The sequence below is a fragment of the Xiphias gladius genome, chromosome 23 (genome assembly GCF_016859285.1).
Source record: "Xiphias gladius isolate SHS-SW01 ecotype Sanya breed wild chromosome 23, ASM1685928v1, whole genome shotgun sequence".
In the NCBI taxonomy this organism is placed as follows: Eukaryota; Metazoa; Chordata; class Actinopteri; order Istiophoriformes; family Xiphiidae; genus Xiphias; species Xiphias gladius.
In genome coordinates this window covers 12,343,439-12,461,398 of record NC_053422.1, presented here as the reverse complement: position 1 = coordinate 12,461,398, position 117,960 = coordinate 12,343,439, and the positions used below count along the sequence as shown (strand labels likewise).

The window sequence follows — 117,960 nt, the reverse complement described above, 5'->3', positions numbered from 1 at the left end:
AGTTGCATTCTGGGTAATGTAGGCGTCATGTTTTGACAGGGAAGAAGGATGTGTGGAATAAAAAGAGGATATCTACAGTTCATTATTTCACCTGGCTCTGGCTGAAATGATGTCTTGATTCGTAGACTTACATAAAATTAACTGGCAATAAGCTTGATAATTGAATAATCATTTAAGCCTCTTTTTTTTTAAGAAAAAATGTGAAAACCCTCTCCAGCCTCTCATAAGTAATTTTCTATGATAGTAAATTTAAGAAATTTGTAATTTTGACAGCAAGAAGAAAACAAGACATTTGAATATTTTAACTTGGGGTTCAGGGAATAATGACTAAAGAAAATAATTGTAAGACCTATTGATCATGAAAATAATTGTTTGGAGCCTTACAGTACTTCCATGATAGAATAATGCTCCCTCGCCCTAGATTTTCTGTGTGCTAATTACTTGACACGCAGTATAAATGGAAGCACTTTTGTATAAACCAAATCAATGTATGTCTTAAAACTAGAATTTCACACTGGATCGCTCCTCAAGACCAGGGTCACAAGATGGAGGAGGGTGAACCCCACGTAGTTGATATTGTATTTTAGTGGTTAAAATTTATAAAAAAATTTTCCATTAATCAAATTATGTAGATCCCAATGATATGGAATACACCTGGGGATTTTGGGGTCCCCTGGCCCACAGTATATATATGGGTTTTAATGTTGTGGCTGATAGGTGTAAAAGCATATGCATTAATCTCTAAATAAGCATAAATTATTGTTTAAAACTAATTTTATTCAATATATATATGCATTTTTATCAAGTATGCTTTTCCATTTCTTGTCTCAAGAATATACAAAGAATAAGAAATATAACTACATTGTATTTATCAGAAAACAATAGCAACAAAAGAAAAATATATATAAAAAACTCAGTTATTACAAAAAGAAACAATGAACCATATAAATGTTTTAATGCCACCTTTCTGATGAATAATTTGCTTGTTTTCACCAAATAACCATATGGCATTTATACTTTATGAGAAGTCTCCAATCTTCCCAAACAAAACAAAAAATCATAAAAACATACCAGTAGTACATACAGTAGAGGGTAAAAGACACAAGGATCAGGTTACGCCATATCTTTCCTGCAGTGGTAACACCGTAAAAAAAAAAAAAAGGTTTTGAAACAAATCAAAGCAGTAATGACAAAAAAAAAACACAATGACATAAAGTGCAAGGAGCGAAATTCAGTGCAGATTTACATTGCACTCTGCAGTGATAAAATCAGACAAAAAGCTTAATATTTTCAGCAGCAACAGAAGAATGATCAAAACCCTGTGAATGATAAACCCAGTTAACCAGCTAGACTAAAAAACCAAACTCCCATCTGTCGGTATAGTGCCCATATTTGTTTCACATCATAGAATTTCTGTAAAAGCAACTTTCATGGCTTCAGAATACAGTGTATGGAAATTCACATTAACTTGCTTCCTTCCTGATTCAGGTCCAAATGGTTCCAGCAGTGCAGACAAGAATGTACATCAGTTTCGGGGCTGAAACATCTGGTGCTGAAGTCAGTCAGATTACCCAGTGGGTAAGAAGGGAGACAGTTCTTTCTCGTTCCAGGATGAAGTATTGTTTTTTTGCTTCTCTGTGCCTGTTTGGAGTCGCAAAGGTTCAGAGAACAAATGAAGGGACCCACTCTGGTAAAAAAGCTGGTACCACTTTCTACCATGTATAAAAAGGTTTATAAACCGTAATTACGTTTTTTGTTAATAGTTAATAAATAATTTTCGAATGATCTATAGATCTTATAAATTATTAATAAGAAAAACATTTGGGCTTATCAGGTTGTGAAAAACCTCTTTAGCTGGTACTTATCCTTTCTACTTTGTAATGATGTTTTAATGTTGCTAATCCATTCATACATTTCCATGTGTTTCTCACCTTGTAGAAAACCAAGCCAATAAATTATTAATAAATCATTTTAATCCATCAAGTCTGTAGTCAGTTTTAAATGTTTACAAGTTGTTAATAAATTAATCTAAGTAAGTGGTAAATTTGTTTTTCACAACCTGGCGACCCAAAATGTGTTTTGATTGATGGCCTCACTCAATTTAGTAAAAAATGTTTCTAACTTATAATCAAGCCATTAGTTACAGTGGCTTATAAACCTCTTATAAAGGCTGACCTATCGGAAAGTGGTACCAAAACGTTACTTGATGTTTATTTGCTTACATTATACCATTTTCTATAAAGGTTATTTTGTAAATAAAGGGTACAGGCTTGTCATTTTGTCATTGTAGTTACGTTAAATAGCAATAAAGTAAACCCGAAACGATAGCTAGGATTAATATCACAATTTTTTTTTTATTTATTGACAACCTATATACAGATTCATGGATAGCAATTGTATTTGAAGATAGACAGGAACCCACTTTAATCAAGATATAAGCGGTTATCTGGAAAAACTGTGTGTAACACCCAGATGTTAATCATGCAAATACAGGTAGCTAATCCTTTTTAGTGTCATTATTGTCAATATGTCAACCAGAGAGCTGAAGTAATTAGTCTGTTAATAGGTTAGTCGATCAACAGAAAATTAATCTGCAACTATTTTCATAATCAATTTATCGTTTAAGTCATTTTTCAAGGAAAAAAGGCCAAACATTCCCTGGTACCAGCTTTGCTTTTTTTCCCCTTTAATTCTATTTGATAGTGAACTGAAAATGTTTGGGTTTTGGACTGGAAATTTGAAGATGTGACCTAGGGCTTTTGGAAATATTGATAAACCCTTTATAGACTTAATGATTAATCAAATAATTTTGAAAATAATCTGCAGATTAATCAGTATTGTAAACAGTCGTTAGTCGCAGGCCTAATTTTAACATATTAAAATCTAAATTTACCTCTTCTGTGTGTTTTCCTGGGAGAAAGAGTTAGGTTTGATAAGTCAGTCTATTCACTTTCATGGATATTTTTATACAACAGACACAAATGTGTACAGCAAACATCTGCTCAGCTTACCTCTGAAAGATATAGAGCCCAGTCATTATCAGAAAAGATAACACGTCCACTAAAATCCATATTATTGTGTATTTAAGTTCTGCCTGAAACACACAGAAACATGCCCCATAGGCACGGCACGGTCAAGGCGTGTCACGTATTTTGGAAAACACCTGTTCAAACTTGTAAGCTCCAAAAAAATTACTTGAATGGTTGGTATTTAATGCTGTTGTGAGATTGAGATGAACAGAAATAGAAGTAGAACATGAGTTACTGTAGGTGCAGCTGTATGCATTGCTCACCATCACCCAGTCAGGGTGGTCCATGTCCTTTAGGAGGTGGCAGGAGTTGGTGGTAACAGAGCTGGCCCCTGCACACCACAGCAGAGAAAACAGCCAGCGCTCATTAACCACCCACAGGTTAACTGTAACATTCTTCCTCTGAAGTTTTCTGACAGACACAGACACAGAAGTAGAGCTTTGTATAAATTACACTGTAGGAAAATGAAGAGAGAAGAAGCATATAAAAACTGGAATCTGGGGAAAGCAGGACAGTCAATGTGTTTGTGTGCAGGCATGTGTCTGCATGTGTATGTATGTATGTAGCTATTGGCTGGGTGCATGTAGATATTTATGCATACGTGCATGTAAATATGTTTCGTCTTTTTAATCCATGTTAGATCATTTTTGCATTTGTTTAAATACTAAGAATTATAACATATGAATCATACAAAAAATGGAGTTTGTCTGTGTGCACACATGAATAGACAGCGATAACGAAAAAAAACCAAAAAAAAAAGACAAGCATCATGATCACAGACCGGACACACATTTACACTGCACACCATTTCATTGTGAACAAATGCATGCACATATCTTTAGGTATAAACAAAGTTCATTTGTGCCGCCTAGGGATAAGTTTTATGTAACAAACATGTACAAAGCTTGTATCATAAAGCAAAGACAGCACTCCATGTACAGTAGTTCATTCAGCACTGAATGCAGCACTTCAGCACTTCCTCAGAACATGTTGCCACAGTGCTTTTCATTCTTTAGTATGTTTTTTTTATGGTTGGTTTTCTCATCCTTTTAGTAATACTCCCAGGTTAGGAATCCCATTACCTGGAGACCGATCCTGTGCAGCACTGTGCCTCTACCTGCTACACACACACTTTTAATTACCACACTACCATGCATGCCCCCCGGCACCACCAAATAGATAAAATGGGTGTATTTTCCTTCTTATTCATGTTTTTACCTGATTTCTTCTGTACTCAGCTTGTTGTATTTCACATTCAAGTGGTTTCCTCCTTTGTCAAACATTTCTGTTTCGGTGTTATAGACTTGGATGAAACCTGGAGCGGCCAAGTTGACACTTTCTCTTTCCGCCGGAGGAAGCCAGAGGATCTATAATAGGGAAAAATACAACACCTTAACAAAATGTGCCTTATCATGAAATATCACAGTCAAAGTCCATCGGAGTGATTAGACTTACCAGGCTTGGGTCGATGCCGGAACGTAAGATGGTGCTGACTGTGTCGTCTGTGTCACTTTCCTGGTTGGGACTATATAGGTCAAATATCACTGAGATGTTGTGCTGCTTGGCGAGGTTGAGGAGCTGAAGTAAGGAGGGTATGGTCTGATTCCTCGCCGCTACCTTCTCCTCCTCTGAGAGCTGGGACGCTGAACGGAAAGGATCTGTCTGGAAAGTCCAGTAATACTTTCTGTAACTCTATTATGCTGGATGACATTACATATACCTTTATGAGCAAGTGTGTGGACAGACACGCACCAAAGCACAGCGCTCACCTTTAGGAACCATTCACCTGCATTCAGGCTCTGTAACTCCTCCCAGGTTAGGTTGGCGCTGTAGCTGAAGTGTTTGTTGGGAAACTTCTCCTTAACGTTTGTCGTTCTCAGCAAAAACTCAGACCCATTGTCATGCATCAAGAAGGGAATTCTGTCTTTACTAGATTAGAGAAACAATAAATATTAGCGTCTGTGACAAAGACAAAACAATCCAAATTTAAAGATGCATTAAGCACTTAATTGACCTCTGTGGTTCCTTTCATTTCTGCCAACAAAATCTGCTGTTGCTATCTAGAATTAGATAAGCCTGCTTTTGTTTACCTCTGCAATCGAGGACCCATTGTTTCAAAAATTAATTTCAAGTGGTAGTCTGCCACTGTTACCTTTTTATATGTGCTGTGCGGAAAAGAAAAGCAACAGGTGACAGGTGTAGCAACAGTAGGTAAAGCTGGTGATGCTTAGCGAATGGCCAGTTAATGCTATGGGGCTGTGCAAATCATATGTACCAACACTTTTGAAAAACTTTACAAAAATTGCTTTGCTGTTATACTTAAGCCACTAAAAATCCTTTTAAATACGATCCCATTTTCACCGTGCCTGAGCTGGACGTCGGTCTCAAAGGCTTTCACGCCGCACGCGATGCTCCTGTTGAACGACATCATGGTATTCTCCGGAGCCAGCTGAACAAAGTGAGGACAGATGGGTGAGACACACTCCTGTGCTTAAACTCTCAAACTACCCTAAAGCTGTGTCAACACACACAACCCCATACGGAGTGTTTAATTGAGCTTATTGGTGACCCAGGAGCAAAGCAAACTGACAAGGACAGAGCAGCACGGCATATGGGACCCACACATGACTAGACATTTGTTCACACCTGAGCCAGGAGCAGAGCATTTGCTGTGATGCGAAGACATGAAAATGCAAAGTCATTTAACATATTACATCAGTGAACAGAATATAATGCTCTGTATTGTATAACTTGTTCTGAATGAGAGGAGATAATGATATTTGCATGGACTTTAGCAGTCGATTTTTCTGTTTGGGTGGCTTACGAATTATAGAAATTGTTCGACATTTTTGGAAATACACTTACTCGTTGTCTTGCCAAGATCTATCAGTCATCTATCGATATTAAGCTACAGCCAGGAGACGCTTAGACTAGCTTAGCATAAAGACCGAAAGCTGGGGGAAACAGGTCATATAGTTCTACAGCGAAGTGTAAAAACGACAAATTGTGGTTCTAAGGGGGGGCCATGTATCCCACAATTCCTTGACAATTTCCTCATAACTTTTAGCCAGAAAGTCAATAGCGTAATTCTCAAAATGGCTAATTATCCCTTGAAATGATCATTAAACGACCCTTCTTTGACTAAATATGATGCACGCCGTAATAATACGTGCCATGACAGCTCATTCCAGTGACAACAGTAAGAGAGGATGAGAACAGGATGCTCACCATCGGTGCGCCTCTGTGGCCAATGAGCTTTGGCTTTTTGGGTAACTCGCTTAGCTCTATCAGACATGGAGACTGGATGAGCAGGGGACACAGGAAGATGGCTGCTGACACCGCTACAAAGACCACTGCAATAAGGACCTTAGACCCTGGTGAGAACAAAACTCAAAAAATAAGACAGTCCTCTGCGGCTATTTACACCGCTGTGAGTTTGAACAGAGGACCTGTATAGTAGTCCCTTTAGAAGTGTGAGAAGGAATGAGTATCGTTTATACTGTGGTAGTCACATAAATATCCTGCCTTTTAAATACTTCTATACCCTTTTTTTTATGCCACATGCAAATTCCAGTGCCTAGTAATGAAATAGTCATTCTTTAAACACACTTTTTGATTTTCTTGCTGAGTGTCATTAAAATAAAAGTTACGTGTGATTAAGATTATTAGATAGGGTCATTGCTCATTCCTGCATTGACTGAACATCTCCACAGAGAACACAAACTCTTGTGGCCATGTTCCAAAGATCTTCTGATACTACGACTCTGCTGGTTTTCTGTCCAAGTTCTTAGCTGCATTTATTCCACATCCCAGCTGTAAATCAGTTCCTTATTAAATGGTAAGGAAAAAGTCTTTAGGCCATGATACATGACAGTGATTACTGAAAAACCAGCAGTAGTCCATCTTAATACTGTTATGTTACTAATGAAAAACATATTATTTTATATATATATATATATATATATCCATCTTATTCCTTTATTCCTTGTTTATTGTATCTTTATTCACTCTCTCCTTCCACCTATTGCGCCATCTTGATTTCTAGTCTGGGATCAAGATAGTTCATCTTTATCCTATCTTTTAGCCGCTGTTTCCTGGTCAAAGCCAAATGAACCTCTTTTAGTTTCTGCCAAAAAGGAAAGCAGAGATAATTTTTATGTCTGGAAAAAAAGTTGTGTCTGTACACAGTGTTGTAATTGCTTGTGAGTCATGCCCTTGTGCATTCCCAAATTGATGCCTGACACATACCATTTTTGGCCCTGTGGAAGCCCTGGAAGACAAACAAGCTCAGCGGCGTCAAGGCTCCAACAGCACCAAACTGCAAGAAAGGAGCTGTGGCCTGCCAAGAGGCCGACACGAGGCACATCAAGAACACTTCATGCACACAGACAACTTTGACCCATGTAAAACCCAATTACACTCTAATAACCATTCCCACACACAGTCCTCAGTCCTTAACAAGAGATCCTTACTGTACCTGGAGTGAAAGAGGAACAGTTGGCCATTCTTGTTGCCACTCAAGGCTGATTCCTGTGACCCCGAAAGCAATGAAAATCACACCAAAAAACAGGAAGATCTGTGCAGAGAAAAGGCAAATATGACATTCAGCAATTTGAACAACCCAATTAAATGCTGTATATTTGGAAAAAAGTTGGACAGATACATTTTTACAATACCTTGTGCAGCCAGTGTAAGTCGAGTTGTTCTCCTAAGGCAACTTGGAATAGTGCAAAGAGCTGTAATGAATGGTGTCAGGTATAGAACATGAAACTGCAAAAATGACCTCTTACTCTATGGATCAAGAATGATGTTTCCATGGTATAAAGCTAAGCTAATTTTTTGTTTTTTTTAAACCTAGCTACAATTCTGCACATCTATTCCAATGCCAGTAATTATCCACTCCCATAAACATCCCCCAGTCACTCTATCATTACCGCTCAAATACAGCACCACAGTATCAACGTTGTATTCTCACCAGTAGCAGAATGCAGTAACTGGTTAAAACTGCAGAAATGATGATCAGCACCATGAACCAGTTCACCCACTGTTTCAGTTTTGTGAAGCCCTGCCTGATAATAGAACAATAGAGGGCAGTTCTAGGTTAGCATAATAGAGGTCACCAATAGAGAAAGAAAAGAAAGGGAAAGAAAAGAGAGCATTCTGGGTTTTTGTGCTCAACGTGGGCCGTGTTTGTGTGTGTGTGAATGTTTGCGGTCACTCACCAGTTAACATCCTCTCGGTCATTATAAGTAACCACACAAATGTACATCCAGCAGAGAGAGAGCAGGGAGACCAGAGACACAACTGAGAACCAGCAGCATGCATGCTGAAATAAAAAGAACAGGTGGAATATTATTCATTTGGACCTTTTCACAGTTAAGGTTATGAGTAAAATGATAATGATCTTTTGTATGTTGTGTATGTGTAAGTAAAAGTGTGTGTCTGTGTGTGTGTGACAATGGAACGATTCCAACATTTTTTCATAAGTGGTTTTGCACCTTGACAACTCAGCACAAACAGCCCCTTAATGCTCTTCCACCATCCACAGCGCCCCCCCAGTTTCCACCCCACTCTCATTTTTATGTAAAATTACAGACGGCCCCAATCTTCCTCCCCCTCCCTTTGTAATCCTGTTCCAGATTAGTCCATAACAAGCGTGTTAGGACCCGTGAGTTTACTTATTTTTGTTGGCACACAAATGCATATTCAGCATTTCAATCATCCCTTCATTTGCTGCATTTCTACTTCCTACTAAAAGTATGTGAACAGCCTCCTCTGAACAAAGTTATCCACTTTTAAAATGCATTTAAAGATTCATATGGCCGAACCCTTTTTTGGCAATATTTTAGATTTCTGAATTCAGTCCGGTGGAATGTTAATCCCTGCTTACAGGGATTTGTAAAGGTTCAGTGCTCAGTGGAAGTAAAGGGAACCTGAAAACTGAAATTCATGAGGTAATGTGGAACAGATTATTTAATAAACATCACACAGTACAGTACAATATGGAGCAATGCTGAGGAAAATTACAACATCTAAATCTTATCTGAACTCCCTGATGGGTAATTTAAAATATGTTTAGATATTTGTAAAAAAAAAAAATATACAAACAAATATGGCTAAAATACTCACTTTTCTCTTTTTTTTACTCGGGTCCCTCCAGTGGCAGCTATAGAAGCCCCTGCTGCAAACTCTGCAACAGCTATTTTCTTGAGACATCACTTCTCCTCCTCGCGCACAGTGTAGAAAGCGCAGATCCTGTTCTGTGCAATCTGGACACCTGATACACGCAGCCTGAAGAAGGACGGAGGGAGCCCGGAAAACGCTTTCTCTGGATACTGAGGAGATTTCATTCACCTCACTAAACTTATGGAGTGCAGAGAAGGAGAAAAGACGACTGTGACAGAAAGCAAATGAGGCAGGGGGATAAAAAGAGTTTCTATGGGTATTAAGGCAATCCCTGCTGAATAGCCTCCTCAGTAGAGTCTGTGTGCAAAGGGGGTATAGCCACTGGAGGCACTTACAATGGCCAACACCATGGGGTATTGGGAGTAGAGCACAGACTGGCCTGAGAGTGAAGTCACACTGTTCAAGTGTTTTCAGCACAAACAGCCACAGTGACTGGCACATCCACGCACGGAGAGGCATCGGAGGAAATACACTGAGTATTAGTAAAGAACTAACAGTTTAAACATTGACAGAGCAGGCAACACTCCTTGGACGTGGATAATAATCTGAGTTTTTTCCCATGCCAATATAAAGAATACACAGTAGTCTGGGAAAGGGTCACAGCAGGATTTTAGTCAACATGCTGGCGCGAGTCATTAAACGGTTGTGCCAGGTTTCGGAAAGGATATGGGTGATTACTACTCCTTTGTCACCCACCGATCAGACACATTGGACAATAAGGGTGTCTGTTGTGAAAAGGTTCTACACCACTAAATGTTTCTTGTTTGACTTGATTTGACTTGGGGTTTTTCCAGCTTTTCCCTTGCCCGCATTGTTTGCTTTCTTTCTGTAGCGGAACCTTCAGGGTAATAAGAAAGTTGACGGTTAGGGCATAAGTTTCGAACATTTTACGCAAGATTGAGTTAGGATTGAACTCCCACTCGGAATTACAGAATTAAATGACATCCTACCTTTAATTGACGTGTTTCTTAAAAAGAAATAAGGATATTATCATCTAATAAGAGCATGTTGGGACAGATAGACAGGTCTAAGTGTCACAGACATGAAACATAAGACATCTCGTTTCATAGGGAAGCTTTAAGCCTGAGCTGAATGTTGTGCAATAACAGTAATATGTGTGAGCAATCATGCTGTCAAAGTGTGACAAGATGACAAAAGGAAGTAAAGCAAAAATGTCCCCATCACAATCAAAGAACATCTCAATACCTCTTTATGGCTGAGCGTCTAACAAAAATGTCTTTTTTTATGTCTAACGCACAAGCTGAGAGACGTCACTGTGTTTTTAGTGATACTTTAATTTCCGCTCTCAATTCCCACCTCATAGATCAGCACACTTAATGCATGCTTCAAAGTATAAGGACATAAGGAAATAACATCACGCACTGGGTTACTCTACACAATGCTGCATTGTTAAGCATATTAAAAGCTCCACGGAGACACACCTTGCTAATTTATATATCATGTTATAGTGGTTCGCAATGTAAACCGTGATTATGCACAAAAATGCACTGGGTGTGCTACTGTAATCAAAACTGATGAGAGACAAAGTATCCAATCAAAGCTTCTTACATGACAGATTGTTTATGCAGTGATAAATAAAAAAAAAGGAAGAAAAGAGTTAAAACAAAACCGTAATTTCTCATCCTCACATTGTCCCTGGTGCATAACTTCAAGTTGAACTTCCTCTTGGAACAAAATAATGGTGCTATTCTTTCATCTTCCTTAATAACAGAACGACACTGAGTTTTATTTTCAATTCCCAAAAATAAGTCCTTTCGTTAATAATCTATTACACACCTTACAAGGTCAATTTCACAAGCTCTCAACCCCTTAACAGCTTTTAATCACAGCAATGCGATCAGACATCCTTTTTCCTACACTTTAACAGAAATCTGGCATCAGGACCTCTATAAAAACTTAGTATCTAAAACCATCTCCTCCATCTAGATCTCTTCATACCAAAAATGTCTTGTCTTGTGCATTATATGCTTTGTTTCTGTGTTGGTAATTCCTGATAATATATATATAATCTACCTTGTGATTTTATCTTGATTTCTGGCACAACAGGAAAAGTTTGAGTTTTTTTTTTTTTACTGGCTCATAGTGTTTTAATATTATATGTTATAATAATATAATATGTTTTCTCCTGTTCCTGTTCCACTCACAGGATTCTTTAATGGCATGGGATGGGTACTCAAGCTGCATTTTCTGCATTCTTCTTTTCCTTTTTTTCTTCTCTCCCCTTCTTGCTTTCTCGCCTCGTAGTTTATAACGTTCACTGGCAAAGAGTGTGCGTCAATACCACGCATAATCTTTGAGCACTGAAAATAAAACTTTAAAAAAAAAAAAGCTCACCTGTTGTCAAACAGCGCACAAGCAATTATGAGATGTGTGGCTGAAAGCTCTAGTGGGATTCCCATGTGACTAGACGGACACGAGGCCCTTTGGCTTCAACCTTTAAGCCCAAAATGGGATGTCCGCGTCCGCGGTGATTTCTTCATTAATCGTTTTAATCCCTTGCACCTAGGGGGAATTAAAAAAAAAAAAACCAACCCATGGTGTGCCTAATCACTTGCCAGTGTGTCCCCGGGGCTGAGCTGCACGACCGCGGTGCTTCTCCTTCCTCAAACCATTCCTGAAAAGCAGCAGAAAAGGAAATCCGTCCTTGACTGACAGGGTTCGGGCGGAACTTCTACCCGTCTGGCAAACCCAAGGGGGGCACTCACCGGCGTCGGTCAGTTCTCCGCAGCCCGCGCGTGCTCACGCCGACGGCACGCTTCCAGCGGAGTCCGCTCCGTTCTTGCCCCCGCTCTCCGCCTCGCGCATCCTTCCCCCTTTCCGTGAGCTGAATGTGAATCGTCCCCTCGAACTGGGCGCGGGATGAAAGGGTGTAGCCCAAGCGGAGGGAGGATCCGGCCCCGATCGGCTCAGGTAGATGCCGAAGGGGGAATCTGCGGCGCGCCGCGGGAGGAGAACTGCACATGTGGCTACACTGGAAGCTCCTCTGCAGCAGAGCGCTTCGAGCTTGTAAAGAGGGAAAGCGGCTCCACGAGTAGGACTTTTGTGAGGGAAATCCTGTTTTCCTAATCTATTAGTTTGATTTGGTGTATTAAATTGTATGGAGTTTGGACTGTTTATGTACGAGTTATGTCACTACATGCATCTACCACCTACTTGTGTACGTGACAGCTGCCTGAACTTTCTGCATGTGTGTCAGTTTCTTGACAGACTGCACCCTATTCGGCCGAATAGTTAGACTCTGACTCTGTTTGCTGACTGTTGTTGGTTGTTCATTTTAATTGGACTCAATACTCTGTAATCAATTCTTTAAATCTGAGTTTGAGCTCAGTGTCATTAATGCATCTGTAATTTCTTGTTCCTCACCATAGAGCAAGAGGGTGTTTTCCTCAACAACTTTCACTTGTAAAAGAGTTCTTCCTCCTCATTGTGACATTGCTACTTTCACTTAAGTAAAAGAAGTGAGGACTTCTTCCTCCACTAATGGTCAAAGTGTAAGCTTCACATAACACATGCATAATGTATTTAATGATACTTTGGATAAAGCTCTATCTGTCTTTCCCAGTCTGCCTCCCCCCCCCATGCTCTCACTTCCTCAGACCCCTGCGTGTACAGTATATGTCCCCTTTCAGGCCTGTTGCTCTCGACCAGTCGCCCTCAGACCTTCCCACCTGTTTCAGCACCTTCTCCCTGCTCTGTTCTTTTTTCCTGTATCCGCCTTGCTGTTTGATTTCCTGTAAGTCATAGTCATCATCTCTTCTGTGAAGTGTCTTCATAACACATGCCTGCCTGTGTGCCTGGCCCTTTTTGGCTCCTCCCTGCCTGTGCTCCGACGGTGACAACTTTGATACTATCACAGTGACCATTATGTCTGATTTACTTTTGTCAGAGTGATGATTGAGTGGCGAGGCCGTGCAGTCCTGACACAGACGGCCTGAACTTATAACTGAATTACATGCAACGACAATGTAACTTTGAGAATAATAAATGCAGACATACTGTATGAAGCATTAATGGGACTGAGCTCATATCAAGTCTCTGCCAAAGGATTTTCATAGCGTAACTCAAATGACCTATAACCAAATGGGCATATTTGTCTGCACACATTATTTTCAGCGGAGAGCTGGAGCCGTCTTTAGTTGTCAGCCGAAGTTGCAGATATGAGAGTCAGATATTTGGAAGTGCGTGATCTTAATTTTGGTAATGGATCAACTTTCTGCCATATAGAACTGTGATAATATGACTATTTTTACAGCAAGGAGATGTGTCACAGTACAGGAGAAAGTTTCAATTTTTCTTTTGTTACATTAGGTAGATATATAACTTATTATATAATTACAGCCAGTGGGTCAGCTGTACAAACTCATCTGACAAAGTCTGACGTTCAAATGTGCTTTGAGACTATTCATTTCTGCCATTTCTGTCATGAGCACTTACTGCAACTTTCAACAACTTTCTACTTGCACTAATGTGAGTTACTAACAGGTTTGAGCTTCCTGTATGTTTGAAAACATTATGATGCTGACAAATCATTTCAAGGATTGTTCCATGTCATTTCTAATCGGAAACAAATTTTTAGTAGAAAAAGGAACTCAGGATATGAGAAACTTACTAAGTCCTGCTTTCAAAAATGATGGGAGGGGGAGGGTGAGGAGATGGACCAACAGGCAGCCGAATTGCTTAATGTAGCGGTAAGGTTAGAGGGCGGATAGAAAGTTGATCCACTAAAGATAATAAAAATGACTAAAGGGTGATTAGGGAAGTAAATGAAAGAAAATGATTAGTGTTGGAAAAGTGGAGGCACCCAAAGTAGTAAGAATGGGGGAGGACAGGCTCGGCAGGCAGGAGCGGGGGGATTTCTTGAGAACCTTTTAGTGTTAATATGAGGGAGTTAGTTGAGAACTTGAGAGTGCGTAATAGTTCAGTTACAAGTGCTAAAAGAATGACAGGGGGAGTTGAGAAAAAAGAGACTAGGGTTTGAGAAATCTTGCAATAATTGCAGCAAATTGCAGCAGGATCAGAGACAGGTACGGATAGAGAAGAAGAATTCGGCGACCTTTGTAGCAGGAGTGATTAATTAATTGAAATGGGAAGAAGTAATGGATGAGTTCAGCGCGAAATCAAGTCAAGACTCAGCATGTGTGGATTGATACTACTAATTATTTAAATTCCTCAGTGGAACGCGAGAAGCCTGATTGCTAATGGACAAGACTTCAGCCAGTTAATAATTAGTGGAAGACAAAAACCTGTGTGACATTGTGTGTCTTCAAGAGTCCTGGTTAAGGCCCTAACCCGGATTTGGTCTTATATGGATACATTTCAGTTAGGCAAGACAGGAGAAATGGTGGTAGAGGAGGGTGTGTCACTTCTGTAAAGCAGAGGAGTGTTATGTGTAGGGAGGTAGCATCACCACAACCCATTCGGAGGCTGGGATTTCCCAAACAAGCGTAAGTAGATACATTCTTGATAGAGTAGAAATAATGTTGAATGGTGCGGGGATTTTAACGCTTTATGGGGGAACAAGAGGACAGATAAAAATGGTCAGATAAGAAAAGATCTTTTAGATGAAAAGAATTCAGTTTGCTTAAATGATGGATGTACCAAGAAGACGACATAGGTAGTGACAATTATCCGGTCCTGTGCAAAGTACTTCTACATTACCAACCACAGAAGACAGGGGTGGAAAATTGGTATTTGAGAATGCTAACTGGGAGAAATTTTAGAAAGAAAGTGATAGATAGGCCTGAGTTAGACTTATTATAATATGGACATAAACATTTGATAATAAAATAAGAACAGGTACAATATCATCTTCATCAGAGTTCAGTCCAGTTCAGTCCATAGAGAAGTAAAGGAGGCCCTGGCTAAAACAGAGAAGACTGCACCAGGGAAAGATGAAGTATGTTACACCATGTTGAAACATTTAAGTATGGAGGACCTGAAGAAGTTGCTGGTATTATGTATGAAAGTATGGGAAGAGGTAAGAATCCCAGTGAGCTGGAAGAAAGCAATAAGAAAACAGGGGAAAGATTCCCTTTAAGCTGGCAAATTATAGACGTATTGCCTATATATCATAGGTCTGTAAATTCATGAAAGGGATGGTTAATGACAGACTGATGTTCTTCTTGGATAAAAGAGTTACGGTGGCATCAAAACAAAGCAAATTTAGGAGAGGAAGGGGCACATATACAGAGCTGTGCCTGCCGGGTGAAATAGTAAAAGTTCAAGTAAAGTAAGAGACAGTGTTGTTTGATGTTAAAATAGCACATGGCATATTATGGAGAGAGGGGCTGCTAATCAAGTTGCTTTTAATGGGAGACGGAGGGAAAGTTCTCATTTGGTTTATGGACTTTCCAAGTGGAAGAACCAGTAAAATTAAAATAGGGTCAGAGTTATCAAATAAACATGTAGGAAATGGGATACCCTTAGGGGAGTGCTTTTCTGTTTGGTTTCTGTTATGATGACAAAAGTTATATTTGCAAACGTGCCAATGGATATGGGAAGATCAGTGTTTGCAAATGATGGTGTTTTGTGGAAAATATGAAGAAATGTACAGCAAAAAGTTAAGAAAATACAAGATGAAATATATCCAGTTGAAATTTGCGAGATGAATTGAGAATTAAAATTTTTAGTTGAAAAAATAAAAGTTATGTTCCTCACAAGAAAGAAACTCAGGGAAGGTAATAATCTGAATTAGATGTAAATAACTTAGAGAGAGATGAAAGTAGTATAGAGAGTATATTATAGTATATAAAGTTTAACATGGAAAGAGTTTATTACATAGGTTATGGATAAGAGTAAAAAAAAAAATGTTACTGTCAACTGTTGGAGAAATCTGAGGGGGGCATGGAGACAGACATCTAACAAAAAGGGATTTGGAGACATACTGGGAGACGGAAAGGTTACAAAAAACAAGCTCTGGTTGGACAGGGGATGACATAGCAAGAGATGTGGGGGTTCATTATAAGAAAAAAAACTGAGCAACTGTGGTACGGCCTATTAGACCTGTCTGGGTATTAGAACAGTGTTGTGTAGAGCTGCACAGTGACAAAAACAATCATTTAATTAGCGATTTCCATAGTTATGGGGACCCTAAATATATGGACTCTTGAAAGTTCACCGTCCGTCTCGAGGATGGCTGTGAAGACACTGATAGGGTCCAGCTGGCTCACTCCCCGGTGGCAGTTGCCACAGCAACCGAGGTTGTCGCACAGACCCTGCTCTCGTAGAAGATAAACCGACCCTCTGGATGAGAGGGTCAACGGTCAAAATGCAGGTGCCCTTCAGGGTCATGAGGCACACAGTCTTCCCCAGGATAGGGGGAGACGTAATTATTGCATAGAATATTCAACGTGACTTAGGACGATGTGGGTTGATGTTTTGGAATTGAGCCCCAATAGAATTTTTAAACATGTATGGACAGATGCCTCGGAACAATGAGGAACACCAGGGTATGCGGTGAGTTTCGTATGAGTTTGTGTGGGTTTAAATACGCCCTGCAGGGAAACTGACCTTCGGAACTGGGTGGCATTACACAGTGTCAACTTGCAATGCTCATCTCTATTCTCCTTGATCGAGCTTCAACGACCAGCTCACAGATTTCCATCAAACTCAAAAAGGTAAAGATATCACATTCATGTGGCAGCACATTCAGAAACAAAAAAAGCACGCAAACTGGCAGTGATTAAAGAATAATTAATACTACACTTTCAAAATCAGAGCGGGGAAAAGCATAGTTCGGAGGAAAATAAATCAAGAGTGGCAACAGTATTGGGAAACTGCAACAAGAATACAACATCTCCACTCAATCCAGAATAAAGAAGGCATGGTAAGAAGTAGGACAACAAAGAGGGCAGAACAGGTCACAATAAGATGAGTGAAAATTTGATATAGCAACCTAAACAATACACCTTTCATTGTGGGTAACATCCTACAGATCACTGTGATAAGTGTCGTGAAAAAGAGAGAGTTGGGCATGTTCTTGCAGAAAATATACAGAAGAAAGACAAGAAATGATATCACAACTACCGAAAACAGGGCAAATAGAAACCAGTTTAAAAAGCATAGAGGGAAGAAGTGGATTTGTTTTTTTTTTCTTTAGAGCAACTTGGCTAATTACATGACTTTAAAAGCAATGGACATTGAGGAAACCTTAATCCACAGGGAAACAATAATGCAACGTCAAAACCTGCCAAAACCTCAAAGGAGAAGAAGGAGTTGTGCCCGCACTATGGATGTATTATTAAGAGAGTTGCAATAATAACTACAATACATCCATGGTCCTCTCCAGTAGACGGCAGAAGTGATTCCCACTCCGCGACAGTAGGAGGCGGTAATGCGCAAGATGCTAGTCATTGTTGGATGCAGAAGAAGTGCTTGTTGCTGTCTGTTTCAGACAAGCCTGTGGTGAGATTATTTGTTGTTTTATGGTAGTCACTCTGAATTTTTCATTTACAAGCTAGGTAGTATCTTCATCGTTAGAGTTCAGGCGACAGTAATAGTGACTGCTACTTAAAATGAGCTGTAAAGAGAGCAAAGTAAGCTCGTTTCGACGTTAGCTAGTAAGCTCTGTAGCGTTAGCTAGCATCTCGTTTGTTTATTATTGCAGGGTGAAATGATCCACTTTCGGCTAAAGTACGATTCGCTTCATTTTAATTTGTATCATATTATCAAAGTCCACATCATTATATTCACTGTCATGTCAGGTAACAACTATCTTAAAAAACTATCTTGTATTATGTCACCATGTATACTCTTTAGAAACGTTTTTTTTTCCCGTACAACTTCGTAACTAGAGAATATGCTGTCTGAACGCTGCCGAGATACAATGACATATAGCTAGTTTTATGTTTTGGTCTCTGCTGGTTTTTTTGCTGTAACTAACACTATAAACATATTGCGTTAGTTTGCAATAAAGTAAACTCGTTAAGATAGCTGTTACCTGTTTTTAAAAACATTTTATAATAAACAGTACACTAAACCTTAGGGAACGAGTTTCCATAACAATTTACTTCTCTCTCTACATGTGTTTTCAGAAACAATGGACCAAAAAATTCCTTATGATGACTACCAGCTCCCGGTGGTATTCTTGCCTTCTTACGAGAACCCTCCAGCATGGATACCTCCACAGGAGGTATGCCACTTATATAGAATCACAAGCTGTGCTTAAACCTAAATCTCTGACTTAGTCAGGGGATGTTGTTTTCTCAGTTGGAGATGGCACAGATGTCATCACAGGTCTTAAGTATGAAACTTTGGTCACATGATAACAGGTTGTCTTAAAGGTGACTTCTGGTGTTTGATGATAACGACTTTTTGATCTTTCTCTGGCTGTCCAGTGACGACTGGTTGATGACTTTTACCCCTTTCCAAGTCGGCGTTTTGGTGTTCACGGAGAGTTGATGTAGTATGTTCCCCATGTGTCCTTGCTCCTGGACAAGGGACTTCATCGAAACTGGAAACACACGGTATTGGCTGTCAGATCAAAACTGGTCACAACATCGACTGGAAAGGGGTCAGATCTCGTTCATCAGGAGTCAGTGGATGGCTGAAGTCAGATCAAGGAGGCGCTCACATTTGACACGAGAGGTGAAGACTATGTAGTGCAGTGGAAAGCTCAGCCAATAACTGGACATTGAAATTTAAATAATTGTTTTTTTCAAATTTAAAGAAATTGGCTTTCACACTCATTTATAACTTTTCTGCTGATCCACCTAGTTGCACAGATGCAAAAATGCGACACCGACTATCTTCCCATTCCTCTGCAATGTAATGTCCTATAATACCATTTTCTGCAGGTCGTTAACTCTGATCAGATTGCTCTCAGTAAGTCAAGGTATTTCTACATTTGTAGCGCGTTCATCACCCTGACTACAACAATGAGCTCACCCAGTTCCTACCGCGCACCATCGTATTGAAGAAACCTCCGGGAGCACAGCTGGGCTTTAACATCCGTGGGGGCAAGGCATCACAGTTAGGAATCTTTATCTCCAAGGTGTGTGTACTGCCCTGGTGTTTGGTGCAGCTGGCATTCATACTTGTTGTGCTGCTGACTAAATGTTTGAAATTAGTCCACAATAATCTCTGTACTTGTGTGTGATGTGTTGGCAGGTGGTCCCAGACTCAGATGCCCACAGAGCCGGGCTGCAAGAGGGAGACCAGGTTCTTTCTGTGAATGAGGTTGATTTCCAAGACATAGAGCACTCAAGAGTAAGTCAAAGCCAAGAACGGTCATGGTCAAAACATTACAGTTTCTAAACATATAAATTAAAATATATAAAATACAGCAAGCATCCACTCTGACTCTTTCTCAGTGCTCCTAACCATATCTTATCTCCCTATGAAGGAGTAAATATCACATACTCAAATGCCTCATTAAGGTGAGCCCAGTGTGGCATTGTTGTCAACATTTTGCCCCAAAAGTTGTTTAATGGCAAAAGCCTTTTTATTGTATTGCATTAAGTTAATTTCTTCTTCCTCTTTAGGCTGTAGAGATTCTGAAGACTGCACGAGAAATACTGATGAGGGTTCGCTTCTTTCCTTACAGTAAGTCTTTCTCTACAAAATCATATTGTGAGCACGACGACAATCTAAAACAAGTATATCAGAGTCTGTAAACCAGATTTGAAATCTGCTATAGTTTTACATTACAGTGCAACCAGAAATGACCATTTATGGAGTCATATCTTTTAGGTTTGCCCATTGTGAAGATTGTATATGGTAGAGTGTGTAAAGAAATTAAAAATATTACTGAGCAATTTTTTTTTAGATGGAGAATTTGTATAATTGGGCATTTTATACTATATATACAGTAGATCTATACTTATTTAGAATATATATGGGTTTCTGGCTTGAAGCTTATCATTTAATTGGTTAATTGGTCATTTAATTGGTTTTGGAGAGAACTTACAGGAAAAAATGAAACCGTGGAACATATTGCATCTGTGAGGAGAGGAATTAAGATGAAAGAAATTGTTTATTATGGTAAAAATATATTCATAATTTGGTTTAAAATATAGATATGTCTGATATTAAGTGCATTTGTACTAACTGTTCTAATGGAGTCACTGTTTTCCTCTTTTTTTGTGTTTAAATGCCCAATCAGTAGTTTTTAACAACAGATAAATCCATGTACAGTAATTGAGGTATTTGACACATTTGTAAAATTAGCCATTTGTGTGTTTCTTCACTGATCATAATTTAGAATATAGAATTTCTTTCTTGCTTTGTTTATAGACATTATTGTTGCAAACAAACACTTAACGGCATCAGAAAACAAATAGTTTAAATGTTTTCAAAAGTTACTATTGACATAAGATAAAGCAGAACTTTATTCATCCCAAATAAATTTGTTGTGCTTAGTTTAGGCGTGATAACAGATTCCAATCTGTTTTGGATTTGTAACTCAGATTGTGCCTTTTATCATAGTACGCTATTACTACAGTATATGTTACATGCTTTATCGAAATGACAGTTAAAAATTAATGTGTGAGGAAAGCTTCCATAACAAACATATCTTTAACCGAAGGAGCAAACCTAAAGAAATTGAAGCTTGTCAGCCCTCAGATGCCGACATGTTTCAGTACCCACTATCTTTAGCTATGGTAACTATCTGGCTGATCTCACTGCCTGTCCTCAGCAGCATAAAACTGCCTACGGAGTCGCTGAATTACATCATACTTGTAGGAGATTATATAAAGACCTCCATTTCAGTATTGTAATGTTCTACTCTTTGTTCTTACAAGACTACCAAAGGCAGAAGGAGAGGACTGTACACTAGGTGGAAGCAAAGAGAGAGAGAGCCAAAGAGAGCCAGAGGGGGAGAGAGAGCGACCGTGAGAGAGAGAGAGAGAGAGGTGGACAGACACATCACTGCACGTCATTACCCTCCTCCCACAGACTCTGGCCTCCATTCTGTCTCAGCTTCGGGATGACTGATGTATGACTAACACACTCATACACTGTCCTTCATGTAAGGACAACATGAACTTGAAACCGCTATAATCTGCTGTGATCTGGTTTCTGCTCCGTCAGGATGTATTTACGGGAAGTCATTCTCATAGTTCCCTGGAATTCAGAAATGTATTAACAGAAGCTTTGCAGACATTTTACATCATAAATTATAGAACTGATAATATTTAGAGACCCTGTGTAATTTAATGAATCGACACTGACTTTATTCACTTTTCATCAAGCCCTAATTAGATGTTTCTACTTTAGTCCTGGAAATATAATACTTCAATCAAGTTCAGAGTAGCACTTGTGTGTCCTGTACACATTTGAATTGATAACACTGACATAAAGTAAGGATATATACATATATATTCCTGCCTGTAACTGTACGTAAACTGGCAACTGAGTATATATAAATGTAAAAAAATGTACATATGCCTTGGATTTCAGTACAAACCAACACATTTGGTACAAAGTCAGCATGGCCTCAATTTAATATAAGAGCAAATGATGTTGAGTGCACAACATCTAGTAAATTTTTAAATATCACTGAATACACTGTACATCAATTTTTTTTTAATTAAATTGAACAAATAGTTGTGTGGGAAACTATAAGTTGTTTAAAAATGTTTTATTGACTGCTGATGTGGACCCAGCATTACTTTAATGCTGTCAAGTATTAATTTTGTTCATGCTTCATACATGATAAGTTTTACATACACTGCTCCTGGGCCGAGTGATTTGGTAGTTATTTAATGTATAAACTGTTCACTTGAGGTGCCAAACTGTTGACAAGTATAACTTGTGACATGCTGTTAATTGCACAATAACAGCACATTGTGCCCAGTATCTTAGTACAATGGTAAAGCCTATAATGGGGTGTTTATCTGTGTGGGATGGAGATCCAGAGGATTGCAGGTTTTCATTCCGACTGAAGTCTCTGCCAGGCACTTTCATTATTTCTGCCTCTTTGGTTCAACACATGCTAAATCAGTAAAATTAGCAGATACAACCTTTGGCTGTGAAGTAAATCTGCACGCATTCGAACATTTACAGAAAACAGATGAATACCTCTGGATCTTAGTGCAGTATGATAGAATACAGTAAGTTCATGTATTTAAAAATTTGCTTAGACCAATGCAAATACCAGCCTGTTGCATCTCCACAATGTCTTATTCTTTTGTACACTAATAATTTTCTTCCGGTATAACTTTTGGTTTTCCATTAGATGAACTTTTATCTTAAAGAGCTAGAGCTTATTATAAAGTTTTTAAAAAAAAATAATTTTCAGAAAAGAACATAACATTGACAAGTAAAAGAAATAAAATGTTTTGAACTCTAGTAATCTGTGTCTCTGTGTACTTGAAAAGCCTGACACAGAGCTGGAAATGGACTGGTTTGCTCTGGTACAAGTAGGCAGACTTGTTCTGCTTTGTAAGTTAGTTTCTCTTGAAACTTACCTTAAGAAGAATGCAGTTAATGACAGTGATTATCAAAGCATGTTAAACTAGAGAGGTTTACTTTAAAAAAAAAAAAAAAAAAAAAGTCAAGACCGTGTAACATTGTTCATATCAAACATCTTTAGCAGAAAAACCAAACAAGATCAGCCTGTAGGGCTTCATTCCAGTGTCGTTTTCTCCATCATGACTTCAACTGAGGTTACAGTAACTTCAAATAAATAAATAAAATAAAAAGTATCCTTTATGGTCATTCCAATCCTTCAGGTAAAGCGATATTCAACTGAAAAAATGCAAACTTTCTATGTACATTTTACAGGCCAATACAATCTAACTAGATTTTCATCCTCAGAACAAAAGCTGGTCCTCTCCCTGAGTGCCAATGCAAGTCTATGGTCTGTATAACATGTAAGAATTACAATGTATACACTCTGATTGCACAACATCTGATTAAATACAACAAACCTTCAAACAGTCTAACTGTATTACATATAGAAGACAGAAATACAGCATAGTTGTTACCAATTATGACCAAATAAAATGAACTAATGTTTACCAATAAAATTCACATTTAAAAACAAAATGGGTAGCAAATGTGACAGAGAAGTGTTTTTTTTTTTGTTTTTTTATCTTGGATTAAAAATGTTGATACACAGAGCTGCTGCACAAACTCAAACTTTTGCAGTAATACAAGGAGTATGTTATCCCTCCAACATTAAACCCATTTTAAACAGTGTTACTAACCATATTTACATGACTTAACAAAATAAAAGTGAGTGAGTGAGTGAGTGAGTTTGAAGTTTGTTCAGGTCAGGATCCAATCATTTTGATCTGACATTCAACCAAAAAAAAAAAAAAAATTTAGCTAAAATTGTTTCTATAAAGGTTTTTAACGAGCAACTGTGGCGTCAGAAATTTCACACCACTCTACTTTCACCACTTACACTAACTGATCTTATTTCCATTCGGTCCTTTACAAAGAGCCACTAGTGGACAATGACGCTTAATTTCCTCTCATTTAAGAATTTGTTCATGTGTATTTTTACGTAGCTGCAACTAAACAGGGCCTGACGGAGGAGCCTTTGTAAATGTAGTGCTGTAACTATGCCACATTCAAACCCCAACCCCTTTAACCCTGTACATTGTAAAGAAATTACACCGTGGCGAACACTGGAGAGATATTTAGCTTAGTTCAACGTAGACTGAGGTGAATGGCAACTTGATCTGTGCTTGCGTCCATCTGGTACGACAGCTGTAAACACTTCATACTCTTGCTCATCCCAAAAGGCACACTGATTTGGAAAATTGGAGGGTGAGGGCGAAATCACAGAGTTGGAGGTCTCAAGTCTTATTCTATTTGTGAGTATATACAGTCCACCCCCCCCCCCCAATGTCCCTCTCTTGGCCACCCCCCCATCACTTTGATGTGATCTAATTACTGTCCTCGCTGTCTTGAGCATCTACCTTGAAACTCTCATCCACATTTTCCAGCGAGTCTGCTCTCTGTATCGACAGCTCAGCGGGGTCCATCGTGGGCAGGGTGCTCTGCTCTGGGTACAACCAGGGCTTCTGGTCGGGAGAGTTCTGCTGTTTCCACTCTGGGTAGTTCTGTCCCGCCTTGTGCACACACTTCATCACCTGGAGGGAGTGGGTCGAGAGACGATATGATAATTAGAGGGCTGCCGTCCAACAATGAGGATAAAACCACACCTTCATTCTCAGTCAACAAAGTTGAAGATAAAGCTTGCCACAAAATACTTGTAAAAGATTATATCGCAAGCAGTTAGATTAGTCTTTTTGATTGTGAAAAACTTTTTGCCGCTCTGACAAAGTACTCAAAAGCTAAATGTAACACATTTGCAAAACAATATTTAAACTTAATAGTATGAGTCATATTTAGGCTTTAGGCATTTTAACAAAGGCCTTTATATTCTATGAAGTATAAGATGGTGATCTTGCCTTTGCCATCACAGAGCACATACATTCTGGACTTGAACCAAATCAACAAAACTGCCAAAAGTTTTGCTCCGAGAATCTTATTTAAATCAGAGCTGTCAGCTTTGACTGTGAATTAAGTAGTACAAAGTTTTAAATCAAAAAGTCAGAAAGAAAAAGTGTTTCTCTCTCTCTCTCTCACACACACACACACCCACACAGACATTGATCTGAATAGTTTCAATCTGCGAAGGGGATATGAAACCTGGGGAACAAGTTCTGCTGGGAGAGAGAGCAACAGCTCGAGCTGAGATAGTCCTTTGTCAGCAACCTTACCAGGACAGGCCCTTAAATCGGGTTTCTATGGTTACCATTGTCCTTCAAGACACCCAAAACCTTCACCCCCTTACGCACACGTGGACACCTCGTGTGGGACATACTGATACACGTTTCATGTATTTTGACCTTCGTACTTTCAACGTTTAGTAGAAACGCAAATACAACTTTGGCTGCAAAGACTCTGGGACAGCAGTGTGTGTGATGTTACGTACCCGGGGAGCGAGAACTTGAGAGGCTTTGTTTACCACCCACTTTGGAAGAGAACCTATGGCAAAGAGATAAGATAATAAACGTTCAAACAAGGCTCTAGAAATACTCAGCAAGAATTCTCAGATTGAACAGATCAATGTAATTGTTGGTTATGGTCTTACCTTTGGGGTCAGCTTGCGAAAGGTATATGAAAGTACAGCTATTTGGTCCCGTGGGCTTGATAAAATAGCCAGTGAGGATGGAAATGGCCCTCACAAGGTCGCTGCGAGGAGGGTGTTTCTGTAATTGAATCAAAACAGTTTGCAGAATAATGAGGGAGGGAAAAAAAAACCCTGAAAACGTAGCACACAAAACATTGAGATAGTGGGTGTCAGAGAGTCGTAGAGATAGCACACATAAAGACAGTGGTTGCTATGTGCCTTGGTGTGTGTGTGTGTGTGGAGGAGGTGGCTTACCGGGTGTTTGACTGAGAAATTAACGATAATGTACTCGTCATCCATCACCTGCCACGAACGCAGTGTCACCACATCTCTGTTCTTTATTGGTTTTGGACAAAGCCCTGCAGAGGGAAAAAAAAACCCAACAACAACCAAGATAAACCACAAAGGAAAAACAAAAACGAAGGACATAAAAATCTCGTCATATTGTGACTTCTTTCGTTAGTTCCGTTTTTCACCGTCACAACCTTAGACTCAACAAGTGAACCCTTGTTATGGCAATACAGACACCGGTGGAACAAGAGGCCGCTCACTTTTCTTCCCCGAGGGTTTCCAGTTGGTTAAAAAAGGGGCGACAGTGCAACACGTTCTGAGTAATTAGAAGTGGGAGTCAAAAGCAGAGACACAAAGATGCTCTATGTATGGGGTTACGAAGAAGAAGAAGGGGAAAAAAAAACGGTTTGCACATGTAAATATAGCTGGAAGTGCTTGCTGATGGGAAAATAGTGGTGGCATTGTTTATGTATCACCATGACTCAAAATAAAGGTCCTATTTACTGTATTTATTGTTACAAACAATTTGCATTACTTTTATAAAGAACACAATGCTTAAAGAGGTCATCGAGGTGCAACGCACTCCCTTTGTAGGTATTGTCTCAAGAATGTGATTAAGATCAACGAATAGCACTATTTCGCAATTGTGAGTCAAACCCTAAAAATGCCTTTCGCCTTTTTCTTTGTTTGTATTTTCTTGAGCGTAACAGGTGAAACCGAGCCAGGCCTGCGCTGCAGACTAACATCCTTCCGGAGGGTGACTTTTTTTTTTTGGGACACTCAGGCAAGAGAGGAATGGGATTAAGATGCAAACGACAGGGGTCCTCACATGAGTAGTAGCCCACATCGGCATGGGCGGAGAGCCGGGCAATGTCAAAACTCTCCAACATGGTGGGGTCCCACTTCTTCCGGTACTGGCCATCGTGAAGGACGTCGTACATGGTCGCAGCTGATACATCTTTGATTGTCATTTTACACTGAAACGCACACACGCATACGCAGTAAAAATAGGGCAAGTTCACAGGCCACCACCCAGAGTCAAGTATGAAATCCCAATAGAGCTGATTGTAAAGAGGGTGTACACTGAACTTACCTTGATCTTATGGATTTTAGGGACGTGATTTCCTTTATTCGCGGGAGGATGTTCGACCCACACTTGCATTTCATTTTTGTCATACTTGTTCAACCAGTTGTCCGTTGATAAACACTGCTTTCTGAAGTCTGCAAAGACCGCCTCGTCGGGGACAATACTCGAAAGAGACATGTTTGGGTTTAGTTTTATGTTTGTTTCTCTGTGGAAAAAAAAAAAAATCCTTTCTTCTTAAAAACTCCTCAAAAAAGTAAAAAAACAAAAGTGACACACAAAGCAACCTGTCCAGTCGACTGGCGAGATTTTGAGGCTTCTGCGCTTCTGCGCCTCTGGCGACGCGAATATATGCGAGCTGGTCACCGGTCAGGTCGAGCAGGATTTTTTTGTGCCGAATTCCTGAGCCATGCCTTCGAACGCCGCTCCTGCCGCCGTCACTGCACTTCCGGGGTGCAGGTGTGCTGGGCGGGTGGGCGTGCCCCGCCCACACAGAAGCCACCGGCGAAAAAAAACCAAACAACAAAAAACCATTGTCTACGGTACACCGCAACTTTTGCGGTATCATACGGGTGGCGTAGGTCGAAACGAGGAGTGAAGGATGAGAGAGAGAGAGAGAGAGAGAGAGAGAGAGCGCACTCTCCGAGTTTTACTGTCAGAAAGTGTGAAAGGTACAAGCGGGGCTACACCTACTGCAGCGGGCTGAAACACTGTGGGAGTGGGTAGGTGGGAGTTGCCCAGTGTTGATGACTATATCACTAAGACTAAATCATGAATGAAATATTAATAAAATATAGACCCGAATGCACCCTCTTAGACCGGGCCTATGGTCAGAATTTAATAACTTGTTTTAGAACCTTGCTTATATGAGGTTAAAATTCAAATTGGTATTAATAGATATATAGCTCCTTTTGAATGACCAATAGTGCTAAAATCCTATCTTAGATTATCAAGAGGACAAAAATTTTAAAAAAGACAAAATAAATTTAAATCATAATTAATTAAAATAGATACTCTGCTTGAAATTGTCAAACAAAGTCCCAACTATATATTAGAAATATATACATTTTTAATTTTCTTTCCATGTGTAGAAAACTCTCATACACATACGAGGACGTGTCTTGTGAGGACCCTCTTTGACATTGTGCATCCTCTAGCCCTTAACCACATGCCTACCCCAGCCCTTAACCTTCAAACCAAGACTTAAACCTCAAACAGGCCTTTGAAGTAGTGAGGACCAGCCAAAATGTCCTCGTCAAGATGGTTTAAAACTGAAATTGGTCCTCTCTCTCTCTCTCTCTCACACACACACACACACACACACACACACAGAGAGAGACAGAGATCATATTCAAGTACAATACGTGATGTAAATTTTGAAAATAATCAGTACAGCATAGGCCTGTTTTGTATAAATAGGTTTATATGTTGAATGTTAAAAATAAGACTTAGGAGACCCCAGTTAATACATTCAGTTTTTCATCACATGCTTTCAATAGTGTTGGCCAAAATACTAGTTCAAGTTTGTGTAATGCAACGCCAAGGTCACACTTAGCCACACCTGTCTGTTGTAACACTTCATGCCTCTGATGTGTAGTATTGCCTAATGAGTGCTTTGCCTGCTTTGGCAAGCGTGACGCGCACACACCTACATGTTTGTTGATCCGTAGCATTTGAAATGAGAGATTTATAAATGTGCCATAAGACTAATACCAAATACTGTGCGATGGTACCTTTTCCTACACCAGCGCTTCATAAAGAAAGGGATCACAGATGTTAATATTTTGGTGAAATATCTTTATTTTATTTCACGTGATAGGCCTACACTTGTGTTTCATTAACTCTCCTTTTTATACATCAGATAGTAATAGTACATTATTCACACAAACGTTGCTAAACACGAGTAGACAGCATATTTCAAATGGACAGACAATTCAGAATAGCACAAAGCTGAGTATTTAATCAGTGACAAGTAATAGAAGAGCTGCTCATGTTAAGATGGTTGTTTGATGTAATTAAATACTTAAATTTTTAAATCCATTTTAAAACACTGACAATTCAAAACAAGCTACAGCAAATGACCAGTGTCTTTTGTTGTGCTATGGCTAGTTAGTTGGTTTGTGTTACACTGTGTGTGTGTCTGGAGACGGTGCAGCCTTTACCTGCGACTGTAAACCAAACTACTGACTACACACACTGCAAAAAGTCATTTCTTGCAGTGTGACAGGAAAAAACATTACCAGGCCTCAATGTCGCCTTTAGGTGGAGTCCCAGCAGACACGCAAACAATAAATAAAATAAACTTTCAACATGTGTGTCAGCATCTGTACTTTTGGTCAAACGTACAATGTTATCTGTATGTCCAAGTTACAAAATAAATAAAACACATAAAACCAACAGTCCTACACAGGCAATAGCAATACAGCAAAAGGATACTGCAACTAACTTCTCTGCAATTTTTACAGCAAGGGTGTTAGTAAGCGTCAGCTGTATCTGAGGACAAACTCTTATCTACCAGCTCTACAAAACGACGAGTGAAGCCATGAACCAGTCAGCAGGCTTCTTTTATATTTTACAATATTGTGGCTTGATTCAGTGCACAACGTTGGTGAACAAACAAGCAAGGCATCTGTGTTCTTATCCATATAAATCCTGCATGGTGAGCATGCTGCATGTTCTTGCAATAATGTAATCAACACAACACAAATTATCAATGAGATGGTGGGTACGTCGTAGCGACCAAAGTGAGAAATTTCCATCAGCATGGAAAAACTAAACACTGGCTCTTTTTGTTTCATACATCAGGGGCATCTAATAACTGAAAACTTCTCCTCAGACGTGTTAGTATGCGTGCAGCTAATTTAACATTGGAAAGACAATTGCTATAGTTTTAATGCAGACATAGTTTCAAGTTAGTAGCCATTCTAATGAAGTTGGGATGGCTTCCCTTTGAAATGAAAACAGATATTACTCGGTTACACATCCCTTTTGTGGCAATATTTTAAATAAGGTCTCAAATTATATAAATTTGGTCTACTAACATGCTGTTGTATTAGGCAGTATAAGGCTACAGATGTTAAATATAAATTATACCTAATGAATGGACCTCTTCAATAAAAAGGGTTCATTTGAGCCTAATGTGGCAATATGACGGTTCGCAATGATGTAATATCACTGGTAAAGACCTGTCTCTTTTTCCTCAAAATAAGACAAAGTCCAAAAATAATGAGTTATCTGAGACATGCGATAGTATCTCAGATAACAATGAAATAAAAAAGCAAAATACAATGGGCTGATAACTCGACCTTGCAGAGTCATTTAAATAATCCCAAGCAGTTTTTACTTTACAACAATGACAAGAGTAACAGCACTAAGATTCTGAACTGTGCAATAACTGAGCGGTTAGCTATGTCAGTCGGCAATCCTATATAATGCCATGCAAACTGATGAAAATCTGAACGTATCATTTAACTTATTCCTTGTTTTAAATGTTAACTTTTGAACCATTTTTTTCCCCAGATAAACTGTTTCAATACAGTAATGCACATCCACACGGATACTCTGAAAAGTCACTGAGTTGAAAAGGGAAAATGAAAAGACGGGTCCTCCATCACAATGGCAGTGCGCCAAGGGTGGAGAGAGTGGCCACTGAGAGACAAGCTGTTGGTGGGGAGGAGACAGGCTAGGTAGGGGTGAGGTGTACTAGCATGAGCAGCTGCTCTCGGTGACAGTCATCTCTGGCTGTTTCTCCAGTTTGATGTCAATCACTGAGAGAACTTAGTTAAGCAACATCACGATGAATTCACAAATTTCACTTCAGTATTTTCTGCAGTGCTATCTGGCTGCAATTGCAACAGTGAACATTCATTCTTTTCTGCGCAGTAAACTAAGAGGCACTTGTTACTAGGTTGCCAAATTCCCCAAGATAAAAGTAATAAAGCCTTGGCAATAATAACAATACTTGACAAAAGTATGACCATACACGTTGAAAGCAACTTTAAAAAGGATACTGTCCTCTTTGCTTTTCTCTGGTGTGCTATCCATCCCAGGCAATGCAGCAGCAACACGACGGAACAGCTATAAAACAAAGTGCGAATTAAACAAATTTGATAAAGGACTTACCAGAATATGTAATAAACTGCTCTCAAATAGGGGTGGATGATATGGATAAAATCTTCTATTACGGTAAATGTAATTTCATTATTTTGATACTGAAATATCTTGATATAGTAATTTTTCTGGAAATTCACCATAGAAACAGATTAGACATAAAATAACCTGCCAGGAATGTCTGTTTTTGTCTACTTCATTGCCTGAAAAATGAAGGTACTACATATAGTAGTACCTTCATACTACCTTTCTGTCTACATACAGTGTAGACAGAAAGTGGTCACTCCTAAATAATATATTTTTTTGAATAACAGGCAAACACAAGAAGCAGTTAGAGCAGTGATACAAAATGTGACTGTAATTGTTGGAGGAGGTAAGAGCAGGAAAGTGAAGGTTTTCGTGCTAACCTTCCCCAATCCATTATATTCACAGAAACATTTTGAAAAGCTGAGCAGAAGTTTTACGTAGTCAGACAAAAAGTACTTGATCAACAATGAACAAAGTAGCAGTAAACTTGTGCAGAACAAGTGAACCGATAAGCCTGCGGAGAGAAGACACAACTGATACAATATGTACCGAGAAGACTGCTAAGACACGTCATGATGAGCCACGGGAGGGGAAAAGGAGGTGGAAGGAGTTAAGTGTGCACTTTGAGGGCAGAATGAGCTCAACTACCCTGAGAGAGCAGAATCTCTACCTGTTTGACATTGTAGCCAGTCTTTGCGCTGGTTTCAATGAACATGACATTCAGTTCCTTAGCTCTCTGCTCGCCCTCCTCCGTGGTGATCTGTCTGCTCAGGTAAAAGCAGAAGGGGGGAAGATGGACGAAAAGACAGATATGGAATCGCAAAGAGGACAGGCCAAAAGGAGAGGGAAGAGATGGAGAGAGAAACAAAGAAAGCTCAGCACAGAATCTTGTTTTGGGTGAAAGAGAGAGAGGTTAGTTTAGTTATAACACAGACAGACAAGAGGGAGACAAAGGGAGAGAGGCTGTTGTGCTGAGTAAAGATGAGGCAGCAGGAAAACGACTCCAGAGGTCACTCATTCATTCAGCAGCCAAACTCTGATCCAAATAATGAATACACGGAGGAGCTGTCACAGGTGGGCTTCCCTAACCTACAGGGCATTATGACCTGTGCTAGAAACGCCAGGATCCTTTGTCAGTATTACACCTGCTGTTGCTAGACACCAACCTGTTTGACGTTATAGCCAGCCTTGGCACTGGTCTCTATGTACATCACATTGAGCTCACGAGCTTTCCTCTCTGCCGCCTCAACAGAAACTTGCCTGCCATGGTCCCAGGAAGGGAGGGGGAGGGAGTGGTGTTCAGTGTGGTGTTGAGGGAAACACAAAAAAATAAATTAAAAATGACATGGAGAGAACAAACCAGGAAAGGGAACAAAAAAGTAAAGCAAAGGGGGGAGGGGGGGTAGAACAGAAATATGATCAAATCATAAGAAATAAAAATATATAAATAAAAGTACTTATATCACTAATAAAAAGGCTGGAGTATGCAAAATACCAAGGGATGATAAAAGTCAAAATTGGATGAGATGCACTGAAGGGAAGAAAAGTGGGATTCCAGGCTTTGGCAGAGTTTATATACTGTAATACTTGATGCTACCCATTTTCTAATCATATAAGAATTTTAAAATTACAATTTATTTATCAATCTTTGTAAACAGAATAAGAAAATCATAATCATTCACACATCTCACACAACCGTGTACCTTTTATCCGCCAAGTCTGTTTTGTTCCCAACAAGCATGATAATGACATCACTTCCTCTCTCTGTTCTAACATCATCAATCCACTTTGAGGTTTGCTGGAATGAATTAAGATCTGTGAATACAAAACCACAAAATTACTGTACACATCAGCCATGTGTCGGCCCAAAAGACATAAAACATCTGGTATATTAGCTATCGTTAAAAGTGTGCACAAGCAGCTATTACTCTTCATTAAAAAGAAAGAGCAACTTATGTGAGAAAATCTCGTAGAGTTGTCATAAGCACAAGTGTTCAGAAGAGAAGCTTGAAAAAGGAGAAAATACTTAAAGAGATGTTGACGGGTATTAGCAGAAATACATAAAGTAGCAACTAAGCAAAGATAGTTTCCTTCCAAATTGCTAAAGACCCCTACTGAAAGGTTAGAGTACAGCCCTGACTCACTGGTGATGTCATAAACAACCACAGCAATGGTAGAGTCACGAATGTAGCTGGGAATTAGGCTACGAAAACGCTCCTGTCCAGCAGTGTCCCAAAGCTGGAGCCGGACCTGAGGATTGGAACGGAGGAGAAGAAAAGGACAAAGAGGTGGAGATAAAGAGAGGAAAGGCAGAACAAGAAAACAGAGAACAGGACAGACATAAAAGAATTGCAAGCCAAGCAGCAGAGATGAAAATGGCCTTTTATGGAGGAATGGGGAGAATTATTCAAATGCAGCAGGGTCAGAGATGACCAGTGTTATGCGAACAAGAGATGTAAAAGGAGGCCGTGCTGAATCATTAATGAGTCTGTTTCTGAGAATCTCTAAGATGAGATTTTAAGACATTTTCCGTTATTCCTTCCATCATCCTCATATGTAACAGCGTTTAGGACGCACAGATCCCCCTGGACACTGCTGGAGAACTGCTTTAAGCATCACCACGGCTGATGCAAACAGTCTAGAATATACCCTCATCATGCTGTCCAGTGGGGTTTCGCCAGGCTATTAAATGGTCTTTTACATCCTTGCACATATTAAGCGAAGGACAAGGAGGTGAGGCAAGGCCATGATACCTACTGGCTATGTCATAAACCACCACAGCGGCAGCTGAGTCGCGGATGTAACTGGGGATGAGACTGCGGAAGCGTTCCTGTCCGGCTGTATCCCAGAGCTGCAGCCGAATCTGTGGCCAAAATGATTGTGGGAATTGGGGAGGGGGGGCATTTCATGGCCCAGCCAGGGGATGGAAGGAAAACAAAAACTTGAAATAACAATGGGAACTAAAAACATGATCACAGGTCTAACAAAATGAATGGTAAAATCTAGGATAAAGTAAAAACACAATGTGAAATGGTGAAAGGGAAATAAATGGTGGCTACTGCATAAAAAGCAGATGCATGCTTTAAGCTTTTCTAGCAGTTTTAAAATTATGGCAATGGGAATGATGACAATTAAAATCAAATATACAGGGCCTACCGTTCGATCTTCTAGGTACATGGTTTTTGACAAAAAGTCAATGCCAATTGTTGCCTGAAAACAATCATTTCATTAAAACATTGTTATTTGTAAAACACTTGACAAAGTATACCATTTATATCAAAGAAAAATCATTAGACAAAGATGTTTGACCAAAGTGTACAATAAACGTTCTCTACAGACCTTTTTCACAACATTTTGACTTGTTATAGCAGGAACAGCACAGGTGCTGCTAATAACATTAACAATGGCTCTGTTCCATTTGGGTTCACCTATGCCATGCCGGTAAGTTATCATCCACGCATAGTAAAGTCATAATTAAATAACATTAATTACTAGAGCCGGATAAAAATTAAATACATTTTTAGATTAATCACAAATTTTATTTTAATAAAATATTGATTCGTAAAAACCAAAGCTAATTGTTTGTATTTGTCCCTTCTCTCAGTTAACATGTATGTCTGAGCTAAATGTTATGTGTATGTACTGGTTACTTATAAGTGGTTCAGTTCAGGCTGCTTGATGTGTAAAATATCTACTTTGCGGAAATCAAGTTATTACAATGTGCACAAAGAGATTATTTTAAGTTAAAAAGTAACACAGATGATTACTGGCTATATGTGCTGCCTTGAATCATGCTAGTTGCATAAATTGTGACGTGAGTAATTACAGTCTGTTTGAACCCACCGTAGTTTATGGGACTGTTGTAACTCAGGATGGTCAGTTGACTCTTGCTATCTCATAGCGGATCTAGAGATCCCATCTATGAGAGGGATGGACTGAAAAAAACAAATCTGCACACTTCTCTGCGCACTGTTTTTGTTTGTTGAAGAAATGATCTCTGGCTACGAGATACGAAGCCATGGAATTTGACTGAACAGTATGTGTCAGTTTGTCCTGCCAGGGAGCTAACACTAACGGGCCAACTGTCAGGCTGATGTCAGATATCAGGCTGATGTGTTGTCAACGCAAACAGTACGGATGGATAAATGAGTTTTATTTCCTGCCCTGTCTTTACTTAAAGTAATCATTAAAGTGGATGTCTGTACTTAGTTAAAGGATCTGCTACCGACAGTCCATGCATAGCTGTATGGAGTAGAATTTATTATTTAAAATGCAATAAATTTAAATAATAAGCATAATGATGATGCCCTTGTAAGTTGTGCCTTTTTTTTTTTTTTAAATTATTCTTGCTCAACTGTTGTGCACGTCTAGGCTTGCAAAAACTATTGATTTATCATGTTTTGTTTGTTTCGCATTCGCCAAGGAAAATAAGTCCTTGGTCCACAGCTTGATAACTGGGTAATGTGTTTACAATTTAGCCTTTAATGTGCATTTTACACAGTTTTATATTTAACAAAAAGCAATTGTGTTGCTAACTTGTTGAATGTAGAAGAAATTTCAGTTCCCAGGATAAATTCTAAATTCCACTTTACACAACAGTGGAATTCATCTGATGTAACTGAATCATCAGGAATCAAAACTGAATCTAAATGAATCGATTCTGGACTTTGAAATCGATTTGGAAGAGCAGTACTGATATCCAACCCCATTAATTACACCCACGTTTAACAAGTCATAATGTCTGCTATGAAAAAGGACTTTTGGAACACATCTCATATTGATTAGAACACACTCAATCAATGTCTTGGCACACTGATTCCACATGTTATTACCTGATAAGTGTTGTCGAAACTGTCATACATAAACCTGGTGATGAGTGAGGTCTTCCCAACTGTACAAACACAATAGCAGCAACTTTAAGATTTGATCCTGGTAATCACAGATCATATTCTACAAGGCCCAAACTCCAACGTTAAGATTAAAGACACACTTTTATCAATTCTAATTTTGTTTTATAGGAAGAAAAAAAAAAATCAATATGACTCATTGACATGATACGGTGAGTAAATTGTTATCATCACCGATGCAAGGTGGACGTCTGAACCCACACGCTGAGCTGGCAATATGGGTGGAGTCACAGAATTTGGAAAAAGAAAATGGGTTAACTTCCCCTCATTTGTTTCGTGATGAGAAAACTGTCACAGTCATGTTAGACAATCGCCAATAAATTCAGCCACGTATGTATAATGTCGGTGTCAGTCCCTGTAAGCCAGCGTTAAATGGTCGGGAATAAGGCCGACTGGTCTGGACACACTGGCCGACGTGGCTCTGCAAGGTGCAGCCGTAGGAAGCTAACAGCTACTGAGTTGAGCAACGCTACACCGATAAAGAGGATGAACCTAATTCCCTCGATTTATACGGGGGGTCTTCTGTTTCGAAGCGACAGACGCCTGACAACCATATTGGGGTCTCAATTAGGTAGTAAACGCCAAAAAAGTACACGTTGCTGCTGACGTATGTGTATTTCAGCCTAGCACAGCTACATGCTAGCTAAAAGAAGTTAGCCAGCTACGTTTCACTACAATTACGCTAGTGAGATGATGCTGATGCATCGCAAACTAATGGCCAGAGTAGGGACCGGGTCCTTTACTTTAATGTGACAATAAACCAATTTGAAGATAATTCAAAAACGATAATGGTCTGAAACGTTAACATTACTAAGCGTTTAACGTTTAGACGAAGAGCGAGATGTTTGGCTAGCTTAGCGATTCACCGTTGTCTCGCTTTGCAATGACATCATCCCAAGTGAGAAAAAATGTTATGTCCATCATCTTTTTATCATCTCAATCTCTTTTAAACACCTTACTCACACTGAAACATTAACATCTCGCTTTGCATCGTCACTGGCCGGCGATGTGCGGTGGGTAACTTTACCCTCCGAGCCAGCAGCAAGCTAGCCGGAGAAGCTAGTAAGCTAATCTTAGCCACTTTTTCAAACATATTCCTCACAGCCCACCACATTAAGACTTCAAGTACATCATCTTCAGCTTACCACTCTGTTCGCCCAGAAAGACGAGTTTGAACTTTCGTAGAGGGTTGCCAAACTCTCCGCCGCCGGTCGTGGTTGACATTTTGTCAAAAAATAAACAGCTACTTAGCTAACTTGGCTAATGATGTGATGTGTCTAGACCGGAGAGGGGCAAGTAGTGTATCTTTATCCTGCACAAGCCAGCGCTATTGTTTTGTTAATCATACACGAGTGAAATAGCGCAACCAAGAGGCGGCCGCTGAGAGACAGAAGATATTGCAAAGGTAACGTAAAGCCTTATTCTATGTCCAGACTTTGAGTAGGATCTTTTGATATTTATCCCATGCGTCAAACGAACGCGATTTTCGTAGATTTTAGCCGAGCAGAAGGAGTGAACATTGACACATTGTCGGCCCACTGGAATATTACTCGAGCACAAGTGGTTACTCAGATTTAGCCGCAGAACTTCTGCGAAAATTTGGCAGGATAGTGTGTTTGTTGCCTGCTTAGAAAAACGCGTAAGTAATGGCAAAAGGAAGAGCAAGGCGCAGGCGAAGAGGAAGGCTCTCTAAACCAGTGGTTTACTGTGTTAGCCACAGTTTTGAGACAAGGAAGCCATATGAAAGCGGCATCCATGTCGAGAAAAAAATTGTTAGTTTTACATTATCTTTAGCTGTATGATTCAGAGCAACGTTTTTTTTTTTTTTTTTTAAAAACTACTCCGTGCAAATTTTCAGAGCAATACTTGTGTCTCATACTTAGTGTTAATTTTAGTCCCAAAGGAAAACCACACATTACAAACTTTGAAATCGGACTCACCCTAACAAAATAATTGCTAACCTAAAAATAAAAGTGTATGAATTAGGTTCTATGTAGAAAAGAAAAACATTTTTCATAAGAGCCTTAATTAAAAAAAAGGCTGTTTTTGTTTTAATGATGCTGTCACCTTTGTTCCTGAGGGTTATTAAACAGTATATATTTGTGTAACTAAGGACTTTGTTGATATAATGAAGTTCTCAGTCTTACGTACCAAATGTAAGTCTTGACATGAAAATACTGAGCAAAATGAACAAAGGTAAGAGAATATTTGGGGAAACAACGTGTTTATTTTGAACCCTTGTCTATAAAGAGTGACACAAATAGGAGTTTTTTAGGGATATTCATCCCACAGCTGCACATTCAGTCATAATATCTCATGGCTCTAATGACACAGCAATAAAGATTAGGAACAAATGAAGCTCTGCGTCGTCCGTATTCATAACAAATAGAGAGAAAAGCCTACTATCTATACTATGGGGCAATTCCTTTGACAAGGAAAAATGTACAACACGTGTTTATTTCTATATAATGCTACGATGGCGTTCAGAGAAATGTCACACAGAGTTTAGACTCTTTTTCAGTGATAGAGCTCTCGCAGTCGTGCCTAATAAAGATGTATATGTGCAAGGGTAATAAGAACATTGTAGTAACTCAATGACACGTAGTGCTTCTCTTCATTGGTGTTGAGTTCCTTTTGTTCTGTGTTCTCTGTCAGAGAGGTGATTTTCCTTGGCTGGACGTCTCATCCTTCCATGGATGCAATTGTGATGTCTGCCCTGTTGGCAGGAAGAATTGATTCTGTGAGTCCAACATTACATCACGGTAACTCATGTAATGCCTTTCGTCTATTTTCTATACAGCCAGGGGTAAAACAGGTAACATGAAACTGTGAGTTTTTGTAACATAATGCAGATGACCATGTGTTTAAATTAGGTATTTATTTCGTAGAAAGGACATACATGGTAGCCTTTGAAGAAGTGAACCCCGTGAAATGTACTGAATCTGGGGTGACCTCACCTGAACTATTGAGGCATTTAATCCAATTTGCTGTGGTACATAAAAAAAACAAACACAAAGAAGAAATATATCAGCTGCATGTCACAAACATCACAGCCACAGGCAAATACGTTTCTTTTCATAGAGACTTTGTTATACTTACACTTCTGCTCATTAGACAGCAATGACATGCAATGAATGGATAAAAGGGAAGGATATGACATTAAACTTGTAAATCAGATCAGTAACAGAAACTAAATACTGTCTTTTTTGTTTAAGTGAAATGTATCTGGAAGCATTTAATTGCAGTTATATGCAAAATACTGCACTCACCTGCAGGTTTTGGGGACATTAGAGCCAGAGGCAGCTCCACAGTGACATCGCTGAAAATAATTTTTAAAAAAGTTTAATTATTAACAATACATAGAATAATTATTTGTGTATTCTTAACATAAATAACACGCGACCACAAATGAAGTGAAATCCATATTTACCTTCCTGTTAGGCCACCCAGCAGGCTTTGGTGAGAGAGGAACAATTAAAGTTACCCTTTGTCTCCACAATTTGACACAAAATGTTAAAGTATTATGAAAGAATATTTTCTAATCAGTTAAAACTCACCCTCCGCTGGACACCATTAGATTGACCTTGACTTTGTAGGAGACGAGGATTCCCTGCATCTCCTTTTCTCCTTGACTTCTGTGAGGAGACAGGAATAGTTTAGCTTTCTGAGCTTGAGGATTTGGACACGATAAATGGATGACACAGTGTAGAGTTGTAAACCACCACTCAATAAGAGGATGAAAGCCTGTCCTGGGCTTACTGTAAGCCCTTTGATGAGAGACCTAGACTAGCTTACAGGGTCGTGGATGCGAGGTGGGTGTCCTCATCTTTTAGCCGTCCATCCACTGCAAGACCCCGTTTCTCTTTGTTATTGGACAGCAAGGGGATTATTTGGAAAGACTTCTCCAATGTCGAGTTGGCATTTACCGTCTCCCTGTGTATAGCAGTGAAACACATAAATAGATAAATAAATAAATAATACATGTTTAATTTAACAGCTATTCTGTGAGTTAATTTACTTTTCCTTAAACAATACTTTAGATTTAAAATTAAAACGTAAAAATTGACAAAAGTTTTTTTTTTCTCAGTAATAGTAATAGATAAAATTTAGGGACATTTGGATGTGAGAATGATTTTACAGGAAAGGATTTTCCTAAATTAATTAAATTGAAACTGGAATCACTCCAATCCTGCTATTAAGCCTCATTTGATATAAAGAAAACCCTACCCAAACTCCTCAGAGCAGACTGTCTTGGTGTAAGTGTCAGATGAGTAGAGGACCACATTTGTTAGCTGCTCAACTAAAGAGAAAAAAACAGCTCTGCATCAGTTAAAACATATGACTCTTGAACATATATACATGTGCACTTGAACCCTCACTCATATGTTTTTCTCTGTTTCTAGTCGTCTGAGCTACACAAACACAATTAATTTAAAATTTAACCTCAGTCAAGTTTTTAATTCTGTCCTTGCCACTCACCTGAAACTTTGATTTTCTTCACAACCTTAGTGGTTTCGTTGTTGATTTTTACATTGACGATGATTGGATCTCCATGGTAATAAATCTAAAAATAAGAATGATTTGATTTTGAATAATTTAGCTGTCATTGTATAATTTATTTTAAGCCAAAAATACAGCTTCTATACTTTAATGTACCTCTTTTTCAAGGGAGGCCTCCAAGTGAACTGGCTTGTCAGTCATCATGAACTGCTTGGATATATCAGCCTTGGGTCCGGCCTTGTTGTTAGCTGGTGCAAACTGTATTTTACGAATCATCAGACGGCAAGTGTCCCTAAGATCAGCAAAAAGACAAGCAAATAGGGTCAGGGATAGCCCCCTGTATGTCCTTTATTCTGCTACAGCTTAAGGATGCAATATGAAAATGGCTAGGATTGGGCTGACAGTATAGTTTGATTTAGGGCATGCATACTTCTTTTCAATGACCTCATCTGCACTGTCAGGTGCATTGGCAAGGTATGCTTTAACCTCAAAGTCCACGCCACAGGCCTACAATAGAACAAGACCCAAATAAATGATTTTTCAAACATCGAACATAGTGTATAACAGTAAAAGAAAATAAATAATAAAAATGGACTGTAATAGTACCTTGCCAGAATCATTTGGCCCAGGCTGCAAACTGACTGAGCATGGGAGATTTGTTGGCATCTGAAACAAGTAGAGACAAGGCACATTGATGAAGGGATATTTGGAAGTGAGACTGGAAAGTAAAGGTGAAGTAATGATCTGTGGCTGATCAATGTAACATTGGACTGAAGGACAGGAGTGATTTGATAATTTATGTAAAGAGTGAAGTTATGCTTCCTCACCTGGAATGAAAAAGGACATCCTTGCTCTCCAACTTTTTTCAGGAGGGATTCCTGCATTGGTGATTTGGTTGTGTTTCCACCTGCAGGTGGATACACCTGAACGCGCTGTACCCAGATGTCTCTCCTGAAGGACAGCCCAATGACATCCAAGTCGTCGCTTCCATAGCGGAAGGCACAAGCGAGGTAGACAAATACTGCAATGGAAAATGATATGGACTTGCACATTATTCCGTGTAAGGTAAATTCAGGGCTTATAGCTTTCATCATTGACGGCGAATGAGATAAAAGTACCTTTTCTGCCGTTAAGACCAGAAGGGTCCACTTTAATTACCCCATCTGCAAATGAGAGAAGAATCAACTGCGTTAGATTTCACAGAGATGCATATACAGTACTGTATATGTACATATGTTAGGATGCAAAGCAGACATTGTGCAACACACCAACTACTTCCACTGAATCCACATGGTCCACAAAGTCTCTCTTCCCCAAGTACAGGGCAATCTAAGAGAAAGAGAGAAAAGCAGAGGAAAACAGTTACTCCACCACCAAGGTTACAAGAGTTTAGAAGTTATTTTTGGGAGTTGGAAGAGCTACATACAAATTGAACTCCTCCCTAGGCCCAAGGGATGCCCTGTAATGACTATATTATAGAGGCCACTTACATGTCCATTGCCACTGGTCTTCTTAAATACCCTGAAAAGAGAGAAAAAAGGAAAATACAGTGAATCAGTCTATAATTTCACACTTTTTAACACCTTTACGCTCTCTAAACCTATTTGATAAAAACACAAAGGTCCAAATGCCCATCCATAATGGATTTCATTCTTACTTACTTCATTACTTACTTACAATAATTAGATAATTAAATAATTTCTTTTTTTTTTTTAATTTCTGAAGTGCCACCACACCAACACCACTCCACTCATGTGAGGATGGATTAGTGTTTAGGTTTGAAAAGCACCTGCTGGCACAAGTGTCTAATCCTGACATAAGACATAACTGTGATTTGCTAGGTCTGAACATAATAGTAACATTATATACAACTAAAATTGTCTTCAAGTCCTCCTACAGAGTGTTACTGCAGAGAGTAGATTCAATGTACTACATGTTGAATATGTCTTGGTAAATGTGTCAGATTTTTTTTTTCAGTATCCAAGAATATTGGGTGGTTTTCTTAATAATCTTACTATTACATAAACCTTTGAGCGCAATCCCTTTGCTCTGTGAATATAGATATAAACAAACAAGTAATCCTTGGTGGTGTTTGTCTCTTTTGGGTGTGTGCCAAAGTAATCTTGTTAAAACTTTTCTTTTCTCTTGTAAACCTCTCTTCAAAGATCTAGTCCACAGAATCCATCTTAATCGGGATTTATCCATATCCTGGAAGACTCGTGTTGGAGGAATCACAGAGACTCTTTGTGCCTCTGCCAAGATGTTAAATTGTTACAGCTAAGCTATTCTGCTTGTTGCTTGTGATGGAATTATCACTTTGATCTTTGCATTGATCCTGAGCCACTCTTGTTTTCATTAAATGGGCCAAGTATCAAAAAAACAGTTTAATAAAAAAACAATGTCAAATTAGCACGTTAAATGTACATACTGTTGCAAGACCATTCAAGAATCAATAACATTTAGTATCGGCACATATAGAAGAACTGTTCATTTCTAGACAGCATAAAGTATCACTATGGACAGTGGCGTTAAATAGCATTCAGTGATAGGTATATTACATTTTCTTTTGTGGCATTTTAATGCCTTACACAATTGGAGTGATTAATTTTAACCTCAAAACTAAATCAGTTATTATGTCACAATAGTTGTTGAATACAGTGGATGAGTCAAAATCCGGTATACTCACTTTGACATGTTGATAGCAAAGTTATAGCTCCAGTCTGCAAATAAAAAAGAGTTAAACAGAGTTATCAAAACATGTGATACTGGTAAATCTATGATTATTAGATGCACTGGTTATTTTCTGTTTTAAAATCAGTTTTAGTTTATTTGAGCATTCTCTTAGAGAGGCTTTAAAAAGGTTATAAAAGAATGCATTATTCATGTTCTACTTGATTTACCAATCCAAGAGACTTTCAGTCATAAGTACTGCTGTTGAAGTTCATTAGCACAGGACAATACCAATTTCTGAATAACTTCCTAGTAGAAAAAGTACCTTTCCAATGTGCCGTTGGTCAGCAAGAGACGCAGCCCACTTACCGTGCCCTCAGTTCTGTCAATGAGTCTTCTTTGCTGTCTGCTGTAATCTGTCACTGTTGACAGCGTGTGTAGTGTGTGTGCGAGTGCCAATCACTGCCTCCCGTTTGCTTTTATACTATGACCTCCCAACCTTGGAGCCATCCCTTCAGCTTATTAAGCTTCTCAGAGAAGGCTGTTTTCGAGAAAATCTGATTAATTCATTACAACGCTACTGTTTTGGTCCACAGTGTGCGTAAAAATAATATTGTATGACTTCAAAAGAATAACCTCAAAGACATTGTTGGCTGTTCTGGGGGGGGCAGATATGGAGTGCAATCGAAGACCATGTCCTGGACTTAAACGATGTTGGTCATTTGGCCTTATATTGTACAGTGCACGTGCTGCAGGATGTGAACAATATTGTGTACACCATATTTTGCATGTACGTTCCTCCATGCTTCCCTATAGCTAGTGCAGTGAAATCCACCTACAAATGAATGTCATGCTGTTCGACCTGTGTTTAGCCTGAGCATCATGACTAAACAACAAGTAGCTGTTTATAATTTTCTAAATTACTGTATGAAAAAATGTTCAAAAATCAGATTTTTCTTCTGAAAGCCTAATTTATAAATAACAGTGGGGCAAATGGAAAACTGTCCATTAACATTAGAAGACCTGGAGGGGGAAGATTTCTCAGAGCCTGTAATGTAAAAACTTGTGGTTTTTAGTGGCTCAATGATAAAATACTTTAACGCAGTACTTATGTAAAGTCTTTGCTCCAAGCTGTGACTTTTAAAATGCTATTAGAGCCTCACTGAAGTTAAAACGTTGTCTTATGAATAGACTATGTGTGGATCTGCAAGGACTTCCTCTCTTATAGCTTAGAGAGGAGTAGACTGGTATTAGATGGATTTTAGTTGTTATGGTAGCCAGGATGACAGATGGCTTTTCTACCAAGCCTTGTACAATCTGTGCTCACGGCAGGTTTACAGAAATCCAAGTGACCTGCTGATTTACTGCTGTGCGAGCAACAAGGCTTTGTTACTTTGATTACAAAATCATCATGCCGGTCAATTCTACTCTTTATGGCTGACACCAAGAATTAATTCAGTTAATAGCATCAAGTGTATTGTGATGGCTGATGCATGTTTAGTTTAAGGTTAAATTGGGGTATAATAAACTGGATTAAAGCAGTGACTTTATCATGAACTCAAAATTAAGTGCCATGCACCTATTGTGTGTTTGAGTGAAATGTACAACTTATACCATCGGACTCTTTGAATTTGCCCCAGCTTCCTAGATATTTATATATGGTTGGCTGTTCTTCCCAGTCATAAGTGTTGGGATATTTGACTTTATCAGTTGACAAAGACTACCTGAATCCTTTAGTTTTGATCTGAGTGAGGCCAGACCACCTCACCCGGGGAGGAGACAGAGGTTTAGCCTTGCTCCCATATCTTCCACATTCACTGGCAGTGACCTTTTTCTCAATCAAGGCTCTGAATTGGCACACCGCTATAGAGGTAAATCCGTCTGGTGGATCGGTGGAGGATCCTCTTAATTCCTCAGCCGGGTGTAATTGATTAATTAATCAGGGAGCTGATTGATGGATTTTATGGATGGATTGTCACTCCTTGGCAGTCAAAGATAATGAATTAGATTGGTGGATGTTCAGGGCGGCCTCCATTCAACTGTCATATGGGGACATGGTTTGAGATCTCTTTAAAGCTGCCCAGACAGGACAGCACTGCTGTACATTACACCGCCGGATCATCAGCCAGGAGTTCACAGGAAAATACAAACTTAAGCTGTTTAATACATCAAAGCTGCTTTCCTAATAATTCTGCTGCAGTGCTCCGTATATAACTTTACGACTCTAATATTCAGTGCAGTGAAATGCAGAACAGCTAAGGAACTGTGGAAAGCATGCTTTATACTGCTGTAGTATATCAGATATCATTGTGAGAAATTACAGTTACTTTTGAAAGAGTGGTGAGATGCGGGGGCAGTGGCTCCTTTTATGAGAAACACAAAGCTGTAATGTAACACCAAAATAACAATCACAGTTTAGTTATACAAACTGTTGCCTAGACTAAAAACTGACATTGGTCAGGCTTTTCCTATAAAGTCATGCACTTCTGTTACCCCACGTTGGGAAAGAAAGTTTTAAAGAAGCAAAGCATTCCAAAAGCCCTTTTAAAAACATGTATCTTATCCTACAATTAGATGTGTGGCATATGTTTTAATGGTGTTTGTGTACGAGTTTGTCATGTTCCTAATATTTGAATTTCTTCTTTTTTGTATATATCATATAGCTCTTAATAGACAGTTTTTAAAGGTTATCTATGGAGATACAGTAGCTACTACTTTTGGTAGGAATTGCACAAAAGTCCCTTTCCTGTTCGAGGTCTCAGCTGAGGTGCCAGATCATGACAATATAATACAGAGTAAATAAATGTGAGGCACTGATGTGACAGTTCTGTTCAAAATCAGTAGCAATGGTTCTTCAAGCAGCTTTGTTATCAAGATACCAAAAGAAGGAACCTTGTTCCAACACTTTATGTGAAATTAATAACCTGAATGCTTCTGTTATTCTGGATTCTGTGTATTCTGCTATAAGCATTTACGGCCATTCTGATACAGCCTTTATGCGCTTCACTGGGCACCTCCCCTTCCTCTAGTGAGCTTACCAAGTCACAGCTCACCTCTGGGACAATGGGTCAAGATTCAGAGTGACTGATTGATTGAGATCTGTTAGGATATGATACGGCCTTTATGCAGCCTTATGTACACTGTATTTTTAATGATTCGAATCAATGCAGATGTTTTATTTAGTCACCAACATTTCAGATACATCATTGTGATGTACTGGCTGTTAGGGTGTAGCTACTGCACGCAGGTCTGTATTTTTTGTCTACACTGTTTACATGTAGTTGTATTTTTGTATACCACTTAGTACTATCCAGGATAAAGCTACAAAACCCCTAAGGTAATCTTTTTTTTCTGGTGTCTTCATGATGAACTGTCTCTCTTGAGTTTCCTTTTTCCAGTTTTGGCTGTGAAAGGTTACATACAGCCACATAAGCCCCTTAACAGTTAATCTGGTTCCATTTTAGGCAAGCACTATATATGGACAGTCAACATTGTCCCTTTAAAGGGACTGCTGACTAGTCCCAGTGCATTAAAGCACCATGGCATTACCAAGTCTTAACAACACAATCTTCAGTGTGTTGCTAAATTGAGTCAGTGAAGCAATGTTTGTTGCTAACAGGTGCTGAGCCATTCAGTGTTTTTCCTCAGGAGTGATGGTGAACTGTGTGAGGTGAAGTCTTCTTCCAGTGTAACCTTCATCCAAAATGTGCTGATGTGCAGTAATATAATTATTATTAGGGATCTGAATTATGAATGCACTTGAAACAAACACACACAAGTATGAACTCAGATTAAATGCTGGGCAGGTAAAGGGATGTTACCCGTTAACTCCCATGTGACCTTTAACCAAATGTATTTTTAGCAGCTGCTACTCACTAACTCAACTCAAGTGATGCTGTGACTTCGAAGGGCTGTTACAGCCATGAACACATGGTCATCCACAGCCAGGGCACTTTTCACCACTCATTTCTTTTTCGTGATGTAGCATGCTTGGAGATTGTGGTGTTCTTTTTAAGAACACATTTCTACAACCATAATTAGCTGTAAGGCATTTTTGTTCATTTTTAAGTGTTAAGTTTGTAAAATTCCTGGGATTTTAATTAATACTGCGTTTCCAAATTTCCTTAAGTTTTTTGTATAGCCAGTTCGTCCTCTGGTTGAGGTGGACCTTAATAGAGAATCTCCATATTTAACTATTACTATTAGTTCTTTTTCTTAATGATATACTGTATTTTGGCTGTCATATTATATAATCATGGCCTTTCTTGCTGTGTGGCCTTGATTATATAGTTTCAAGTAAAGAAATGTTAAGTATTTCCATGAAGGTATTGTTCAATATCAGCAACACAACAGCTCTTCATCCAGGTCTGTCGTCAACAAATGGAGGTCTTGCTGAGGTTAATCAGAACGTTTATTTATTTATTTATTTATTTAAATTCAAAAGCTGATCTGACAGACAGCATGGAAAGAGAAGGTGAGCAGGTGGTTCTTAGAAATGGAGAACATCATGTTGTCCCAGTGCCTGTCTCAGTATCCTGTCCAATTCCCTGCTTGCATAAGTAGAGCATTTGTTAGAACTAGATAGAGTAACAGACGAGAGGGGAACCAAATCAGCAAACAACTGCTGTTTCTGAGAATGACAAATGTGATTTTGATACTAATGGTGGTGAAGTTTTGTGGTTTTGGTGAATGTTATCAGCCCCCCATCAGAGATATATATCTTCACCATAGCTTGTGTTCTGAGAAAGATCTTACAAGATATACACTTTTCAATTCCTCCTACCAAATGTCAGTGAAACCTCTCAAATTCCCTGTAGCCAAAGAAGCCACATCGAGTTTCACTTTTAAAAACCTAAAATAAAAAGCATAAAAGAAAACACAGAAGAATTAGTATTTCTATTCAAGTTCATGGTAAGGGTTCATGTTGCCAGGGTTAACAATAATAATAATAATGATGATAATAATGATAATACATTTTATTTACAGAGCACTTTTAAAGGCACTCAATGATGCTTTACTTAGATAAACAATTAGTTTTCATATATATTGTTTAGCTACGCTAGTGTCATTGCTCCAGGGATGTAACGTCTGTCGGCTGGTCAGTCCACCACTTTGGTCTAGACTGGATGACTTGCAATCGCTTGTAAAGGCTCAGTTGTACTTTTTGTGCTAATTAGCAAATGTTAGCGAGATAATACACTTGAGTAAGAGGGTCACTGTGGTAAACATCCTGGTTAAACATTAACTGCGAAACATCAGCGTGTTCTCATTTTCATTATGAAAACGTTAGCATATGGGCGTTAGCATTTAGCTCAAAGCACCGCTGTACAGCCTTGTTGGCAAGATGCTGCATATTTTTCAATTATATGCTGTACAGAGCCCATAGCAAGAAGGACTAACTACGGATTGAGGGTTAAGAAGAAACATCATCAGTCGGGGATTGACTTGTGTCTGTTTTATGGGGACTGCGGTTGGTGGTCGGCACATTTCTGTGGAGTAGTGAGAGGCAGAACAGCAAATATGGGACCAAACAGCTTCCCACAGAGGTCCAACTAATGGAGAAGGACGGAAGTAGGAGGGCTGAATAATGGGCAATGTTTTTAGGAAGGCAAAAATAAGAAAGTTAGGGATGATCATAACCATATGGAGACTGTGTTTTGCTTAGAGGGAAGGAGTGAGTAAGAGGGGAAGAGAAGTTTAGGGAGGGTGACAGAACGAAAAAGGTTGGAAAAGGAAAAAGAGAGGGTGGAAGAAAGTAAATATGCCTTCCAGAGGCTGAAACATCTGAAGATAAAGAATATAAAATAAAAAGAAGAAAGAAGCAGAGGATTAGCCTCTGGAAGGCATATTTACTTTCAGTTCACCTTTGAGTGGAAAGCTGTGTCTTCTGTTTGGAATTTGAGGAAAGAGACAGGGCAGGAGCTGAGTGAGGAAGAAGAAAATAGAAGGGTAGAGAGAGAGAGAGAGTGAGAGAAAAAGGAAGCAGTCTGCTGTTTCACACACTGGTGGTGAAGTTGAGCCCCTCACAAGAATTCTCCTGGCTATGTCCACCATCTGGAATGTCGAGTCACTTCCTCTGTCTGCCCTGTGCTCTAACGGGGTTGTCCCCTGCCTCTCTGCTCCCTCCCTCTGCTCTGACAGCACTCTGAATATCCGCTGGAGACAACGCCAGTGCGGACGGGACTCTTCTGACAAGACACACACGCCAGCACACAAACATCCAGCATGAAAGTGAGTCCCCCGGATTAGCCCACATCCAATCAGACAGCATCTAAATGGAATCTGGGCCTGGAAGAAGCAAAGACAACTGCAGTCATCAGCTGAACTTTTTGGAGGGTGTTCCTATTCCCTTATATGGCAACAGAGCTGAGAAATCATTTGAATTAGTCTGGTTTCTGTTGCATGCCTGTCTGGTTTTAGTGCTGACTGAGTTCCATCTGGTATGTTTCTCTCTCTGCTGTGTGCGTGTGTGGGTGCCGTGTATGCTGCTTCATTTGTTTGTTTTGCCTTCTTGGTTCTTCTTTTCCTGTTGATTGCATGTGGAGTTTTTGTTTTGGGACAAGAGGAGGGCTTGTGTTTGTGGTTGAGCTAGAGGCACTGTCATTGCCTGGGGGTTGGCTGCTTCATTCAGACTCTGGAGCACCTCTCGCTGTTTTTCCTCTACCTCCTCTCTCCTTCCCGCACACTGCTGTGATGGTCTGTGTTTGTTGGAGCAACACACCCATCTGGGTGCAGCAAATTGCAACCAAAAACTGAAACAGGGTCTCTGTGCAGGAGGTTATTAGCAGAAAGGTGGACTGGAGCTTCTGTTGAGAAGCAGGCTGTTCTTAAAGTGGACTAACCTCACAATCAGCTGGATGTTTCTCCGTTCTTCCTACAATGCAACAGGATGTGTGACCCAAAAGGAACCAGTGAGGACCCAGGAAGTTCTAGCTGATAAAGACAAGGTGTGGGGTTGTCTGTTTGACACTTTGATCATGAAGAAAAGGATCATGGGAAAGCTCTAAACACTTAAATAGACCACTCAGCACTGGCATGTGTTGACAACTTGAATGACAGTCTGCCAGCGTCATGCCATCTGAGCAATTCTGACACAACTTACGTTTTACTCGTGTCGTGCCAAGTTCATCACCTCATGTGGATGATTTTTATGAACATATCTCTCAATATTGATTACCATGGCTACAGCAGCATGGTATCATCGTGACATCAGCCGTGTGCACGCAGAGGACTTGCTGGCACGGGCTGGGAGGGATGGCAGCTACCTAGTGAGAGACAGTGAGTCTGTGCCAGGAGCCTATGCATTGTGCCTGCTGTGAGTATACTCACACACACACACACACACACACACTCCTACAGCCAGTTTATCTTAACCTCTCACAATCAAACATAATTGCCTGTGCGAAGTATTTTAAGCCATTATGAAATCTTAGCAGTAAGCTCTGTACGAGCACCTCTGGGCTGGTACTTAAATGTTTTTGTAAGTGTAGATCCTTATTCAAAAGAACATGAAAATGCAAGGGAATGTGACTCTCTGTACTCAGAAGTCATTTACAGTTCCACCTCCTTGAAAATACTGACTGAGTGAATCATTCAGTGTGATGTCTTGGATTAGGAAAATGCTACTCTATGTGAGAAGAAGCAGAAATTAGCTCCACTTTATGTAAAAACTCACTTAATTATCTCATCTTTAGATTTTGGCATGTAGGATTGGAAACTTCATAAACTAAGTATTTCTGTAGAATGTCCCCATGTGTCAATTGATTGAGCAGCACTCACCCTGTCATATCCATCACTTTCACCATCATCTGCCAGCAGGCAGCAAAGGTACTGTTTATGGCTTAAAGTACTGCGTACCAGCTGGGCCAGCCTCACACACACACACCCTCTCCAGGCTAGTCAGACTGTCCTGTCCGAACGCAGTCCATCTCAGCCAGTGAAACCCTGGCTAAGGACTCCCAGTTTCCCCTTTTACCCCGCTTTCTTCCCTGGGGCCCCTGAAAGGGGGCGGGAGCTCCCGCGACCACACTACGCTGACTGCTCATCAGCCCCAGCCAGATACATTCCTGAGAGCTGAGCCCAGCCGCTCACAACGCTCCCTCTTTCCCTTCATTGTTTTCTCAATATCTCATTGCCTCTTTTAGTGTGTGAAATTTCTCCACACTTTTGATTTTTATTCAGTCATTCTGCTACCATGGTTCCCTTTTGTTCATGTAATATACAGTAGCTGATGGATAAAAACAGCCACTCATATTTACATGCTGCCTGAAACAGATTCCTCTGAAGTGACTGATGATCTAAGTGTCTCTCACAGTGTATAAGTAAAGCCACGTCAGTGATCTGTACAACAACTGGTGCCTCGTTAAGAAAGTTACATTGTTTTTAAATACACTTAGACATCTGGTCCTTATGTAAACAATAGATTTAATTATATTTTCCCTTTGAATGTTTGCTCAGAAGTGTGTTGTAGTCATTTGCAATGCCATTAATAACAGAGCTTTCTTTGGTTTCCAAAGGTTCCAATGTCATGTTCACACCTATCGCATTCTCCCTGATGCAGACGGCCTTCTAGCAGTTCAGGTGAGTGTTAATCGCCACACAACACTGAATCCTCTGTCTGACAAGGAAGACCAGAGGAAAGACAAACACAATAGATGCCTGAAAATTTGGCAAGAACTGTACACACAGCTGGTCAAATGGAGTTAGAGGGATCAAACAATGGTTTGTTATTGCCTGTTGTAAGGAGAACAGGAACGTGTTTGTGTTTCATTTCTGTACAGGCTCTGTTACGACTGCAGCAGCCTTGTTGTTTGAATGGCATCTCTGCCATGTGGCTGCATGCTTGCAGCATGAACTCAGCAGCACAGAGGAGAAATTGTTTTTATGTCTCACAGATTCCTACTCAACCCACACACTGGGTCATTGACCAGTGGGTGTGCTTATTTGTAATGTGTATTTATGGGGGTGTTTGTATTAGACATAATGAATCCGTTGCATGTGTCAGAGTTTAAGCCAGTGATGGCATGTGTCTGTTTTCGATACGCCGAGAAGGAGGCCATTTAGTCAGCAAATGACCTAATTATTAGACTATAGAAACACACACAGGCTCAACGTCTGCAGACACACAAGCACACACATGCACACAGTGGGTGAGAGAAAGCAAGAGGGTGAGACAAATAAACATTTTCTGGGCCTAAACCTCAAATCATTGGTGGCTTTTTTTACAAGTGGGTTTGCATATTAAAATCCAATAAGGAATTTAATAACAATTTTCTGGCAGTTGTTTTCAAGCCTTTGACCTGGAAAAATCCTTTGCTTTCAAATGAAGACCTTAAACTCTGTTGCTATTTCAGTTGTTTTTCCACTGCCATCAGTATAAACCTCCAGTACGTATTTTCCCTCACTGGATTTGCGCCACTAACTCACAAGTCGCATGCTTGCCTTCTTGTTTTTCCAGAGGATAATTTTGGGGCCAATCCTGACTCTCACTGTCTCTTATTCCTTTTCATTTCTTTTTAATTGCTTTTCAAGAGATCCCTGCGGTATAAAAAAAATACTATTTGCAGATGTCCTGGCAAAACAGATAGGTAGCTCGAGTCTTTCACGGCAAAATGAAAACAAAAACCTCTAAAAGGACGCAGGAAAAGAGTTTGCTCTGCATTGTGGTCTGATGTGTACCATGTAGGTTTTGTGCGTGTGACTGCTTGTATATATGCACAGCACCTGTGCACGGCATGTGTGTTTATTCAATCTTATTTTTTGCCCTTACTGCTTTGAGTGCGATTGAAATATAGCGGAGCAGGTTTTTGTGGAGAGTTTGAGAGTAGTCTTGTGCCTGTGGCTTGAATGTGTGAACGTATGCATGTAAAAACTTCCCATGCCATGTTTTTACGGGGGGCTTTTTAGCTGGACTGGGAATGTTGGACCACAGTTAAACATGACAGCCAACTGCTGCTGTAGTCAGGAGTCCCCGGGACTCCTTTTATCACAGCAAATCGTCTGTATGTGCCTTTTTCTGTCATGCAAATAAATACTTCTGCTTTGTGCAACTGAGCAAGGCCATGGCACTGTAGATTGCTGCATCTTGTTTGAAAAAATGCATAACCTTATAAAAATGCATTTGTTATTACTATGCAATCAAAATCAAAATAAATGAAGGAACTTAATTTATTTAAATTACCATATTGGAAAATATGTCTCTGACTTCACCATCAGTGTGTAGTGTGCTTTGACAGTATGTGTCTTTTACTATCTACAATTCATTTTGTCACAGTTTCTGTGGTCTTTCCAGTTTGTGAGCAAGCAATCACAGTCTCTTAGCACACATATGTTGATCATGTGATTTATACAGTACATATAATCAATGACTTCTGTTGTGTGTATGTCTCACAGACAACACAGGGGGTGCAGGTAAACTGTTTCCGGACACTGGAGGACTTGGTGTTGGGGTACCAGCATCCCCACAAAGGCCTCGTCACGCCTCTGCTCTACCCTGTTCCCCGGGATACGGACACAGGGGACGAGAGCTCAGGTGGGCCATCAAGCTGCTATCACAGAAAATTCCCCAAAATGTCAATTATATGTACAAACATCATACACTACATCGTGCGTGCATGATAACATATTCATTGCTGACTATTAATGTTTGATTTTATTTTTCATGTATGCACAGATGATGAGAGGCTGCCCCCAGTTCCAGCCCCTGTCAACACAGCGCTTTTATTAGGACCACCAGCTAAACCAGGCCCTCCTGCCCCATTCCTGGATAAATTACAGGAGCTGAACACATCCAGGTATGATCATCCATCTTAAATGTAAGACAGTTACCAATTGCCAAAGCTCCCTTTCAAAGATGTTCTTTGTGTAGTACCTATCCATGCTGCATGTGTAGCATTTCTTAACATATCTGTGTTCTCGTGGATGTCTGCTTGTTTTGAGTGACAATATCAGATGTTTTTTTTTACACGTGACTGTTTATTGGCTTGTGACTGATTACTGACTTGTAAATTGATTTGTAGTGTCAAAGTAATGTTAGCCATCTGTTAACGTTCACCTCTCATCAACATTTTATTATCTAAATATACACTTGATGGCAGCCAAGCATAGAGGAACATGAGGAAGCAACTTGTAAAATGCTGTTTACTCTTTTAATGTTTTATTTTTTTTTGCCTATTAAACAGTGTTTTGCCTGTTTTATCCTTTGTGCAGTACTGCTTGTGATGTGATTGGTCTGCTCAATGACTACCTCTTCAGTGAGCTGCCTCTCGACATTGAGAATGTGCATAAAGGGGCAACATCTCTATGCCACCTTAAGCGTACGCTGGGTACTGCCTGCCAAGGCCTAAACAGGTTAGCGTCAGTCTACTGTTAATGTAAAAGATGAACCCAGAACCCAGTGTGAAGATTGCAATGTATGTACTGTCATGTCAGGGACTGATATTGCACAAAAAATGCCCTAGTGTAACCTGACTAGGTTTTTTACTGTCCAAAAACAACTTTGCAAGATGTATATATATATTGATGTATGATCGTTAAACCAAAGTTGTGGATTTATCTGCTCTACAGTGAGATTGACCTAACTCTCTCAAGTCTGGAAACCCTTGCCAAGGTCTTCGACCATCCAAGCTGCTCGTTAACACAAACCAAGGCGCAGGTACAAAACAAACCAGGCAGTATACTTTTATAAGGACAGTAACTAACTGTAGAATTTCTAAATTGGTAACCCAGAACTGTAGGAGGTAAAGGTTGCAATAAAAACTGAATCAGCATTCATTCACATCAACTAGTTAGACCTGTCTTTGTCTCTTTGGAACAAGGGTCCAGAGATGGAGATAGACACCTTATTGTGTAAGATTTCAGCATTGGTCAGCCTCCTTTCTTCGCTGGAGAAAAAGGTATGTTTTTTTTTTCCTTTTTTCTTGGGTTAAACTCATGATTAGTTTTATTTTCAAACTGGAAATACTGTTGTTTCCGAACACACTGTTATCACCAGGCATGTTTTAATCTCTCCAGTTTTAATGCATACACATTGTTTTGAGGACAATTAGAAAATCCACATTTGTCACTGTCCTTTAACGTTCATTTGCAGTGGTCAGTTATCTGGGGTGGGTGTTGAAGGTTAAAGGTGTTCCCAGTGACATATATAAAAAAATGTTGTGATGGTCAAAAATAGTAAATTCTAACATTTAAAATTCTCTGCCTATGAAGGTATTGAAAGCACTACAAGATGCGGTGACCAATCACAATCTGGCAGTGCAGCCTAATCGACCCACACCCGAACCAACACCCACCAACACACCACCTGTAAAGAACCATGCCAGACAGATGCCAGTCCACTCCTTTCAGGTAAACCAGGGTGAAAAAGCCACTTCATCTTACAGTCAACAAAAGTCTGTAAATTTCCGGTTATTCGGTTAATTTCTATCTACAAATAATATGACACAATGTGAGGAAAGTCATACAACTGATCTCGGACTATGTAAATGTACTGACAGTTGTTTTTCTCTGCGTTGCCAGGTGAAGATGGTGAGGTATGGCAGACAGACTGTTTCTGTGGATGTGGACACAGGAGTGCTGCTTTTTGACAGGAAGGCTGGCTCATTTGGGATAGAGAGGGTCTCCCATGACAGAAGTAAGAAAATATTTACTTTTTAGTTCCTATAACATTTCTCTTGCTTGAAAATGTACTGTATAATTGTCCGTTGGCATGTTTTTTGTGCATCAGTCCTTCAGATTGTTAAGTTCCAGAGCAGTCCAGCCAAGGTACGCATGGTGGTTGACAGCCACCACAACACACCACGGGAGATGACGTTTGAGAGTGCACGGGTAAGACAAGATAATAGGTTTTAATATTTACTGCAATCCCCGGTTTCCTCTTCAATAATTCACTGACTGTCATCCATGTCTTTCAGAAACGTGACTCCTTCTGCCAACTCCTCCAAATGATGAAAACCAGGCACTCTCAGCTAAGTGAACCTGATATGGTCTCTGTGTTTGTTGGCACCTGGAATATGGGTAAACATAAATGCCATGACAGTCTCTTTTACAGAAGACTCATTTATGTGCTGAAGTCGAAGCAGGGAGGTATTTTGATGGTTTAGTGTCTTGTTTTGTGTACACAGGTGGTTCCCCTCCTCCTCGCAGCCTGCAGACGTGGGTGACCTGCTGTGGTTTGGGACACACCCCTGATGAGTCGACGGCCTTGCTCCCTCATGACATCTATGCCTTGGGGACTCAGGAAAACCCTCAAGGGGAGAGAGAGTGGACAGAACATATCAAAGCAACCCTTCGCAGTTATACTCACATCGACTTCAAACAAGTAATTTTCCTTTTTCCAACTTTTTTCAGCTTCAACTGTTGATTCTTATGTCTACAGAGGGTGCATTATCCATAAAGCTATAATGTAACACTGAAGAAAGATTCATAAATTTACATGGCCAGAATAGTTAAAGGGGAGCTCCACCGATTTTACACATCAGAGTCTGTTTACAGGTCTTGTGGAGTAATGTAGCATATGTGAAAAAAGGGGTATAAGGTCATCTGGCTCTCCAGAAGGAGCTCTGTGAAGTCTGATAAATTGCCTCAAGTCTGTCCATCGTAAGTCCTACAATGTTATAGGAGTGCAATGCTAAATTGGTGGAGTACTCATTTATTAGAGCAAGTAGAGCAACAGTTTACCGATACTCTCCATTGTACAATATGAGGAATTTCATATCAAAATCAGAAATTCACCACTTGAAACAAACATTTGTTTTTCACAATGATCGATAATTAACCATTTTTCTAACATGTTTTTTTTTAAATTTGTGCATAATGAATATATTAACTAAAAAATGTAAAAAAAATGTTTACATAACATCCCAGAGTGAAGTGATGAGTGATTTTTTTCACGTTTCTCTAAACTAAGATGCATATGATTAAAACAATTAAAGCAGCCATATAACTCTAAAGGTTTTTTAAAAATATATAACTGACATTTACATTATTTTCAAAGCTTACTTCACTTTCCCACATGGAACTCTCAGAAATCTCCAAATCAGTGTTCATGCTTTCAAAACATTCACCCAGCTGTCTTAACAGATTTACAGTTTTGCAAAACAAATCAAATCTAACAATACTAATCTAATATTAGTAACATTAGTCTAATATTACTGTTAAAAAAAACATGTCATTATTATTTTTAACACAAAATAAAAAAAACTACATACATTATAATGCCTCTGGCCTGACAGAAATATAAAGGCTGATATAAAATGTAGTCACATGGTCATTTCTTTGTGATTTCACTTCAGAACAAAAAAGGGGTAAAACCTTATGCTTGCATTTTTGAGCAATGTATAACAATATTTGTCTATATTGTTGGACAAGGTGGCAGAATATAAAATAAGGATATTTCAACAGACAACTACATGAAGCATGAAGTGTTCGTTTTTCCATTCTTTTCTGTAATAGTAGGGTCAAGACAACTTTTGTCTTACAAAGTGGTATTATGACATCATATAAATCAGTGATTCATTCATTTATAGTATTGTACATGTGGAATGATGAAGCTTTTCAAAGGGTCCTCATGTGCAACTGGAATATTACATTTGCTAATACATATTAAGTGTGAGTGAACCCACATGTTTCAACTGCATCTCAGATTATAGGAAAGGATTCTGAGAGTTTTGGATATTTTGTCATCAGAGTTCTTCTTTTTGTGAATATATCTGAAAATATAATGATAGGCTATGTGTTTGATGTGAGTAAGCATCTGTTTTAATATTTCTGCTGACATTTTAGAGAGCCCGACTTCATAGAAATGGGTCAAATCAACGGAGGAATCTGTAATCATGTGTCCTTTGGTTGGAAACTGTTCTTGTCATCTAGTGTAATATCAGCCAATGTCCTGCAGGTGACAGTACAGTCCCTCTGGAATATGAAGCTGGCTGTGTTTGTGAAGCCGGAGCATGAGAGTTGCATAAGCCACGTGAACACAGCCAGTGTGAAGACTGGCTTGGGGAACACATTGGGTAGGCTGCCCTGCATGAACACACTATCATAAATACAGTAAATATACAATATCATGGCTGACAGCAGGAAAAAAGAAATATCAATGTATGATTAAGAACAAAATGTGTTATTATTATCATGGAGGTTCGAGGTTGAGTATTTCTGTTGTTTTAGGAAACAAGGGGGCTGTTGGTGTCTCCTTCCTCTTCAATGGAACATCTTTTGGGTTTGTTAACTGCCACCTGACCTCTGGAAGTGAGAAAGTCCTGAGGTACAATGCGTGTGTTTCTGTAGACATACAGTATGTGCAAGATCAAGCGCGTGTGCTCCTGTGCCATATCTGTTTTGTGTTAAAAATATATTTCTATCTTGCAATGTGTGTAATGCTCAGGAGGAACCAGAACTTTGTGGACATCCTCAGACTGCTTTCTCTGGGTGACAAACAGCTCGGTGCCTTTGACATGAGCCTGCGCTTCAATCACCTATTCTGGTGCGGAGACCTCAACTACAGACTCGACCTGGACGTACAGGTCAGACTGGCAATTATTGTTTCGTGATTATTCATTGCTCCTTTTTTGAACATCGTGTTCTGTTTTAGCATCCTTGAAGACTGGCTTGATAGTACATGTGGGATAATAGTCATTTGTGAAATGCCAGACACTGATGTTACTGCTTCTTTCTGGTCCTCACTGACTCCAGGACATCCTGAAACATGTGTCTAAGAGAGAGTTTGAGGAACTCATGTGTGCAGACCAGCTGACCCGAGAGAGACACAAAAGAAAGGCCTTTCTCAATTTCAGTGAGTTTCAGTTTGCTATTGACTTTTGCTCTTTATGGATTGCTATAAATACTATATCAGACAGTTAATGCATAAGCACTTAAATGCTATTTTACAATTACACACTAAATGATAAATAAGTACAGTACCATTTATTTTGATTCAGCTTTACCTTTGCTTACCTCACTCCGCACTTTTTCCTCTGTTTATCATGGTTAAGAGGAAGAAAAAATTGCATTTCCACCCACCTATCGGTATGAACGGGGCTCTAGAGACTGCTACCTATGGCAAAAGTACAAGACTTCAGGGGTGAGTCATTTCTTGTTACGCAAAAGCGCCCCAGAAAAAACAGGATCATGGATACATCAAAAGATTCTTTCAGGCACAGGACAGAGGATGCGTGTCCACAATAAAAACAATACCTACACCTCTGAATAGCTGCAAAAAAATGTTAGGACACGCACAATAAAAGCAGTATTTCAATAACTTCATCAAGGTTTTTAACCCTACTAGCGGCATGTCTCTAGGGATAGCAGTGGTGATCTCTTGGTTGGTCCACCAATTTGGTCCACACTAAAATATCTCAACAACTACTGGATACACTGCCATCAGATTTTGTACATTAATGGTGCCCAGAGAATCAATCCTACTGATTTTTGTTATGGCCTTACTTCCGTCTACTCAATCTACTTGATGGATTGCCATGAAATTTTGTAAAGAGACGTTCATGGTTCCCAGACAATGTATCCTATAGATCTAAGGACAACCTCACGGAGCTACTAGCATGGCTGTAAACTCTTAGTCTTCTTTATATCAGGTTCTTGATGAAGATCTATTGATCCTTTAGTCACTCACGGGTTTTTCTATGATTAAATGTTTCTTTTTGGAGCAACTCAGTTGGATTAATTGCTGTGCTTGTACTCTTCACATAAAGATACTTCTTTGTCTTTTTTTGTGTCTTAATCATTTTTTTCTGGTCTGGTGCTGTCATACTTTCAGCCTGTAGGTTTATGTTCTGTACAAAGTGCAACTACAAAGAAAATAGCATAGAAGCATTCTAAGTATAAAGTTGACTCACTTCTCAAGATATTTTTATGTGTACCTTCATCCTATTTAAGGGGTCTGTAGGCATAGTTGACTTTTGACAGCAGCTGATCACTAAAAATAGGAGGCTAAGAATGAACCCAGTCTAAAAAATGAATGCCTGGCATAACAGGAATGAGGGTACCCTTCACTGCATACAGTGTATATATATCTGTTAATTCCATTTGTAGACAGATAAACATACAATATGTTGTTGATTTATATCTAAATTTGTTTTTTTAGGTGCGGGTCAATGTTCCATCATGGTGTGATAGGATTCTGTGGAAGTCCTACCCAGAGACACACATAGTATGCACTGCATATGGTAAGATCTGTTGATTTTAAAAAAAAAAAAAAAAAAGCATTAAGTAGAAAGTTTAACAGTCAGATAAGGCATAAACAAAATGCAGAAGAGCAGCAAAGAGAGTGCAATGCTTAAGACTTGACATACACAAAAGATTTTATGCAGATCCTTTTCTTTTTCTTCTTTGTATCACTGTAAAGTGACAGCAACCCTCAAAATGAACAACTGTCAACACCTACATCCTGGTCTGTGGTCCATCAAGAAACAGTTATTTCCTCCTCATTCAGCCAAAGCTTCTGTTTTTTGACTGACATCAGCAAACTATCAAAACCAAAAAAACACTGGGTTGTAGCAGAACAACTTATTGTCTCCTAAATCCTTCTTGGGAAATATCACTGACATATAAGGTATTTAGTGTTGTTATTGCAGTTATCATAATAAAGTAATATGCTGGACTTGTCTGTTCCCAGGTTGCACAGATGACATCTTCACAAGCGATCACTCACCTGTTTTTGCCACCTTCCAAGTGGGAGTGACGTCACAGTTCAGCTCCAAAACAGGTGCTTATCATTTCTGTGGCCCTTGTTATGACACAAACAGATGGAATACGACTGACAATGCCTTCATTGAGTGAACAGTATTGTTATGCGTTTGTCTTGCACAGATCCAAATCCAGGCATGGAGAGGGCTTGGATAGAGCTTGAAGGCATGGAGGCCATTGTGAAGACAGCAAGCAAAGCAAAGTTCTTCATTGAATTTCATTCATCTTGCCTTGAAGGTATGATGTCACATCAAAAATAATTTTTCTTTATAAGGCATTGTTGTGGTTTCTGCCGCTGTGTTGCACACACGGCGGCAGAAATTCATTCATATCTTTCTTTGCAGAGACACGACGCTCAAGTGAGAATGATTCACAGAGCTGTGATGTTCCTGGGTTTCTCAAACTAGGCTGGTCCTTCAAACAACTACCCAAGGTTAGAGGCTCAGTCTGTCTGAAAATGGCTGAAAATATTGTTTGTTTTTGATATCAGAATTACTAACTTGTGATTTGTATATGTCTGTCATAGCTTCTTCCAGTCATGTCTGACATGGACTACCTTCAGGATCAGCACCTGCTGTTGTCTGTCAAGTCATGTGATGGGTTTGAGTCATACGGTTGGTCACAGGATAAATAAATTTTGTCTAATTAACTGCTCTATTCATAACTGGATGGCTACTTTGCGAATGACTGCCTTTAAAGTAACAGTTTATCCAAAAAAAAAAAAAAAATTCTTTTATTAATTTATATTAACTCTTACCACAAGTTCCATCTACTAATCCTAATTTATAGTTTCATTATATATGGTTTGCAAATAACATCTTTATCTTGTGTCCTAAAAAGTTAATCTCAGCATCATTTCTTTGGAAATGACACATCTGTTTGTGAACAGTTTCACTGACAACTATCTTCTGCTAAGATATGCTTATAGTTTCTTTTTTTCTATATGCAAAAGGAAGAAAATGTTCGCAGTAAAGTGTATAAAGTGATTACTGTATTTTGACTGTATTTTCTTCAAAGTTTTCCAGATCAAATGCAATTGACCTCCACTGTAGTTGAACTACAGTCAGTTTGTCCAAACCTAAGAAATTCATCTCTGAGTCTAAGGAAATCCTGCGGGAACTATCTGGATGGATCAATTGCACTCTACCCTTTGTTGTGCTGCAGGGTGATGTCCTATTTGTCTAATCAATAATCTTTTATAAATCTTTTTTTAATAGGTGAATGCTGTGTAGCTCTGCGCTCACTCACTCGTACATCGGAGCAGTTTGAGACATTTCTGAGTCACCGAGGTGAGGAGATGGGCTCCATAAGAGGACGGGTCAGGGTCCACGTTCCCAAGGACAGACGAGAAATGCGGGAGAAGATCTACGGTAGGTCAACCGGAGCTGGTACTTTCCTAAGCTCTGCCTTGCTTGCACTATCACTTCCCACTAAACTTTCATCTCCACTGTCACTGCATTCTTTGCCTCTCCTGTGAGTTTCACATTGCTTCCTCTATTTGGTTCCTGAATGATCCCTGACTTGGCTTTACACTTGCTGGTATCTATCGACCGCTTCCTCTTTTGGCCCCTGATTGACTGGCCCTGACCAGATGCATCCTGAGACACTGAAACAGGACAGATCAGTATTATGGCACCAGGTCAGGCAACAACAGAAACACACACAAACACCACCACGCTGTGTGATTGCAAACTGACATAGCCTTTGTCCTACACACACTACACAGGCTTCAAAAAGGTCCTGCACTTTACAAAATGTACTGTTCATTTCCTGTGATTTTGACTTTTTCAGAGTGGTTCTGTTTCGAGAAAGATGATAAACGTCCTGGGAGGGGACACATGTCTCCTGCATCTACACGGGTCCCAATAAATAGGTGAGGACCTCTTAATGTTTCTGAGCATCAGTGTAAAGCAACAGAAAACCTTCAGTTCTCAAGGAAAGGTTCTCTAGAGCTCTTACCCAATTCAGGGCAACATGACATACCCTCTTTTCCAGGAGCAACATTTTGTTTTGGAGGTTTACAAATTGTTTTAGTGTTGAGCACATTTTTCCTGCTATTTTTTTCCTCATTGCTAACCTCAATTGTACATTCACTTTCCATTGCAGTTAGAGAAATAAAATTTATTCTGAAATAAATGCCATGAGCAGCTGAAATGTGATACAGTATATATTATCTAAATTTTATTGAAAAACATTGAATACTTTTTCATGCTATTACTTAGTTTGTTAAGGTTAAACAATAAGAGTGTAAAGCAACAATTTCAAAACTTAGATCATCCTGGTTCTGCCAGAAGGCAAAAAAATGTGGCTCAAATTTCTTGAACCTGGCTCAAATTTTGCTGCACTGCAATGTCACATCATCAGGCAACTATGTTGGCAAATCAAATAGGTGCAAGCGCACATTCCTTGTAAAATGTAACGTGAAGTAAAAGCTGTATTTATGCAGTGTTTTGGCAACTGATAAGCCTTAAAACTCATGGATGTATTACTTACTAAAACTATGTTCCCTAGATTGTATTTTATCTTCTGATCAGTACCTGTATTCAACTGCCTGTATAAATGCAGACCTTGGTTTTTTTTTTTTTTGTTAATGCTACTTTTGGTCTAAACGCCTGCAATGTTATCAGTGAGTTCTAGAGAACTTATTATGAAAAGAGTGTTTGAGAATTGAGGACATATTCAGTAACAGTTTAGTTGGTAAAATTCAAGACTTGTATATTCATTGCAGATCCTCTGCAGTCCCTCCTAAACTAACTCCAAGCAGCTACACCAATCCTGCCTACTTCATCTTCGAAGGCGTGTCAGTGGCACGCAAGTTGGAGGAGGCACTTCCCCAGCAAAGGGACCCTCAGGTGATCTGGTCTGGTAATGAGGCCTTGCAGCTCCCCAAAATCTCAGGACGTCATGGCTTTGACGGGAGACCCTGTCGCAGATCAGACTTTACAGAGATTGAAATTCCAGCCATCCTGCCCCAGTACACTCCGACTAATGAAGTTCATACACCCCAAACCAACTCCTCTTATCAGCTTTTCCCAGCCAAAGACCTGTCTCCCATGCCACCACCTGCAAGTAATGCCATTTCACAGTACCAGGAAGAGACTTCACAAACCAGAGACAAATACCAAGGTAAAAATATTATTCAGGACTCCATACTACCCGAGAAGAACCTGAGGAACTTGTATATGAATCACTCAGCAATCATCAGGGAAAAAGCCAGAAGGGATCAACATCAGCTTCTCCCAGAGAAGACCGGTCCTATCCGAGCAGCCAAGGCTCCATCACCATTCCCCTACACCCCTACGCACTTAGTCCACTGTCAGCCTTCTGTTCCCTGGATGGTGGATCAGCAGCCACCTGGGCCTACAGGGGACCACTCCCTCACTGCTTTGCAAATTGCCAAGTCCCTCAGCGAAGTTGACTTCTTCCCCACAGAGCAGAGAGGCCCAACCTTACCCAACCAGAGGCCAAGTTACAGAAATGGCCCTTCAGCACATGGAGATAGAGGCTACAGCTGGGAGAAAGAGGTATGTCACCTTTTCTCTCAAAGACAGTTTTTAAAAGATGTGACTCGTGGTTCTCTGTAAAAATTCTGAAAAGTCCGATTTATCTCAAAGCAGGTGTCTGTCCTCCAAGGTGCACCAGAGACAGTGCGGGAGCTTCTAAGTACTCTTGGTCTTCAGAAATATACCCTGGGACTCAGCCTCAATGGCTGGGATGATCTGGATTACTTCAGGTAAAATGATTTTGGATAACATGTTCCATAAGCCGTACCTACGTAGGTTCATCACTGCATTTCATAGACTGGAAAAAATAATGTGATTACTGTTACTACACAGACATAGAAGGTTTCTTGCAGTTACCTGAGCCAGAAAATCTAAGTTTGGATAAAGGTCAGGGAGCCTGTGTGGAGTTTGGACATGCAAGGAGCAACCACCACAGCTGAGTGTGACAGGCTGCAATAATAACACCAACACTAATCTAGCAAATGCCCCCAAACATGCCTCTCTGGTAGAAACTAGATATCTTTTTTTAATCAAAACCAAAATAAAAACTAGAAGTGGAAAAACAGCTAACACAAGACTCACTTTTTGTGAAAAACAATATATTTGTATTTAAAGAGAGAGACTGCAGGTTTCAGTTACTTAAATATAGTCTTTAGTTTTCAACATCTAGCAGCCACAACAGGAACAGAAAATAAGGGCATTTATGCGGTTCCCTCAACACAGTGACAGTGGTTGCCGATAGGAAATTTACAGGGCACCTGAATGCAAGCTCTATGATTTGCAGTGTTAAATGTAACATGAGCGCTGCCACCACCAAAACCTAGTGTTATTTTCAGCTCTTTGCTCGGTTTCAAGCTCCACTCCGTGGTGCATGCTTGCAATTAAAACAGGAGGAAACCAGAATAAAAATAAAGGAGACATAATATGGGTAAACATTGAGGTGTCATTTCAATATCAATCCTATTTGATCCTTAATATAAGAAAGATACCTTGGTGATCACAAGATAGTTGTAATAATCAGTTGAAGGGCTAATAAAATTATTCGTGGGCATGTGATCGTCATGCTCATCTGAGTGCGATGACTCACCGTGACAGTCATGTCAACAGGTAGAACTTCACTGGGACATGGTAAATTGGTAAAGTACATAAAAATATAAAGATAAAATGAATCCAGCCATGATGCTTTGACGATGTAAAAAAATCATAATATCGTCAGAAGTTCTTAAAGGATAGGTTCACCATTTTTCAATGGTCAGATGCACATGTGTACATTTAAAAAATAAAAAAAATAAAAAAATAATAATAAAAGTTTTTGCTGTAATCATTCCTCTTGTTCCCCTGCTAATGCACTTCCAGTGTAAACATTGGGGGGCAAAATCCACCGTCCTTTTTCTGTGTGGAAATGCTTTCCAAATTTTATCTGAACTTGATGTGGGGCCTCAGCAGTCTGAGTTAAACGAATTAAGTGAGTAGCTTCCCTCTTTGTGTTTCCCCGGAGTGTTTCTGTGTTGAGCTGCAGTGGAGGGATAGTAACACACAGAGAGAATTTCATACTAAAAGACTGTAACTTTTTGAGATTTCCTCTTGATCTGTTTAACTCAGACTGTTGTAGCCAGATATTCACTTCAGATAGTCTTTGGAGTACATTTTTGCATGGAATGAGGGCGTGATTTTTGTTGCCCAACACTTACACTGGAAGCACGTTAGAAAAGGGATCTCTTAAAGGCCAGTAGAAAAGGAAGAATGCTTACGGCAAGCAAAAACTGTTTCAATGGGCATGTGCGAATTGTTTTAAGACGGACTTAATGTACAAATTAAAAAATCCAGTATTTTCCGAGATGTTATATACTCTATATCCCTTTCTACCCTCTACATCTACAGCTCTGGAAAAAATTAAGAGACCACGGCAAAATTATCAGTTTGACTGATTTTACTATTTATAGGTATGTGTTTGAGTGAAATTAACATTTTTGTTTTATTCTATAAACTACTGACAACATTTCTCCCAAATTCCAAATAAAAATGTTGTCCTTTAGAGCATTTATTTGCAGAAAATGACAAATGGTCAAAATAAAAAAAAAGATGCAGTGTTTTCAGACCTCAAATAATGCAAAGAAAACAAGATCATATTGATTTTTAAACAACACAATACTAATGTTTTAACTAAGGAAGAGTTCTACCAAATAAGAGGGGTTATTTGGTGGAATAACCCTGATCTCCAATCACAGCTTTCATGTGTCTTGGCATGCGCTCCACCAGTCTTTCACACTGCTGTTGGGTGAATTTATGCCACTCCTGGCGCAAAAATTAAAGCAGCTCAGCTTTGTTTGATGGCTTGTGACCATCCATCTTCCTCTTGGTCACATTCCAGGGGTTTTCAATGGGGTACAGGTCTGGAGATTGGGCTGACCTGAAAGGGTCTTGATCTGGTGGTCCTTCATCCACACCTTCATTGACCTAACTGTGTGGCTAACCAATACTCACAGTTGGGGAACATTGTCAGAGCAGAAGGAAGCAAGTTTTCTTCCAGGATAACTTTGTTCGTGGCTTGATTCATGCGTCCTTCGCAAAGACGCATCTGCCCAATTCCAGCCTCGCTGAAGCACCCCCAGATCTTCACCGATCCTCCACCAAATATCACAGTAGGTGCGAGACACTGTGGCTTGTAGGCCTCTCCAGGTCTCTGTCTAACCCTTAGACGACCATGTGTTGGGCAAAGCTGAAAATTGGAGTCATCAGAGAAGATAACCTTACTCAAGTCCTCTATGGTCCAATCCTTATGGTCTTTTGCCAACCTCAGCTTGGCTCTTCTTTGTTTCTCATTGATGAAGGGCTTGTTTCTAGCTTTACACAACTTGAGCCCTGCCCCTAGGAGCCTGTTTCGAACCGTTCCTGCCGTGCACTTCACCCCAGCTGCTATTTGCCATTCTTTTTGTAGGTCACTTAATGTCATCCTACGGTTGCTGAGTGACATTCGAATGAGTTGACGGTCATCCCGGTCAGTGGAGAGTTGTTTTTGCCCTCTGCCGGTCTGTAGCTTTGTTGTCCCCAATATCTGCTGCTTGACCTTGTTCTTATGAACCGCCATCTTAGAAATTTTGAGGATGGAAGCAACCTGACATTCACTGTATCCCTCTGCCAGTAAAGCCAGAATTAAACCCTTCTTTTCCTCACTCAAAACATTTCTTTTGGCATGGTCAATAGTTATTTTTTGATTCCAATTACTTTTGAGGTACTACTAGCACTGTTTTTGCCATCCAGCGGGTCCTATTGCAAGAGGATAGTGAAGACCAAAGCAGTGGTTTTTATACTTTTCCTGGTTAAATAAGATTTGGTTCAAGTTGTCACCTAGTGAGTACTTCATTAAGTAGAATGAGGTGTACTTGTGTTGGAGTTCAACAGACACTGGAATGGAATGGCTGTCATTAATCTAGAGATGCTGATTTCAGAAAAATTTGCAGTGGTCTCTTAATTTTTTCCAGAGCTGTCTATAAAGATGTTGACACCATCTACATTTACAAAAATGTACCAGTCTATAAAGTTACAAATATTATAAAGTAAAAATGACTCTGAATATCTGTTGTCTGAATCTGATTAAAGTTTGGTTCAGTGCCATTTTTCTCTTCCCCACAGTGGTATCAGTGAGGAGGATCTTCATGCAGCAGGGGTGACGAACCCCTCGCACCGACGCAGGATCCTCGAGAACCTGCCCAGGAACTGGAACTGACATAGAGACATAGAGATGACAGACATTGATGGTATGAAGGTTCGTATTCTGCTCAACTCGAACTGGAAGAACTGCTAGAACTGAGATCTGAAGAGAGGACAGACTGATCGGATATCAGTCACAACAGCTGTACTTTACCTCAGCCCTGCCACCTTTTCATTTGCTCGATCAATACTGCGACAGTATTTTGTCTTTTTCAACACAAGAAAGGGAACATAACGCAGGAAGTACTCATTGCACTGTCTGCTTTATTCATCTGTCCATCTTGACAGAGAGGTGGGGGACATGAATGGAGAGCCTTCATATGTATCTCCAGTTACTGACACAAACACAAATGTTTATTATGGTATCAAGGTTTCATTGATTTTTGTTTTGAAGTGATTTTTAAATGACTATAAAAATATAGTTCTTCAGTTTCCAGTGTTAACTCAAGGCTAATGTTTACCATTCACCTTCATACTTTTTACTGTGTGCTTTCCATTATTCTGCTATTATTGAGCCTGGACCTCAGCTTGTAAAAGCCCTCTATTAAAACCTATGGAGCATAAAATCCATAGCTGTACTTATCTACTGGAACATCGTCTGTAAATTTTGATGTAGAAACCTGCCGTATCACATTTTGTTTACTGTCTGCTACTGTTGCTATCATGTCACTTAATCAGTACCTATGCCCACTGTGCATGTTTTATGCAACCTTTATGAAGTAAAGTGCATAAAGCAACTCTTGTCTGTCACCAAGCAAGTACAAGTGTCGTTTGATATGGTTGCGCAGGGGCGGAAAAAGCGAAACCTCTTCTGCATGTCTCATCCATTTCAGTGCTCAGATCAGATCTTAACACTATCCTGCTCGTATGTTGTTTGATGTCACCTGGAATTGAGGTGTGACCTGCTTAATGGTCCAATATTGCAATGCAAATGGATGATTTTTGTGAAATGGACAACAGGGGTCTCTACTACAAGTAGGGAGTTTGTAAAACTGGATATACAACAAAAATTATTTCACAATGACCTTTATCAGAAGGATATATTTAATTCATAGGGCAATTCTTTGAAGTAGATGGTCTGATATCCCACAGCACATGGCCAGATTTGCTGTGTTCATATGAAACTATAATTCCATTTATGCCAAATGCCAAAGGATGCTTCTCTTTATGTGGAAGTCGTGCAAGAACTAACACACTGTGTGTTACCGGCTAGGTTTAGCCGAGCATTGTAGTCTTCATTTTTCTGAAGTTAGTGAGTGTCTGATTTCTCTTCCTTTCTAGTTCTTACGCAATTCATATTTTACATTTTTTGTTGAACTTACTTAGGTTTTTTTTTTTTTTTTTGTTTTTTTTTAAGAGCACTGAGGTTCTTCTTGAAAAGTGCACATAGAAAAATTCCTTAATGGGGATGACTGACCAAATGCCAATGCTTTTCCAATGTTAAACAGCCTACAGAAGTTAGATTTGTGAATATACGATGCCTGAAATTATACACAAGTCCATGAACAAAAATGGGAGAGCTGTATTTATCAGCTCACTTAAATAATAGACTACAGCAGAAAGAGATGAGAGGGGTGTGAATATTCCAGTCAATGTGTGAGTGTCTGTTTTTTTTTTTTTTTTTTTGCTTGTCGCTTTCAGTTAAGGTGGTTACTTATTAAGGCATGACCAAACACATCCCGGTCTTTGCTGACAGCAGGTATGTGTCAGTGACCTCTAAATGGTATCACGATTGCAATGATGTCATCACCTGTAAGCATACTGGGATTTTTTGGCTACATGCACATCACAGATCTCTGTCAACCCTCATGCTAATGATAAGACTCCAGTCACTTGCTGTAAAATAAATACAACAACGTGTCGTTTTAACACACTGGTTTTTGTACGGATTAAACAAACAAGATATTACATGTTAATTAATGGTCCTTAGAGGGGCCAGTAGGTGGTATTTGTAATCTTTGGACAGATCCAGGCTAGTTGTTTCCCTCTGTTTCCTGTCTTTGTGCTAAGCTAAGCTGACTGGCTGATGGCAGTAGCATGATATTTACGGTGACAGACGTTGGAGTGGTATCAAACTTCTCATCTAATGCTCGGCAAGGAAGCGAATATGCATATTTTCCAAAATGTTGAACTTTTCCTTTTAAAAATGTACAAATTCATTAATAATCTGATAAAACTAGATGTGTGTGTGTGTGTGTGTGTGTGTGTGTGTGTGTGTGTGTGTGTGTGTGTGTGTGTGTGTGTGTGTGTGTGTGTGTGTGTGTGTGTGTATGTGTATCTTAACATGTATTCCCTTTGTAGCTCTGTAAATCCATCCACCCTGCACTACACTCTGAAAGGGTTTTCTATTGGGGAACATGCTTTGTTAGTGGCCCACTCACATTCCAGACATCTTAACCACAGAAAACCATAGAGTACACTCACACTCACACTCACACTCACACACACTCACACACACTCACAAACTCACAATGCTACCACCAAGCTGACCTATTCACACAGAGTAATACCACCAAGCAGAGCCATACACACACAAGTTGCTGCTGATTCTCTGAATAAAGCTGAAGTGGTCAGTTTCTATATGAACAGAAAAGGACTTTTTACAGTAAAAACATAAATGCAAATAATTCTCAGAATTTGTGTTAACGTAAATTTGATATCTACTATGTGACTTACATTTACCACACATGGATAGATTTAAATAGTTTCAGATCAGCTGTAAGTCTGGATTTTTAAAAATTGTTTTCAAAAACTGCCTACACTTATTTGACTTATCAACAGACTTTTTAAAATTGGAAAGCACAATTTGAAGAAAGCACAACTATAACTCTGGTTGTCAGTACAGGACTGACCTCAGCCGTGCAGCCCCGGTGGAGGACCAGAGGACTGAACTTTGCAAGGTCATGAGCTCTTTGCATGTGAACCAAGTCATATTTTGTGCGCTTTTGTCTGTCTCAGTGTAGGCCGTAAAAGGGTCATTCAAAGCAAATGCGCTTATAGTCTTCGGGTTATTGGAGTGTATATGGTCTTGTTTGCGACTGTGGGTCAGTCAAACTTTAGTTTTCGGTAACTTATTAAGGGAACGCCTCATCCCACGTAAGTGTATTGCCCGTCTCAGACAACAGCATTGATCATCCTGCTTGCTTTTATTTCTTTATGATCGGGCTTTATAATTCCACGCCTTATCACGCCAATCTTGCAGAAAAGTCGGAGATGGCAAAGATTACTGAGGAGACGAACCAGTTAGTGTGTCACAGCTCAAGAGAGCAAATATTGCGTTTTATGCCAGCAATACAGGCTACTGCACAGCTGTGCAAATATTAACTTTGGTAAAAATTGTACTATTGTGTTGTCATGGTGAATTCACTTCCTATCTAAGACACAGGAATGATGCCTCCAATGGTGGAGGAAGTATTCAGAGGTCCTGTATTCGAAATTCCATATTTATTTTTAGCAGCAAAATCTAATGAAATGATCCACATTGAGCGTGTGCCAAAGTGCTGGTGTCTCATGTGTTAGGCGGGGTTTTAGCATATAAACAGGATTTTAATGTGGCTTCGGACAGTGCTGAATGTGACTAGTTTGTATACTGTTTGGTGATTCGATCTCTAGTACTGCAGCAATGTAACGGGCTCCTCATACACAGTATTAGACAACAAGCAGCTATGGATAGGGATGATGATAATGTGTTTCCCTCTGAAATGTTGTGGAAGAATGATTGGTGTTATACAAACTGTCTTATCTCCTATAGTAGTGCACTTGGGCAGACTGCTCTGAAGACAAAATCCAACCCCCAGACGTAAAATTGAAAGTGTGGGTTATGTAAATGAGCTCTGGTGCCGGTTTCACTTGGTTCACTAAACTGAAAGTGACTAACTCTGGAGACTTTTTTTTTTTTTTTTTTGGGGGGCGGCAGTTTTGCCCACTCAGCAGCATGACTTCCCACTTTAGCCGTGCGTAGCCGGCTCTCCGTGTGTCCTGCGCCCAGTGTTGACTTTGTCTGCAGCGCGGCCATGGACTCCGACACGGCTCTCACTGGAAAAGTGCGTATCTGAGGTGCCCCCGGCCGGACTGCTGAGGGACGAGCCGGAGGGCGGAGTGAGAGGCGCCGCTGCTGAACTCGCCTGAAAAGTTAAACGGTCAAATTAGAGGACGGAGTCAAAACCAGCCTAAGAACAGGTTTTTTTTCCCTTTTTTTTCTTTCTTTCTTTCTTTTTTTTTTTTTTTTTAATTAAAGATATCGATCGCGTGAGTAGCGGCATTGTTACGAGAACTCGGTTCTTATACTAAGTGTGTGTGACCGAGGAGTATCGATTTAGGAAAACAGCCAATGTTGTTCAGCGTGTGTGGAAGCAGATGTTGAGAACTTCGGAAAATCGGACAGATGTGGATTAACAGTGAATCCTCTCATAACACGTTAAAATGTTTACCAACGGTAGTGGAAAGTAAACAGTGCAAGTACTGTACTGAATGACTTTTTTTAGGTACTTGTGTTTTACTGGAATAGCCTAACTATATTTTTTATGGTGCTTTATTTCAGAGCTGACTTTGTACTCCACGCTCTTTGTACATTTATTTTAGAGCTGAACTGCATACATTAATATATATTCGCCATCATGTGGGTGTGAGTGCATGGAGCATTGTCCTGCTGGAAAAACCAATCCTGAGAGTTGGGGAACATTGTCAGAGCAGAAGGAGGCAAGTTTTCTTCCAGGATAACCTTGCACGTAGCTTGATTCATGCGTCCTCATCAGAGAAGATGACCTGACTCCAGTCCTCTATGGTCCAATCCTTACGGTGTTTTGCAAACCTCAGCTTGGCTCTTCTTTGTTTCTCATTGATGAAGGGCTTGTTTCTAGCTTTACACGACTTGAGCCCTGCCCATAGGAGCCTGTTTCACCCCAGCTGCTATTTGCCATTCTTTTTGTAGGTCACTTGATGTCATCCTACGGTTGCTGAGTGACATTCGAATGAGTTGACGGTCATCCCGGTCAGTGGAGAGTCGTTTTTGCCCTCTGCCGGTCTGTAGCTTTGTTGTCCCCAATGTCTGCTGCTTGACCTTGTTCTTATGAACCGCCATCTTAGAAATTTTGAGGATGGAAGCAACATGACGCAAACTGTATCCCTCTGCCAGTAAAGCCAGAATTAAACCCTTCTTTTCCTCACTCAAAATATTTCTTTTGGCATGGTCAATAGATATTTTTTGATTCCAATTACTTTTGAGGTACTACTAGCACTGTTTTTGCCATCCAGCGGGTCCTATTGCAAGAGGATAGTGAAGACCAAAGCAGTGGTTTTTATACTTTTCCTGGTTAAATAAGATTTGGTTCAAGTTGTCACCTAGTGAGTACTTCATTAAGTAGAATGAGGTGTGCTTGTGTTGGAATTCAACAGACACTGGAGTGGAATGGCTGTCATACAGGTAGAGATGCTGAGAAGGAAAAAGATGCAGTGGTCTCTTAATTTTCTCCAGAGCTGTCTATATATAATCCTAGGCCTGCAACTAACGATTATTGTCATCATCGATAATCTGCTATTTTCCTGAGTAATCATATGTTCTATAAAATGCCAGAAAATAATGAAAAATGCCCAACACAGTTTTCTAGAGCCCAAGTTGAGATATTCAAATCACCAACCAAAATTTTAAAACCTAATTTACAGTGATATCAAACCGAGGAAAAACAGCAAATCTTCACAATTAGGAAACTGGAACCAGAGATTGGATGACTTGTTTGCTTGAAAAACCTACTTGCAGATTAATTTTCTCAACCTCTCAGTTAATCAACTAACCTTTTTAGTTCTAACGTAAAGTGTATTTTCTTTCTAAATCGTGTAAAAGTCTTTACATCTCAGTGTTTCATCTTTGCAGGCTTGGTCATTGGCTGGCTTGAAAAGTGCTGCACTGAGAAGTCACATCATTATGGAAACAGTCATCAGCAGCCCCGGCACACGCAACCAGTCGCCTGCGTTCACCTCAATCTTCAACTCTAGCTGTCGCTTCAATGAGGAGTTCAAATACATCCTGCTGCCTGTGTCCTACAGTCTGGTGTTTGTGGTTGGCTTCGTGCTCAATGCTACAGCTTTATGGATGTTCCTCAAGATGCGTCCGTGGAACCCCAGTACAGTGTACATGTTCCACCTGGCCCTGTCTGACTTCCTGTACGTCCTCTCCCTGCCCACCCTCATTTACTACTATGCCAACCGCAGTCACTGGCCCTTTGGAGTGGCTGCCTGCAAACTAGTGCGCTTCCTCTTCTATGCTAACCTCTATTGCAGCATCCTCTTACTCACTTGCATCAGTGTGCACCGTTATCTGGGCATCTGCCACCCCATCAAGGCGCTGACTTGGGTGAAGTCTCGTCACGCCCACCTGGTGTGTGGCGTGGTGTGGGGTGTTGTGACCGTGTGCTTGGTGCCCAACCTCTTTTTTGTCACCACTTCCAGGAGGGACAATGACACCCTGTGCCATGACACGACCAGCCAGCAGGCCTTTGAGGAGTATGTGGACTACAGCTCTGTTGTCATGGTGCTCCTGTTTGGCATCCCGTTCGGGGTCATAGTGGTGTGTTACTGCCTGATGGCGCGGGCCCTGTGCCGGCCCAGACGGGGAATATCGGCCAGCCAGCAGAGCAGAGCCTCACATCAGAAGTCCATCAAGCTCATCATCGTGGTGTTGGTGGTGTTTGCTGTGAGCTTCGTCCCATTTCACATCACACGGACCCTCTACTACACCTCCCGTGTGTTAAAACGTAACTGTGACCTCCTCAACATTGTCAACTTTTCTTACAAGATCACCAGGCCGTTGGCCAGTGTCAACAGCTGCATCGACCCAATTCTATATTTCCTGGCTGGGGACAACTACCGCTCCAAAATGATGTCTGTTCTGACGAGAAGAAGAAAGATGACAAGCAGCCAAACACCAGAGCAGGCACAAACACAGCCAAACAATAACCATGGCCTTGCTCTTGTCTATAAGAACAAAGCCTTTAAAGCCAGTGGAGAGGCTGAGAGATAGTGGGAAATCAGTTGCTGAAATCTACAGCATTAAACACGTCTCAAAGATTTCTTTTCCAGGCTAAGGTAACATTGCTAACACCACATTCAGAAGCACCTGTTTGATTTTCCTGTTTTTGGACTGAGAGGTCTGGAAGAAAGCAAGTTCACAGTAACATTTACTTACAGTATAGGCTTTCACCCCCTCACATTTTGCATTGCCTGTGTTTAACAGGCAAAAAGACCATATTTCAATTCCACTCACCTTCTGTTATGCTCGTAAGATGAAGTTCTAGTGGGTTTTTAATAAAGAGTCTGCACCTTCCCTTAGCTGACAGCCTTCTACCACAAAGGGAGTATTAAACACAACTCAGTACGCAATAGACGATATTTGTTACTCTTTGTTGGAGATGGTGCCTGTGCAGAAGAAAAGACTTTCAAACTGTGGGAATAGTAAGTGAGACACTTGAGTATTTTTGACACAAGCAGTCACAGGTGCCTAAAAGTAAATCATATACAGGATTCAGGCAATGAATTATTGTCATCTCGGATAAGGAGAACTAAGTTTGATTGGACACACATTGATCTAAATATTAAAGTTTATATCTGACAAAGATGACAGATAGTCTGACTGTTTTCTCAGAAATGAACGTTATGAGGCAATCCTTCCTCTTTTATCAGAAGTGTCAGTGCGTTACCCAGAAACTGCAGTTCCAGCCAGTGCAGCTCCTCCCCAGCTGTTTTTGTCCTTCAAGTTCCACAGCTGCCTTCTGCTTGTTTATGAAAGAACAGCAGAGGGACTTATCTGGACAAGACATAGTTTTTAACATCGCCCACGCCTCATTACAGGAATATGGGATTTTCCTTTTTCGTTTTATTTTCTGGCATAGCTGCATGGAACTTAAAGGCCTTTTTTTCTATCAGTAATCTAAGATGAACTCCTTAATAGTTTTGCAGAATGTGGAAGCAGCGTTGGAAAGTTTTTATCTTTGCCACGGAGCATCTGTGCCACCAGCCTGGGTTTTAATGTTTGTGTGTGAATCCCTGCTGGAGCAGATGTATTCATACAGAGCTGTGTGACAGGGTGTTCCCACGATATCAAGTATGCGCACTGTCTCTTGTAATTTTGTGTCACCACACGAGTTACTCCGCTGTATGTCACGTATCATAAGCTGAATATGCAGTGGATCTTTCCTGTCTACAATGTGCAAAATCCCCTTAGATATCATCAAGATCTGATCTTTGGAAACTTTGAAATCTTGACAAGAATTCAAAATAAGGTCCTGGTGGAAATGACACTTTACACTGTTTGGAAGTATTATTCCACTTTGTCTATAATTTAATAACAGTGGATTTCCAGAAACAGATGACCAGTCGACCACCCGTCAATCATTCTGAGCTGTTTTGCCTTTTGTCAAAACTGAAGTTCAGGGCAAAGTGCATCTCATAACTCGTTACATGAAGATTTATCAGCGAGCCTGCGAAGAGTTGCTTTCACCAGCATCTCCACTTTGTTCTCCGTATTCCAGCAATTCTTATATCACGCAGAACAGATGAAAGTGACGCTGACGAGGATCTGCTTATTTGACACATGATGTAATAATAACATTTATAAAATGAAACTGAAATGAATCTACTGAAGGCATTTTCAACAGTTCACCTCACCGTGAGTGACACATCTGTCAGTTGCTGGTTCACTCCTGGGATATAAGCTTACTACCGCCTCCCTGTGGTGTCATTTCGAAAAAGAAGCCTGCTGGCTGTTGTATTACTACTCAGCTGGGCGTCTCAAGGAAATAGGGCAGATAACTTCATGCGTGCGAACTGCAAAAGTGCCCTACGCTTTTTGAAAGAAACGACATTGCAGCGTGTCCTTGAGCGCATTTTGGCCCTCGGCGCTGCCTGACGGACTAAGCAGGAGGCCGGAGGAAAGTGGCCTTCAAGCGGCCCAGAAACACGGTACGATGGTCAGGACAGTAAACCTGCAAATCTGCCGAAAGCTCGACTCCGTCCTCGAGCGACTGTAAAGTGTTTAGACGTGTTTTCGTGAGATTAAAACCTTGACCTGTAAAAAAAAAAAAAAAACAACAAAAAAACGTGCAGCATGTAGGCCGCATTTTGTAACCGGCCCCAGTGGACGCAGGCCGTCGTGTTAAAACGTTTGGGTTCTGCCTCAGGTTTCCGCAGTAAAGCGATTGCAGCTCGGTCAGATGTGGTCTCGGTCATGTCGCAAGCAGGCCTCTGGTTTCTGTAGTCTTGGTTAATACCGAGAAGGCTGTGTCTTTGCACGGCTGCCACTTGTAGAGCAGGTGTCAGCACACGGTGCGGATGAGAGGTTAAAAAAACAAAAAAAGGAGGGGAAACCTGAGTGAAACTATACAGAAAAGCGGAGGGATCCGACGCAAAGCACAAGTCACGGTTTTTATTATTATTGCTATCCCATGTGATCTGTTCGGTGCGTGGTGCAGACTGCAGCCTCTCGTGTACTGTCCGTTTTGTTTCATCTTTCCCCTCAACGTGTGTGCGTGTCAGAAAAGTTCTCGGTGTTGTTTTGTCTTGAAATTCTCCTTGAAGGTTGAATTGAGAAATTGGATTGAATAGAGCAGAACTGAGCTAAGTGGCATCTCTTGGCATTAACTTTTTCTTTTTTCTTCCTGTTTTCATTTCCATGTCTCACACCGAGTGATGAGCCACACACACACACACACACACACACACACACACACACACACACTCTCTCTCTCTCTCCTCTTGTCTGAGCTCAGAAAATTCTACCTCTTTTGGGTTCATGAAACCACTTAGATAAACTTCATGACCATCAAGCTGAAAAAAAAAATACTAAGCCGATTTTCTTTCTTTTTTTTTTTTTTTTTTTTGTAAATACATTTTTGTCTCTCGCCCACCTGCTGCAATATGTTAGAAAATTGGCTCCAAGGTACCGGCAGAATCAGACATCTTTGTCTCAGTCGGGCTCACTTTGCGCCCTTGAGGGAAGCGGGTTGCGTCAAAAATCACATCGGATGTTGGCCTGAATGATTTCAACGCTGTAGTCTCCGCTGAGAGGGGACGCGTTGACACCTTCCCGCGTGCGTCTGTCCGGATGTCCCGCCCGCGCACTGTCAATCCGAAGAAGCCACTTGCTCCCCTCGACCTGTCATCTAACGTTACCCCCAGAGAAATCTTGACCCAACTACGAACCGGTTCCCAAACGCTGCTAATTGACGCGATGCATACTGGGGCAAGTTGGGAAGCCACTTTAGACAGAGCGCCTGTGTGCGCCGTTTGGTTTGCTGATGCGTTGTCCAACCTCGGGCGTTACAAGATAACGCCGGCATTCGTATTGAACCGCGTTCCCGTTTGATAGGTTTTGGTCAAGAAACCAGGAGTTCTGCTGTATATTCCCAGGGAGGGGGGCCCCCGGGGGGGGTCCACCCTACGCCTGTAAGACAGGACCGCGGGTGTTTCTCGCCCCCTGCAGGGGAGGATCCGTACTGACGGATATTCGTCGGCGGTGGGGACAAAACCGCACGTGAAGCGCTGAACGGAGAGTGCGAGGGCGTCCCCTCAAACTTGCCACGAAGCCCCGTTGCCCTCTAAGAACGAATCACGTTTGCTCTTAGCCTCGAAGACCGGGCAACGGGGGCAGCCCGCGTTTGGTTTTAATTCCGCCTCGACTACGACGGAGCGGCGAGAGTTTTACGACCAATGGCCCCGCCAGCAACTTTTATTCAAACACGCTTTCAAAAACAGTATTAGGTGAAGAAATCCCCAATTATAATGAGCCTGTTTTGAGCCCTAATTATATCACGTCAAAAATAATTTCGGTTAAAAAAAAAAAGCCCAAAAATTCTGCTTAGAATCTGTTTAAAATTGAGAGAGAGAGAGACCCAGTTAAATTTGTCAAATTGACTAATTTACCACTGCTGTTTTAAGTGACATTATTATTATTTGAATCTGTGTTCGCAACCAGGTTTACTTGAATTAGCCCCCCCCAATCGACCACCCTGCAGACAACACCACTGAATAAAACACTCCATGTCCTTGGCCAGTGAGGATGTTTGTGCTCAAGGACGCGGTGGGTAGAGAGTGCAATCGATGATCGGATTCACGACACTTGGAAGGAGAGAAGCAAGTTTTTTTTCTTTTTCTTTTTCTTACAGAAATATAGAAAAATAACATGACCGTGGAGAATGTTTTTAGACTACTTTGAGGAGTCTATTCAGCACCATGCATCCACTGCTATTACATGTGACGAGGCAGCCTTATCTTATGCCGTAGTATTAACTACGACATGCCACTGACAAGCTTTCCATCAGCTGTAAAGTCATCGCCCTGCAGCAAAGACGACTTCAAGTTGATTGACACGAGGGGCTGAGATTTGCAGTTTTGCGGGTGCAGGGCTAAGGCATTTTGAGATTTAAAATACCACCGAAAATGATTCAAAGAAATACAAATAAAAAAGCAACTGTTATTGCAAGTGAGTATAATGCACTTGAAGTCTATTCTGGACAGTTTAAAACATCTGTTTGAGAGTTATGTACATATATCCGAGAGGATGAATACAGGTTTTATAAGAGAAAATGTATTGATGATCATCTCCATGTCATATCTCACTGCCTTAACAGAGTCAAGGAAAATATCATCTTAAACCATTCCATCATCAAAAAATACATCTAACAGCCAGTATAGAAGTATATACTTCTAATTAAGAGGAAGTATTGGTAAATAAGGGAAAAAAAAAAACTGTGTATTGATTGTGAGATACACCTCCACCTTGGCCTAAAGTGATACATTTGTCGAGCCTTGAACATTTTTTCTGTGTTTTTCTCTTGTTTGGCAAATTATAAGGCAGAGACGAGGGATTTCAAGGATGCGTGGACTTCAATTTAATCGAAGAGGCTGAGAGTGGAGTGGAAGAGTGACACACAGAGGAGAGAAGTTCATTATTCTGCTGAAAAGGAAACCAATGGCTTTCACAGTCGCCATGGTAACTGGCCTTTCTTTTGCCGTCAGACCTATTATAAGGTACTTCACAGCATTAAGCACAATTATTGCAAGGTAAAAGGGGAAATATTGCTTTCCAAATGCTAATAGATGTTAGATATTGATTGGCATGGCGATTCATATAGAAGTGTGCCCCAACTGTTTCACCTGCCTGACTCTCTGCAACCTTTAATGAAATTTGATGGAGGTGATGCTTGATAGGCCTTTGTGGCACAGTGGGCTTCAGCTGCACGTGCATCTTTACCTCAGTTGAATATAAAAAAAAAAAGAAAAAAAAACCCCACTTTATTAGAAACAGCAAGAAAATGAAGCCAGATTAAGCTGTAAAACAGGGATAAAGCTAGAAAACTGTAAAAAAGAAAGAAAGAAAAGAAGAAAAAAGGGTAGTTATGATTATTCTTTATCAGGAGACAAATCTGAATGGCCGCAAGTTTTCCCAGCTCCGCTGTTGCAAAATTTCTCACAACGTAAATACTAAACACCCGCTGCTTCCCGTCATTAGCATGCCGTTCTGTTGTCAAGTGACCCTGCTCGCACTCCCACACAAAGGCGGGTCGGCCTTGGCAGCAGTGAGGTCAGCGCCAAGCACAAGTCCAGGCTATGGGGGGTGGTTGGTTGGTGGCAGCCTGCTTAGTTGGTGAGAGGGTGGAGGATTAGCATAGTCGAAAAGCACGGGAGCTGGTGTGTGCGCGTGTGCCTGTGTGTGTGTGTGCGAGGAGGGATAGGGTGGTGGGGGGCAAATTGTTTTAACCCCTATTACAGCGACTGCATGGCGCTTCTCTTATCTAGGCTGCTGCAGCCACTCATTAATATTCCGTACATATGGCAGTGCTTTCTGTATCATTGTCTATTAATGGGAGGGATAATCGCTCATTCAATTATCAGGCAGTCAGCAAAAGACCAACCGTGCCTGCACACCCCTGGTTCACACAGTGGCACAGCCCAAAACAGAGGTGTGCCAGTGAGAAGGTGAGAGCGATAGCAGGGATTACAACATATTAGCTACTTTAATAAATCAGGCTCCGGGAGTAATGTGAAGCAAATAGGGATCTGTTGGCGAACAAGGAACATGCCTGAACTTTGTAGCAACAAAGCAGAAGAGGGCAATATCTGAAACCTTCTTCCTCTTCAATTTAAAAAGTCACGCGGGGCTCTCGCGGCCAGAGAAGGCTGTTGATAGCTGTGTGATAGACTCTGACGGCTTCGCTCAAAAAAGCTTGACCCTGATGCCCGCAGGCCAAAGATCTGTGAAGTGATCAAAATGTAGCGCTCAGCCCTGTTGATCTGTGCTCTGTGGCCTCAGGACCCTGCGCTGCCTGCCTCCCCACTGCCGAGGCCATGGCCTGGATATGAGGGGGTTTTCCTGATAATAGTGTGACCTCTGGCCGTTTTGACCTGAAGAGACCTTGTTGAGTCAACACAAGCACACACACAGAGAGAGGGAGAGAAGGGAAGACGGAGAGTTGGAGTAAGGTTGTTTGGCTGTGAGTTTCTTTCAGGAGTTTCTTCAGGAGGTGGGCCAGGAGACTGGAGTGCCGAAAGTGTTGCAAGTGGGGTTGTACCGGGGGAGTGTGAAAAAGATAGGAGGTGAAATGTTAACAAAATCTTATAAAATCCGTAGTTTGATAAATTTTCGCATTTTGAATGAACCGGAGTCGGCTGTGGCTGTGGAGGGCCTTTGTTGGAGGTCCCATTTTCTCTGGGAGAGCAGCACACTCACAGGGTCAGCGAAGTTACGAAAGTAATTAAAGCTTGGTGATTCACCGCCTGCTGCAGAGAAAAGAAAGCAAGCTGTCATTCTGATTTAGAAAAATAAATTACAATTTTAATAATGGGGGAGGATGGGGGTGCGAGAATGTCTAGAGCCTTGGTGGGTTTGGGGCGAGGCGGGGGTGGGCATGTTGGGTGGGAGGAGGGGTCGAGGGGGTTGCCGGCTGCCTACTTATCAATAGTTGCAATTTTTTGAAACCGCATCGGTAGTACATTGCGAGAGCACAAGTGCCCTTAAAAAAAGAAAACCCTGGAACATTAACATACTGATTTCATGCGCATGGCAAAGGGCCTGAGCCAATATCAGAGAGGACTCAGCAGTCCTATTGTCTGCTGGGACTCTGGTCCCCTCTGATATGAAAATTCAATTATTTTATAACTAGATCTGGCGCTGCGTTTTGACAGTCGACGGTAGCGCCTTGCCAGCTGCAGCAGTGTGGGGGACCAGAGGCTCCTGATAGCGAGAGGGAGGCCTTTCAGACAGTGACATGTTTTTGGGGGACAAGATTGCCTAAATGTGTTGCATTTAAGGGCTGAAAGTTAATCTAATGCACCACCATTATCTCACTCAGGTAATTCCAATACCATCCTCAATCTATGTTTACGCTCATGCACGCACCCACATACTCGCACATCCATTCATTCTTCAGCTCTTTGGATCTGATTCCCAGGCTTTCAGCGTCCAAACAGGTAATGTATTTATTTATTTTTTCAGCGGTGCATATTCTCAGGGAGCTGGAAACGTTATAAAATAGAAGTTGTTTTCTAAGAGGCATCAGCAGTTTTCGAGTCGTAATTCTGTAGGAAGACACGCAGGAAAACATACCCAATATGGTGTCTAGAATTTTTTTTGCTGGGTGTTTTTTACCTTGTCATTTTTTTAAACCCAGAATTTCCTCCATGTAAATGTAACATTAGTACAGACACTGAAACTTTTGAGGCGGTATTCACGTATACTGGCCTATTTTCTGAGGATATGGGACAAATCCTTTCATTACGTCCGTGGCTCATTGTGAGTGTTCTGAGGGGGGTCTGTTAAGATTAGGGAACAGGAAGCAGCCCCCTGGTATGGCCCTCTCTACTCAGACCCCACTGTGTTGTGCTTATTAACCCAGCCTGGGAGGAGATGTACCTGCCTCCCCTCATTAGGCCGCGGTGGAGTGCGAGCTCAGCCCGCAGAATAATGGAACATTAATTAGTATTCTCTGCAGGGGGAACTGCCATTAGCACTTAATTAGCAGTAAGAGTACCATTCAGTCAGGCAGCCAGTTAGTGTCTAACACAGTATGTTCTGTGTCTTTTTCCCGTGTGTAATGGTAAAACGCTGATGAAGGACCTCTCTGTTTGTGCACGTGTTTTGAGCAAAGCGTCGGTTCCATATACATGTTTCCGATATTTATTGAAAGTTTCTTTTTTCGCGTCCTTTTTCTTTTTCATGTGCGGCTCGTCGGACCAAACACGTCACGGCTTGTTGTGTTCATGGTTTATTCCTGCAGGACGTTTTGTTTGAATGCACCTAGAAGAGAGCTGCAAAAGCTTGGTCTTGAGGCAGAGCGAAGGCCTGTTTTGCAAAGTCAGCCTGCCTCTGTCCTTATCTCGATAAGATTTCACTCCGTGTGCTGCCCTCTCGCTGCCGCTCGCCTCCATGAGGGCAAACGCTGCATTCTCATCTGCCCGCACTGCTCGGCCCGCGGTGGTAAAGTGGGTGATTAGGGAATTGAGGTCAACTTTTCCCATTGGTCTGAGGGAAGTTCCTTTGATCTGCTGAGTAGGCATTCTTCTCTCTTTTCTCTGTGTTCTCTGTCCAGCGCCGTCACCGCCGCGGAGGACAGGGGAGGCTGTTAACCCACCTCAGTCCACTCCTCGGCCTCACTGGTCCTCACTCTGCCCCCGTACTCACCCCCTCCTCCTTCTTCTCCACCAACAGCTTTTGGAGGCTCAGGCGGATGGTGGCGGTGGTACCTTTCATTTCCCCGAAATCTGAGAGGCGGAGAGCTGTCATTTGCCAATTTGGCCTGAATGGGGCGGACAGCGGATTGAATGTCGTTTTCCCACCAGGCTATGCCATCCAGACCAGCAGGGGAGGGAGGGGGATACAGGCCGCGGGGTGTAATGCTAGAGTAAAATTAGAGCTTTGATGGCAGCTAATAGTGTGTGATGGATGGTACTGACGTGGATTTCCAGTATAGACGCCACAGGTTTCCTCTCCCTCTCTCTCTCTTTCTCTCTCTGTTTCTCTCTCTCTCTCTCTCTCTCTCTCCCCTTGTCTCTATGCCTCCCTCTCGCTCTCTGACACACCTATAAGATTATGCGAGCCCTGCCTTCCCTCTCAGAGCTGTAATTTCTCCCCGATCAATGTAATTATACATCTCCGACTCCAAACCTGCCTATGTCAAAGGGGCTAGACTGGTCCTGTTTCTCTCTGCGCCTTCTTCTCACACAAACACCTTATTCACATACATACATGTGCACATGTCAGCCCTTGAGGAAGTGAAGAGACAGCAGAACAAGACTAACGGCACTCCCTCTCATGTTCCAGGGCCAGGTGAGATGCAAACAGGCAAAGATTTTGTTACAGAAGTCCTTCACTTTACAACCGCGTAAAGGATTACTCAATTCACCATGCGCTCAATGCATGTTCTGTTTGGGCCCCTGGAGACGCCAAGCTCTCTTCAGCAGCTCAAAAGACACACACACTTTTTTCATGACTCTTCCTAATTTTCAGCTAAATGCTTATGAACCAGATTTTGAGCTGATGACTTTTTTCAGGAGTTTGCTTCAGAAAATGACGCATTACTTCTGTTTTCCTGCTGTAAAATACGGTTAAATTCAATTTATTTTCATCTACTCTACACCTGATGACAGAACTTTTTACACAGCACCAGGCCTCCCAAATCCAAAAGCAGTCGATTAGGATTTATGTTATTTGAGTTTTATAATAGTTTTGTCAGAGAGTTTGTCAGAGCTCTCGGGGGTCTACTTGACCCAAAATATTAGTACTGTGTAGGATAACATGCCGAACACCTCATTGCCTGTGAAATAAATATATAATTGTTCATGCATAGTCCAAATGACATATAAAAAACATGAACATTTTCCTTATTTGGTGTAATGACAGTGCTTAGTGGTCATATCCATACCTTGTCACTCTTTGGTAAAGGGTAGAGTTACCATTTCAGTACTTTTCTACATATTGGGTTTTAATGAGCTCAAAAGAAAAGAAAAAAAAATATTTGAGAGTAAAAATTGTTTTAATTTTTCGCAATTGTAAGTAAAGCAAATGCTCGGGTTAATTATTTAGTCAGTTAAAAGAAAATTAATCAACAACTATTATAATACGAGATAAATTAATTTAGTATTTTACCAAATAAAAGGGCTCTAGCATTTCAAGGGGGAAATTTTGTCTATTGCGTATCATTAGAAACTTGATTGGTTAATGGGTGTTTTAGGCAAAATAAGGGATTGGAAGACTACACCTAGGACTCTGGGAACATGTAATGGCCACTTGTTGCCTTTGTTGCATTAGTTGCAGTGCTAGTAGGTTCATCTGCTGGCAGGTCAAGCAAAAAGCACTTGTACAAATGCTAAGGAAAGTTTTATGTTTCGCTTCAGAACATGAAAGTAGCCAAGTGCACTTTCAAGTAACTTTGAGATTACAGTATTGAGATATGATGAGTGGATGGATTTGTGTCGTGCTGGATGGTAGGGCCCCCCAGGTAATTGCAGCTGTTTCCTTCAAGGGTTTTTAAAATCCACATCAGTCACTCAGTCCCTGAGCGCCTGAGCCCCCCCACCCCCAGGAATGAGGATGCGTGAAACACAACGCGGGGATCTGCTTCAAGGCTACCAGGCACACATTTAGACACACACATACACAATACATTAGATGTTTTGATAGCTTCTGAGGCACGAAGCAGCACTATGATGCTCTGACATATGGAAGGTTAAAGGCTTCTTAAATATCCATATCAATCTGCGCACTTGTCAGTTTGACAATGACTGAAACAGAACACCATTAACAGTGTCAGGCAGTATGATCCTCGTCTGTGCAACATTAGAGAAATAGATGGCTCGCTGGAAGACATTCCTCTGGACGTTAGCCAAGCCAGTGCTTGGAGAGTGAATTATGGTTTTAGACTTTACGATCGGTTGTAATGGCACAATCTTTAACTGTTAGCCCTACATGTTGGGTTAGACGCACGTGTGTCCTCGAGGTTATTTTTTAATCACTATACCAGAGTGAGGGTTCGCCCCCTCGTTCGGTTCAAACGCCAGAAATATAAAAATGGACCTGATTGCATTGATTTCATTTTTCTGCTCTTTCTTGGTGATGCGTATGTATGCTTGTGTCCATGCGAGGCGATTGTCCTCCTCGTGCTGTACAGAAAGCATTGTAGTCTGCTCTCCCGGGATGGGAGATGTTTTGTTTTTTGAGCTCTTTCACACCAGCTCTCCCTCTTTTTAACACAATAGCTCTCTCCTCTCACCCAGCGTGGCAACCCTTTCAAACGGGAAGCTCCAGGTCAGTTTCCCTTGCCAAGTTTTGCAGCCTGCCATGTTGTCTATTCTGCTCAGCTATTTAAAAAATGTTGAATATCAACAATGGCTTTCACTGGTGCATTGTCAACTTTTGTATGAAGCAATCTTGGCTGAATGAGATGGGTCCCAGAGCAGGGAGAGCTCAGCTGCAGTGTGCACTACCTCACCAGTGACTGCCCGGGTCTCTCGCTCTTTATGTGTCTCTGCTACACTGGGAGCTGCCATGGTGGTGGTACTCCTCTCCGAATGGCCGTGGTCGGAGTCTGGGCTGAGGCCCTTGGATGTGGATGTCATTGCTATCTTCCGGTCCATGGTCCTGCTCCTAGGCCAGCTGACAGCCAGCTGTTGAAGGTGTGTCTAACAGAGGGATTGGGAAGCAGCAGCACCCTTGGGACCAGTCAGAGCTTGGTGAGTGTCCTCAATTTTGTGGCCAGAGTGGGAGGAGGTTAGTAGTAAAGAGAGGAGAGAAGAGGGAGGGGGGATTCAGGAAGATGGAGCAGAGCTTTGTGTTCTGTGTTTGCACGGTCTTTTCACATATAAGTATAAATATATATGTTTCATTTGTTAGTTATTTTATTTTTTAAGACAGATACTGTCACCTCTTGGTCTAGATGTCATTCTTATCAGCCGCAGTAGAATTAAAAATATCAGGGCACAAAAGTGTAGTAGAAGTTTGAGGATATTGACTCAAAATGCAAAGTATAAATGTCATAGTTCCGCTGTCCCATTTAAAAATAACTGACAAAGACTCCAAAAATCAGAATGCAACTCCGGCTACAATTCTTATATTTGCCAACTCTGTACAGTCGACAACCATTTTGACACTTTAACAGGGTTCAAACCCCCTAACTTGTCTTGTCTGATATGCACACTGGAAGCATCAGTGACTTTATGCAGAGCTCTGTGTTTTGGCACAAGCACATACATCTATGTTTGTGTAAGTGAAGAGAAAGATGAAAGCAAGAATGAGAGCTTGCCTCCAGATAATAGTAGCTTGGGCTCTTTGTCCTGCTGTCAGCCAGGAGAGGAGCGAGCCTGGAAATCGCTCCGGTGCAGCGGCAACATCTTGTATGTTTCATTGACATATCAGTCTGTGGGGCAATGAGCTGTTGCCTCTGCACTCCTCTCCACACATCTGGTGTGTGTGTGTGTGTGTGTGTGTGTGTGTGTGTGTGTGTGTGTGTGTGTGTGTGTGTGTGCCTGTGTGGGTGTCTGTGCAAATAGATGTCACACAAAGGTAGTTCTATAGTGTTAGTGAAAAGCGAAACTCGATATAGTGGATTGAGCTGCTCAGAAAAGGGGCAGTAAAATTTAGTTTAGCAGTTATATTAAGAATTAAGTGCAATGATGGTTTTTACTCTTATTTTTTTTAATGCTTTGACAATTTAAAAAAAAGAAATCATTTTCTTTCGTACTCAGAGGGTATAATAATTAGAGAGGTAAAACGCTAACATTTACTTAAGAGATTCAGGTACCTATTCTAGTTTGGACGAGACCAAATTGATTTGAAAATTAAAAATTTACTTCTCATCTTGCATCATCACAAGATCAACTCCAGCATGTACATTTTTACATTCTGTCGTAACACAGGTATCATTTTGTCATGTTCCTCTGATATTAATTCCTTAATGCAGCAAAAAAAAAATATTACTCAAGTGTGATTATAGATCTTGCAGAAATATTTTTTTAATGTACACCTGAAAGCTGGAAATACTAGAGTTCCAGTAAACAGAGTTGAGACATCCTACCTTCTTGAGGACCTGTGTTGTCCTCTGTCTCACCTCTCTCAGCTCAACCCAAGACAAGGTGACCAAATTCATCCCAGGCCAGCCCATCCATTATCTTGTCAACACAGCCGGCTTCCCACCTTAGTTTGCTCTTCTCCCAGAAGACTTACTCTAATAAAATACGCAATAATCGCCACACTCATCTCATCGTGCTCAAGGTAATTAATATATTTAGAGGGCGATGGCTAACTCTTAATTAAATTATGCCTCTTTTAATGAGACCTTGACTGGGACAAAATTTATGACAGCTATCTACTTTATCAAGTGCTTAGCACGCAACATAGATTTGTCATTTTCTCCCAAATCACAGCTAGATTACACATAATGGTATTCATGATTTATATATCAATTTATGCTTGTTTGTTTCTTTATTTAAGATTTAATAAATTACCTCGTATAATTACCTAACCTAGTTTTGGGTTCCTAAGAGCCCCAATTTCCGCAATTAATGTTCAGCGCTGTATCGCTGTTACATATTCATTTTGGAGGAGAATACAGATAACAACTTGGTCACATTAATCATGTTACAAAATTGGGTGTATTTAATTAATTAAAGTTACACTGCAAATTAATTGTGCATTCTCACAATATTATCTTAAACTAATGAAGGTTTGACAAAGAGACTGTTTCATTTTTTAAAAGAGGCTAGATTAGTGGGATCTCAATTATGGCTAAAACAAAAGAGGGCTGCTTGCTTGGGCATGGCGAAAAGCAAAAAGTGACGATTCGGCACTTTCTTCCAAACAAAAAACTGAGAAAGTTTCCATTGTTTTTGGAAAAAACGGAACATGGCAATGATTCAAAAGATACATGGAAAATAATGAGTGCTGCAATTAGCCGGTCAGGCAATAACAGTATTTAAAATGATCATCATATAGAGGTGCTTGATAATGCCATTCACAGGCAGCAGCTTCCGAGCAGCAGGCATCTGCTGTCATAACTTTACCACCGGAGCGAAAAAAGCATCTGGAGGCCTAATTTAAACTGTGTTTTCTTTTGTTAGACGTATACAGCCTTTGGTATTATTCAGAGAGCATGTCATAACGCTCTGAAAACCACCGTGTATGCAGCAAACCCTTGTGACGAGCAAATGAGATTTAATATAACGTCTCGATAGGAAAAGGGAAGATTGCACAGATCAGAGGTTCAAGTGTGAACTGAGCTTCAGCTCAGGAAGTTTAGGCAACAGGCTCCTTTTCCTGAGCAGGCACAGAAGTGATCGTGTTGCGCACCAGGTGGCTTAATCCGGCCTCACCCAGTGGCTCAGAAGCAAAACTATATTTATTGAAATTTTCTGCTTAATTTAAGGTGAATTGAAATTAGCTTTCAGTGGACAGGAGCTTATCATTCACAGTAATTAAGTATTTTATTTTTCATTTAACGCATCATATACCAAATGTTTTCATATGAATGTTTCTCCTAATCTGCTGAGTAAACGTAAAGAGCCTTTGTCTCAGATATGACTTAAAGGAGCTAATAATCATCGTATGTTCATCCAAAAATGCCTCCACCGATGTCCTCTACTGTGATCTAATTTCATTTGCTTTTAGCTTCATTAGTCAATAACCACAGGAAAAAAAGTGCTTGTGTCAATTATGGGAACTCCAAGGGTCAGTGAGTATATGAATTTTTAAATACACACTGCTGCATGTGATTATATTAAGTGGTCTTGTAACAATGATTAACCCCGGTGTGTGTGTGTGTGTGTGTGTGTGTGCACGCCCCCGAGCAATTTTGCATGCACTTAACGTGTTGAGCGCACTTGATCAAATGTGTTTGAAATGTGCATCCCTAAATGATGAGCAACCACAACCAGAGAGGGTGAGTTGATGAAGTGAAAAACTATTCCTATAGGCTGAGTGAGATGGAGCTGAGTGTTGTGTGGTCACGCCTTGTCTGCTCGCGACAGCGGCGGGTTAAAGAGATTACACTGGGTCCATGTCAGCAGCCTTGGCCTTGCTCACACAAGAACATAATGAGGAAGGACATGCTTGGCCTGGCCGGGAGAAAAAGAGGCTGAAGTTTGAATCATTCTTCGCAGACAGCTGCAGGATGCAAACAGCTTTTTGTGTGTTGTTTTTACGGGCAGAGGTCGATAAGTAAAATGGATAAATTCCACAGAGCTGAGCGAGGTGGCCGTGGAGTGCAGACATATTGCTCCTGGGCTTCACTCCCCCACCACCACAATGAAAACACAAATTACTCTGCTACAGTGGAGGCATAATGCAGCGTTTTCCATTAGCCCAGAGGCCTCCTGACAGACTTACAACACCCCACTAAAGCTCTCCTAAAAAAAAAAATCAGAAATCTGTCCTCGGATTGTGTTTTGGTTCTTTCGAAGGTTTGAGCCTCTTCACCTAATAACTGAACTTACACGGGTTTTCTGCCTCGCATGGGCCCGAATTAAGGGACGATCCTCAGGGTTGCATCCCAACATGTTGTGATTTTACTAGTCCTCCCGCTTCGTCCTTCATCCTTTCTGTGACGGATCAATCGAGGAGAAGTGACGACACGGAGCGGTACCTAAGAAAATCATATTTCTCTTGAAGATCAGTGTCCTCTATTTGTTCTTTGTCCTGATGCACACACAGTAATGTTCACTCTCCTTCTCCTGACCCCTTTCTGTCAGGAGGCAGTGCACGCACACTTAAAACCTTCTTCAACAAATCCTATTCATTTGAAGGTTTTGGCCATCACTTATTTGGACCAAATTTTTGCATTGATTTTTTTTTTTTTTTTTTTTTTGAAAATATTCAATTTTTCAACATAATAAAAAGCAAGCTTTCTTGAATTAAAGGTCTTTTAGGTCTTCCCCAGTTATATCAATTTATTGTCTGCTTCTCAAAGAGAGTTTGTTGTTTCCTGAGAAGTTTTCAATCAACCAGAACTTTGTGCCAGAGCAGAGTGCAAAAATATTCTTATATTATTATTTATGCCATGAGAAAGGTCTTATCACTTTGATGGTATTTCAAAGTAAACCAAAAACCCACATTAGGTGAAGCTCTTGTTCCTAACAGATCTGCCATGTGGAGCCTCAATAGATGCTATCAGTAAGTAATATAAATTAGGTTTTTTATGATACCTGTTGCTGGACTAGCTCATAATATTAATGTCTGAATTTCCCAAAGGAAAAAAAAAAAGCAATTTGCAGAAGACTTTAGATTTATTTAGCTTCAGCTTTAGTATGATTTTTTTTTTTGGCATAAATTAATAAAAATGCTAGACTCAAAGAGGTTATATAAAACATTTGACCAGTTTAAACGGTTTTATAAAATGAAACAATCAAATAAACAAAACAAAAAAACTTAAGATCCGACAGAGTAAAAATGTTTCCTCAGCCATGACTCCGCATTACACACAGACATTAAACATTTTAATGCACTTTTGTTAAGTAGTTTTGTCAGCTATAACTCTCATGGGTCAAATAAGTCAAATTACCATCAGGAATACTAGCCCTGCTTTGTGAAATAAAGAGGTGATAATGGCAGCACTTTTATTACTTTAAATGACCCGTGAATATTATTTTACCTGTGTTGAACTGGGAGGACGCAACCATTCACGCCGACACAATGGGAACAGCAGACCGTGCGTAAATTGCATCTTCATTTGCATTCCTGGTCCAAAAATCATGCAAATCTTAATGAGACAGTCTCCATTGTGGCTGTAATTGAAAACCCATTCTTTGTTAATTGCTGTTTCTCAAAGGCCTTGTCCGCAGTCACTGAGCTGAAACAAAAAAAAAAAAAAAAAAAAAAAGTTATTGATTCTGGAGGTCGCGGGGTTTAAAATGGACACGTAAAATAATGTTGTTTACTGTGGGATTGAGGTACGACTTTCGATTGTAAAAGAAATCATCTCCCTTTTCGGCAGTTATTAAAAATTTAAGAAAAACCTCGCAAACGAAGGCTGTAGCGGTTTTTTTTTTTTTTTGTTTTTAAAAAAAAAAAAAGGCAACGAGAAGCAATAAATGAAACGCTAGTGTCATGTCGTTGTTTGCAGCTGGCTGGTGAGCGCCCGAGTCTTGTCCTATAATACTAAAGTTGAGCGCATCCGTCGCCCAACTGAAAGTGTCCGACCATAAAGCTCCTCTGACAGCCGAGCGAAGCCGGATGCGGACATGAGGACTGTGTCCAAAGGTGGGATTATTGTCGTTCTGTGTCAGTCAGTCGACCTCAATAGGTTGTAATTCACCTAAATCTCTTTGCAAATATAACTGACATTTTCTGGTTTGTTTGTTTTTTATTTTCTGGGCCCAAAGGTCCACAATTGGACCCATTCTTCAACCAAAAAAAACCTTTATTTCTTTGATTCCTGTCACATTCTCGCACCGGTTTCAGTGCTGTGTGTCATGTAAATATCCAATTTTTAAAAAAAATAAATGAAAAAAAAAAAATTTGCTTTTAAATGGATCCGGTACATCTTCATTGTAACGAAAAATGCTAAAACACCATTAGTTTCTCCTCAGAAATCGTCGGTCTGGGAGGAAAACCTCTTTTTTTTTTTTTTTTTGCGCTACACGCGCATGCGCGGTGCATCCGCTTATTTTAAACATTAAGTCGTCCCGGATCGACGTGATTGCACGCAGCTTATATCCTCCCGTCGGGACGTCCACGTATTTCCCAACATTCAACAGTGGGACCCCGCGGCCGCCCGCCCCGTCGGGCTCGTCGAGTCTCTGAGTCAGAGCAGGGCTGTGCCGGTGGTCCTCCGATCCTTAATTAGGAAATTAGCCGCACAGAGGCCCTCATTACCAAACTCCGGGCTACTCCTGGTGGGGTTTTCTCCCCCCCCCCACCCCCCCACCTTTCTCTCTCTCTGCTACCGGTCAATTTCCATAAGAAGATTACAAGCGGATCAGTATTGAGATCTGCCCAGATAAACAAATAACTGGCTCCCGAGAATTGGCTGACTACTAATTGGACGTTAGTTTTATTGCTCTCGCTCTGTTTGTAACGCCCCATTGAACGTGAAAATTAAATTCATGAAGTGATGTCTCTTTCTCAGCTGATTTACTACAACCGTGTGGCTGAGGGGCTACAGGCTTCCCCTTCCCCTAAGATAACAGATCCTTCTTCTATTCTTTATGCTTTTTTTGTGCCCACATAAAAACCGTAAATATTGTTGGCATCTTTTTCTTTGTGCCTTTTTTTTTTTTTTTTTAGTGTAATTTATATAGCCTGAATAAGTGTCTATAAAGGCTGCGTAATCCGCGTTATATCCTTGATGGGATATGCCTGTATTTAAAACAACTGGGGCGTCGAGTTTTTAATTTTGACTTTAAAAAACAACCACTTTAATTCAGCCTTGGGAAGAAAGGAGGGCGCCGGCGACATGACTGATACGATCGGTTTGGTTGATGATTTAATGGAAGCCGCTTGTTGAACCCGTAAACGAGAGGGAACGTTGATCTTCTCTCAGTGTTTTCACACAAAAAGACTTGTCAAACATTTTTCATTTTTGATATTTGCTGTCCGCAACGGTGATAAAAGTGGTGAATTAAAAATGACACCACGGTGAGCCCTGCATCTAATGTGTGTGTGTGTGTGTGTGTGTGTGTGTATAGATGCAGGAGGCCTGCAGAAGCTGCGTTTTTAAGTTTTGAAAGCTCCGGGAGGTGAAACGCGCTCGAATGCACATGGCACAACGACCCCCCGCGGAGCCCATCTCAATACTCAGGTGTCAATGGCCGCTCTCGATGGGCGATTCGCTTCGCGGCCATTAGCAGGTGTGAGGCTGGCCCCGTTGAGCCACCGGACTCCGCGGCGTTTCGGGTCGTTCGTAAGGAGGCACATGCAAATGAGGACCCCCCCCCCCGCACGGCCCCGTCATTTTAATAGCCATTAACACCGCGGAGAGAGAGAAAAAACGAGTCGGCAAACAGTAGGCTAGCCGATGCTTGTCGTGCATTTACTTTATTTTACTCTCAGGACGAGCAGTCGCTCGCATGGCCGAGCGAGGCTGGATGCAATGCGGAGTCTCGAAGTAAACCCCCCCCCCCGGGGACTAAAGAGATAGCCCGTCCTCTCCACAAGAGGTCGTTGATGTATTAAAGTTTTGCAGCACGGCAGAAACATCCAGATTACCGTGTCATCCATTTAACTGGGAATTAAACACTTCCAATTTTTCAGAAAAACGAGCCTGTGCTGGTTTTGTGATTCACTTGCTTCTGGGATTTTATTTCATTTTCAAAAATCCCAATATAATGTTCCTTGTGTCAATGTGGTCATCAACCTGATCCTGTTTTATTTCAAATGCGTTTATTCTTATGGGAAATTATTCTTCCTACCGTAAATTACTTTTTTTTTCAGCCTCTCGACAATTTGTGTCTTTAAGTTGTTTAAAGGGAAATTTATGATGTGGACTTTTCTTTTTTTTTTTTTTCTTTTTTTGCAGCGCCGAACTCCTGAGAAAATTTCTGAGCAGGTGGGTCCGATAAGGTTCTCGTGAAATATCTAAAGGCCATCAGAAAAAAAGAAAAGAGGAAAGAGAAAAGAGGAAAAGAGAAAAGAGAAAAGAGAGATATCAGTCTGCTGGAGGTTTTGACAGCGCCAGAGTCCCCCCAAAATAAGACAGGTTGTTTTTTTCTGTGTTGGCAAAATATGTTTTGTGAAACGGTGTTAAAAGAAAAAGCAACAAATGACAACAGGATATTTTTTTTGTGTCTGCCAAGAGCCCATTTTATTTCAATATCCCACTTCTCACTTGAAGTATTTGCACTGATTTTAGTTCGGGTTCGGCCCGTTGGGATCCGCCTCTGTAATGGATTTACTGGCACGGATCCATGACGACCCGTGTGTGTCCCTGCACCACACTCAAACTACACAGCCCGCGCTCTCAGTTCTGTATAAAGCGCAGCCCATGTGGTTCCACAAAAATCTCTGAAACTTTCTCTGCATGTTCGACACTCAGCTGTATTCAACCGAGTCCCAGATATAGCCAACATTTTTCATAAAACCACCTCTTTTTGGATTTAACTGGTTTCTGAAAGGACTTGGGCGCGATCGGGCAACGTCCGTTCAGGGAGGAAAACAAATCGGCCGCGTTTTCCCGTGAAATCCTCGTCTCCGCTGTCGGATCACAGAGGTTGCATGTCTATAATATTTTTTTTGCGCTCAGGTTGCTGGAGCTGCGCTGCTTGCATTAAAACTTCGCCTCTCCCTCCTCCTCCTAACCAAAACACGGCGCTGCGCGCTGCGGTTGGTTACAGGGAGCCGCGCGCCGATTGGCCGCCCGCTCCTCGTTTGTCACGCTGTCAATCCGCATCACATGGTCCGGCCACTAGGCCTATTAACAGATGAGCTTGGCGAACAAGTTTACAGACTTCTGTTCCAGAGCCGTGGGGGACGGAGCAGCTTTGAGCGGAGAGAAACCAGAAGCACCTGCAGACACATTCGCCTCTTTGGGCAGAACTTTTTTCCCCCCCCCATCATCTTATGAGATTGGCCAGCGCCTCTACCTCTTTGACTTTTGGCGCTGTTCTGTGAACTTTTTTTTTCTTTCTTTTTCTTTTTTTTCCCTTCTTTTCTTCATGTGCCTGTGAGCGAACACTAAAAGCCGCCTGAATGTATAACATGATGGAAACCGAGCTCAAAACCCCGCTCCCGCAGTCCAACTCGGGCTCGGCGCCGGGCGCGAAGAACAACAGTGCCAGCGACCAGGAGCGGGTGAAGCGGCCGATGAACGCCTTCATGGTCTGGTCCCGGGGACAGCGGAGGAAGATGGCTCAAGAGAATCCCAAAATGCACAACTCCGAGATCAGCAAGCGGCTCGGCGCCGACTGGAAACTTCTGACCGACGCTGAAAAGAGGCCGTTCATCGACGAGGCCAAGCGTCTGCGCGCTATGCACATGAAGGAGCATCCGGATTATAAATACCGTCCCCGCAGGAAGACCAAGACCTTGCTCAAGAAAGACAAGTATTCTTTGCCCGGGGGACTGTTGCCGCCGGGGGCCAATGCCGTCAACAACTCGGTGTCGGTGGGGCAGCGGATGGACGGTTATGCGCACATGAACGGGTGGACGAACAGTGCGTACTCCCTCATGCAGGACCAGTTGGCTTACCCTCAGCATCACAGCATGAACAGCCCTCAGATCCAGCAGATGCACCGGTACGAGATGGCGGGGCTCCAGTACCCGATGATGTCCTCGGCGCAGACCTACATGAACGCGGCTTCCACGTACAGCATGTCCCCAGCGTACACGCAGCAGACCACCAACGCCATGGGGCTGAGCTCCATGGCGTCCGTGTGCAAGACCGAGCCGAGCTCGCCGCCGCCGGCCATCACGTCCCACTCTCAGCGGGCGTGTTTGGGGGACCTGAGGGATATGATAAGCATGTACCTGCCTCCCGGCGGGGACAGCGCGGAGCATTCCTCCCTGCAGAGCAGCCGGTTACACAGCGTCCACCCGCACTATCAGACCGCAGGGACTGGCGTCAATGGGACGCTACCTCTCACCCACATCTGAGAGCAGCAGAAAAGAAAAGACTTCAAACTTAAAAAAGAAAAAAAAAAGAAAAAAAAAAGTACTTCGGATACTTGAACTTTTTTGGTTGCTAAAGAAACAACTTTCTCTCAACACCTTTTGAGTTGTCCGTTTTCAATGCATTTGAAATGGATCGAAACTGAACGTTGAGCCCATCAGAGTAACTCGCATTGCAAAGAGGCTTTTTATCACAAGTATAAGCAATCAACATATGTAGAAGAATTGGACTTCTATATTTTAAATAATGCCATATTTTCTCTCTATGAAAAGGCATGTGGCCTCATTAAGAGGCTGGTGTATTTCAGAAAAGCTGGATGGAAAGTTGGTACATAAATGTTTACACTTAATTTGTAGAATGTCAGTTGTCTCGACTGTGTCCAAATTTTTGTAGTCTCCCCCCCCCCCCTCATGACCTAGGTTTAAAATGAAATGTTAAGACTGTGCGGGTCGCAAACGCAGGTTTTATTTATAGTAACATTTTTTTTCTTTCTTTTTAGCTTGTGAACCCGATGTCTTGTCCCGTGAAAAATGTTCAAATTTGTTTTTGTAAAATGTTCTGTTCTGTGATGGTTTTGACAGTGTCATGTTTACTCATTATCCTGAACGAAAAGGTTTATTTAAACTGACGTTTCTACATATTTGAAGACCATCCTCTATTCTTAAATGCTGAATAAATTTGTATGAAACACGATTCGCGCCTCTGTCTTTTGTGTGTAATACGGGGTCTGAAAAATGTGCTCGTTTTTAAAACCTCTGGAGCGCAGGCTGCCTCCCAGGGGGGGCTTAAACGTGTGAAGTGATTATTTTAGAGGTGTATATGTGTAAAGATCGTCCAACACACTGAATGACAGTCTGTTATTTTCCCAGAGATAAGCTTGCAAGGACCAAACAACGGGAATTTTCACGTTTTACATGCTCACGGTTAATTTATTTCAAACAGTACAGGCACAGTGGTATTCTGACTTTGTCTTCATTGAGACGCTACTGTGGGAATAATTTGGTCTTCCGACTCCTTTACAAGCCTTAAAGATGTAGTGAAAGAATTATAATTTCTCTTTCCAGGACTTCAAAAAACTTGTGTAACCATTTTATTTAAAATCATCCGTTTAAATTAAGAATATAATTTGACATAATCCTTAGGCCTTTTCAATTTTTATCTGCTTTTTTTTTTTTTTTTAGTTTTGGAATTGACATTTGTATAAAAATGAAAGTAGTGTCAGTTCATCTTTTTACTTTTGAGTTGGTGAAAAGCTGCATTCGCCTTTTGCTTTAACTGAGTTGTACCACTTTTCCTCCCTAAGGTTTTGCCCAGGTCAGTCACTCATTTCAGTAGGAATTTGTTGAAGAACATGTTTCTCATATTTTATCACAAGAATTCACTTAGATCATTTCTACTTTTTAAAAATGAATTTAAGAATCTAAATATATAACACTAAAAGATATGAAGCAATGGGATGAGCGTTCAATTACGTCACATTAAAAAGTGGACTAAACTCACCCATTTTTCAGAAAATGATTATTATATTTATAAATATGTCCCATAAAACACAAGAGATGCCATCTGAAACAGTTTTAAAAACTTTTGTAAAATGATGCTGCCAAAGTTTAATATAATTTGTGACGGTCTGTTTGGCAAATATAAAAAAATTATCTATCAAATGACTCTAAAGACTAAAATAGAGTGTTTTGTCTGTTGACAGGTGATTTTCTTATTTAGTCTTTCATGTAATTTCTGACGTGCACAGAGAAACTTGAGTTGTGCTCATTTGGAACATTTTGAAATTGCTGGGCACTGTGGCGATCAGTCCATCTCCGATTTGGTTCTGTCAAAACTTGGTGATAACTAAAGCAACTACAATCTTGTATAGTATATTTTACTGTTCAGCAAATCACCCTGAAACTGCACCACATTTCATAACCTTGACCGGTGTCTCAACGCGCTCACTGTCGCTGGCACTCGTATATAAAACTGAGGTGTGTGGAAGAATGGACCGGCCTGCTGTTGCAGTACACCTTGGGATAAATAAGCTGCGGCCACCAATAGGGCCGAAGCAGTGGCGGTCCTGCTGGCCTTCCCACACTCCCTGTAGGACTTGATCCACAGCTCAGCACAGCGGCCTGGATTAGCCCCACGCACCTTTGTGGAGGGAAAGATTATCTAGACCTCCCTGCATTCACTGACAGGGTCTTAAGTCACTCTAGCGTGCCAGCAGCCACCCGTCACCTAATCACACTCTCCAACTCATTTTTTTGTAATTAAGCAGCTTTTCTCTTCCTGTTCCTCGGTGTCAGGGGTGTTCGCTGTGGACCGGACGGAGTGATGGTTTTTAGTCGTTTATCAGACTCAGGCAATTATGCGAGCCACAGGGTGGCTTTCACCTGCACAACTCCTCTGAGCAGTACACCAAGTTGTGGGTTAACTTTGGGCTAAAAAATGTTGAGGTCTCTGCTTAACAACTGACGCAAAAGTTTGAACATGTCAGCACAGTGAAATATTTCTTACAACTCCTGGGTCGGTAAAGCTCAGCTCTCTGTGTGATCGCAGGGAATTTGGCACCGTAATTTCATACCCACTGATGGTTTGGATGTGAAAGCGTGTGTTTGTGGGAAGGTGTGTGGCTACACCGTGCATAGCTCCTGGCTGTGTTTGAATGATCTGGCACTGAGGCCGTCCGAGTTTGGCTCCCCACCACCCTCGCCCCCATCCCCCCTTGCTCTCCCCCTGCTGAGCGCCCCGGAGGGCCTCTCTCTCTCCTGTCATGTGGAGCTCTGTGCCCACTCAGCAAGTGCAGGCATATCCCACTTCCATCTGCCTATGACCTCACAGCCCCTGTTTGTTTAACCCCCTCTCCAAAAACTAACCTAATTATAGCCCTGTAGAACATGGATTCAGCGGATTCCCAGTGGATTCTGCCACTGTGTGTCTGTGCGCACCTATGTATGTGCGCAGCACATGCAAAGCCCCAGCTTAACAGCAGCAGTGCCAAAGGCCATGTTTCAGTCGATCCTGTTTTTCCCTCTCCTCATATTATGTCAGAACATGTCCTGCCAGTTGCATGTCTTGTGGGAGCGTATGCGAACGAGTCGGTAAAAGTAATAAGAGTGTGTTTTGAGTGTCTCTTTCTACGTCAGTTCGATGAGTGGAAAACTCATTACACAAATCTGGCTGACAGACTGACGTTGGTGACATCACTAACTCGCCTGCTTGACTGGCTGGGCAACTTGCAGCAGGAACACACCTTCTGAACATGCTCTCAACTCTTCATGTAATCTCAAACTCAAATCTGGAACCTCCTCTCGTGTACAGACCAGACAACACCAACGCAACATATTTTGAGTGTAACGGATGAATGGATGAGCGGGCCTCGGGACTGCACCTATGACACAGTCAGACTGTATTGGTTTGCTATGGCCCTGGGATCTTCCGGAGGCCCTTTGAGTTGATACCGGAGGAACCTGGAGTGGCCTGTCCAGCTTGGGCAAGCCTGTCCAGAGCGGAGGGACTTGTGTGAGGTACTCAGATTGACAGCAGAGCGGTGTGTATGTGTGTGTGTGTGTGTGTGTGTAGAGGTACGGGGGTTGAGGGTGGGGGTTAATCTCCCTGAACTGGGGCAGATGTTGTTAACGAGCTCCTCTCAGGTCGACTCCCTGCGTGGGAAAATGGCATCAAATCCTCCTGGGGTCAGGGCTTTTGGGCTGACCCACTGAGAGCCATCCCTCTCCACTGCACCGTCCTCTCAATCCCCTCTCCATTCACTCACCTACTCATTCACTCACAGCACTCACCAGAGACACTAGAAAATCACATTTGACCGTTTTTATACCTCTCCCCTTTTAAGTACGTCCCCAATTTTCTGCTCCTTGCCCGAACCAACGTGAGCACCGGCAGACTTGTTCCGTGATGCAAATGTCTCATTAATGATAGCTGCGGTTGGATTGCCGTGCCTTACACATCCACAAGGAATGCTGAGTGGGAAATGCTTCAAGTCAAGCATGCCACCACTCCAGAAACTGCATCTGCCCAGCAGCAAGTTACTTCTGTATATGTCAGTGGAAAGCAAATTAGTTTGAATTAAGGCCTTATAGACTTTCAGGCGCCGAAGCTGCTCTAGGGTAGGGCAAGTAAAAGAAATGGAGGGTCCCAACTGTCTTTACAAACAAGTCAAAAAAATTACGTTTAATATTCTGTGAATGGTTTTTCTCAACCTGCATTACTCACATATTTGGCCCTGATCTCACACAGGAGATCTCTGTTGAGGGATATATAGCACATTGGAAACACCCGGCACCTGTGTTACAAAGCACGGTGGGACTTTTGAGTACAAGTGCAGTCTTTTAATGTCAGGGAGTCAACCGGCAATCTGTTTCAAATGATTACAATTAGGGAGAAGAGAAAGTTCCATGTATCATCACCATGGTGTTTTTTTTTTGACCTATGTATAGACTGTATACACTGTGCACATGAGTTAGCTGTGATGTGGTTACTCCTCATCAGTCATATCTGGAATGGGCATGTCTCTTTCATGTCAAAATGCCATCTCCAGGGTTTATCCTGACTTAGGTTTTAATGTGAGGGTCATCCATTAAGGTGTCTCACTCTGAAGGTGTGTTTACCTTGCCCCAGCAGGTGTGTGTGAATATGAGACATGTCAAATATGAGACAGGATTACTGCCTCTTTTGTTCCAAACAAAACAAACACAAATCACACGAACAGCTGAAATGGGAGGATTGTGTTTTTTTTGCTGCCTGGGTTGTATGTTTAGAGAAGTTTTCAGATGAGGATCCTTTGACGTTTTGTTCAGGTGAGCGCTTCTGAGGTTTACTTCAACTTGTTTTTGCTTGTAATTGTGGTTGGAGGAAGATGTGTAAAACCACACGCACACACACAAACACACACACACACACACACACACACACACACACACACACACACACACACACACACACACACACACACACACACACACACACACACACACACACACACACACATGCACACACACAAGCACACAAGTAAGAATGAAAGTGGATTTAGGTTCTCTTCCTGAATAACCTGTGTGGGCAATTACATACAAAGGGCTGGTTCTAATGTGCATTAAGGATAGCTCAGACCCCAAGTGAGGCTTTCTAGTGTGTAAAAGCGTGTCTGCTGCAGATGGTCCCTTTCTGTAGCACACATCACTTTGTCTATGAACACTGGAGCATGTAGCGTTGCTTTTAATTTGCCAAACTAGAGTTCTGACCCCACTTCTGACCTGTCTTGGAAGCCCAGAAAAACGGGGCCAAGTGTAAGTGTGCAAATGTACATACTATGCCCTGGGACAGCGAAGAGAGTATGGGACTGCTGCAAGACAATGCAGAGTTGGGGGAATAAGGAGTTAAGGGGGTGACAAGGGGGGAGATTAGACCTCTCATCTAGGCCACAGATATTGATTAGTGTTTGTTGAGGACAGTGAGAGGGAACACAGATTGACAGATACACAATGGTGGTGTGGTGACTCTGCTCCATCAGAAGCTGTCTGATCATATCGCTATTGTCAGGAGCTGTGTTCATTCAGTAACCTGTACCCACGTGTGTGCCCCCCCCCCCCATAAACACTCACCCTGTATGCACGCACACACACACGAACACGCACACAAACACAAACACACACAAACAAAAAAATCAAACAAAAAATAAAAACAAACTTGCACATGTTGTAAAGAAGGTATGTTGTCAAATGGACCCAAAGTACGAGCAAAGATTTATTTTCCTGGGGGCACCGGTCAGGTTGTGGGGACTTTGTCTTTTAGTGCAGCCCAATTGGTGTGTATGTCTGTCTGTCTGTCTGTGTGTGTGTGTGTGTGTGTGTGTGTGTGTGTGTGTGTGTGTGTGTGTGTGTGTGTGTGTGTGTGTGTTCGTGTGTGTGAGCGTGTGTGTTTGTGCGGTTTATGGGAGTGTAACCCTGGGAACATGGGGGGAGGTGGAACACACTCAGCTATGGGTCAGTCCTGACTGACTCTGTCACTTATTGATTAGTTGCCATGGAGAGTTAGTCAGGCCATCTCTCTTGGAGGTGTGTCCCTGAGGGCCGGCAGCACTGCCCAGATGAGCCTGTGGAGGCTTTGTCTGCAGGGGGTGAGTGTGTTTGTGTGTGTGTGTATCTTGTGTACACTGTGTGTGAGTTTGAGCGTGTGACCTCGCTAATTCTCACTCGCACTTCCTTCATCCTCACCCCCCCCCCCTTTTTTTTGACGCCCTGTGATACTTTTTCTTGCACTTTTGCATCATTATCCTGTGTGCACCGACTCCCAGCTTCATCTGCAATATCTCTGAGAAAATGCGTCAATGTTTATGCATACACCTACTCCCAAGGGACCTGTAATAATGGGGATTGTAAACAAATTGTCCAAATTTATTGAACTGTGAAATCCCCTTTATAGCCCCTGGATTTGCCTACTCATATGATCCCCCTCATCTCTGCTCTTGTATTGTCATTGTTCCCATCAAACATTAAGAAGAAGGGGTAGCAGGAGTGGGTGCATGAGGGGAAGATGGATGGTCAGGACTTGGTGGTGCCAGAGGTCCACCTGCAGTAGCTGACGACTCACTGACAGCCCAGCGGGGGACAGTGAGGGTGGTGGTCTTCACACCTCTCTAGAATAATTAGTAGATTCGGGACTACAGGTAGAGAATAGGGCAACATACCGGCATTTACGTTCAGAAACAAGGTAGAGAGTCAGAGATAACAAGGTGCAAAGATGATACAGTTCTCCATGCTTTATGATATTTTGCCTACACCTGTAAACTTCATCTGGACCAGTCTTTTATGAAGGGCACACAGTTTTAAAGGATAATCACATTGTTTTGCAACATATGTTTGTAGTTTTTTTTCCATTTTTTAAATTAGTAATAATATAATTGTATGCAACAAGTTAAAGGTTGAGATCAGGGAACATGGAGACAAAAAAAGAAGTCAGATGGGGCAAAACGATCAGACGGTCAAACAAGTTTTTAATAAAACCCCAAATAACTCCGAAGTTACTTGGAAAAAAAAACAAATGAGAATGGTAAATTGATTACACAAACTGTCCTTTGTAAAGAGCCATCGACGTTTACCGACTGAGTTTTTGGTTCAGCTTGGATGCACCATAATTACTGCATTCATGTATGCCCCTATGCAATGGCCGTTTACTACCATCATTTTGGGCGCATTCACTTTTGGTTTCTTCCACAAATACTGTATAGAGTAATTTAGATAATCTGGCTAAACTACTGGCTTGTTTACAACCTGTGTGAACGCCCGAATGCCCCTATTTCTTGCCCTGTTAGACTTTGTTGTAACAATGCCACCATATTCCCAGATCTCAGCAATTACCGAGTACGGACTTTTTCAAAACTGATAGATACGAAGCCCCAGAACTGTGAAAATAAGGATAAAAATTAGTAAACTGGATTTACCTCTTGTTGGTTCTCCTATTAAAGCATCCATAGTGGGCTGTGAATTTACTTAAAGTTTCAAGCATTGTCTGCAAAGAGAAAAACATTTTGGACTTGATTTTTCACTTAAAATTGTAAATTTATCGTCAGAATAATGCAAACTTCTTCTCTTTTTAGGAATATGCGCACAGAATTCTTAACCCGAAACTTGACGACAGGCCCCCACTATCCCTCCCTAATATCACACCTTGGATGCATAAACATGCCTGTGCTCCACACATCACCCCACCCCGGGGGGCCTGCATGGCTTTAGAGCCGCACTGTGACACCAATCAGGGGAGATGGCGGGCTCCTTTGTCATGCAAACACCAATCGCTTCTTGTCTTATTCAAATGTCTGCCCTCTCTCTTTCTCCTCTCCCTCACTCTCGCTCAACCCCTACCCTGCTTCAACCCCCACCCTCACCCCCCACACCCCCGACTTCAGCCCTCTCTCTCTCTCTCTCTCTCTCTCTCTGTCTCTCCCTCCTTCTCAAGTCCAAGTAAATCCTGGCTGAGAGAAGAGGGGAGCCTCCAGGCCCGGGCTGCTGAGGCAGGCTTCTCTCCTGGGGGTCAGCCTGTGTCTCAGCGCATGGGGCTGTTTCCAGGCCCAACCAAGTCCATTTCATATTCAAATGTTACAATCAGGCCTCTGACCCACAGGGGGCTCTTTATGGTTGTGGCCCCGGGTCGCAGGGTCAAGATGGTGATTTAATAGCTGAGGCAGAGGAAAGGAGCGGGGGAGCCAAGTGATTTAGGGGATGAATGAGTAATAAAAAAGCATTTTTCCTAAGTTGTCATGTAAATTTCAATCTTTATTCAATATGAGGCTCCCTCCACACTAGAGGCCTTCCTCAAAGGCTTTCCAGTGGACTTTACTCATTCAAAATTAAGAAAGTCCATTTTCTGCTTTTACTCTTGACTTGTGGTTGGTGTAAACAGTAGCTGATGGTGAAGCATCTGGGGATTAGGGATGGAGATAAGGACAAGTTAAAGAGTCATCGTGCTTGTATGGTGCCACTGTGTCTCAGATGTCCTCATGCTCTGGAGTGGCCTGTTATTCCTGTCCCCGAGGGTGTGTTCCAGCACAGCCGCTTCAGTGACACAGGCAGGATTGCGTCTTTATCTGTATGTGTGACAGAGTGGGAGCCGGAGTGGATTTGTGCTCGCATATTATGTGTGTAGCAGTTAACTCATATGGCTTTTTGTCTACAGGTGGAAGCTGGAGGAACAGTTAAGACCTGGACCTGGCACACTAAGTTTCAAATGATTTGCTGTGTCATTTAGATGTTTCTTCACTGGCATCACTCCATAATCCTCTCTATATGTGACTCACATGGTGTGTGCTGTTTAGGCATTCCCCTAACCTGACTCATCTAAACCCCAAACCAAGCCTCCCATCTCACAGCATCTATGATGAGGTGGCCGTGTTTTTTTTTTTCTTTTCCTTTTTCCGCTGCATCATAATCCTGGATTTGAGCCCAGTTCTGCTGATGTTTACATCCCAAGAATAATGCACAAAAGTAATGCAAGGACCCACCATTTGTTTTGAAATGGGCAGAAAGTAATATAACGGAGAATAAGAGGTAGATGTAATAAAAGGTGATTACAATCCCCATGACAGGCCTACTGGGTGGCAGCAATAATTTTAGTGGTGAACAAATAATGAATGAATGAACGAAATATATTTTTGTGTCTTGTCAAAAAGATCTCACATCCAAACTGGGTTATAAAACACTACTCAAGTGGAAATTACAAGACTTAATCTACAAATAAAGTAATGTATATTCTTATATACATATAAACTGTGTAGGTATGTCACCTCATTGTACCTAGTTCAGACCTAGCCGTACATAAAACAATCAAAAAACAAACAAATAAAAAACTAAATGAAACCCTAGAACGGTCAACAATCTTCAATCTTAGGCCTTAACTACAATTACTGGCCTCATGTCTGTCCAAAGCCTTAGAAATAAAATCTGCAAATGCAAAAACCTCACCTCATACTTCACCTGCTTAACTTTCTTTGAACCTGGATTTAAATAATATCCCCTTTAACTTATCCCCATCACTTACCAGTCAAACAAAATTCAATAAACTTTCAATTTCACCCAGATCACAGTATCTACACCAGTGTTCAACTTCCTCATTCCTACGACCTGCTTCAATTACAGCTGAAATAGTTAGTCAATAATTTGATTTGTCAGCCGACAGAAAATGAATCGGTAACAATTTAGCTAATTGATTAATTATTTTTAAAGCACAATTGGCTGCTCTCACCTTGTCCAATGTGAGGATTTGCCAATTTTCTCTGTTTTATATCACTATAAACAGAATATCTTAAGGTTTTGGACTGTTAATTGGACAAAAACAAAGCATTTGAAGAAGATTTGAAAACTGTAATGGACTTTTCTTTTCTTTTTCTTATTTATTTATTTATTTTTTTTACATTTTTTACTTGTCTGTTATTTTAAAGATCCAATGTTAAATCAATTTATCAAGAAGGTATCCTGTAGATTAATTGATAATGAAAATAATCATCAGTTGCAGCTCTAGTTCCATTACATAAGAATAGAGTCTCAACTGTGAACATAGTGATCTGTGTTTTTTGTAAGATGTAAATAAATACATTATATTTTTTTCACATAGAAAATACTGTTCTTGTGGATGGAATGTACAAAGCGTTGGTTTAAATATATTCTGACTATTTTCTTTGATATTCGGTAAATAGTTGATCCTTTATCGTAGTAACATCATTATCTTATCTATCATCAACCCACGAAGTAGCCTCGTAAGTTACAGATCAAGTTTTATCTCTTTTGAGAATTTCGGTGGCGATCGATACGTTCATACGCTTCCACTAACAGTAGCAGAGGCCAGAAGCAGAGGGCGACAAGGTGAGCTGAGGTTGAGGGGCCACTGCAGGGCAAGGTAGGGCAAGCCTCAGTGGGCCCAGCTGTAGCTCATAGTCATTACTGCTCCTCTACTGGTTTAGAAGAAAAGGGCCAGTCCCGCCACATGGCCACATGGCCACTCTGCCACGCCTGCCCCTCGTCCCCCTGCCGCACACACCCAAGAAGGCCTGGTAGCGCCAGGCGGCACCACTCGCAGTTTGCACTCCTCTCACGTGTGGCAACGCAGCGGAGCAAAACAGAGAGGTGCTGCAGGGTAGGGACGGGGCTGGGATGGAGGCAAGGGTGAGGGTTAGGAAGGGTGGGTGTAGAGGTTAAAACAGGGTAGGGGGGGTTTCTGTTCCTTCCTCTCTTATCTACTGACTCACCATTCTTTTCCCCATCCCCTCCTCTGACATCCCACCCCCACCCACCGCCCACCCCCACCCACCCCCCTTCTCTCCCTTTTGTGGCCTGTGCACCTGCAGCCCTTGAGTCTGGGCAATAAAGCTGAAGGATTTGTCTACTGGAGGTTGGAGGAAAAGTGGGGGAATCATTAGACAACATGGGAAATACAAAAGCAACAGGTTTAAACTGTGGTTGTTTGACATGGTGCAATGCCATATTCCACAGTGATGGGCTTGATGTAATGCAGTTTGACACAGAAGGAGCGGGTTTAAGCAGATTTGCTTCTAGATTTACACCCTGTTTGGGTTAGTGTCATTATGAATCAGTTTGATCTGACACATGATCAGCTTTCAACCCTTGCATGCTTTACTTCCATTTAGTGGCCTCGTACGTAAAATGAACAAATCTCTGCCGTTCTATGAAGACCGTGTATCTCCAAACTTTTCATGTGATCAGAAAAGTTCAGCTTCGTGGCAATGCATTTATGAAATAATGCTGTGGTTTATTACATTTAAGAAGGATTTTTTTTAATCCATAGAGGAACACCTAACTCTTCAGTTTATCCGAAAAATTCAAAATCATCACTTTGGACATTTTAAACTATTTTACTTAGGGTTGAAGTGACAGTGCAGCAGTAAAATGTGAGTTTCACAGACACGTTTAGGCAATGGGTAGGTTGTAAACAAAATGGATCAGCATGAACATATACATTTTTTTTTTAATATATATATGTCAACAAATCCAAAACCAAGTGCAAAAGACAAGCTGGGAAAGTCAGTAAGTATTGAGATATGGACTAACCTGTTGTTGGTTATGTCTTTTCATGCTATAAGAAAAAAACAATTAACACCATCCTTATCCGCACTGGTATCTGTAACACTACTTTGTATGTTTTATTACCCGATTTAGGTGTCCAAAATTAACGCAGTGATGGGGATATACAGAGTCTTGTTCCGAATATGGCTCCCCAGCGAGGCTTGTTTTTTATAATCGCAAACCCCCCGAAGGTAAGTGTTCTACAAAAGTAAAAATATTCGACCAAACTGAAACAGTGGTTCAGTGTAACAAGAGTGTATGGGTGAAGTAAAATTCTCAGCCATGTTCTGCGGAGTCTCTGTTCAATTCCCCACCTGTTGTAATGTTATGTTCAGTCATGTAGAACTTTTCTCTCACCCGCTGCATGCCAGACCCCCCACATTGTAAATAGGCGCAAAGGGGAAAAGATTCAGTTCTTTCAGAGTGCGACCATGAAGGCAGAGGAAATCACTCTAAACGGTCTTAATTCTGCCATTAGATGAGTGGGAGCGCTGTGGGGATTGGCTGGCCCTATGCTCCATATTCACAGGAGCAGGATGAGGCTGGAAAGCCTGCTGAGAAAATGGTGTCGTAATCAGGAGCCGGCAGTTCTGCCTGATCAGGTACACTAGCCCCTCTTCTCGTTTCCTCAAACCCCCTCCTCCTCCCCGTCGCCTCTCTCCCCTCATTTCTCTTCCCTTCCCCTGCCCCGTAAGGAGATCCTAATAAGAGTTTGGACGTACTGAGCTCCTCTCATGTAAGGACCCGGCAGAAGGGGGACAGAGATGAGGCCTGAGGTGGGGGTTGGAGCTCGAGGTATGGAGTTATGGTGGTGGGATGGTGGGAGGCTCGTTTTTTTTTTTTTGTTCCCACATTTGATTATTCAGGTTGGCTGAACTAAATTCTGAACCCATAAAATTCGTATCCCCTCTAGGGGACCATTTGCATATATTTCAGTACCCCCCTCCCTCACATCCCAATTCCCCTTTTTTCTCAGAAAGTGAAAGAGAGGGCAAAGCAACCAGGCCTGTCTAGGCTTTAAGATGTCACCGTGGTGTGAAATATGGGCGAACAAGCAGGGTCTTTGAAACTCAAACTAACCCCCCACCAGCCTCTGAGCTGCTGCCACACACACACATATACAGACCTAGTCATCCTCTTGCACTCCACTGGTTGCTATTCTTAAGTAGGAATTAAATTTCCTGTCAGTGAATAGTTACATGCTCTGCAACTTTATTCTCAGCGTTGTGCGCATGAGATGCTTCCAGGTGTGCTGTAGTACTTGTTGTGAGTTCTAGTAATAAAGAGTCATTGCTGTACAGATTAGAAATGAAGCTGGCCTCGTTAAACTTGAATGTTTCTCTGTATTTATGTTTGTACGGCAGCATAAAGATGAAGGGAACACACATGTGGCTGGGCACGGAGAGGAGCAGGCTAGATGAGGGCAGGGCTCCACATTGCCAGTCAGCCATAAGAGACACCTGTTCATTTGTTTGGCTAGTGAAGTCGAGGTTTTGTTTTCACCGTGCCAACCAGGCCCCGCTGGCACTAGTTTTACTGCCCATCTGTATGGATGGGTGAAATTAGACGATAGTCTTTGAAAAAAGGGGAAGGGGGGAGTTGATACTTGATGGCATTTTGGTCACATGGGGTGAGTTTCTGTCATCCTGTAACCCTCCCCCCTGGACCTCTTTCCATCCCCCTCCCGTGCCCACTCCCTGGTGCACAGGCAGAATGCAGTGTCAGGAGGGTGAGCACTGAGCGCCCATTGTGTGTGCTAACCAAAGCGGAATGCCCGGGTGACAAAAGGGGGAGGAGTAGGCTCAGGGCACACAAAGCCAGGGGGAGGAGAGGGGTGGAGGAGGAGGAGGGGAGGGAAGGAGAGGGGGGCAATCTGCTGGGGGCTAAATAGACCCACTCAGCCCCAAAAACTCTAGGCACCCTAAAAATCTTCCCCCACCTCCCCCACTGCCTTCTCACCCTCAGCAGGCCTCCCTGCCCCGGCCCTGGGGTGTACAGTACACAGGCTGTTGGAAGTTGCCCGACGGTTCCCGGCAGTTTGAAAGGAGAGAACCTACAGCAAGTGAACCTTCAAACTATTAGGTGTTGGTTTTGATGTTATGAGTCATGCTCCCGAGGTCCAAAACAGGATGTATTTGCCAACAGTAGTCATGGTTTCCAGCCTCTGTTTTCAATCAGGGGTGTCCCATAAGCCCCATCTATCCCTTTCAGATATTTACAAAGTAGACTGGGAATTCTCTACTCTACTTGCACATAACTTTAGAATAAGCATTTCAGTAAAAAAATATATTCGATATTATATGTAATACAGTAACTTTTTCCCTGCTAACATCCAGTTTCCACCTTGGACAGTTTGTGACCTGTGACTATGTATCCGTGTTTGTTGGTAAGTGTGTGCATGAGGGGGGGCATGTACTCACCTGCCTATTCTAGAAACTGAGAGCAATCTCGTCTGTGTAGTATTGCACGTCAAAGCCAGCCTCTCAACTCCCACACAGGACCTGGGGCAACAGTGCAGCCACTTTAAAACACACAAGACAAACCCTGAGTTAACTCTTTCTTAATACCAATATATCTCCTGCAGATGCAAGTAGGAGCAGATCCACCTTAAGCAGGCACCTTACAGCTGTAGGACCTTGGCACTATTATTGGCAGTCATATCTGTTAATTGGCCTTTAAGTCTCTGATGCCGATAGCGTGGACAACAAAAACAACTCTTGCATTTCAATCAATCACCAAACACTAAACAATAAATTAAATTACAGGATATTATTTCATTTGCAGAATTAGCCCCCCCATTTATGATGTTTATGAACTTAGAGTAATAAAGTTTGTACAGGCTTTGCTGAGAGACTCTGCCAAAAAATCTTAATCCCGTTGGAATCCCAGGATCCAAAACTTTGGTAAACTTAAAAGTCTTTCTGGCAGTATTTGAAGGTAATTGTATTTGTTTATTTTAAAATTCTTTATTTTACTATTAACTTCTTAATTTTATTATTCACTTATATTTTCATTTTAAAAACAAATATCTTGTCTTTACGCATTTAAACGGGGTTAATTATCATCTTTTGTACTTTGTCGATAGCAACTATCAGCAGGGCTTGAGCTAATAGACTGAAGTGGCATATCGCATGGTTTAAATTTGTTACCTTTTTTGTTTGGTGTAACTTTGATGTTGTCCCATTGGAGCCTTTTGCAAAAATGGCAATCGAATCAAATGAGTACTACTCTTCAAAGATCTTGGGTGAAGTTGCAGAGTCACTCATTGACAGCATTAAATCTGTTAGTTGTAGCCAGAAATGTCCTGAAGCACCACCCAAGTGCGGATGCTGCCAGTGCCTGTGAAGCCACAGGCTCACTTTGAAGAGAACTTTCGTCCCTAGTGGTCCTTCCTCTTCCCCAACATGACTGGGCAGATCAAAGGGGATGCTCTAAAGAAAACTCTTGATGGTGACCTCTCCTCCTCCCTGTCTCTCTCTCCCACTCCCCTCATATGCACACTTAACATCTGAACCCCCCCCCCCCTTTCATTCATGCAAACCTCAGCCTTTCCTGTCGCATTTACATACGCCACTGCAGGGTAAAGGTAGTTTTCCACTTTATCTGTGCTGAGTTCATGGGAAGTAGCTTGCTGAGTTGTTTTGGTTTATGTGTTGTTAGTGAAATGCAGCGGGTCAAATGAAAGCCTTGGGGGCATGTTTAGGTCACAGAGTAATCCTGGCAAGGTTGATCCCAGTGCCTTAGTTACTAACACAAAGTGTCAGTGTTTTGGTGGCTGTGTGTGTGTGTGTGTGTGTGTGTGTGTACGCGCCTGCACGTGCGCTGATGTGTGTGTATGCACGTCAGTGCATGAATGTCAGGTGAGTTTGTGCTGTCTGTGCTGGAGCCTCTCCATCAGCGCTGACCCAGGCAGCCATCATTGTTCTCAGGCTATAAATCACCCTACTGCAATCAAGGCCCTGATCTAGGCTTCTCTGAGCCCTCTCCGCTCCAGATGACTCCGCTCCTGATTGGCCTAACTGGACTCCTGTCTGTGGCGGCAGATTAGCATGGATTGTTTTTTCTCTGTGGCATACAGATTGAGCCATGTTAGCATTCACACCTCCACACAGCGCCCCAGGGCTCCGTAGAGCCTCCAAAATACAGAGGAAAACCAGACTTCACTCAAAGCTTTGATACTTCCTAGAAGAGCAGACGAAATACACACGGTGGACAGGGGACACCTTACAAAATGATCAATTCCTATAACATAGCCTCGAGAATTTTGTTATGCTGCATCTTTGTTGATCATCACTGTATCGGAGGTTTGTTAATGAATTCATTTTTGTGGCCTCTATGTTTCGTTGTTGTTTTTATTGTTGAGTCAAAATGCATTAAGATATTTCCCCTTGATTTGTCCGCATCTTATGTATACAGGTTCACACGCACGCGCCACATCTATTCACTTAGTGGTATATTGATTTCGTAGGGGATATGTTACAGCCCTTTGAGACACTATCTTACATTAATGGGAATTTATTTAACATTATTTCTTACTAGTATTTTGTATGCTGTTACAATGGTTCATCACAGTAATTCAATTTAATTTACTTTATTTCAGCAGGATAATCCACTCATTATAAATTCTACTTTTCAGGAGTCCTGGGTACATGCTATTTTAAAAACAAAAAATCAGACAGTCAAGATATAATTAATATATATAATGCATTCAGTTTAGATTCATTCAAATTCATTTGAATTTCTAACACAAGAGTTGGAACAGTTTGTTGTTAGTATTGTCCCTCTTTGCCTTTGGCATCATTTTTCCATTTTCTCCATTTTTCATTTCACTGTTCTATTCCCGCTATTAATCTATATGGCTCACTTTTTATTTTCTCCCTGATCATTTTTCTCCTCCTCCTTCAGATATATTGATACTAGTACATTCATGAGCTGATCAGGTGAGACGACGTGTACCTGCAAGGTTTCACACCTACTGCGGCCTATGTAACTCTCGGGATCTTTTGTTCTCCCAGTGGGGGAATCACTGGCCTGAGCACCTCGTCCACTGCAATCAACTGCACCGACGGCGGGGAAGGCAGGGCCCATCGCCTCCCATGGAGAGAAACTTCGGTATCTACGCCGTCGTTGTGGGAATGACAGTGGTCTATGACGCGATACCATGTGCAGTTTGGATAGTCAGAGATGTAATTTATGATTATGGTCAAGTTGTGTTTTAATATAAACATGTTAGATAAAAGGTGTTTTCTGTCGTTATAAAGTACAGTCTCTCTTGGGACCTGCTGCAGTGTGATTTTAGGTCAGGGTATTAGGGTCTCACACACACACACACACACACACACACACGCAAATTCCAACCCTTAGCTGGTTGAGTTATGTTGTCGTGGAGACGGTCATTGTGTAGGCCTCATGGAATCCTGATGACATCACAGTGATTCCAGGCTCTGTGTGTTCAGCGATCACGGGGATCACAGGCCTCAAGTCTGGGTCCTTGCAGTGGACGGACAGAGAGAGAGAGAGAGAGAGAGAGAGACTAAAGAGAGACAAAGACAGAGAGACAGAAAAAGCAAGTGAGATTTTGGAAGGTTCTAAATTCTAGTCAGAGATTTGTGTGTGTGTGTGTGTGTGTGTGTGTGTGTGGCATGCGTAATATTCTGAAGTAGAGTGAGGATTTCGACTACTTCCAAAGTGCATGGAGAGGGCAAAGCGGTCTCAAAGGGGTCAAAACTCCGGCAACACTTGTAGTATTAACAAAGACTTTAGTGTCACACCGGTGCGTTTTGGCCTGTGACCCTGATGAAGGCCACATATATACGTTTTTTGGACGGGTGTAATGGCAAGCGATGTATGTATGTATGTATGTGCTGTATGACGAGGTGTTACCAGTCAGCACAATTACTCTACAGTGCGTAGGATGACAAACATATATCCACAACAGGTTCTGTTTTAGTCTTTTGTATTTCTTACATCTTATATTATATTGGCAATCTGACAACTTTCCAGTGCTTTCTCTTGATCTGTGCCGCAAACAAGACAGAGTCTCCCAGGCTAGCAGTTCTGTGAGGCTGTACTTAAGCACTTACTATACAGTGTGTTAGCATCCTAACATTTGCTAATTAGTACATCCGAGGCTGAGAGTGTCATTAATTTTGCAGCCACCAAAGTACTGGACAAACTGACCTGGCTGTGGTGCCAGATGAAAAGTCAGGGTATCACCAAACTCGGTAGGATTAATCCTCTGTGAAATGCCAGTACAAAATCTAATGGCAATCCCTGCAGTAGGTATTTCACTACTAGTTTCATTTCACTTAACCTGCCGGTGCTGCTGGAGAAAAAGGAATCACAAAAGGGATTTGTCGTCTGGGGACTATGAATGTCGTGCCACTAGCATTGGCTAATGATCGCCATCTTATTAAGTCTGTTTAACTGAGCTCTCAAAACCGTATTTTCCTAAGTCTGTGAAGATTCTCAGTCACCGATCAATCAAAAATAAAATTTCACTTAAAAAAAACAAACTACAAGAAACAAGTTCATTTTTATTGGGAAAAAAGTTGGAAGAAACTTACTGCACTGGAATTTTGTTTCATTTGTATTAAGAAAATAACACTTTAAGGACTTAGATAAAGACAAAAATGACTTGATAAAAAGGACTTTTTTTTTTTTGCATATACGGTTAATCTCTGATTTGAAGAATATAATGAAAGTAAAAAGTTGCCAAAAGAAAGAAATATAATCTGTATAAACTATGTTACATATAAAATGTGCAATTGCAATATGTTGCACAGTGGTACCAGGGAACTAGGAAGAAAAATTTGAACTCATTTCCTCCCTCACCCAACAATGACAGACGATGCTACAGACTAACATCTCACTGACTAAGTAATGAATCAGACAAAGTCCCTGGGGTGGAATTCTGACAGAGAGAGAGAAGAAAATTGTATTGGCGTACATATCCTCCTGTCTGATAATCCTCCCTCATGTGTCTGAACGAGACTCTCCTGACATAGGCGTAATGGTAATTATGGTGATTTACAACTCGTTCCTCCAGTTGCTATCCTTATATCACATGAGCTGTATGTTTCTTTCAAGGAAAGGCATTGATTGGCTCATCATGATTCTTTGTAATAAGAAAGAGCCGACTTTGATTTGGAGCCACTGTACATTATTTGCCCACTTGGTTGGAACACTTTTTTTTGTGTGTTGGTCTTAATTGTGCTTGAACTTGCATGATAAAGGGGAGTTTCTCAGGCTTGAGCGTGTGCTCCAGTGTTTGCCTAATGCTCGCATTTGTATGTGTTGACGTATTATGTATGTGTTTGCTTATTGTGTGTGTGTGTGTTTACCTTTGCAGGGTGGGGCGAGGAGTCCAAGATGGGTGAGAAGGTGGATGGGTGGCAGTGCTTGGACCTTAGCTCCCAGGAAGCTCCCTGTGCTCCAGAAACCTGAGCTTCAGCCTGTTAAGACAATGAGGGGAACACGTGAGACTCTGGCACATGGTGGCTAGGGTTACCTGCTCATTCTGCCTCTGTCTGAACTTTTGGCCCTCGGAGCGAAACCTCTCCGCCCTTATGACTCCTTCACTGCTCCACCTGCCTCCCTGCGCTGTCCTGCCTTCATTCGGTCTCTCCCTTTATCCAGCATGTTCTTTTGTGTCTTTCTCAACTCACTTGTGTCTGACAATTTTGTGCTCTTCATGCTACAGCTTCTTATTTCAACTGATTATACAGTTGTGCCACCTACTCCTACTCCTTCACCTCATTACATGTCATTTTGACTAATGATCCTTTGAGCAAATTGGTCATTGACAGAATTCCTTCGTTTTTGCATGTTTGTGTGTTTGCTGTCTGTCTCTCCAGACAAAAGGCTGGCTGGGCAGCCGCCATCAGATCTCCATCCATCCACAATCCACAGGTGAACTTCCACCAGCCAGGCAAACCTGACTTTCAAGTCTCCCACCCACACTTATTGGACCGCTGTCCTCTCACCTGTGCAAATATGAAAGAGAAAGAGCGAGAGCGAGAGCGAGAGAGATGGAGGGTGGAAAAGACTGAAATGGAAAGATATCAGGGCCTTTGGTTACTGGGTGGGGCACAGAAAAGAATACCACACAGCTGAGCAAACCTCCATAGCCATAGGACTTTACCTGTACACCCTCCACTTTCCTCCTCTCTGTTTTCACTCTTAATCCATTATCTCTTTCTGTAACCGGCCCCCACAGCGATAGTGGGCTAAGGCGTTCTTTTATGGCCACTGAATAGAGATTTCCTTTGAGGTTATAGAGTTGATACACCCTCCAATGTCATTTCTGTGCCGTGGTCACAATGTAGAGCTTTACAGCCTTAGGGAACACATACTCTCTTTAGAAGTCTTCCTGTGTAGGTGTAGGTATTATCCGGGTATTATTAGGAAATCCTTTTATCTAACAATATCCATAGCAGAAGTTTGACTTAATTTGGAAATGTAACCTATAATCTACATCACACTGTACTAAACCAGCTCGATGACTGAGGAGCCCAGCTGGTGATATGGATGGCAGCATGTTTAATATAGTAACATGAAACTGAATATATGGAAGCTTCAATCAAAAAAAACTGAACTGTGTGGACAATTGAAAACAAATTTTAAAAAGTAGCGCACCACAAATACATTTTGTACACATTCCTCAAACGCATGACTGCAGAAATACAATGTGTTCATCAGCAGCGATGCGTCTGGCTGAAATGGAAAAGCAAAACAAAGATACCCTACATGCATAGAGAGAAGGTCATAAAACTGTACCCAGATACAATCCTTTAACTACGCAGCTGGATGCAAACAAGAATTAGATGTATAGAGATACACAGGTACTAACATCTGGGTGTATAAACAAAAATGAACCTAAAGTGATGTACTTTAAGAGCTGCCCTAATGTTCACTGCATTAATGTCTTTATCCCACTTTTAAAATGGGACACAGCATGAAGTTGACTGGAGCTGTATTTGGTTTGACAGTGCCAGGAGCTTTTAGTTTTGGTGAAGTATGAGTGAAGCATATCACATGAAGGCAGGCAGACTCTCACACCTATTGGCTTTCTGCCTCTCTTCTCTCTCTCTCTCTCTCTCTCTCTCTCTCTCTCTCTCTCTCTCACTCCTCTGCAGGTTTGGGCCTGAAAGACGTGCCAGACCTGCTGCCAAAGCATCAGCCTCCACCTCACCCTGCAGACATGGCTGAACACACATGCATGCATACACACACAAACTCGCACACACACGCACACAGGCACAAATCACGCATATCTCTTATATGTGTTTTCAAGCATGTAAGCAAACTTTACTTCCTCATATTTCCATACATCCACCGTGCATAATGCCCAAGACCCTTAAATGTGGATACACACACATTCTTGCCATTTCTACATTCTTTTTATCTCTGTCTGTGACGATGGAGCCGTCACAGACTCATGCCGCGTGTCAGACTTAGACACGATCGAGCCACATTCACACGGTCTTCCTTGACACAAACGTAAACACACACATGTGTTCAGTTTGTCAGTTGTCTCCCAGGCGTGCCCTATTTTTACACCTGTAAGCACACCTACACACATTCTCCCATGCTTGGGCACACCCACTGTAGCCCATGTCATGCTACGAGATTGTCCTCGTCTCGGAGAACACCGTGCACAGTTGTAAAGCAGGGAAAATTAGTCAGGTGAAGTAAATCTCGACACCTGACACTAGTGGTCTCTCTTTAAAGTTGATTGCACCACCTCCCCCATATTTAATGGTGCACCTACTGATTATTGCATGCTCTAAGCAGGTCTGGTAATTGCACGGTACATACCTGTCCAGGGTGTAAGCCCATCCGCTGAACATGGGGCCCCTGTGTCAGATGGCTCTCGTGATTATCGTAACTGAGAGAGCGAGCCTCCTATCTGTCATTCAGCATCAGTCACTATCAGTGTGCATGCCCATTCCGTGTCCCACAGTGGAAATAGTCAATTCATAG

At 41.3% G+C, this 117,960-nt stretch overlaps 8 protein-coding genes across 21 annotated transcripts; 4 read left to right on the top strand and 4 right to left on the bottom strand.

Annotated features, from left to right (window-relative positions):
- Positions 1 to 1,203: 1,203 nt before the first annotated feature.
- gdpd2 (glycerophosphodiester phosphodiesterase domain containing 2) lies at positions 1,204 to 9,622 on the bottom strand. Of its 3 annotated transcripts, none has more exons than XM_040120654.1 (15): positions 9,159 to 9,622; positions 8,252 to 8,355; positions 8,005 to 8,098; positions 7,706 to 7,765; positions 7,507 to 7,605; positions 7,278 to 7,368; positions 6,258 to 6,403; positions 5,396 to 5,478; positions 4,799 to 4,958; positions 4,485 to 4,691; positions 4,248 to 4,396; positions 3,293 to 3,440; positions 3,012 to 3,094; positions 2,894 to 2,910; positions 1,204 to 1,641 (listed from the first exon to the last, which is right to left on the bottom strand). In XM_040120654.1, exons 1-15 carry the CDS (start codon positions 9,243 to 9,245, stop codon positions 1,568 to 1,570), a joined length of 1,602 nt encoding a protein of 533 aa, XP_039976588.1. In that variant the 5' UTR covers positions 9,246 to 9,622; the 3' UTR covers positions 1,204 to 1,567. The 3 variants fall into 3 exon arrangements, with proteins under 3 accessions (XP_039976588.1, XP_039976590.1, XP_039976589.1); XM_040120656.1 differs by having other exon boundaries at positions 7,278 to 7,299; XM_040120655.1 differs by lacking the exon at positions 2,894 to 2,910.
- A 7,904-nt stretch (positions 9,623 to 17,526) lies between these two features.
- Positions 17,527 to 22,800, top strand: pdzd11 (PDZ domain containing 11). Of its 4 annotated transcripts, none has more exons than XM_040119909.1 (6): positions 17,527 to 17,639; positions 18,269 to 18,366; positions 19,087 to 19,227; positions 19,344 to 19,442; positions 19,718 to 19,778; positions 20,978 to 22,800. In XM_040119909.1, the coding sequence occupies exons 2-6, from the start codon at positions 18,274 to 18,276 to the stop codon at positions 21,010 to 21,012; spliced, it is 429 nt and encodes a 142-aa protein (XP_039975843.1). In that variant the 5' UTR covers positions 17,527 to 17,639; positions 18,269 to 18,273; the 3' UTR covers positions 21,013 to 22,800. The 4 variants fall into 4 exon arrangements, with proteins under 4 accessions (XP_039975843.1, XP_039975846.1, XP_039975844.1 ...); XM_040119912.1 differs by lacking the exon at positions 17,527 to 17,639 and adding an exon at positions 17,646 to 17,770; XM_040119910.1 differs by lacking the exon at positions 17,527 to 17,639 and adding an exon at positions 17,646 to 17,867.
- On the bottom strand, positions 22,737 to 27,165 carry stard14 (START domain containing 14). The gene is made up of 7 exons (XM_040119907.1): positions 26,989 to 27,165; positions 26,711 to 26,909; positions 26,447 to 26,594; positions 25,582 to 25,685; positions 25,288 to 25,405; positions 25,129 to 25,181; positions 22,737 to 24,280 (listed from the first exon to the last, which is right to left on the bottom strand). Exons 2-7 carry the CDS (start codon positions 26,879 to 26,881, stop codon positions 24,074 to 24,076), a joined length of 801 nt encoding a protein of 266 aa, XP_039975841.1. The 5' UTR covers positions 26,882 to 26,909; positions 26,989 to 27,165; the 3' UTR covers positions 22,737 to 24,073.
- Positions 27,166 to 28,481: 1,316 nt separating this feature from the next.
- On the bottom strand, positions 28,482 to 37,004 carry rab41 (RAB41, member RAS oncogene family). 5 transcript variants are annotated; one of them, XR_005706611.1, is made up of 9 exons: positions 36,891 to 37,004; positions 35,671 to 35,729; positions 33,995 to 34,048; positions 33,596 to 33,701; positions 32,542 to 32,653; positions 32,005 to 32,098; positions 31,509 to 31,602; positions 30,712 to 30,778; positions 30,420 to 30,468 (listed from the first exon to the last, which is right to left on the bottom strand). XR_005706611.1 is itself a non-coding variant. In XM_040120258.1 (8 exons), the coding sequence occupies exons 1-8, from the start codon at positions 36,967 to 36,969 to the stop codon at positions 30,404 to 30,406; spliced, it is 636 nt and encodes a 211-aa protein (XP_039976192.1). In that variant the 5' UTR covers positions 36,970 to 37,004; the 3' UTR covers positions 28,482 to 30,403. The 5 variants fall into 5 exon arrangements, 4 of the variants coding, with proteins under 4 accessions (XP_039976192.1, XP_039976193.1, XP_039976195.1 ...); XM_040120258.1 differs by lacking the exon at positions 31,509 to 31,602 and having other exon boundaries at positions 28,482 to 30,468; XM_040120259.1 differs by lacking the exons at positions 31,509 to 31,602; positions 33,596 to 33,701 and adding an exon at positions 32,983 to 33,088 and having other exon boundaries at positions 28,482 to 30,468.
- On the top strand, positions 36,035 to 67,862 carry inppl1b (inositol polyphosphate phosphatase-like 1b). 4 transcript variants are annotated; one of them, XM_040120254.1, is made up of 30 exons: positions 36,035 to 36,316; positions 38,401 to 38,485; positions 41,159 to 41,255; positions 49,057 to 50,230; positions 51,432 to 51,495; positions 53,308 to 53,446; positions 53,588 to 53,708; positions 54,124 to 54,264; positions 54,481 to 54,568; positions 54,732 to 54,809; positions 55,123 to 55,260; positions 55,432 to 55,546; positions 55,640 to 55,740; positions 55,827 to 55,929; positions 56,037 to 56,233; positions 57,809 to 57,926; positions 58,081 to 58,177; positions 58,298 to 58,436; positions 58,606 to 58,705; positions 58,905 to 58,993; positions 60,011 to 60,092; positions 60,542 to 60,631; positions 60,736 to 60,849; positions 60,957 to 61,045; positions 61,139 to 61,226; positions 61,830 to 61,982; positions 62,404 to 62,485; positions 63,341 to 64,136; positions 64,227 to 64,345; positions 67,749 to 67,862. In XM_040120254.1, the coding sequence occupies exons 4-30, from the start codon at positions 50,094 to 50,096 to the stop codon at positions 67,840 to 67,842; spliced, it is 3,672 nt and encodes a 1,223-aa protein (XP_039976188.1). In that variant the 5' UTR covers positions 36,035 to 36,316; positions 38,401 to 38,485; positions 41,159 to 41,255; positions 49,057 to 50,093; the 3' UTR covers positions 67,843 to 67,862. The 4 variants fall into 4 exon arrangements, with proteins under 4 accessions (XP_039976188.1, XP_039976186.1, XP_039976189.1 ...); XM_040120252.1 differs by having other exon boundaries at positions 36,035 to 36,807; XM_040120255.1 differs by lacking the exon at positions 36,035 to 36,316 and adding an exon at positions 37,039 to 37,150 and having other exon boundaries at positions 64,230 to 64,345.
- On the bottom strand, positions 38,428 to 41,999 carry arr3b (arrestin 3b, retinal (X-arrestin)). Its single transcript, XM_040120568.1, has 15 exons — positions 41,982 to 41,999; positions 41,736 to 41,804; positions 41,514 to 41,574; positions 41,364 to 41,408; positions 41,073 to 41,266; positions 40,852 to 40,911; positions 40,676 to 40,752; positions 40,402 to 40,537; positions 40,225 to 40,309; positions 39,973 to 40,045; positions 39,541 to 39,678; positions 39,303 to 39,380; positions 39,176 to 39,199; positions 39,011 to 39,064; positions 38,428 to 38,461 (listed from the first exon to the last, which is right to left on the bottom strand). Exons 1-15 carry the CDS (start codon positions 41,997 to 41,999, stop codon positions 38,428 to 38,430), a joined length of 1,146 nt encoding a protein of 381 aa, XP_039976502.1.
- On the top strand, positions 67,797 to 75,506 carry p2ry4 (pyrimidinergic receptor P2Y4). 2 transcript variants are annotated; one of them, XM_040120256.1, is made up of 2 exons: positions 67,797 to 67,881; positions 73,696 to 75,506. In XM_040120256.1, the coding sequence occupies exons 1-2, from the start codon at positions 67,858 to 67,860 to the stop codon at positions 74,839 to 74,841; spliced, it is 1,170 nt and encodes a 389-aa protein (XP_039976190.1). In that variant the 5' UTR covers positions 67,797 to 67,857; the 3' UTR covers positions 74,842 to 75,506. The 2 variants fall into 2 exon arrangements, with proteins under 2 accessions (XP_039976190.1, XP_039976191.1); XM_040120257.1 differs by lacking the exon at positions 67,797 to 67,881 and adding an exon at positions 71,822 to 72,005.
- Positions 75,507 to 95,085: 19,579 nt separating this feature from the next.
- Positions 95,086 to 97,075, top strand: sox3 (SRY-box transcription factor 3). Its single transcript, XM_040120831.1, has one exon. It carries the CDS (start codon positions 95,482 to 95,484, stop codon positions 96,382 to 96,384), a length of 903 nt encoding a protein of 300 aa, XP_039976765.1. The 5' UTR covers positions 95,086 to 95,481; the 3' UTR covers positions 96,385 to 97,075.
- Positions 97,076 to 117,960: the final 20,885 nt, after the last annotated feature.

Bases quoted from the DNA above. Each gene is read 5' to 3' on its own strand.
- gdpd2 (XM_040120654.1), bottom strand. From the start codon at position 9,245: ATGTCTCAAGAAAATAGCTGTTGCAGAGTTTGCAGCAGGGGCTTCTAT. The intron at 5,479-6,257 runs GTGAGCATCCTG...CACTTTGTTCAG, and splicing joins GCCACAGAGGCGCACCGATG to CTGGCTCCGGAGAATACCAT. The intron at 4,397-4,484 runs GTAAGTCTAATC...TCCCTATTATAG, and splicing joins CCGGCATCGACCCAAGCCTG to ATCCTCTGGCTTCCTCCGGC.
- pdzd11 (XM_040119908.1), top strand. From the start codon at position 17,848: ATGATCCACTTTCGGCTAAAGTACGATTCGCTTCATTTTAATTTGTAT. The intron at 18,367-19,086 runs GTATGCCACTTA...CTACATTTGTAG, and splicing joins CATGGATACCTCCACAGGAG to CGCGTTCATCACCCTGACTA. The intron at 19,443-19,717 runs GTAAGTCAAAGC...CTTCCTCTTTAG, and splicing joins AAGACATAGAGCACTCAAGA to GCTGTAGAGATTCTGAAGAC.
- stard14 (XM_040119907.1), bottom strand. From the start codon at position 26,881: ATGTCTCTTTCGAGTATTGTCCCCGACGAGGCGGTCTTTGCAGACTTC. The intron at 25,686-26,446 runs GTGAGGACCCCT...TTCCCTCTGCAG, and splicing joins CGATGTGGGCTACTACTCAT to GGCTTTGTCCAAAACCAATA. The intron at 24,281-25,128 runs GTACGTAACATC...CACTCCCTCCAG, and splicing joins CTCAAGTTCTCGCTCCCCGG to GTGATGAAGTGTGTGCACAA.
- rab41 (XM_040120258.1), bottom strand. From the start codon at position 36,969: ATGTCAACCACGACCGGCGGCGGAGAGTTTGGCAACCCTCTACGAAAG. The intron at 32,654-33,595 runs GTAGGTATCATG...TTGTATTCACAG, and splicing joins GGTGGTTTATGACATAGCCA to ATCTTAATTCATTCCAGCAA. The intron at 32,099-32,541 runs GTACACGGTTGT...GGACCATGGCAG, and splicing joins ACAGACTTGGCGGATAAAAG to GCAAGTTTCTGTTGAGGCGG.
- arr3b (XM_040120568.1), bottom strand. The intron at 40,046-40,224 runs GTGAGTGGCAAG...TTTTCTCTTTAG, and splicing joins GAAGAAAATCAAAGTTTCAG to TTGAGCAGCTAACAAATGTG. The intron at 39,065-39,175 runs GTAAATATGGAT...AATTATTTTCAG, and splicing joins CTGGGTGGCCTAACAGGAAG to CGATGTCACTGTGGAGCTGC.
- inppl1b (XM_040120254.1), top strand. From the start codon at position 50,094: ATGGCTACAGCAGCATGGTATCATCGTGACATCAGCCGTGTGCACGCA. The intron at 54,810-55,122 runs GTATGTTTTTTT...CTGCCTATGAAG, and splicing joins TTTCTTCGCTGGAGAAAAAG to GTATTGAAAGCACTACAAGA. The intron at 61,983-62,403 runs GTAGGTCAACCG...TGACTTTTTCAG, and splicing joins AATGCGGGAGAAGATCTACG to AGTGGTTCTGTTTCGAGAAA.
- p2ry4 (XM_040120256.1), top strand. From the start codon at position 67,858: ATGACAGACATTGATGGTATGAAG. The intron at 67,882-73,695 runs GTTCGTATTCTG...TCATCTTTGCAG, and splicing joins CAGACATTGATGGTATGAAG to GCTTGGTCATTGGCTGGCTT.
- sox3 (XM_040120831.1), top strand. From the start codon at position 95,482: ATGTATAACATGATGGAAACCGAGCTCAAAACCCCGCTCCCGCAGTCC.